This window comes from Melanerpes formicivorus, unplaced genomic scaffold, assembly GCF_026170545.1.
Source record: "Melanerpes formicivorus ecotype bairdi unplaced genomic scaffold, bMelFor1.0.p_v2 SCAF_432, whole genome shotgun sequence".
Classification (NCBI taxonomy): domain Eukaryota; kingdom Metazoa; phylum Chordata; class Aves; order Piciformes; family Picidae; genus Melanerpes; species Melanerpes formicivorus.
The window spans coordinates 31,594-158,073 of NW_027142784.1; the positions used below are offsets into that span (position 1 = coordinate 31,594).

At 62.0% G+C, this 126,480-nt stretch overlaps 5 protein-coding genes across 7 annotated transcripts; 2 read left to right on the forward strand and 3 right to left on the reverse strand.

Moving 5' to 3' along the window:
• Positions 1–23,798: 23,798 nt before the first annotated feature.
• On the reverse strand, positions 23,799–39,234 carry LOC137459871 (alpha-2-macroglobulin-like protein 1). Its single transcript, XM_068170584.1, has 19 exons — positions 39,161–39,234; positions 38,450–38,639; positions 37,606–37,768; positions 36,607–36,808; positions 35,678–35,957; positions 35,177–35,291; positions 32,381–32,490; positions 32,078–32,245; positions 31,310–31,543; positions 31,004–31,061; positions 30,578–30,723; positions 29,653–29,802; positions 28,863–29,081; positions 27,370–27,460; positions 27,174–27,273; positions 26,025–26,250; positions 25,822–25,948; positions 25,017–25,138; positions 23,799–24,341 (listed from the first exon to the last, which is right to left on the reverse strand). Exons 1-19 carry the CDS (start codon positions 39,232–39,234, stop codon positions 24,324–24,326), a joined length of 2,793 nt encoding a protein of 930 aa, XP_068026685.1. The 3' UTR covers positions 23,799–24,323.
• A 2,368-nt stretch (positions 39,235–41,602) lies between these two features.
• Positions 41,603–61,689, forward strand: LOC137459867 (alpha-2-macroglobulin-like protein 1). 3 transcript variants are annotated; one of them, XM_068170580.1, is made up of 36 exons: positions 41,603–41,809; positions 42,227–42,416; positions 42,932–43,094; positions 43,400–43,452; positions 44,670–44,690; positions 46,840–46,993; positions 48,069–48,150; positions 48,935–49,052; positions 49,142–49,256; positions 51,034–51,143; positions 51,274–51,438; positions 52,560–52,784; positions 53,093–53,150; positions 53,234–53,373; positions 53,668–53,817; positions 54,002–54,199; positions 54,515–54,605; positions 54,851–54,998; positions 55,168–55,393; positions 55,470–55,596; positions 55,862–55,983; positions 56,170–56,221; positions 56,430–56,504; positions 56,664–56,840; positions 57,020–57,101; positions 57,698–57,854; positions 57,992–58,066; positions 58,216–58,372; positions 58,488–58,705; positions 58,926–59,141; positions 59,221–59,345; positions 59,447–59,537; positions 59,712–59,780; positions 59,884–59,986; positions 60,470–60,511; positions 61,163–61,689. In XM_068170580.1, the coding sequence occupies exons 1-36, from the start codon at positions 41,736–41,738 to the stop codon at positions 61,276–61,278; spliced, it is 4,485 nt and encodes a 1,494-aa protein (XP_068026681.1). In that variant the 5' UTR covers positions 41,603–41,735; the 3' UTR covers positions 61,279–61,689. The 3 variants fall into 3 exon arrangements, with proteins under 3 accessions (XP_068026681.1, XP_068026679.1, XP_068026680.1); XM_068170578.1 differs by having other exon boundaries at positions 41,606–41,809; positions 60,921–61,689; XM_068170579.1 differs by having other exon boundaries at positions 41,606–41,809; positions 60,937–61,241.
• On the reverse strand, positions 61,502–76,638 carry FTSJ3 (FtsJ RNA 2'-O-methyltransferase 3). Its single transcript, XM_068170581.1, has 22 exons — positions 76,528–76,638; positions 76,219–76,345; positions 75,998–76,103; positions 75,748–75,794; positions 75,381–75,460; positions 75,100–75,199; positions 74,736–74,930; positions 73,255–73,370; positions 71,223–71,327; positions 71,006–71,106; positions 70,845–70,925; positions 70,574–70,744; positions 69,907–70,042; positions 69,607–69,818; positions 69,385–69,505; positions 68,699–68,792; positions 66,342–66,492; positions 66,179–66,255; positions 65,951–66,057; positions 63,742–63,921; positions 63,553–63,647; positions 61,502–62,292 (listed from the first exon to the last, which is right to left on the reverse strand). The coding sequence occupies exons 2-22, from the start codon at positions 76,283–76,285 to the stop codon at positions 62,100–62,102; spliced, it is 2,535 nt and encodes an 844-aa protein (XP_068026682.1). The 5' UTR covers positions 76,286–76,345; positions 76,528–76,638; the 3' UTR covers positions 61,502–62,099.
• A 331-nt stretch (positions 76,639–76,969) lies between these two features.
• Positions 76,970–86,403, forward strand: PSMC5 (proteasome 26S subunit, ATPase 5). The gene is made up of 12 exons (XM_068170583.1): positions 76,970–77,078; positions 77,580–77,651; positions 79,228–79,297; positions 79,432–79,529; positions 80,293–80,349; positions 80,452–80,682; positions 81,469–81,595; positions 83,217–83,407; positions 84,028–84,126; positions 84,254–84,364; positions 85,222–85,308; positions 86,285–86,403. Exons 1-12 carry the CDS (start codon positions 77,040–77,042, stop codon positions 86,336–86,338), a joined length of 1,236 nt encoding a protein of 411 aa, XP_068026684.1. The 5' UTR covers positions 76,970–77,039; the 3' UTR covers positions 86,339–86,403.
• A 98-nt stretch (positions 86,404–86,501) lies between these two features.
• Positions 86,502–110,776, reverse strand: SMARCD2 (SWI/SNF related, matrix associated, actin dependent regulator of chromatin, subfamily d, member 2). The gene is made up of 13 exons (XM_068170582.1): positions 110,562–110,776; positions 100,551–100,735; positions 96,785–96,827; positions 95,584–95,706; positions 94,530–94,649; positions 94,292–94,387; positions 91,906–92,007; positions 90,900–91,061; positions 90,360–90,457; positions 89,446–89,581; positions 89,033–89,155; positions 88,838–88,939; positions 86,502–88,213 (listed from the first exon to the last, which is right to left on the reverse strand). The coding sequence occupies exons 1-13, from the start codon at positions 110,721–110,723 to the stop codon at positions 88,160–88,162; spliced, it is 1,506 nt and encodes a 501-aa protein (XP_068026683.1). The 5' UTR covers positions 110,724–110,776; the 3' UTR covers positions 86,502–88,159.
• Between the last annotated feature and the right edge of the window lie 15,704 nt (positions 110,777–126,480).

The following is a 126,480-nucleotide window of genomic DNA, read 5'->3' on the forward strand; positions in this document are numbered from 1 at the left end:
TTGGTGTCAACAATTTCAGAGACTTTAAAAGCAAATGGGTTTGAAATCGCGAGTGCAAAGATCAAAAGAGGACCTTGTGTAACTTTTTTGGGAGTGGAGATCACAAGCTCTTACGTGACCCCCCCCAAATGAAGATTCGTCGGGACATCAAAACACTCCATGATATGCAACAGTTAGTGGGGTCCCTGCAATGGCTCCGTAATATTGTCCTGATAAGTCCTGAAATCATGGCCCCCCTGCATGATCGTCAAAACGGACAGAACCCATGGGAACCAAAAACTCTAACAAGGGAAGCAATGAACTCTCTTGATTTTATCAAGCAACAGGTATCCTCAAGTTCACTCGCTACGTGTCCTCACTGTCAAAAAGCACCGCTGTGGTCCAGTGGAGTTAATCCCAGAGGTCTTAAAGCCTCTGAGGTGTGGCAGACGGACTTTACGCTCTGTCAGTTGCTGAAGCCTCAAGCGTGGCTAGCGGTTACTATAGACACATATAGCGGGGTGATTGTGGCCACTCAACACCTTAGGACTGACTCCAAAGCAACCATTCAACATTGGCTTACGGCCATGGCATGGCTTGGTGTCCCTAATCAGATCAAAACAGATAATGGTCCCAATTTTGTGTCTAAATCAATCCAGGCATTTGCTTTGAAATGGGGTATCACCCTAATACACGGCATCCCGTATAATAGCACGGGACAGGCCATAGTAGAATGAGCAAATCAAACTCTGAAAACTACATTGGAGGTATTAGCAAAAGCAGAAGGTTTTGTCAACATCATTCCCCCAGGAGACCAAGCGCGCCTCCTGGCGACTGCTTTGCTAGCACTGAATCAATTTCCTAGGGGGGAGGAGGTGAATAGCCCCGCTCAAAAACATTGGGCCACTCAAGCACTAGAGGAAGGCCCGTTGGTCATAGTTAGAAATGAGCTGGGAGAATGGGAACAGGGGTGGAAATTAGTTCTGACAGGCCGAGGGTATGCCGCAGTTAAAAAAGATGGTAGAGTTCAATGGTGTCCACTTAAGTCTATTAAACCAGGTCTTCAGAATAAAACTAATGAAAGTGTGAGTTTCTTTTCACAGGACCAGATCATTGGACACCCTTGTGACCCATATACCCCAGTGGCAAGAGAAGATGACGAGCTGGCAAGTGTCCTGTCCAAGCCTGGGAGTTCCGCACTGGCAGAATCCAGAGAACGGCAAAATAGCCTCCGCAGAGGGGGGCTGTGATGCCTTGAGCCGTCTAAAGAATGTTTAGCTAGTGTTATTCTTAGTTATCCTTAGTCATTGTGCCTTACATTTTTTATTCAAGTTTATGATGTATACTTTTAAAATTGTTCTATTTTTTAGGATTCTTATATTTTAGCTAATTTGGTTACGCATAGGGAGGGGGGAATTGTAGGCAGTTAGGACCCAGCGTTCGGAAGATCTCGCGTTGTACGGGAAGATAGGGCCCCTCTCCTGATAGCCAAGAGTGTTTAGTTTACGGAAGTGACGTAAATTTTAGTTATATAGTGTAGTGTTGTTCACTAATAAAGGCCATTTGCCGTCCACCACATTGGTGTCTGCGAGCTGATGGACCGAGCGGCCTGGGGTTGGCCGCCGTGCCGTTCCTGAACCAGGTCGCCACGCCTACGACAGGCAACACTTTCATTGTTGTTTGTTTGTAAATTGTTTTTCTATTTAAACTTTCCATCACTTTTGCAATCCCTTTGTCTGAGTCATTGTTTCTGCCCTGTGGTAGGGAGGGGGTTTGCCCCAACCCGTTACATTTTGGCGCACCAACGTGGGGGTGGCTGCTGTGCCCACTCTGCAGATCGATTGCAAACAATGGAGAGTTTAAATTTAGTTCTGGGCATCGGTTTGGGTTTGCAAGTTGGGGCTCAAGTTTTCTTGTTGGGGCGACTGTGTGAACTCTCCTGTGGACTGCAGAAGGCCTCCTGGTGCGTGGCTGATGGCATGGACGTCCCTCCTGTTGCTTGGGAACAGCGAGGGGTGGCTCTTTCTGTGACTTTCTGCCCAGGGTGGCTTAAGAATGGTTGGGTAGCCTAAGAAGGCGAGACCTGCCTTCTTCTCCTTGTTCTCTGCGGAGTGACGAGCAGCAGGGAGTGGAGCAGAGGAGGGGGCAGCGGCAAGCAGAGCGGGGTTGGCCCGCTCTGCTTCGGGGGACAGCCGCCCATGGCAAGCGGGCAAGCGATGGCTTCTGAAATCCGAGGGCGAGCAGGGACTTCAGCTGGCAAGCTGATCTTAATGGCCCTGAGAACGTGCTTGTGGCTCTGGCTGAAGCAACTGTTTGGACGCCCAAAGTGGTGGAGGTGACTTGGACTCTGCATCGCAGCGACAGAGACGGTGGGGGCCGGGCCGGGCTGTGTTCAAGCGGCGGCGGTGGCACCGCTGGGCAGGCCAGCATTCAAGCGGCAGTGGCGGCAGCTGTAAATCTTTCCCTGGTGTTTTCAGACATGCTCCGAGAATGGCGCCAAGCACCTGGCTCTGCCTCCTCTCTTCTCAGCGAGTTGTGCTGCAGCCGCCCCCTCTGCCAGGGGAGGGCTGTGAATCGGATGCGGTGATGCCTCGGTACACGAAGCCTCAGTGGGGGAGGTAATGTGCCTCTGTTGTGCCTGCGATGTGGTTGTGATGTGCCTGTGATATGCCTGCAGTGTGCATTTGTGTAGCTTCAGACTGCGGCTGGAAGCGGTCGGCTGAGGCTCCCTGGAGGGATGGAGAAAAGCGGTCGTTGCTCCGACCGGCTTGCCCCAGGGGTGGAAAAAAGCCGCTGAGCAACTGTAAAAGCAAACAAAGGCTTGGCTGAGAAGCTGTCTGGTATTGCCAGGTGACCAGGATGTCCCAATGATCCACAAGCAATTCATACTGCAGGCAAATGACTCTGGGTCGCTGGGAGGTTCCTGCAATGCGCCTGCGATGTGTGTGCGATGTGCCTGTGATGTGCCTGTGTTGTGCCTCTGATGTGCCTGCAATGTGCCTGCAATGTGCCTGCGATGTGGCTGTGACGTGCCTGTGATGTGCCTGCGATGTGCCTATGATGTGCCTGCAATGTGCCTAGGATGAGCCTCTGATGTGCCTGCGATGTGCCTGTGATGTGGCTGCGATGTGCCTGCAATGTGCCTGCGATGTGCCTCTGATGTGAGTGCGATGTGCCTGTGACGTGCCTGTGATGTGCCTGCGATGTGGCTGTGACGTGCCTCTGATGTGCCTGCGATGTGCCTATGATGTGCCTGCAATGTGCCTAGGATGAGCCTCTGATGTGCCTGTGATGTGCCTGCGATGTGCCTGTGATGTGGCTGCGATGTGCCTGCAATGTGCCTGTGATGTGCCTGCGATGTGCCTGCGATGTGCCTGAAATGAGCCTGCCACGTGCCTGTGATGTGGTTGCGATGTGGCTCCGATGTGCCTCTGATGTGCCTGCGATGTGCCTGTGATGTGCCTGCAATGTGCCTGTGATGTGCCTGCGATGTGCCTCTGATGTGGCTGCGATGTGCCTGTGATGTGGCTGCGATGTGCCTGCGATGTGCCTGCGATGTTCCTCTGATGTGCCTCTGATGTGCCTGCGATGTGCCTGCGATGTGCCTGCGATGTGCCTGTGATGTGCCTGTGATGTTCCTGCAATGTGCCTGCGATGTGCCTGTGATGTGCCTGTGATGTGCCTGTGATGTGCCTGTGATGTTCCTGCAATGTGCCTGTGATGTGCCTGTGATGTGCCTGTGATGTGCCTGTGATGTTCCTGCAATGTGCCTGCGATGTGCCTGCGATGTGCCTGTGACGTGCCTGTGATGTGGCTGCGATGTGCCTGTGATGTGCCTGCGATGTGCTTCTGATGTGCCTGTGATGTGCCTGCGATGTGCCTGTGATGTGCCTGCGATGCGCCTGCGATGTGCCTCTGATGCGGCAGTGATGTGCCTGCGATGTGCCTGTGATGTGCCTGCCATGTGCCTGTGATGTGCCTGTGATGTGGATGCGATGTGCCTGCCATGTGCCTGCCATGTGCCTGTGATGTGGCTACGATGTCGCTGCAATGTGCCTGCGATGTGCTCGAGAAGTGCCTGCGATGCACCTGTGACGTGCCTGCAATGTGCCTGCGATGTGCCTGTGATGTGCCTGCGATGTGCCTGTGATGTGCCTCTCATGTGCCTCTCATGTGCCTGCGATGTGGCTGTGATGTGCCTGCAAAGTGGCTGTGATGTGCCTGCGATGTGCCTGCGATTTGCCACTGATGTGCCCGCGATGTGCCTGCCATGTGCCTGTGATGTGCCTGTGATGTGGCTGCGATGTGCCTGCGATGTGCCTGTGATGTGCCTGCCATGTGCCTGTGATGTGCCTGTGATGTGGATGCGATGTGCCTGCAATGTGCCTGTGATGTGCCTGCCATGTGCCTGTGATGTGCCTGTGATGTTCCTGCGATGAGCCTGTGATGCGGCTGTGATGTGCCTGCGATGTGCCTGCAATGCGGCTGTTATGTGCCTGCGATGTGCCTGCAATGCGCCTGCGATGTGCCTGTGATGTGCCTGTGATGTGCCACTGATGTGCCTGCGATGTGCCTGTGATGTGCCTGTGATGTGCCTGTGATGTGCCACTGATGTGCCTGCGATGTGCCTGTGATGTGCCACTGATGTGCCTGCGATGTGCCTGCAATGCGCCTGCGATGTGCCTGTGATGTGCCTGTGATGTGCCACTGATGTGCCTGCGATGTGACTGTGATGTGCCTCTGATGTGCCTGCGATGTGCCTGTGATGTGCCTGCCATGTGCCTGTGATGTTCCTGCGATGTGCCTGTGATGTGCCTGTGATGTGGCTGCGAGGTGCCTGTGATGTGGCTGCGATGGGCCTGTGATGTGGCTGCGATGTGCCTGTGATGTGCCTGCGATGCGCCTGTGATGTGCCAGCGATGTGCCTGTGATGTGCCTCTGATGTGCCTCTGATGTGCCTCTGATGTGCCTGCGATGTGCCTCTGATGTGCCTGCGATGCGCCTGCGATGTGCCTCTGATGCGGCTGTGATGTGCCTGCGATGCACCTGTGACGTGCCTGCAATGTGACTGCGATGTGCCTGCGATCTGCCTGTGATGTGCCTCTCATGTGCCTGCGATGTGGCTGTGATGTGCCTGCGATGAGCCTGTGATGTGCCACTGATGTGCCTGCGATGTACCTGCCATGTGCCTGCAATGTGCCTGTGATGTGCCTGCGATGCACCTGCGATGTTCCTGCGATGTTCCATCGATGTGGCTGCGATGTGCCTGTGATGTGCCTGATATGTGCCTCTGATGTGCCTGCGATGTGCTTGTGATGTGCCTGGGTTGTGTCTCGGATGTGACTGCAATGTGCCTGTGATGTGCCTGCCATGTTCCTGTGATGTGCCTGTGATGTTCCTGCGATGTTCCAGCGATGTGGCTGCGATGTGCCTGTGATGTGCCTCTGATGTGCATGTGATGTGCCTGTTATGTGCCTGTGGTGTACTTGTGATGTGGCTGAGATGTGGCTGCGATGTGCCTGTGATGTGCCTGCGATGCGCCTGCGATGTGCCTCTGATGTGCCTGCGATGTGTCTGTGATGTGCCTCTGATGTGCCTGTGATGTGCCTCTGATGTGCCTCTGATGTGCCTGTGATGTGCCTGCGATGCGCCTGCGATGTGCGTGCGATGTGCTTGTGATGTGCCTGCGATGTGCCTCTGATGTGCCTCTGATGTGACTGCGATGTGCCTGTGATGTGCCTGCCATGTTCCTGTGATGCGCCTGTGATGTTACTGCGATGTTCCTGCAATGTGGCTGCGATGTGCCTGTGATGTGCCTGCGATGTGCCTGTGATGTGCCTGCAATGCGGCTGTGATGTGCCTGTGATGTGCCTGCGATGTGCCTGTTATGTGCCTGCGATGTGCTTGTGATGTGGCTGCGATGTGGCTGCGATGTGCCTGTGATGTGGCTGCGATGCGGCTGTGATGTGCCTGCCATGTGCCTGCCATGTGCCTGTGATGTGACTGTGATGTGGCTGCGATGTGCCTGCGATGCGCCTGCAATGTGCCTGCGATGCGCCTGCAATGTGCCTGCGATGTGCTTGTGATGTGCCTCTGATGTGCCTGTGATGTGCCTGCGATGCGCCTGTGATGTGCCTGTGATGTGCCACTGATGTGCCTGCGATGTGCCTGCCATGTGCCTGCCATGTGCCTGTGATGTGCCTGTGATGTGGCTGCGATGTGCCTGCGATGTGCTTGTGATGTGCTTGTAATGTGCCTGCGATGTGCCTGTGATGTGCCTGTGATGTGGCTGCGATGTGCCTGCGATGTGCTTGTGATGTGCCTGTGGTGTGCCTCTGATGTGCCTGTGATGTGCCTGCGATGTGGCTGCCGTGTGCCTGTGATGTGCCTGTGATGTGCCTGCCTTGTGCTTGTGATGTGGCTGCGATGTGCTTGTGATGTGCCTGCGATGTGCCTGTGATGTGCCTGCCTTGTGCTTGTGATGTGGCTGCGATGTGCCTGTGATATGCCTGCGATGTGCCTGTGATGTGCCTGCCTTGTGCTTGTGATGTGGTTGCGATGTGGCTGCGATGTGCCTGTGATGTGCCTGCGATGTGCATGTGAAGTGCCTGTGATGTGCCTGCCATGTGCCTATAATGCGGCTGGCATGTGCCTGTGTTGTGCCTGCGATGTGCGTGTGATGTGCCTGCGATGTGCCTGTGATGCGCCTGCGATGTGCCTATGATGTGCCTGCGATGTGCCTGTGATGTGCCTGCGATGTGCCTGCCTTGTGCTTGTGATGTGGCTGCGATGTGCCTGTGATATGCCTGCGATGTGCCTGTGATGTGCCTGCCTTGTGCTTGTGATGTGGCTGCGATGTGCCTGTGATATGCCTGCGATGTGCCTGTGATGTGCCTGCCTTGTGCTTGTGATGTGGTTGCGATGTGGCTGCGATGTGCCTGTGATGTGCCTGCGATGTGCATGTGAAGTGCCTGTGATGTGCCTGCCATGTGCCTATAATGCGGCTGGCATATGCCTGTGTTGTGCCTGCGATGTGCGTGTGATGTGCCTGCGATGTGCCTGTGATGTGCCTGCGATGTGCCTATGATGTGCCTGCGATGTGCCTGTGATGTCCCACTGATGTGCCTGCGATTTGCCTGCCATGTGCCTGCCATGCGCCTGTGATGTGCCTGTGATGTGGCTGCGATGTGCCTGCGATGTGCTTGTGATGTGCCTGCCTTGTGCTTGTGATGTGGCTGCGATGTGCCTGCAATGTGGCTGCGATATGGCTGCGATGTTCCTGTGATGTGACTGCGATGTGCCTCTGATGTTCCTCTGATGTGCCTGTGATGTACCTATGATGTGCCTGCGATGTGCCTGTGATGTGCCTGCGATGTGCTTGTGATGTGCCTGCGATGTGCCTCTGATGTTCCTCCGATGTGCCTGCGATGTGCCTGTGATGTGCCTGCGATGTGCCTCTGATGTGCCTGCGATGTGCCTGCGATGTGCCTCTGATGTGCCTGTGATGTGCCTGCGATGCGCCTGCGATGTGCCTGCGATGTGCTTGTGATGTGCGTGTGATGTGCTTGTGATGTGCCTGCGATGTGCCTCTGATGTGACTGCGATGTGCCTGTGATGCGCCTGCCATGTTCCTGTGATGCGCCTGCGATGTGCCTGCGATGTGCTTGTGATTTGCGTGCGATGTGCCTGTCATGTGCCTGCGATGTGCCTGCGATGTGCCTGCAATGTGCCTGCAATGTGCCTGCGATGTGCCTCTGATGTGCCTCTGATGTGCCTGCGATGTGCCTGCGATGTGCCTGTGATGTGGCTGCGATGCGGCTGTGATGTGCCTCTGATGTGCCTGCGATGTGCCTGCGATGTGCCTCTGATGTGCCTCAGATGTGCCTCTGATGTGCCTCAGATGTGCCTCTGATGTGCCTCAGATGTGCCTGAGATGTGCCTGCGATGTGCCTGCAATGTGCCTGCGATGTGCCTCTGATGTGCCTCTGATGTGCCTGCGATGTGCCTGCGATCTGCCTGTGATGTGCCTCTCATGTGCCTGCGATGTGGCTGTGATGTGCCTGCGATGAGCCTGTGATGTGCCACTGATGTGCCTGCGATGTACCTGCCATGTGCCTGTGATGTGCCTGTGATGTGCCTGCGATGCGCCTGCGATGTTCCTGCGATGTTTCAGCGATGTGGATGCGATGTGCCTGTGATGTGCCTGATATGTGCCTCTGATGTGGCTGCGATGTGCTTGTGATGTGCCTGGGATGTGCCTTGGATGTGACTGCGATGTGCCTGTGATGTACCTGCCATGTTCCTGTGATGTGCCTGTGATGTTCCTGCGATGTTCCAGCGATGTGGCTGCGATGTGCCTGTGATGTGCCTGCGATGCGCCTGCGATGTGCCTCTGATGTGCCTGCGATGTGCCTGCGATGTGCCTCTGATGTGCCACTGATGTGCCTGCGATGCGCCTGCGATGTGCCTGCGATGTGCTTGTGATGTGCCTGCGATGTGCCTCTGATGTGCCTCTGATGTGACTGCGATGTGCCTGTGATGTGCCTGCGATGTGCCTGTGATGTGCCTGCAATGCGGCTGTGATGTGCCTGTGATGTGCCTGCGATGTGCCTGTTATGTGCCTGCGATGTGCTTGTGATGTGGCTGCGATGTGGCTGCGATGTGCCTGTGATGTGGCTGCGATGCGGCTGTGATGTGCCTGTGATGTGCCTGTGATGTGCTTGTGATGTGCCTCTCTTGTGCTTGTGATGTGGCTGCGATGTGGCTGCGATGTGCCTGTGATGTGGCTGCGATGCGGCTGTGATGTGCCTGTGATGTGCCTGTGATGTGCTTGTGATGTGCCTCTCATGTGCCTGTGATGTGACTGCGATGCGCCTGCGATGCGCCTGCGATGTGCCTGCCATGTGCCTGTGATGTACCTGTGATGTGCCTGCGATGTGCTTGTGATGTGGCTGCGATGTGCCTGCGATGCGCCTGCGATGTGCCTGCGATGCGCCTGCGATGTGCCTGCCATGTGCCTGTGATGTGCCTGCGATGTGGCTGTGATGTGCCTGTGATGTGCCTCTGATGTGCCCGTGATGTGCCTGCGATGCGCCTGTGATGTGCCTGTGATGTGCCACTGATGTGCCTGCGATGTGCCTGCCATGTGCCTGCCATGTGCCTGTGATGTGCCTGTGATGTGTCTGCGATGTGCCTGCCTTGTGCTTGTGATGTGGCTGCGATGTGCCTGTGATATGCCTGTGATGTGCCTGTGATGTGCCTGCCTTGTGCTTGTGATGTGACTGCGATGTGCCTGTGATATGCCTGCGATGTTCCTGTGATGTGCCTGCCTTGTGCTTGTGATGTGGTTGCGATGTGGCTGCGATGTGCCTGTGATGTGCCTGCGATGTGCATGTGAAGTGCCTGTGATGTGCCTGCCATGTGCCTATAATGGGGCTGGCATGTGCCTGTGTTGTGCCTGCGATGTGCGTGTGATGTGCCTGCGATGTGCCTGTGATGTGCCTGCGATGTGCCTGCCTTGTGCTTGTGATGTGGCTGCGATGTGCCTGTGATATGCCTGCGATGTGCCTGTGATGTGCCTGCCTTGTGCTTGTGATGTGGTTGCGATGTGGCTGCGATGTGCCTGTGATGTGCCTGCGATGTGCCTGTGATGTGCCTGTGATGTGCCTGCGATGTGCTTGTGATGTGCGTGCGATGTGCTTGTGATGTGCCTGCGATGTGCCTCTGATGTGCCTCTGATGTGACTGCGATGTGCCTGTGATGTGCCTGCCATGTTCCTGTGATGCGCCTGCGATGTGCCTGCGATGTGCTTGTGATGTGCGTGCGATGTGCCTGTGATGTGCCTGCGATGTGCCTCTGATGTGCCTGTGATGTGCCTCTGATGTGCCTTCGATGTGCCTGCGATGTGGCTGCGATGTGCCTCTGATGTGCCCCTGATGTGCCTGCGATGTGCCTGCGATGTGCCTGCAATGTGCCTGCGATGTGCCTCTAATGTGCCTGCGATGTGCCTGCGATGTGCCTCTGATGTGCCTCTGATGTGCCTGCGATGTGCCTGCGATGTGCCTGCAATGTGCCTGCGATGTGCCTCTGATGTGCCTCTGATGTGCCTGCGATGTGCCTGCGATGGGCCTGTGATGTGCCTCTGATGTGCCTGCGATGTGCCTGCGATGTGCTTGTGATGTGCGTGCGATGTGCTTGTGATGTGCCTGCGATGTGCCTCTGATGTGCCTGTGATGTGCCTGTGATGTGCCTGTGATGTGCCTGTGATGTGCCTGTGATATGCCTGCCATGTGCCTATGATGTGCCTGCGATGTGCCTATGATGTGCCTGCGATGTGCCTGTGACATGCCTGCGATGTGCCTGCCTTGTGCTTGTGATGTGGCTACGATGTGGCTGCGATGTGGCTGTGATGTGCCTGTGATGTGCCTGTGATGTGCCTGCCTTGTGCTTGTGATGTGGTTGCGATGTGGCTGCGATGTGCCTGTGATGTGCATGTGAAGTGCCTGTGATGTGCCTGCCATGTGCCTATGATGTGGCTGCCATGTGCCTACAATGCGGCTGCGATGTGCCTGTGTTGTGCCTGCGATGTGCCTGTGATGTGCCTGCGATGTGCCTGTGATATGCCTGCGATGTGCCTGCGATGCGCCTGCGATGTGGCTGCGATGTGCCTGCGATGTGCCTCTGATGTGCCTCTGATGTGCCTGTGATGTGCCTGCGATGTGCCTGCGATGTGCCTCTTGTGTGCCTGTGATGTGCCTGTGATGTGCCTGCGATGCGACTGTGATGTGCCTCTGATGTACATATGATGTGCCTGTTATGTGCCTGTGGTGTACTTGTGATGTGGCTGAGATGTGGCTGCGATGTGCCTGTGATGTGCCTGCGATGCGCCTGCGATGTGCCTGCGATGTGCTTGTGATGTGCCTGCGATGTGACTCTGATGTGCCTCTGATGTGACTGCGATGTGCCTGTGATGTGCCTGCGATGTGCCTGTGATGTGCCTGCAATGCGGCTGTGATGTGCCTGTCATGTGCCTGCGATGTGCCTGTTATGTGCCTGCGATGTGCTTGTGATGTGGCTGCGATGTGGCTGCGATGTGCCTGTGATGTGGCTGCGATGCGGCTGCGATGTGCCTGTGATGTGGCTGCGATGAGGCTGCGATGTGCCTGTGATGTGGCTGCGATGCGGCTGTGATGTGCCTGTGATGTGCCTGTGATGTGCTTGTGATGTGCCTCTCATGTGCCTGTGATGTGACTGCGATGCGCCTGCGATGCGCCTGCGATGTGCCTGCCATGTGCCTGTGATGTACCTGTGATGTGCCTGCGATGTGCTTGTGATGTGGCTGCGATGCACCTGCAATGTGCCTGCGATGTGCCTGTGATGTGCCTGCGATGTGGCTGTGATGTGCCTGTGATGTGCCTCTGATGTGCCCGTGATGTGCCTGCGATGCGCCTGTGATGTGCCTGTGATGTGGCTGCAATGTGCCTGCGATGTGCCTGTGATGTGCCTGCGATGTGCCTGTGATGTGACTGCGATGCGCCTGCGATGCGCCTGCGATGTGCCTGCCATGTGCCTGTGATGTACCTGTGATGTGCCTGCGATGTGCTTGTGATGTGGCTGCGATGCACCTGCAATGTGCCTGCGATGTGCCTGTGATGTGCCTGCGATGTGGCTGTGATGTGCCTGTGATGTGCCTGCGATGTGCCCGCCATGTGCCTGCCATGTGCCTGTGATGTGCCTGTGATGTGGCTGCGATGTGCCTGCGATGTGCTTGTGATGTGCTTGTAATGTGCCTGCGATGTGCCTGTGATGTGCCTGTGATGTGGCTGCGATGTGCCTGCGATGTGCTTGTGATGTGCCTGTGGTGTGCCTCTGATGTGCCTGTGGTGTGCCTGTGATGTGGCTGCCGTGTGCCTGTGATGTGCCTGTGATGTGCTTGTGATGTGCCTGCGATGTGCCTGTGATGTGCCTGCGATGTGGCTGTGATGTGCCTGTGATGTGCCTCTGATGTGCCTGTGATGTGCCTGCGATGTGCCTGCCTTGTGCTTGTGATGTGGCTGCGATGTGCCTGTGATATGCCTGCGATGTGCCTGTGATGTGCCTGCCTTGTGCTTGTGATGTGGCTGCGATGTGCCTGTGATATGCCTGCGATGTTCCTGTGATGTGCCTGCCTTGTGCTTGTGATGTGGTTGCGATGTGGCTGCGATGTGCCTGTGATGTGCCTGCGATGTGCATGTGAAGTGCCTGTGATGTGCCTGCCATGTGCCTATAATGGGGCTGGCATGTGCCTGTGATGTGCCTGCGATGTGCCTGCCTTGTGCTTGTGATGTGGCTGCGATGTGCCTGTGAAATGCCTGCGATGTGCCTGTGATGTGCCTGCCTTGTGCTTGCGATGTGGCTGCGATGTGCCTGTGATATGCCTGCGATGTGCGTGTGATGTGCCTGCCTTGTGCTTGTGATTTGGTTGCGATGTGGCTGCGATGTGCCTGTGATGTGCCTGCGATGTGCCTGTGATGTGCCTGTGATGTGCCTGCGGTGTGCTTGTGATGTGCGTGCGATGTGCTTGTGATGTGCCTGCGATGTGCCTCTGATGTGCCTCTGATGTGACTGCGATGTGCCTATGATGTGCCTGCCATGTTCCTGTGATGCGCCTGCGGTGTGCCTGCGATGTGCTTGTGATGTGCCTGTGATGTGCCTCTGATGTGCCTGTGATGTGCCTGTGATGTGCCTGCGATGTGCCTCTGATGTGCCTGTGATGTGCCTCTGATGTGCCTGCGATGTGCCTCTGATGTGCCTGCGATGTGCCTGCAATGTGCCTGCGATGTGCCTCTGATGTGCCTCTGATGTGCCTGCGATGTGCCTGCGATGTGCCTGTGATGTGGCTGCGATGCGGCTGTGATGTGCCTCTGATGTGCCTGCGATGTGCCTGCGATGTGCCTGCGATGTGCCTCTGATGTGCCTGCGATGTGCCTCTGATGTGCCTGCGATGTGGCTGCGATGTGCCTCTGATGTGCCTCTGATGTGCCTGCGATGTGCCTGCGATGGGCCTGTGATGTGCCTCTGATGTGCCTGCGATGTGCCTGCGATGTGCTTGTGATGTGCGTGCGATGTGCCTGCGATGCGCCTGCGATGTGGCTGCGATGTGCCTGCGATGTGCCTCTGATGTGCCTCTGATGTGCCTGTGATGTGCCTGCGATGTGCCTGCGATGTGCCTCTTGTGTGCCTGTGATGTGCCTGCGATGTGCCTGCGATGGGCCTGTGATGTGCCTGCGATGCGACTGTGATGTGCCTCTGATGTACATATGATGTGCCTGTTATGTGCCTGTGGTGTACTTGTGATGTGGCTGAGATGTGGCTGCGATGTGCCTGTGATGTGCCTGCGATGCGCCTGCGATGTGCCTGCGATGTGCTTGTGATGTGCCTGCGATGTGACTCTGATGTGCCTCTGATGTGACTGCGATGTGCCTGTGATGTGCCTGCGATGTGCCTGTGATGTGCCTGCAATGCGGCTGTGATGTGCCTGTCATGTGCCTGCGATGTGCCTGTTATGTGCCTGCGATGTGCTTGTGATGTGGCTGCGATGTGGCTGCGATGTGCCTGTGATGTGGCTGCGATGCGGCTGCGATGTGCCTGTGATGTGGCTGCGATGTGGCTGCGATGTGCCTGTGATGTGGCTGCGATGCGGCTGTGATGTGCCTGTGATGTGCCTGTGATGTGCTTGTGATGTGCCTCTCATGTGCCTGTGATGTGACTGCGATGCGCCTGCGATGCGCCTGCGATGTGCCTGCCATGTGCCTGTGATGTACCTGTGATGTGCCTGCGATGTGCTTGTGATGTGGCTGCGATGCGCCTGCAATGTGCCTGCGATGTGCCTGTGATGTGCCTGCGATGTGGCTGTGATGTGCCTGTGATGTGCCTCTGATGTGCCCGTGATGTGCCTGCGATGCGCCTGTGATGTGCCTGTGATGTGCCACTGATGTGCCTGCGATGTGCCCGCCATGTGCCTGCCATGTGCCTGTGATGTGCCTGTGATGTGGCTGCGATGTGCCTGCGATGTGCTTGTGATGTGTTTGTAATGTGCCTGCGATGTGCCTGTGATGTGCCTGTGATGTGGCTGCGATGTGCCTGCGATGTGCTTGTGATGTGCCTGTGGTGTGCCTCTGATGTGCCTGTGGTGTGCCTGTGATGTGGCTGCCGTGTGCCTGTGATGTGCCTGTGATGTGCTTGTGATGTGCCTGCGATGTGCCTGTGATGTGCCTGCGATGTGGCTGTGATGTGCCTGTGATGTGCCTCTGATGTGCCTGTGATGTGCCTGCGATGTGCCTGCCTTGTGCTTGTGATGTGGCTGCGATGTGCCTGTGATATGCCTGCGATGTGCCTGTGATGTGCCTGCCTTGTGCTTGTGATGTGGCTGCGATGTGCCTGTGATATGCCTGCGATGTTCCTGTGATGTGCCTGCCTTGTGCTTGTGATGTGGTTGCGATGTGGCTGCGATGTGCCTGTGATGTGCCTGCGATGTGCATGTGAAGTGCCTGTGATGTGCCTGCCATGTGCCTATAATGGGGCTGGCATGTGCCTGTGATGTGCCTGCGATGTGCCTGCCTTGTGCTTGTGATGTGGCTGCGATGTGCCTGTGAAATGCCTGCGATGTGCCTGTGATGTGCCTGCCTTGTGCTTGCGATGTGGCTGCGATGTGCCTGTGATATGCCTGCGATGTGCGTGTGATGTGCCTGCCTTGTGCTTGTGATTTGGTTGCGATGTGGCTGCGATGTGCCTGTGATGTGCCTGCGATGTGCCTGTGATGTGCCTGTGATGTGCCTGCGGTGTGCTTGTGATGTGCGTGCGATGTGCTTGTGATGTGCCTGCGATGTGCCTCTGATGTGCCTCTGATGTGACTGCGATGTGCCTATGATGTGCCTGCCATGTTCCTGTGATGCGCCTGCGGTGTGCCTGCGATGTGCTTGTGATGTGCCTGTGATGTGCCTCTGATGTGCCTGTGATGTGCCTGTGATGTGCCTGCGATGTGCCTCTGATGTGCCTGTGATGTGCCTCTGATGTGCCTGCGATGTGCCTCTGATGTGCCTGCGATGTGCCTGCAATGTGCCTGCGATGTGCCTCTGATGTGCCTCTGATGTGCCTGCGATGTGCCTGCGATGTGCCTGTGATGTGGCTGCGATGCGGCTGTGATGTGCCTCTGATGTGCCTGCGATGTGCCTGCGATGTGCCTGCGATGTGCCTCTGATGTGCCTGCGATGTGCCTCTGATGTGCCTGCGATGTGGCTGCGATGTGCCTCTGATGTGCCTCTGATGTGCCTGCGATGTGCCTGCGATGGGCCTGTGATGTGCCTCTGATGTGCCTGCGATGTGCCTGCGATGTGCTTGTGATGTGCGTGCGATGTGCTTGTGATGTGCCTGCGATGTGCCTCTGATGTGCCTGTGATGTGCCTGTGATGTGCCTGCGATGTGCCTGTGATGTGCCTGTGATATGCCTGCCATGTGCCTATGATGTGCCTGCGATGTGCCTATGATGTGCCTGCGATGTGCCTGTGACATGCCTGCGATGTGCCTGCCTTGTGAATGTGATGTGGCTACGATGTGGCTACGATGTGGCTGCGATGTGGCTGTGATGTGCCTGTGATGTGCATGTGAAGTGCCTGTGATGTGCCTGCCATGTGCCTATGATGTGGCTGCCATGTGCCTACAATGCGGCTGCGATGTGCCTGTGTTGTGCCTGCGATGTGCCTGTGATGTGCCTGCGATGTGCCTGTGATATGCCTGCGATGTGCCTGCGATGCGCCTGCGATGTGGCTGCGATGTGCCTGCGATGTGCCTCTGATGTGCCTGTGATGTGCCTGCGATGTGCCTGCGATGTGCCTCTTGTGTGCCTCTGATGTGCCTGCAATGTGCCTGCGATCTGCCTGCGATGTGCCTGCGATGCGCCTGCGATGTGGCTGCGATGTGCCTGCGATGTGCCTCTGATGTGCCTGCGATGTGCCTGCGATGTGCCTGCGATGTGCCTCTTGTGTGCCTGTTATGTGCCTGCGATGTGCTTGTGATGTGGCTGCGATGTGGCTGCAATGCGGCTGTGATGTGCCTGTGATGTGCCTGCGATGTGCTTGTGATGTGCCTCTCATGTGCCTGTGATGTGACTGCGATGCGCCTGCGATGCGCCTGCGATGTGCCTGCCATGTGCCTGTGATGTACCTGTGATGTGCCTGCGATGTGCTTGTGATGTGCCTGCGATGTGCTTGTGATGTGGCTGCGATGTGCCTGCGATGCGCCTGCAATGTGCCTGCGATGCGCCTGCAATGTGCCTGCGATGTGCCTGCGATGTGCCTGTGATGTGCCTCTGATGTGCCTGTGATGTGCCTGCGATGTGCCTGCCTTGTGCTTGTGATGTGGCTGCGATGTGCCTGTGATATGCCTGCGATGTGCCTGTGATGTGCCTGCCTTGTGCTTGTGATGTGGTTGCGATGTGGCTGCGATGTGCCTGTGATGTGCCTGCCATGTGCCTATAATGCGGCTGGCATGTGCCTGTGTTGTGCCTGCCATGTGCGTGTGATGTGCCTGCGATGTTCCTGTGATGTGCCTGCGATGTGCCTGTGATGTGCCTGCCATGTGCCTATAATGCGGCTGGCATGTGCCTGTGTTGTGCCTGCCATGTGCGTGTGATGTGCCTGCGATGTGCCTGTGATGTGCCTGCGATGTGCCTGTGATGTGCGTGCGATGTGCCTGTGATGTGCGTGCGATGTGCTTGTGATGTGCCTGCGATGTGCCTCTGATGTGCCTCTGATGTGACTGCCATGTTCCTGTGATGCGCCTGCGATGTGCCTGCGATGTGCTTGTGATGTGCGTGCGATGTGCCTGTGATGTGCCTGCGATGTGCCTCTGATGTGCCTGTGATGTGCCTCTGATGTGCCTCTGATGTGCCTGCGATGTGCCTGCGATGTGCCTGTGATGTGGCTGCGATGTGCCTGCGATGTGCCTCTGATGTGCCTCTGATGTGCCTGCGATGTGCCTGCGATGTGCCTGCAATGTGCCTGCGATGTGCCTCTGATGTGCCTCTGATGTGCCTGCGATGTGCCTGCCATGTGCCTATGATGTGCCTGCGATGTGCCTATGATGTGACTGCGATGTGCCTGTGATATGCCTGCGATGTGCCTGCCTTATGCTTGTGATGTGGCTACGATGTGGCTGCGATGTGGCTGCGATGTGCCTGTGATGTGCCTGCGATGTGCCTGTGATGTGCCTGCCTTGTGCTTGTGATGTGGTTGCGATGTGGCTGCGATGTGCCTGTGATGTGCCTGCGATGTGCATGTGAAGTGCCTGTGAAGTGCCTGCCATGTGCCTATGATGTGGCTGCCATGTGCCTACAATGCGGCTGCGATGTGCCTGTGTTGTGCCTGCGATGTGTCTGTGTTTTGCCTGCGATGTGCCTGTGATGTGCCTGCGATGTGCCTGTGATATGCCTGCGATGTGCCTGCGATGCGCCTGCGATGTGGCTGCGATGTGCCTGTGATGTGCCTCTGATGTGCCTCTCATGTGCCTGTGATGTGCCTGCGATGTGCCTGCGATGTGCCTCTTGTGTGCCTGTGATGTGCCTGCGATGTGCCTGCGATGGGCCTGTGATGTGCCTCTGATGTGCCTGCGATGTGCCTGCAATGTGCCTGCGATGTGCCTGCGATGCGCCTGCGATGTGGCTGCGATGTGCCTGCGATGTGCCTCTGATGTGCCTCTGATGTGCCTGCGATGTGCCTGCGATGTGCCTGCGATGTGCCTCTTGTGTGCCTGTGATGTGCCTGCGATGGGCCTGTGATGTGCCTCTGATGTGCCTGCAATGTGCCTGCAATGTGCCTGCGATGTGCCTGCAATGTGCCTGCGATGTGCCTCTGATGTGCCTATGATGTGCCTGCGATGTGCCTGCGATGGGCCTGTGATGTGCCTCTGATGTCCCTGCGATGTGCCTGCGATGTGCCTGTGATGTCCCTGCGATGCGCCTGCGATGTGGCTCTGATGTGCCTGCGATGTGCCTGCGATGTGCCTCTGATGTGCCTGTGATGTGCCTGCGATGTGCCTGTGATGTGCCTGCGATGTGCTTGTGATGTGTGTGCGATGTGCTTGTGATGTGCCTTCGATGTGCCTCTGATGTGCCTCTGATGTGACTGCGACGTGCCTGTGATGTGCCTGCCATGTTCCTGTGATGCGCCTGTGATGTTACTGCGATGTTCCTGCAATGTGGCTGCGATGTGCCTGTGATGTGCCTCTGATGTGCCTCTGATGTGCCTGCGATGTGCCTGCGATGTGCCTGCAATGTGCCTGCGATGGGCCTGTGATGTGCCTCTGATGTGCCTGCGATGTGCCTGCGATGTGCCTGCGATGTGCCTCTGATGTGCCTGTGATGTGCCTGTGATGTGCCTGCGATGTGCCTGTGATGTGCCTGTGATATGCCTGCCATGTGCCTATGATGTGCCTGCGATGTGCCTATGATGTGCTTGCGATGTGCCTGTGACATGCCTGCGATGTGCCTGCCTTGTGCTTGTGATGTGGCTACGATGTGGCTGCGATGTGGCTGCGATGTGCCTGTGATGTGCCTGCGATGTGCATGTGAAGTGCCTGTGATGTGCCTGCCATATGCCTATGATGTGGCTGCCATGTGCCTACAATGCGGCTGCGATGTGCCTGTGTTGTGCCTGCGATGTGCCTGTGATGTGCCTGCGATGTGTCTGTGTTTTGCCTGCGATGTGCCTGTGATGTGCCTGCGATGTGCCAGTGATATGCCTGCGATGTGCCTGCGATGCGCCTGCGATCTGGCTGCGATGTGCCTGTGATGTGCCTCTGATGTGCCTCTGATGTGCCTGTGATGTGCCTGCGATGTGCCTGCGATATGCCTCTGGTGTGCCTGTGATGTGCCTGCGATGTGCCTGCGATGGGCCTGTGATGTGCCTCTGATGTGCCTGCAATGTGCCTGTGATGTGCCTGCGATGCGCCTGCGATGTGGCTGCGATGTGCCTGCGATGTGCCTCTGATGTGCCTCTGATGTGCCTGTGATGTGCCTGCGATGTGCCTGCGATGTGCCTCTTGTGTGCCTGTGATGCGCCTGCGATGGGCCTGTGATGTGCCTGCGATGTGCATGTGAAGTGCCTGTGATGTGCCTGCCATATGCCTATGATGTGGCTGCCATGTGCCTACAATGCGGCTGCGATGTGCCTGTGTTGTGCCTGCGATGTGCCTGTGATGTGCCTGCGATGTGTCTGTGTTTTGCCTGCGATGTGCCTGTGATGTGCCTGCGATGTGCCAGTGATATGCCTGCGATGTGCCTGCGATGCGCCTGCGATCTGGCTGCGATGTGCCTGTGATGTGCCTCTGATGTGCCTCTGATGTGCCTGTGATGTGCCTGCGATGTGCCTGCGATATGCCTCTGGTGTGCCTGTGATGTGCCTGCGATGTGCCTGCGATGGGCCTGTGATGTGCCTCTGATGTGCCTGCAATGTGCCTGTGATGTGCCTGCGATGCGCCTGCGATGTGGCTGCGATGTGCCTGCGATGTGCCTCTGATGTGCCTCTGATGTGCCTGTGATGTGCCTGCGATGTGCCTGCGATGTGCCTCTTGTGTGCCTGTGATGCGCCTGCGATGGGCCTGTGATGTGCCTCAGATGTGCCTGCAATGTGCCTGCAATGTGCCTGCGATGTGCCTGCAATGTGCCTGCGATGTGCCTCTGATGTGCCTGCGATGTGCCTGCGATGTGCCTGCAATGTGCCTCTGATGTGCCTCTGATGTGCCTCTGATGTGCCTGCGATGTGCCTCTTGTGTGCCTGTGATGCGCCTGCGATGGGCCTGTGATGTGCCTCAGATGTGCCTGCAATGTGCCTGCAATGTGCCTGCGATGTGCCTGCAATGTGCCTGCGATGTGCCTCTGATGTGCCTGCGATGTGCCTGCGATGTGCCTGCAATGTGCCTCTGATGTGCCTCTGATGTGCCTCTGATGTGCCTGCGATGTGCCTGCGATGTGCCTGTGATGTGCCTGTGATGTGCCTGTGATATGCCTGCCATGTGCCTATGATGTGCCTGCGATGTGCCTATGATGTGCCTGCGATGTGCCTGTGACATGCCTGCGATGTGCCTGCCTTGTGCTTGTGATGTGGCTACGATGTGGCTGCGATGTGGCTGCGATGTGCCTGTGATGTGCCTGTGATGTGTCTGTGATGTGCCTGCCATGTGCCTATGATGTGGCTGAGATATCCCTGTGATGTGCCTGTGATGTGCCTGCAATGTACCTGCGATATTCCTGCGATGTGCCTGCGATGTGCCTCTGATGTGCTTGCAATGTGCCTGCGATGGGCCTGTGATGTGCCTCTGATGTGCCTGTGATGTGCCTGCGATGTGCCTGTGATGTGCCTGTGATGTGCCTGCAATGTGCCTGTGATGTGCCTCTGATGTGCCTGCGATGTGCCTGTGATGTGCCTGTGATGTGCCTGCGATGTGCCTGCGATGTGCCTGCGATGTGCCTCTGATGTGCCTGCAATGTGCCTGCGATGTGCCTGTGATGGGCCTGTAATGTGCCTGCGATGGGCCTGTAATGTGCCTGCGATGGGCCTGTAATGTGCCTGCGATGTGCCTGTGATGTGCCTGTGATGTGCCTGCGATGTGCCTGTAATGTGCCTGCGATGTGCCTGTGATGTGCCTGTGATGTGCCTGCAATGTGCCTGCGATGTGCCTGCAATGTGCCTGTGATGTGCCTGCGATGTGCCTCTGATGTGCCTGCGATGTGCCTGCGATGTGCCTGAGATGTGCCTGCGATGTGCCTGTGATGTGCCTGGTGATGTGCCTGCGATGTGGCTGCGATGTGCCTGTGATGTGCCTCTGATGTGCCTGCGATGTGCCTGCGATGTGCCTGTGATGTGCCTGTGATGTGCCTGCGATGTGCCTGTGATGTGCCTGCGATGTGCCTCTGATGTGCCTGCGATGTGCCTGCGATGTGCCTCTGATGTGCCTGCGATGTGGCTGCGATGTGCCTGTGATGTGCCTCTGATGTGCCTGCGATGTGCCTGCGATGTGCCTGTGATGTGCCTGTGATGTGCCTCTGATGTGCCTGTGATGCGCCTGCGATGTGCTTGTGATGTGCCTGCGATGTGCATTTGTGTAGCTTTGGACCGCGGCTGGAAGCAGTCGGCTGAGGCTCTCTGGAGGGATGGAGAAAAGCGGTCGTTGCTCCGACCGACTTGCCCCAGGGGTGGAAAAAAGCCACTGAGTAACTGTAAAAGCAAACAAAGGCTCGGCTGAGAAGTTGTGAGGTAATGCCAGGTGACCAGGATGTCCCAATGATCCACAAGCAATTCACACTGCAGGCGAATGACTCTGGGTCGCTGGGAAGTTCCATCATATGAGGAAGAAGAACTGGATTGGACTGATACTTTAGCCTGAATGAGAGACTGTGTGGAAGGATGCCCAGATGAAGACCTGGACTGTTGCTAGACATGTCATGAGTACAGTTCTAATTTGATGATATGTTTTGGGTGCAGGGATTATGGTATGGAATAAGGGGTGGTGTGTGGTGGTTTAGGCTGGGGGCTGGCCTGGATGCCACTGCATAGACCACACCTGGGAGGTCTCAAGGGGTGGGCCCAGCCCAGGGGGTGGTCACAGGAGACCAGGTATTGCATTCCCATAATGCCCTGCTCCCCTATAAAATGCCCATGCGGGGTCTTCACTTCCTCTTTTGTCCCCAGCTGCAGCCTAGGTAAAATGGCTGAGCTGCTTCCCTTGAGCCTGCCCAGGCCCAAGGCTCGGTTGGGGGGGGAGGAAAGAGCTCTGGGGGGGGGGGGTGGGTTTCAGTGTACTCCCAGGGTGTGTTCTGGGATCTCTCTTTGTCACGGTGCTTGTGGTGCTTTGTAAAGCTTTCATTGCTGTTTGTTTTGTTTTTAAATTGTTTTTCTATTTAAACTTTCCATCACTTTTGCAATCCTTTTGTCTGAGTCGTTGTTTTCTGCCTGTGGTGGGTAGGGGGTTTGCCCCAACCCATTACACAGCCTCAGCTCCCCACTCCCTCCCCACAGGGCTGGAGGTGAGAGGCACCAAGAGCTTCAAAGTGCAGCCCCTGGCACTTGGACTTGTCTCCTGGGAGCCTTCTCTTCTCCAGATTGAACAGCCCCAACTATTCAAGTTCTGAGCAGAGAAAGGGTCAGGAGGCTAACAAAACTTCCCAGGCTCCAAAGATTTGGCCAACAGTGAGATGAGTCCTTGCAAAGTGGAGCTGTGGTTTCACCCAGGCTGCTTGTGTGGCTTCACCCTTGGAGCTAATCCCTCAGCCACCACCTTGGTAATGCCAGAATTCACCTCCAGAGGCTTGGCTTTGGAAAAGGAGAAGGCCATGTGCTGGCCCCTGGCCCCAGGGTGGTCCTGCATTGGTGAAGGACCTCTGCTGAAGTCTCTGCAGCCAGCTGCAGCCCGGCTCTAGCTCCAAACCAGGCCACAGAGGCTTCGGTGTGCTGCTGGGAGGTGCAAGCTCTGCTGGCTGCTGTTGGCTGCAGAGGCAAAGCCTGCAGGGGCATTTTCTGCACCCTGGGGGGGAAGGTGGCAGCAGGTGACCTGTGCCCTGTGTCCCTGCAACAGCCTCAGCTCCCTGCTCCCCACTCCCTCCCCACAGGGCTGGAGGTGAGCGGCACCAAGAGCTTCAAGATTGTCCCCGAAAGCCTCTCCGTCACCTTCGAAGACACTGATGGTTTCTACAGGCCTGGCATCCCCTACACTGGCATGGTAATGGAGGGGTCCCTGCATCCCACAGGGCTCCTCTGCACCCTGCTGCAGCCAGCCATGTCCCTGCTGCCCCCCAGCCCCGTGCAGAGCAGCCCACCCCGGGGCTCCTCCCCTGCCCTCCCGCTGCAGATGCTGCTGAAGGGAGCTGCCGGCGCCGCGCTGCCGCAGAAGCAGCTCCTGCTCATCGTGAGGCACCAAGGAGGAGAGGTGAGGCAGACCCTCCTGACTGACTCCTCAGGGACAGCCTCCTTCGAGCTGGACACCTCTGGTTGGACTGGCAGAGCTGGTGGCCAGGCTGAGAGAGTTGGCCTTGGGCAGCCTGCAGAAGACAAGGCTCCAGGGAGAGCTTCTGGTGGCCTTGCAGTGCTTCAAGGGCACAGCAGAGAGCTGGGGACAGAGCTTTGAGCAGGGCCTGATGTGACACAGCCTGCTGTGGCTGGGGCTGTCCCTGGGGGCTGCAGGGGGCTGCACTGGCTGAGCTTGGAAGGTCTCTTCCAGCTCAACCTGTTCTGTCATCCCGTGGCTCTGTGGAGCTGTGCTCTTCCCTGTGGGCTCTCAGTGGCCACGGCTGCTGTTCCCCTGCCTGCCCTGCTCAGGTAGTGCTGGACACCCTCCTGTGCTCCCCTGCCTGTCCTTCAGGAGCAGTCCCACCTGCTGCTGGTGTCCAGAAGAGTCTGCTCTCCCCCAGCCCCATGAACACAAGCAGGGAGCACGGCCCTGAGCTGCTGCTGCTGCCCCAGGCTGTGGGCATGGCTCAGTGCCCCACAGGCACCCTGGGGTTCACTGTGGCAGGAGCTGGGGGCCAGCAGCACTCCAAGCCCTCCAGGACACAGCACAGGATGTGTTGGGCACCTCGAGGAGCAGGAGGCTGATCCAGGAGCAGGAAGGGCTTTGCCTGTGGGATCAGTGCCTGCAGGGCAAGTACTGCCCAGAGGATTTGCCATCTGCTGGTGGTGATTTGGGAGCAGGAGCCCAAGTGCCTTGGCCCCAGGCCCTGCAGAGCAGGCAGCCCTCAGCCCATGTGGTGCTGCTTCTCCTCCTGCCTTGCTGCCCACGCCATCAGTGCCCTCTCTGCTTCCAGCTCTTTATTCAGCAAAGCAAAGGGAAGATGCAGCCCCTCTGGCACATCACTGGGGGGCACAGGAGACCTGAGCCTCCAAGCCCAGCTGAGTTTGGATCAGGAGCCTGCAGCAAAGAAGCTTTCTTGCAAGCAAAGCAGTTTGCTGCTTCCACCTCCCTTAGCCCCCTTGGAGATTTCTTTGGTTTCCAGCCTGGGGGAGTGGGGCCAGGGCCAGGGCTGCACCCAGAGCCCCCTCTCCATGGCCACCCACCAGGCTTCCACTCCTCTCCCAAGGCCTGTGGTCAGCCCAGGCTCAGCTCACCTGCCCTGCTGTCCTCTCCAAGGGGCTGCAGGGGCACCAGGACTCCATGGGGGGCTCAGAGTCTTCTTCTCAACACTGCTGCTCAGGCTGCTGCTGGGTCAGGTGAAGGGGGCCAAGGGATGGGAAGAGGCTGCCAGCTCTGGAGGTGGTGGGTGGCTGCTGGCTGTGGCAGGGATGGGGCTGGAGGCACAGCCAGGCAGCTGCAGTTTGCCTTCACTTTGATGCTGGAGGCTTAAAAACAGGAATACAGCAGGGGTAGAATCAGGGAAGGGATTGGAAGGGACCTTTAAAGCTCAGCCAGTGCAGCCCCCTGCAGCCCCCAGGGACAGCCCCAGCCACAGCAGGCTGCTCACAGCCCCACACAACCTCCCCTGCACTGCTGCCAGGCATGGGACAGCTCCCAGCTCTCTGGGCAGCCTGGGCCAGGCTCTCCCCACCCTCACTGCCAAACATTTCTCCTTCTCTCCACTCTCAAGCTCCCTCTTGCCCTTTCCAACCATCCCTCCTTGTCCTGTCCCATCAGGCCCTGCTCAAAGCTCTGTCCCCAGCTCTCTGCTGGGCCCTTGAAGCACTGCAAGGCCACCAGAAGCTCTCTCTGAAGCCTCCTCTTCTGCAGGCTGCCCAAGGTCAACTCTCTCAGCCTGGCCACCAGCTCTGCTCACCTGCACCAGCAGCAGTCTCCCTGCACCAGCAGCAGTCTCTCACCACCAGCAGCAGTCTCTCTGCACCAGCAGCACTCTCCCACCACCAGCAGCAGTCTCCCTGCACCAGCAGCAGTCTCCCTGCACCAGCAGCAGTCTCCCACCACCAGCAGCAGTCTCCCACCACCAGCAGCAGTCTCCCTGCACCAGCAGCAGTCTCCCACCACCAGTAGCAGTCTCCCACCACCGCCACAGCTCTGCTCACCTGCACCAGCAGCACTTTGGAGTCGGTGTCCTGCTGCCCCTGGCTGAGCACTGTGGGCACCTGGGTGCCACAGAGATTGCCAGAGTTCAGGGTCCTGGCCACAGCCATGGCAGTCATGTTCCCTGCAGAGGCAGATGGGGAGGTCACTGTGCCACTGCCTCAGGGGCTGGCTCCAGCTCAGAGCCATCCTGGGGAGCTGGGGAAGGAAGAGGAGGAGGGTGGGGGTGGGGGTGTGATGGGACCAGAAGTGGAGGGAAGAGGCTGGAGAGTGGAATGGAATGGAATGGAATGGAATGGAATGGAATGGAATGGAATGGAATGGAATGGAATGGAATGGAATAGAATAGAATAGAATAGAATAGAATAGAATAGAATAGAATAGAATAGAATAGAATAGAATAGAATGGAATAGAGCAGGTTGGAAGAGATCTTTGAGGTCATCCAGTCCAACCTCTCCCCCAGCACCATCTGATCAGCTAAACCATGGCACCAAGGGCCTCATCCAGGCTCTTCCTAAACACCTCCAGGGATGGGACAGCACCAAGCATAAGTTGCTTCATTACCTTTCCAGGGATGGAGGTGAGGCTGAAGGGGAAAGTGGAAGAGGAGAGAGGTGGCTGGGAGAGGGAGGAAGGGTTTGGAGGGAAGAGGCTGGAGAGTGGAGAAGGGAAAAGGGAAATTGGAGAGAGGTGGTTGGGAGAGGGAGGAAGGGATGAGGGAAGCAGTGAGAAAGGGGAGGTTTGTGAGGGGTGTCACTGCTGGCCTCCCCTGCCCCCTCCCCAGCCCTCTGCTGTCCCCTCTGTACCCTGGCTGGTGGCTCTCAGTCTCCAGTGGAAGGTCCTCGGTTCCTCGGGGCAGACGCAGTCTCTGTAGACCCTGCTCATTCCTGCCAGCATCTCCAGCCCCACAGGTGTCACCAGCCTCACCTGGACCTGCCAGGCCATGGCCACAGCTCCATCAGCCCCCACCAGCCCCCAGCCCCAGGGCCCCCTCCCCGGCCCCACTCACCCGCAGGCACTGCTGCAGGTAGTTGGCGACGGTGGCCACGGGGGTGAAGGCTTCGTGGGGGGCCACGGAGGAGGGCAGTGCCAGCTCCACGGAGAGGGGCTTGAAGGTGGTCAGGGTGGTGGCAGGGGCCAGCCCCAAGCCCAGGGGAGTCGTGCAGAGCATCCCAGCCTCCCAGCTGGTGGTAGCATTGGGCACTGTCACCATCACCTCTGCCGAGCCGCTCTCCCTGCAGGGCAGGGAGGATGGGGCAGAGCTTGCAGGCTGGGCTTGATTTGGCACAGCCAAGGCCCTTCCTCCAGGTCCTGGGCACCTGTCCCCGCCAGCAGCTCAGTGGCTGCGATGGGCCAGGAGAGCTGAAGGCCACCTGCTGGCCAGCACAGACTCGGGGATGGGCTGAGGCACCCTCGCTGCCCCTGCCCCTCATGGCAGCTCCTGGATCTCATGGCAGTCCCTGCCTCTCATGGCAGCCCCTGCCCCTCATAGCAGCCCCTGCCCCTCATGGCAGCCTCTGCCCCTCATAGCAGCTCCTGGATCTCAAGGCAGCCCCTGCCTCTCATGGCAGCCTCTGCCTCTCATAGCAGCTCCTGGATCTCAAGGCAGCCCCTGCCTCTCATGGCAGCCTCTGCCCCTCATAGCAGCTCCTGGATCTCAAGGCAGCCCCTGCCCCTCATGGCAGCCTCTGCCCCTCATAGCAGCTCCTGGATCTCATGGCAGCCCCTGCCCCTCATGGCAGCCTCTGCCTCTCATGGCAGCCCCTGCCCCGCATGGCAGCTCCTGGATCTCATGGCAGCCCCTGCCCCGCATGGCAGCCCCTGCCTCTCATGGCAGCCCCTGCCCCGCATGGCAGCTCCTGGATCTCATGGCAGCCCCTGCCCCTCATGGCAGCCCCTGCCCCTCATGGCAGCCCCTGCCTCTCATAGCAGCCCCTGCCTCTCATGGCAGCCCCTCCCTCCAGAACAGATCCTGAATCCCTCTCAGGGATCCTGAATCCCTCCTGGGTATGCTGCTGAGTTCCCAGGGAAGGAGCTGGACATGTCTCAGTGTGACTCCTGGACACCGAGCTGGAGCTGTGGGTGCTGCACCCAGGGGTGAGGCTGATGAGGTCAGGGCAGCCCCTTGGCTCCAGCTCTGCTGGAGCTCCCAACTCACCCCACGGGGAGCAGCTCCCACAGCCACGTCCTCAGCAGGTCCCTCTGCAGCCCAGTGTCCTGCAGCACCCCTGCCTGCTCAATGGCCTCCAGGGGTGCTCCTGCAAGCAGTGTGCTGTCAGAAAGGAAGGAAGGGAAGAGGCAGGATGTCCCTTCTGCAGCCAGCACCCAGGCAGCTCCAGCCCCTCCCCTCTTGCCTCTGTCGAAGAGAAGGCTTTGGAACGTCTGGTACCGGAACCTGAAGGAGCAGCCCAGGAGGGTGTTGGTGATCACTTTCAAACTTGCATCCTGAAACGTGGCCCAGAACAGAAGCATGGAACACAGCCACCCCAGGAGGGCTGCAGGCTTGGGCAGAGTGCCTGGAAGCTGCCTGCTGGAAGAGGACCTGAGGGCACTCGGCCAAGGGTGGCTGAAGATGATGCAGGGCCACCAGAACATTGAGAGGTTGCAGCAGGGCCAGGGAAGGGCAACAGAGCTCTGGGAAGGGTCTGGAGAACAGGGCTGGGGAGGAGCAGCTGAGGGAGCTGGGGGTGTTGAGCCTGGAGGAGGCTGAGGGAGATCTCATTGCTCTCTGCAGCTCCCTGAGAGGAGGCTGGAGCCAGGTGGGGGCTGGGCTCTGCTCCCAACTATCACAGAATCATAGAACCAATAAAGTTGGAAGAGACCTTTGAGATCACCAAGTCTAACCTCTCACCCAGCACCATCTGATCAACTCAACCATGGCACCAAGGGCCTCATACAGGTTCTTCCTAAACACCTCCAGGGATGGGGACTGCACCACCTCCCTGGGCAGCACATCCCAGTGGCCAATCTCTCTTGCTGGGAAGAACTTTCTCCTCACCTCCAGCCTAAACCTCCCTTGGCACAGCTTGAGACTGTGCCCTCTTGTTCTCCTGCTGCTTGCCTGGCAAAAGAGCCCAACCCCCACCTGGCTACAACCTCCCTGCAGGCAGCTGGAGAGAGCAAGAAGGTCTCCCCTGAGCCTCCTCTTCTGCAGGCTAAGCAACCCCAGCTCCCTCAGCCTCTCCTCCCAGGGCTGTGCTCCAGACCCCTCCCCAGCTTTCTTGCCCTTCTCTGGACACCTTCCAGCAGCTCAACCTCTTTCCTAACCTGAGGAGCCCAGAACTGGACACAGGCCTCAAGGTGTGGCCTCAGCAGTGCTGAGCACAGGGCACAAGGACTTCCCTGCTCCTGCTGGCCACACTCTTCCTGCTGCAGGCCAGGATGCCCTTGGCCTTCTTGGCCCCTGGGCACACTGCTGCCTCCTGTTCAGCTGCTGTCCCCCAGCACCCCCAGGTCTCTCTCGGCCTGGCTGCTCTCAGCCACTCTGCCCCAGCCTGCAGCACTGACAGGACAAGAGGAGATGGTCTCAGGTTGCAGCAGGGGAGGGTTAGGCTGGATATGAGGAATAATTTCCTTGCTGCAGGGGTGGTCAGGGACCGGCCCAGGCTGCCCAGGGGGGTGGTGGAGTCCCCATGCCTGGAGGTGCTCAGGGAGCCTGTGGCCATAGCCCCTGGGGCCATGCCCTGGGGGCAGGGTGGGGCTGGGCTCCTGGTCCAGCCTGAAGGAGTCTGTGATTCTGAGAGCATTCCTCATGAGCACAGACAGGGGGCTGGCTGGGGGAGGGGGCAGTTGTCCCCAGCACCCTGGGAGGGAGAGGAGTGTGAGGGAGGGCTGGGGGGGCTCCTACCTTCAGGAGCGTGGAGGGGCCTGGGGTGTCTGCAGCCCTGCGCTGCAGGCTGTGTAAGCAGCGCTTCCAGCTGTGGTTGCCTGGCACCTCGAAGCAGTTGAGGGCAGCCACGTGTGGGGTCACGTCTATGAACCCCAGCAATGCACACGTGGGTAAGTCATCCTCTTCCACTTCAGAGGGGTACTTGCCTTCATAGAACCTGGGGATGCTGTCATAGACCTACAGCAAAGCCACACACAGAACACTGCCGGCCCAGCTCCAGCCTCTGTGGCCCCAGGCTTTGCTCCTGGAGCTTCTGCACCTCCCAGGGCATGGCAGTGATGCTGCCCTGCTGCCAGCCTCTCCCCTGGGCCTCATCACTGCCCCATCTCTCTTCTCTCCAAGAGCAGGGGATGCTTCCCACCCCCCACCCCCTCTTCTGGGGGTTTCCACCCCAGGAGGCACCCCGGAGCGCCTCAGCTGGAGCCTGAGGGGCAGCTCCAGGGAGAAGCAGCCTCTCAGCCCTGGAGCACAGGAGAGGAGATGGGTGGGGAGACACTAGAACAGGGTGCCCAGGGAGGCTGTGCATGCTGCTGGGAGGCATCACCAGGCAGTGGTGCAGCATCTCCCCAGCAAAGCCCCGAGGGCCATGGGTGGTGGCAGTGGCTCACTGCAGGCTCCTGGACACCCAGCAACTCCCCAGGCTCCCTGCTGCCCTCCTCTAGAATAGGTGGCAGTAGAAAGAAACCGCTGGCCCCATGCCCCTGCCCAGCCCAGGGCCAGCTCAGCTCTGAGGTTACTTCATCCTCACCACATCAGGGCTGAGCCTGGGCTTGGAAGCTGAGGGCTGAGCGCGTTGGTCCCTGGCGTAGGTAGCACAGAGTGACCCTGGGGCAGCCTGCACCTTCAGCCGGAGCTGGGAGCCCCCCAGGGCCCTCTGCTCTGAGAAGGAGAGGTTCACCTGGGGAGGGAGGAAGCCTTTGCATTAGGAGAGTGGGAGCTGGTCCCAGGCAGCACCTCTGTGCCACAGCCTGGCCCCAGGCACCAGCAGAGGATGGAGAGTGAGGGGCGTGAGCAGAGCCAGGAGGTGGTTTGCAGCAGCAGCAGGAATGGGAGGGGAAGGAGAACCCTCCCTGAAAGGAGAGTCTGGGGGTGAGGGAAAGCTCTGCTGAGGAGTGAGGCTCAGTGCCTGCAGCTCCCCACCAAGGCCAGCAGCAGCTCCCCTGGCTCTGGCAGCCCCTGCTTCTGGGGACGACGGAGATTGGAACCAATACGGCTGATCAATATGATCTAGTATTGTTCCTTTATTGCTTCATCATTGATCCGTTATAAAGCCAGCATAGTGCAAAGCAGACAGTAGAGCTGACAGGCTAGTAAGGAGGTGCGCAGAAGTGCGCATTAAGAAAAACTTTACAAGTCATATAAGCTCGGGGGGCATTGCTGGCATGGCGTCATTGGCCCCTCACGAGTGACCACACACTGTACTACTGTGGATTATTGGTTAACACGCGGGATTGTTGATAGACGTGTGTGTCCTGTCATCCCAAGATAACTCTCTATGTTTACGGCTACCAGTGCCCTGCTTTGGTTACACAGAGCGGGCACAGCACTGTCCTGCTGTACTGCTAGCCACTTCCGCACTCATGCTGGGCATGGCCTACCGCCATGTCAGGCTCTAGGCCTACACTGCCAGATTGCTCACAGTGCCTGTCACAACCATTACCACACCTGCTCACCTTGGTGGGGAAGCACTTGGCCACGCTGAACTTGGTGCTGTCAGCCACCAGCTCCCCATCAGGCAGCACCATGTAGCCCAGCACCCTGAACCTGGGTGCCAGCTGGAGGCTGATGGGCAGCTCCAGGGAGAAGAAGCCTTTCAGCCCTGGACCACAGGAAAGGAGAGGAGGTGGATGGGGAGACTCTGGCACAGGCTGCCCAGGGAGGCTGTGGCTGCCTCCTCCCTGGAGGTGTTTAGGGCCAGGCTGGATGAGGCCTTGAGCCAGCTGGGCTGGTGGGAGGGGTCCCTGCCCGTGGCAGGGGGCTGGAACTGGATGATCTTGAAGGTTCCTTCCAACCCAAACCATTTCCTGGTGCTGTGAGCCTATGAGGAGCAGGGATGGAGAGCAGAGCCCTGCACAGCCCCTCCATGCCTTGAGACTTACCAGGCTCTGCATGCAGCTCTTTCCTGAGGACAGTGACTATGGCCCCCTTGGCCAGGACCTGCAGAGGAGGAGATGGAACAACCAAACTGATGCTGAGCAGGGAATGAGCACAAGCAGCCGAAGGGGGTACCACGGAAGAGGCTCAGGGAGAGACCATTAGAGCCACATCCTGCAGGAGGGATGGAAATGGTGCCTCAAGACCTGCCAGCTCCAGCTCTCAGGGCTGGCTGGGAATGGTTTCTGCTGAAGCCCTCCCCTGGGCAGCCTCCCCTGCAGCCTCCCATCCCTCCCCAGGTGAAGACTCACCAGGAAGACCACATCCAGGCTGTGCTGCTCCATCCCCGTGGCCTTCTCCCCCAAGAAGTAATCCACCTCCAGCTGCAGGGTCTGGCCACAGGGCAGCTCCTTTGCCACCCTGTGGATGGCCAGGAAGGCTTTTCCCCCCGAGAAGCTGGGGTACAGGCGGTAAACAACACTTTGGTAGTGGAAGCTGCCCAGGATTTCAGGCTCTGCAGCTGGAGGTCCATCCTTGAAGACTCCCTGAGGGCAACAGCAAAGAGCAGAAGCAGGGAGGGGGGCAGAGCCACCCTGCAGCTGTGGCATCCCTGCAGGAAGGTTGCCAAGGAGCAGAGCCCAGCTGTGCTCAGCACCCAAAGCAGAGAGCTGAGCAGCAGCACAAGGGACCCTCGAAGGGGGTGGCAAGAGCAGGAGGCAAGGGCTGAGCAGCAGGTGTGAGCAGGGGTTAGGAACTGAAAGCCCAACCCCTGAGGATCTGATCTTGTGCCCCAGGTGGTGAAGGCAGAAAGGGGTCCTGAAAATGGGTCCTGAAACTGGGCAGTGGAGTGGGAGAGCAGGAAGGCAGAGAGGAGGAACTTGCAGAGAGCAGCACGACTGAGAGTTGCGCAGCAGGAGCAGGAAGGGTCTGCAGGTGGGCAAGCAAGGCTTGAAGAGGGCTAAGGAACAGGTGGGGCTTTCAGCAGGGGGGTGCTGAGGGGGCAAAAGGACCAGCTGGGGTCAAGAGGAGGCTGGAAGGTGCCCCATAAGAAGAGCTCTGCCTCCTGAGGGCTCACTCACGTGCAGGGTGATCTTGTCACTCCAGCCAGAGGTGTCCAGCTCCACAGAGGCTCTCCCCAGCTCATCTGTCAGCAGGGTTTGTATCCCCACCAACCCTGTCATGTTGTTGATCACAAGGAGGAGCTCCTTCTCCCTCAGCACAGAGCCCTTGGGGCCCTTCAGCAGCATCTGCACCAGGAAAGAAAGGGAAATGGCCTGGGCTGGGCTGGGCTGCAGGTGTGGGGCAGAGGGCAGGGCTGGGCAGGGCAGGGGCTCAGAGAGAGCAGGGTTGGGGGCAGCAGGGCGCAGGCCCCCCCCTGTTACCGTGGCTTTGTAGGGAGCCCCAGGATTGTAGAAGAAATCAGGGCTCTGGAGGCTGATTGTGGTTGTTTCCTGCACGACCAGACAGGTTTGGGTCACTGTCTGCCACAGCCCTGGGGACAGGAGAGAGGAGTGAGGAGAGAGGAGAGAGGGGAAAGGAGAGAGGAGAGAGATGAGAGAAGACAGGAGAGATAAGACAGGGAAGAGGAGAGAGGAGAGAGGAGAGAGTGGAGAGGAGAGAGGTGAGAGGAGAATGGGGAGAGGAGAGAGGAGAGAAGAGAGAGGAGTGAGGGGAGAGGAGAGAGGAGAGAAGAGAGAGGTGAGGGGGAGAGGAGAGAGGAGAGAGGAGAGAGGGGAGAGGAGAGAGGAGAGAGGGGAGAGGGGAGATGAGAGAGAGGAGAGAGGAGAGGAGAGAGGGGAGAGGGGAGAGGGGAGAGGAGAGAGAAGAGAGGAGAGAGGGGAAAGGGGAGAGGGGAGAGGGGAGCGGAGAGAGGAGAGAGGAGAGAGGAGGAGAGAGGAGAAGAGAGAGGAGAGAGAAGAGGAGAGGGGGAGGGGGAGAGGAGAGAGGAGTGAGAAGAGAGGAGAGAGGGGAAAGGGGAGAGGGGGAGAGGGGAGAGGAGAGAGGAGAGAGGAGAGAGGAGAGAGGAGAGAGGAGAGAGGAGAGGAGAGAGGAGAGAGAAGAGAGGAGAGGGGGAGGGGGAGAGGAGAGAGGGGAGAGGGGAGAGGAGAGAGGAGAGAGGAGAGAGAAGAGAGGAGAGAGGGGAGAGGGGAGAGGGGAGAGGAGAGAGGGAGAGGAGAGAAGAGAGAGGGGAGGGGGAGAGGAGAGAAGAGAGAGGAGAGAGGGGAGAGGAGAGAGGAGAGAAGAGAGAGGAGAGAGGAGAGAGGGGAGAGGGGAGATGAGAGAGAGGAGAGGAGAGAGGAGAGAGGAGAGAGGAGAGAGGGGAGAGGGGAGATGAGAGAGAGGAGAGGAGAGAGGAGAGAGAAGAGAGGAGAGAGGGGAGAGGGGAGAGGGGGAGAGGAGAGAGGAGAGGAGAGAGGAGAGAGAAGAGGAGAGAGGGGGAGGGGGAGAGGAGAGAGAGGGGAGAGGAGAGAGAGGAGAGAGAAGAGGGGAGATAGGAGAGAGGGGAGAGGGGAGAGGGGAGAGGAGAGAGGAGAGAGAAGAGAGGAGAGAGGGGAGAGGGGAGAGGGGGAGAGGAGAGAGGAGAGAGGAGAGAAGAGAGAGGGGAGGGGGAGAGGAGAGAAGAGAGAGGAGAGAGGGGAGAGGAGAGAGGAGAGAAGAGAGAGGAGAGAGGAGAGAGGGGAGAGGGGAGATGAGAGAGAGGAGAGGAGAGAGGAGAGAGGAGAGAGGAGAGAGGGGAGAGGGGAGATGAGAGAGAGGAGAGGAGAGAGGAGAGAGAAGAGAGGAGAGAGGGGAGAGGGGAGAGGGGAGAGGAGAGAGGAGAGGAGAGAGGAGAGAGAAGAGGAGAGAGGGGGAGGGGGAGAGGAGAGAGAGGGGAGAGGAGAGAGAGGAGAGAGAAGAGGGGGAGATAGGAGAGAGGGGAGAGGGGGAGAGGGGAGAGGAGAGAGGAGAGAGAAGAGAGGAGAGAGGGGAGAGGGGACAGGAGAGAGAGGAGAGAGGAGAGAGGAGAGAGGAGAGAGGGGGAGAGGAGAGAGGGGAGAGGAGGGAGGAGAGAGGGGAGGGGGGAGAGGAGAGAGGGAGAGGAGAGAGGGGAGGGGAGAGGGGAGAGGGGCGAGAGAGAGGGAGAGGGGAGAGGGGAGAGGAGAGAGGGGAGAGGAGAGAGGGGAGAGGGGAGAGGGGAGAGGAGAGAGGCTCTCAGCAACTATCCCGGTGATGCCCTCCAGGAAAGATGGGTCAGAGACTCTCAAAAGCACAGTGATTGACCCAGCCAGGGGAGAGCAGGGCAGAGGGATCCTCATGAAGGTCAGCAAGGGCGTGTGCAGGACCCTGCCCCTGGGGAGGAACAACCTCCTGCACCAGGACAGGTGAGGGGAGCCCTGCTGGGAAGCAGCTCCAAGGAGGAGGAGCTGGGAGAGCTCGGGGGCAAGCTCCCCATGAGCCAGCAAGGTGCCCTGGTGGGCAAGAAGGGCTATGGGCTCCTGGGGTGCATTAAAGAGAGTGTGGCCAGCAGGTCGATGGAGGTTCTCGTCCCCCTCTGCTCTGCCCTAGGGAGGCCACATCTGTAGTCCTGGGTCCAGCTCTGGGCTCCCCAGTTCCAGGGAGACAGAGAACTGCTGGAGAGAGTCCAACAGAGGCTACAAAGCTGCTGAGGGGCCTGGAGCAGCTCTGGGAGGAGCAAAGGCTGAGAGCCCTGGGGCTGAGAGCCTGCAGAAGAGCAGCCCCAGAGGGCAGCTGAGCAATGCTCAGCAAGAGCTAAAGGCTGGGGGGCAAGAGGCTGGGGCCAGGCTCTGCTCAGTGGTGTCCAGGGACATCCCAAGGGCCAAGGGGCACAAACTGGCACCCAGGAGGTTCCATCTGAGCAGGAGGAGAAAGTTATTTTGTGTGAGGGTGCTGGAGGCCTGGAGCAGGCTGCCCAGGGAGGTTGTGGAGTCTCCTGGTGTGGAGAGCTTCCAACCTCCCCTGGGCATTGTGCTGCTGGGCAAGCTGCTGTGGGTGCCCTGCTGGGCTGGACTGGGTGAGCTCCAGAGGTCCCTCCCAGCCACTATCGATCTGTGCTTCTGTGCTCATGGATGGGGAGGGGAGAGACCCCAGGGAGACCTGAGGGGGGCAGTAGTGCCATGCCCTCCAGGTGCCACCACTCCAGGACACCGCAGGCTGGCCCTTGGCAGGGCGATGCTCACCGGTGCCCTCCTGCTGCAGCCAGGCGAAGGCGTAGAGCCGAGGCATGGCGTAGGGGTTGCTCAGGTTGAAGGCAGCCGCCGGCACCTCGCTGGAGAAGCAGCCCTTCGTCCCTGTCTGAAGCGAGCGCCAGCGTCGGCAGCGGCCCCTGGCTGGGCCCCTGAGGGCCATCTGCCCTCACCCTCACCCCCCCCGGCCGCCGCTGCCCCCTCCCTCCTGTCCTGCAGCCCTTGGATCCCGCAGGCTTGCTCCCCCACGCTGGGCCGGTGCCACTCCGTGCCACGCACACCTGGCTGCCCCCTTCCTGCCCATCCTGGCCCTACAACCACCCAAAGGTCCCTGCTCGGCTCCCCTGCTCTCCTGGGGGGTTGGTCTCTGGGTTTGCAGGAGAGCAGGATGGGTGCTGATGCCCAGCTGAGGCAGCCAGCCATCGGCAGCCCAGCGTGGGGAGACCCCTCCGGGACCAGCAGCCCTGTGCCTCCCGGCTCTGGCGATGCCCTCACCTGGCCCCTCAAGACGGCGCAGTGCCGGGTGGGTCCGTCCGGGGGGTAAGATGTACTGGCACAGCCTGGCATCAGCGCTGCCCCGGAAAGCCTTCCCGGAGGGGTTCCTGGCCGGGGAGCAGGAGCTGGCTGGGTGGCTGCTGGGGGCAGCAGCACCCGGGGCGGGCTCGCTGCTGGGGCTGCCCTGCCACTCACCACCCACAGACGCGCAGTGGGATCGTCTCGTCCTCCGGCGTCACGGCGTGGGGCAGCTGGAGCAGCGCTGCAAACTGGGGGAGACCTGGGGGGGAGGGAGGGAGGGAGAGAGGGAGGGACCCCAGTGGGGACCGGGGCTGTGCCCATAGCTTCCTTCAGCGGCTCCCGGCCGTGGCCAGAGACGGCAGGCGGAGCCCAGCCTCCCGTGTCCCCACGCACCCTGCTCCTTCACGCTGAAGCTGTGGCTGTTTCTCCCTGTCCTGATGGTGTAGGTGCCCGGGACGGAGTCAGGGGGGCAGCAGGAAGGACAGCTCCGCCATGCCCTGCCGCAGCCTCACCCCCCTCCACTCCATCACTTGCTCAAGGTCGGGGCCCTGCGCACGGGGACAGCCGGCGTCAGCCCTCGCCCGTGGGGCTGGACGTGGGCTGACAACTTCGAGGGCTCAAATCCTGCGTGGGACCCTCCATAAGGAGCAGAGGCTTTGCCCTGCCACCGTGCTCAGAGCAACCCCGAGGGCATCAGCCCTGCCAAGGGAAGACTGCCCCTGGGGGGCTGCCTGAGCCGAGCCCCAGCCTGGCCGCGGCAGCTGGAGGGGGCAGGGGGGCTGCTCCAGCCCGGACCGGGGGCTCAGGGCCTTCTCCAGCCTGGGTCAGAGTCTCTGTGGCCATAGGCACTGCCATCTCCATCCATGCCCAGAGGACTTCCCCATCCTGCAGGCAGGCACCCAGCTGACCTGAGTGGGCTGGAAATGAGGGTGAGGGTCCCAAAGCCTTGCTCCTGATAACTTCTCTCAGCAGCCACGGGGGTGAGGTGGGGAGTCCCTTTCCCTGCTCCTTGAGCCCAGCTCCACAGACTTGTGGGGCCCTTGGCTGCTCCCCAGGGAGCTGGCAGGTGGGCACCCGGGGACAACTCACCTGCAAGGTCACCAGCTGGAGCTGCAAAGAGAGAGAGAGAGAGGAAACCTTCAGCATGCCCAAAGCACCTGGGGCTGAGCTGGGCTTTGAGTCTGGGGGCTCTGGGTTGGCCCCTGCAGAGCTGTGCCAGTGCCAAAGGCAAGGGCTGGTACCAGGGCACTCAGGCTGTGCCACATCTCTTTGGTGTTTGGGGAATTCCCTCCCCACACACATCTCCTCCAGGCTTGTGCTGGCACAAGGCTGTGGCACTGTGCTGGCACTGAAGTCTGTGGCACTGAAGCCTGTGGCACGGTGCTGGCACTGAAGGCTGTGTCTGTGTGCTGGCACTGGAAGCTCTATCTGTGCTGGCACTGAAGGCTGTGTCTGTGTGCTGGCACTGGAAGTTGTCTGTGCTGTCACTGAAGGCTGTGGCACTGTGCTGGCACTGGAAGCTCTGTCTGTGCTGGCACTGAAGGCTGTGCCACTGCTGCCCAGGCTGCTCATCCTGGGCCCGTGGGGGCCCTGTTGTCTCCATGCCCACCCTGCACCCCGACCCTTCCTCACCTCCCTGTCTCTGGGCATCAGGTTGTGGTCCAGGCAGACGATTCTCAGCTTCACTGCAGAAGGCAAAGGCAGGGGCAGGAGTGACTGCTGCAGCCCAGGGCCCACCCCTGGGCATCCCACCCCTGGGCATCCCACCCCTGGGTACCCCACCCCTGGGCACCTCACTCCCGGGCACCCCACCCCTGGGCATTCCACCCCGGGCACCCCACCCCCGGGCACCTCACCCCTGGGCACCTCCCCCCCGGGCACCTCCCCCAGTGGCGGTTCCCCCTCACCAGCCGCCCCAGGCTCGTAGGAGTCCTTATCCGTCTGGAGCAAGACTCTCAGCTCCAAGGCTTCCAGCAGCACCAGCCGCTTCTCAGAGACCTGCAGGGAAGCTCCCTGGATGGAGAGCTGCAGCTCTGCCACCTCCTGGAAGGCTTCCTGCTCCGCAGAAACCTGTCCCCAGGCAAACAGCAGAGCTGGGGCCAGAGCCTGGGGGGGGCGCCCCTGAGACAGCACCCCCAGAGCCCAGCCCAACCACCCCGTGGCGCCAGGGAGGCACCAGGAGGGCACCAGGGAGGCAGCAGGGAGGCAGCAGGAAGGCATCAGGGAGCCATAGGAGGGCACCAAGGAGTCAGCAGGAGGGCACCAAGGAAGCAGCAGGGAGGCAGCAGGGAGGCAGCAGGAAGGCAGCAAGGAAGCATGAGGGAGGCAGCAGGGAACCATAGGAAGGCATCAGGGAGGCAGCAGGAAGGCATCAGGAGGGCACCAGGAGGGCAACAGGAAGGCACCAGGAGGGCACCAGGAGGGCACCAGGAAGCCGCCAGGAGGGCACCAGGAGGGCACCAGGGCACTGCTGTGTGTGGGAAGCTGATGCAGATAAAGCCCACAAGGTCTCTACGTTCCTCCTGTCCCTCTGCTCTTCACCTCCCTCCCTCCCTCTCCACCCTGGATGGACTTCCTGTGCCCTGCCAGCTGCCCCAGGCTGGCTCTGGCAGGGGCAGGAGCAGGGGCAGGGGCAGGGGCAGGGGCAGGGGCAGGGGCAGGGGTAGGGGCAGGGGCTGGGGCTGGGACAGGGGCTGGGACAGGGGCAGGGGCAGGGGCTGGCTCCCCCCGTCCCGCGGGGCTGCCACTCACGTGGGTGAAGCGAGGCCAAGCCAGCTGCAGGACTCCACTGCCCTGCTCCTCCAGCACCACATCAGGCACCTCATGGCTGCTCTCCAGGTGCAGGGTGACCCTCACAGGCGCCTCCAGCTCCACGAGGTGGATGTGCACTTGGCCCGTGTGTGTGTAGTGGAAGGTAGAGGGGAAGATCACCAGGTAGTGCCTGGGGAGGGGGCACCCCGTGAGGGGAGGCTAGCAGAGACACACACACACCCCCCACCCCCCCACCCCCCCAAGCCTCGGGGATCCTTTCCACTCCAGGCTGCCCTGGTGTGGGGCACCTGGGTGTTGTCCTAGTGCTGGGTGGTCTCTGCAGGGCTCCACCTTGCTCCCCGGGAGGCCAGGGCAGAGCTCCCTCCACCTAAACACCTTGGGAGCAGCCAAGGTCCATCTGAGGAGGGAGGAAAGTCTCTGCTGCCCCCCTGGCCCCGCTGGGAGGATGCACCTGCACCAAACCAGCCCAGAGACACCAACCCCAGGTGTAAAGTCCACTGTGAGGACCACCCAGCACCCCCAGCACTGCCACCCCGAGCAGCAACGGGCTGACAGCGAGGACTGCCACAGCAGTGGGACCAGACCGTGCCAGCAGTGGGACCAGACCGTGCCAGCAGTGGGACCAGACCGTGCCAGCAGTGGGGCCAGACCGTGCCAGCAGGCCAGGCCAGGCAGACACAGAGGGCTTACTGCTTTGCAGATGCTCCAGCTGTCAGGGAGGAGATGAAAAGCAGAAGACAGGGCAGGGTGGCTGCAGAGCCCATGCTTGGGGAACCAGGTGGAAGCAAGGGGGTCCCAGAGCCCCTGTGCTGGGGGCTGCTGCTGCTGCTGCTGCTGCTTCTCCTCAAGCTGTCAGCTCCCTGCAGGCAGCCAGCAAAAGGCTGTGGCTGGCACCCAGCCACGCAGCTGGGACAATGTTTAACCACCAGACCCAAGCCTGGCTGGGTTCAAGGCTCTGGCAGTCACAGAATCCCAGAACTGTCAGGGTTGGAAGAGGCCTCAAAGACCACCCAGCTCCCACCCCCTGCCATGGGCTGGGACAACTTTCACCAGCCCAGCTTGTCCCCAGCCTCAGCCAGCCTGCCCTTCAGCACTCCCAGGCATCAGGCAGCCACAGCCTTCCTGGGCACCCTGCTCCAGTGTCTCACCAGCCTCCCACTGAGGAAGCCAACACCCATCTCACCCAGGGCCCCCCCTGCACTTCCAGAGCCCCAGCCGAGTGCTGAGGCTGCCAGGGGCTGAGCCCTGCTGGCACCTCGCTGCCTGGTGGCCTGCTGGATGCCAGTGCCCCCTGCCCTGCTTCCCACTGCTCAGCCCCACAGCCCTGCCCCAGGCTCCAGGGCTCCATTCCCATGGCAGCCCTGCAGCTCTGCTGCCCCTTCCTCAGCCTGCTGGAGCCTGTGTGAGCCACGCAGGGCACCCCCAGCCCCCGGGGGCTGCAGCGCCCCCAGGCAGGGCTGACTGCAGCAGGATTCAGAGAATCCCAGAGCTGGCAGGGCTGGAAGGGACCTCAAGGCTCAGCCAGCCCCAACCCCCTGCCATGCCCAGGGACACCTCACACCACAGCAGGTTGCTCACAGCCACCTCCAGCCTGGCTGCAAACACCTCCAGGCAGGAGGCTTCCACCACCTCCCTGGGCAGCCTGTGCCAGGCTCTCACCACCCTCCTGGGCAACAACTTCTTCCTCACAGCCAAGCTCAATCTCCCCACTTCTAGTTCTGCTCCATCCCCCCCAGTCCTATCCCTCCCTGACACCCTCAAAAGTCCCTCCCCAGCTTTCTTGCAGCCCCCTGCAGATCCTGGAAGGCCACAAGGAGGTCTCCTGGGAGCCTTCTCCTCTCCAGCCTGCACAACCCCAACTCCCTCAGGCTGTGCTCACAGCAGAGCAGCTCCAGCCCCCTGCTCCTCCTCGTGGCCCTGCTCTGGACACCTTCCAGCCCCTCCAGACCCTTCCTGGCACAGAGGCTCCAGAAATGGCCCCAGAGCTCCAGCTGTGGTCTCAGCAGAGCAGAGTCAAACCACAGCCAGGGTGGGGGGCAGCTGCTGACCCCCAGGCCAGCTGAGGCAGGATGGCATAAAGAGGAGTTCTGGGAAAGGACCTCATGACCCTTGGCCACCTCCTGCTCCACTGAGTTCCTGCTCAGGGGAAGCCTCTTCCCTGGGGCTGATGTTTTGGCCTGGAGAATGGCCATGGGTTTACAGAGTCCCAGCCAGGAGCAGGACTGAGGCCAAAGCAGGGAGCTGCAGCCTGGCTTGGCCATGGCTTGGCCAGCTTTGGAGACAGGAGGTGAAGCCTGCCCAGGTGCAGCCCATGGAGCTGGCTCATGTCCAGCTGTGCACCCCCCAGCCCCCCCAGGTCCTTCTCCACAGGGCTGCTCTCCAGCCCTTCACCCCCAGCCTGGATTAACAGTGGGAGCTGTCCTGACCCAGCTGCAGAACCTTGCACTTGGCCTTGGTGAACCTCATGAGGTCCACATGGATCCACTGCTCCAGCTTGTCCAGGTCCCTCTGGATGGATCCCACCCCTCAGGTGCCACCCTCAGCACTCAGCTTGCTGAGGGATCCTCCCTGGCTTCTCTCAGCACCATCTCTGCCTCTCCCCACATCCCCAGAGAGAAGGGGACACTCAGGACACTCTGCCTGACCTGGAGCTGCCTCAACCTCCCTAACCCCCCTCCAGGGGAGGAAGGGGCAGCTCAGCCATGCCCTGCCTGGTGCCAGGCTCCCAGGGGCAGTGCACAGAGGGCAGGTGGAGCTGGCAGCAGAGCCCAAAGGCTTCCTGCTCCTCTGCCCATGAAACTGGAGGAGGCTTGGCACAAGGACAGCCCAAGCCCCTCTGGCCAGCTGCTGTTGGGCTAGCTGCCAGGCCTGGGAGGGAGCCCTGCTGGCAGATGGCTGCCAGCCCAGGGCCTGGCTCAGGAGCTGCAGTCTGCCTTCCTTTGGGGAACTTGTCCCTTCCCATCCCTGCCATCATTTCCCAGAAAGCCAGGGGAGCCCTCCCCGTGCTCTGGAGCCTCCAGGGCCTCTGGGGACCTTTGCTCACGTTGCAAAACCCCCCCTGGGAAGCCTTGAACCCAGGCGGCCGTGGGCAGAGGGCAAACATTGTTTGGCTATATCTGCAGCTCCATGCTGCAGCCCTCTGCCAAGCCCTGGTGGCTGCCTGGCTGGGAAGCAAAGAGCTCCTCTCAGGGCACAGCAGATGCAGCTCTAGGCACATCCAAGCCCCGGAGAAGGAGGCTGTGGCCAGCCCTGAGGTGCCTGAGGCATGAGGTCCCCAACTGCCCTTCCCATCCTGCTGCTCCTCACCCTGCAGCTCACAGCCTGGGCATCGGCAGCGCCGTAAGAGCTCTCCGTCTCTCTCTGTCTGTGTCTGTCTGTCCAGGCCTGGTGGGAGGGCACAGGGTCTGGGCCCCTTGGCATTATGCAGTGGGATCTATCCCTTCCTGTCTGATTGGTTGCTCAGGCCGCTGAGCTGTTCCTGCCCGTGGCTGTGGAGGGCTTGGCCCACGGGGGGCCACTGGTTCTGGGGGCTGCTGGTTGCTGCCTGACCTGCAGCCCCTGGGTGAGCTGAGCCTTTGCTCTGGGGAGCTGAGACGTCCAGGAGAGGCCAGGAGCAGAGCAGGGGGGCTGGAGGAGGTGGCCCTGCAGCCCAGCCCTGGTTCCTCTGGCCCCAGGAGCTCCTCCCAGCCTCTGTGGGGTCTGTGCCGGGGTGGACCTCATCCCCACGCCTCTGCTGCCAGCTCCTCTCCTTGCCAGGACATATGTGGTCACCTGCCCAGCTGTCATCTACCACCCCTACACCACCACCCTCTGGGTCCATCTCAGTGGCCTCCCCGAGCCTGCCCAGGTGACCATCCAGCTGCAGAGGGCAGACAAGACCCAGAGCATCACCCTGCTGGACAGGGAGGTCCAGGAGCCTCATCTGTACCTCAACATCACCTTCCCTGTGAGTGCCACCCCACAGGGAGCTGCCAGCATGCAGTGGGGGTGCCCTGGACACCCCAGTGTCCAAGCAGCTTCCAGCAGCTCCCCTGAGCAAGGGGCTGTGGGCCAAAGTGGGGCTGGGAGCAAGGGTGCCCTCCCTCCCCTTCCCTTGGTAGGATCTCATCCCCTGTGAGGGCAAAACCGTTCTGAGCAAGCTGAGCTGGCTGGGGACAGCTGCCTGCAGGGGGCTTGGGCTAGGGGACCTCTCCAGGTCCCTTCCAGGCCAAGCCAGTCTATGATTCTATGCCTCCAAGCTCAGCCCAGTCCCTTGGTGGCTGAAATCCCCTGGCAGCAGCCCTGCAGGCTGGGGCAGGGGGCTTGGGGGGGGACATTTCTTGCCAGCCCCTGGCTCAGGGAAGATGCTGCTGTGGGGGAAGTGAAGGGACCCTGGGAGAAAGGAAGGGAGGGAGGGGGCAGGGCATGGTGGCCATGGCACACCCCTTGTCCTCACCTGCTGCCTGCTGTTGGCCCTGGCAGGCTCCAGCCCCTGCCCAAGGGGAGGAGGAGGTGGCAGAGCTGCAGGTCTCCATCCAGGGAGGGTCCCTCCAGGCCTCTGAGAAGAAGAAGGTGATGCTGAAGGCTCTGCAGCCTGGCATCCTCATACAGACAGACAAGGCTGTCTACAAGCCTGGGCAGCAAGGTGAGGGGGGCAGGCTGGGCCACCCTGCCCTGGGCTGAAGGAGCTGCTGGGCCAAGGGGTGTGAGGGGGGCTCAGCCTTGCTGCTGGTGCTGCATGGAAACAGGGGGACTCCTCCTGGGCTGCACTGGGAACCCCAGCACCGGGCCAGGGCAATGCCAGGGCATGCTGGCAGCGCTGGAGGCTGTGCTGCCTGGGGGCAGTGCCCCACTGCTGGGCTTGGGGGTGGCTTTCCATCCCCTTGGCCCGTGGGGGATCTCTCTCCCTGAGGATTCCCTCATTGGCACTTCCCTGCTGGCTCTCTGCAGTGAAGCTCCGAGTGCTGTCCCTGGACCGAGACTTGGCTGCCAGCAATGAGAAGGTGAGAGCAGGGCTGGGGAAGGGCACAGGGCTCCTCTGCACCACCCTCCTCTGCCCTGGGGGCCATGAGGCAGCTGGGGAGGGCAGCCAGGGGAATCATCCTGGGCTGCAGCAAGAAAAGCAGAGCCAGCAGGGCCAGGGAGGGGATTCTGCCCCTCTGCTCCACTCTGCTGAGACCACAGCTGCAGCTCTGGGGCCAGTTCTGGAGCCTCTGTGCCAGGAAGGATCTGGAGGGGCTGGAAGGTGTCCAGAGAAGGGCCACGAGGAGGAGCAGAGGGCTGGAGCTGCTCTGCTGTGAGCACAGCCTGAGGGAGCTGGGGTTGTGCAGGCTGGAGAGGAGAAGGCTCCCAGGAGACCTCCTTGTGGCCTTGCAGGATCTGCAGGGGGCTGCAAGAAAGCTGGGGAGGGACTTCTGAGGGTGTCAGGGAGGGATAGGACTGGGGGCAATGGAGCAGAACTAGAAATGCCAGCTCTGGGATTCTCTGAATCCTGCTGCAGTCAGCCCTGCCTGGGGGCGCTGCAGCCCCCGGGGGCTGGGGGTGCCCTGCGTGGCTCACACAGGCTCCAGCAGGCTGAGGAAGGGGCAGCAGAGCTGCAGGGCTGCCATGGGAATGGAGCCCTGGAGCCTGGGGCAGGGCTGTGGGGCTGAGCAGTGGGAAGCAGGGCAGGGGGCACTGGCATCCAGCAGGCCACCAGGCAGCGAGGTGCCAGCAGGGCTCAGCCCCTGGCAGCCTCAGCACTCGGCTGGGGCTCTGGAAGTGCAGGGGGGGCCCTGGGTGAGATGGGTGTTGGCTTCCTCAGTGGGAGGCTGGTGAGACACTGGAGCAGGGTGCCCAGGAAGGTTGTGGCTGCCTGATGCCTGGGAGTGCTGAAGGGCAGGCTGGCTGAGGCTGGGGACAAGCTGGGCTGGTGAAAGGTGTCCCAGCCCATGGCAGGGGGTGGGAGCTGCGTGGTCTTTGAGGTCCCTTCCAACTGAAGCCGTTGTGTGAGCTGCCATCTCTCCGTGCCCTGCTGGCACTGCCCTCAGCTCATCCCAGCCAGAGCTGCCCCCCAGGCTCCAAGGCCCTCCCCAAGGGAACTGAAGGGTTGGAAGCTCAGTGGATCCCACACCTAACCCTCACCCTGCTCCACCCCTGCCTCCAGAGGTGTCCCCACCCTGGGGAGACCCCAAGGCAGGCTTCCAGCTCCTCCTCTAACCTCCTTCTGTTTGCCTTGCAGCTTCCCCTTGTGCTCCTCAAGGTCAGCCTGGGAGCTGGTGGGGGGCTCATGGGGGGTGGGTTTGGGACAGCAGCAGGGCTGGGAGAGGAGGAGCAGAATGCAACTGGGGGCTGCTTTATGGTGGAGGAATGGGGTGCCTGGGTGCTGGGTCCCTGGGTGCTGGGGTGCCTGGGTGCTGGGGTGCCTGGGTGCTGGGGTGCCTGGGTGCTGGGGTCCCTGGGGGCTGGGGTGCCTGGGTGCTGGGGTCCCTGGGGGCTGGGGTGCCTAGGTGCTGGGGTCCCTGGGTGCTGGGGCGCCTGGGTGCTGGGGTCCCTGGGTGGTGAGGTCCCTGGGTTCAGGAGTCCCTGGGGGCTGGGGTGCCTGGGTGTTGGAGTGCCTGAGTGCTGGAGTCCTGGGGTGCTGGGGTGCCTGGGTGTTGGGGTCCCTGGGTGTTGGGGTCCCTGGGTGCTGGGGTCCCTGGGTGGTGAGGTCCCTGGGTGCAGGGCTCCCTGGGGGCTGGTGCCCTTGGATACTGGTGCCCCTGGGTTCTGATGTTGTCCCTGGGTACAGGTGCCCCTGGGTGCTGATGGTGCCCCTTGGAGCCGGTGCCCCTGGGTGCCAGTGCCCCTGGGTGCTGATGGTGCCCCTGGGTGCCGGTGCCCCTGGGTGCCAGTGCCCCTGGGTGCTGATGGTGCCCCTGGGTGCCGGTGCCCCTGGGTGCCAGTGCCCCTGGGTGCAGGTGCCCCTGGGTGCAGGTGCCCCTGGGTGCTGATGGTGCCCCTGGGTGCCGGTGCCCCTGGGTGCCAGTGCCCCTGGGTGCAGGTGCCCCTGGGTGCTGATGGTGTCCCTGGGAGCCGGTGCCCCTGGGTGCCAGTGCCCCTGGGTGCTGATGGTGCCCCTGGGTGCCGGTGCCCCTGGGTGCCAGTGCCCCTGGGTGCTGATGGTGCCCCTGGGTGCCGGTGCCCCTGGGTGCCAGTGCCCCTGGGTGCTGATGGTGCCCCTGGGTGCCGGTGCCCCTGGGTGCCAGTGCCCCTGGGTGCTGATGTTGCCCCTGGGTGCAGGTGCCCCTGGGTGCTGATGTTGTCCCTGGGAGCTGATGCCCCTGGGTGCCGGTGCCCCTGGGTGCCAGTGCCCCTGGGTGCTGATGGTGCCCCTGGGTGCCGGTGCCCCTGGGTGCCAGTGTCCCTGGGAGCTGATGCCCCTGGGTGCCAGTGCCCCTGGGTGCTGATGGTGCCCCTGGGTGCTGATGGTGCCCCTGGGTGCTGGTGCCCCTGGGTGCCGGTGCCCCTGGGTGCAGGTGCCCCTGGGTGCTGATGGTGCCCCTGGGTGCAGGTGCCCCTGGGTGCAGGTGCCCCTGGGTGCTGATGTTGCCCCTGGGTGCCGGTGCCCCTGGGTGCTGATGGTGCCCCTGGGTGCCGGTGCCCCTGGGTGCCAGTGCCCCTGGGTGCTGATGTTGCCCCTGGGTGCCGGTGCCCCTGGGTGCAGGTGCCCCTGGGTGCTGATGGTGCCCCTGGGTGCCGGTGCCCCTGGGTGCCAGTGCCCCTGGGTGCTGATGTTGCCCCTGGGTGCAGGTGCCCCTGGGTGCTGATGTTGTCCCTGGGAGCTGATGCCCCTGGGTGCCGGTGCCCCTGGGTGCCAGTGCCCCTGGGTGCTGATGCCCCTGGGTGCCAGTGCCCCTGGGTGCTGATGGTGCCCCTGGGTGCTGGTGCCCCTGGGTGCCGGTGCCCCTGGGTGCAGGTGCCCCTGGGTGCTGATGGTGCCCCTGGGTGCCGGTGCCCCTGGGTGCTGGTGCCCCTGGGAGCTGATGGTGCCCCTGGGTGCTGGTGCCCCTGGGTGCTGATGGTGCCCCTGGGAGCCGGTGCCCCTGGGTGCCGGTGCCCCTGGGTGCCAGTGTCCCTGGGTGCCGGTGCCCCTGGGTTCTGATGTTGTCCCTGGGTGCCGGTGCCCCTGGGTGCTGATGGTGCCCCTGGGTGCCGGTGCCCCTGGGTGCTGATGGTGCCCCTGGGTGCTGATGGTGCCCCTGGGTGCCGGTGCCCCTGGGTGCTGATGGTGCCCCTGGGTGCTGATGGTGCCCCTGGGTGCCGGTGCCCCTGGGTGCTGATGGTGCCCCTGGGTGCTGATGGTGCCCCTGGGTGCCGGTGCCCCTGGGTGCCAGTGTCCCTGGGTGCCGACTGCCTGCCCCTGCCGGCAGGACCCCAGCGGGAACCGCATCGCGCAGTGGCAGGATGTGACCCCGCAGCAGGGCATCGTGGAGCTGTCCCTGCCCCTGGCTGCAGAGCCAGCCCTGGGCAACTACACCATCGAGGTGGAGGGGAAGACTCAGACCTTCAGCGTGGCAGAATATGGTGTGTGGGGCCTGGGAGGTGCAGGGGGGGTGGGAGTCCCACCCCAGAGTGTGCCTGGGGGCACCATGGTCCCCAGGGCCGCCCAGGCACCCTGGTCCTTGTCCTGAGAGCAGCAAACCTCTCCCCCTTATGTCACCCTTACTTTTGAGGGTGTCAGAGAGGGATAGGACTGGGGGGGATGGAACAAAACTAGAAATGGGTAGGTTCAGGTTGGATGTTCTTGGCTTGGAGCTGTGCCTCTGCTGTGAGCACAGCCTGAGGGAGTTGGGGTTGTGCAGGCTGGAGAGGAGAAGGCTCCCAGGAGACATTGTGACCTTCCAGCATCTGCAGGGGGCTGCAAGAAAGCTGAGGAGGGACTTTGGAGGTGTCAGGGAGGGATAGGACTGGGGGGGATGGAGCAGAACTAGAAGTGGGGAGATTGAGCTTGGCTGTGAGGAAGAAGTTGTTGCCCAGGAGGGTGGTGAGAGCCTGGCACAGGCTGCCCAGGGAGGTGGTGGAAGCCTCCTGCCTGGAGGTGTTTGCAGCCAGGCTGGAGGTGGCTGTGAGCAACCTGAAGGAGTTAGGACAGACTGAAGGAGTTGGGGCTGTTCAGTCTGCAGAAGAGAAGGCTCCGAGGAGACCTAATTGTCACCTTCCAGTATCTGAAGGGGGCTACAGGAAGGCTGGGGAAGGACTTCTCAGGATCTCAGGTAGTGATAGGACTAGGGGGAATGGAATGAAGCTGGAGGTGGGGAGATTCAGGCTGGATGTGAGGAGGAGGTTCTTCACCATGAGAGTGGTGAAACCCTGGAATGGGTTGTGCAGGGAGGTGGTCGAGGCCCCGTCCCTGGGGGTGTTTAAGAGCAGGCTGGATGAGGCTCTGTCCAGCCTGATCTAGTGTGGGGTGTCCCTGCCCATGGCAGGGGGGTTGGAACTAGATGATCCTTGTGGTCCCTTCCAACCCTGAATGAAACTATGAAACTATGAAACTATGAAACCTGCTGTGGTGTGAGGTGTCCCTGCCCATGGCAGGGGGTTGGGGCTGGCTGAGCCTTGAGGTCCCTTCCAACCCTGACAATTCTGCATCCTCCACCAGTGCTGCCCAAGTTTGAGCTGAGCATTGACCTCCCCCCCGTGGTGCTGGAGAAGGATAAGTTCCAGATGGAGATCTGTGGACGGTAAGCCCGAAACAGGCTGTGCCAGGGAGAGGGATGGGATGGGATGGGATGGGATGGGATGGGATGGGATGGAATAGAATAGAATAGAATAGAATAGAATAGAATAGAATAGAATAGAATAGAATAGAATAGAATAGAATAGAACAGAGCATGTTGGAAGAGACCTTCGAGATCATTGTGTCCAACCTGTCACCCAGCAACATCTGATCAACTCAACCATGGCACCAAGCACCCTATCAAGTCTCCTCCTAAACACCTCCAGTGTTGGTGACTCCACCACCTCCCTGGGCAGCACATCCCAGTGGCCAATCTCTCTTGCTGGGAAGAATTTCTTCCTCATCTCCAGCCTAAACCTCCCCTGGCACAGCTTGAGACTGTGTCCTCTTGTTCTGCTGCTGCTTGCCTGGCAGAAGAGACCAACCCCCACCTGGCTCCAACCTCCCTGCAGGGAGTTGCAGAGAGCAAGAAGGTCTCCCCTGAGCCTCCTCTTCTCCAGGCTAAGCAACCCCAGCTCCCTCAGCCTCTCCTCCCAGGGCTGTGCTCCAGACCCCTCCCCAGCTTTCTTGCCCTTCTCTGGACACCTTCCAGCAGCTCAACCTCTTTCCTAACCTGAGGAGCCCAGAACTGGACACAGGACTCCAGGTGTGGCCTCAGCAGTGCTGAGCACAGGGCACAAGGACTTCCCTGCTCCTGCTGGCCACACTCTTCCTGCTGCAGGCCAGGATGCCCTTGGCCTTCCAGGGTGGGGTCCATCAAGCCCCCCCTTCCCCCCTCCCCCCAACAGGTACACCTATGGGAAGCCTGTCCAGGGGAAGGTCCAGGCCAGCTTCTGCAAACCCTTGAGTCCCAACTCGTTCATGTCCAGATCTGAGGAACCTCCCTGCATCGAGGTCGGGGGGCAGGTGAGCAGGGCTGGGGCAGGGGGGGTTGGTGCTGCTGGGACAGCCTCTTCCCAGGCCCACTGCTGAGGACCTTGGCTCTCTCCCTGCAGGCTGGGAGGAATGGCTGCTTTTCCACAGAGGTCTCCTTGGCTAACTTCAGTGTCACCAGGTCCATGCATGAGAAGCCAATCCAAGTCCAGGTGTCGCTGGTAGAGGATGGGACAGGTAGGGGCAGTGATGTTCTGCCTCTTGGGGATGGGCATTGCTCCTGGGGCAGTCCCTGTGTGCCATGGGGGTGTTGCTCTGCTCCAGAGAAGCCCAAATGCAGCTTTGTGATTTAGAGCTCCAGGCTCACCTGGGGCCTGAGCAACACAGAATCCTGGAATTGCCAGGGCTGGAAGGGACCTCAAGGCTCAGCCAGCTCCAACCCCCTGCCATGGGCAGGGACACCTCACACCACAGCAGGTTGCTCACAGCCTCCTCCAGCCTGCTTGCAAACACCTCCATGCAGGAGGCTTCCACCACCTCCCTGGGCAGCCTGTGCCAGGCTCTCACCACCCTCCTGGCCAACAACTTCTTCCTCACAGCCAATCTCAATCTCCCCACTTCTAGTTCTGCTCCATCCCCCCCAGTCCTATCCCTCCCTGACACCCTCAAAAGTCCCTCCCCAGCTTTCCTGCAGCCCCCTGCAGATCCTGGAAGGCCACAATTAGAATCACAGAATCAACCAGGTTGGAAAAGACCTCAGAGATCATCAAGTCCAGCCTCTCACCCAACACCTCCTGACAACTAAACCCTGCCTCCAAGTGCCACATCCAAGCCCCTCTTGAACACCTCCAGGGATGGGGACTCCACCACCTCCCCGGGCAGCACATTCCCATGGCCAATCTCTCTTGCTGGGAAGAACTTTCTCCTCACCTCCAGCCTAAACCTCCCCTGGCACAGCTTGAGACTGTGTCCTCTTGTTCTGCTGCTGCTTGCCTGGCAGAAGAGCCCAACCCCCACCTGGCTCCAACCTCCCTGCAGGGAGTTGCAGAGAGCAAGAAGGTCTCCCCTGAGCCTCCTCTTCTGCAGGCTAAGCAACCCCAGCTCCCTCAGCCTCTCCTCCCAGGGCTGTGCTCCAGACCCCTCCCCAGCTTTCTTGCCCTTCTCTGGACACCTTCCAGCAGCTCAACCTCTTTCCTAACCTCAGGAGCCCAGAACTGGACACAGGACTCAAGGTGTGGCCTCAGCAGTGCTGAGCACAGGGCACAAGGACTTCCCTGCTCCTGCTGGCCACACTCTTCCTGCTGCAGGCCAGGATGCCCTTGGCCTTCTTGGCCCCCTGGGCACACTGCAGGCTCATGTTCAGCCTACTGTCAACCTCTACCCCCAGCTCCCTCTCTGCCTGGCTGCTCTCCAACCACTCTGCCCCCAGCCTGCAGCACTGCCTGGGGTTGTTGTGGCCAAAGTGCAGCCCCTGGCACTTGGACTTGTCTCCTGGGAGCCTTCTCTTCTCCAGACTGAACAGCCCCCAACTATTCAAGTTCTGAGCAGAGAAAGGGTCAGGAGGCTAACAAAACTTCCCAGGCTCCAAAGATTTGGCCAACAGTGAGATGAGTCCTTGCAAAGTGGAGCTGTGGTTTCACCCAGGCTGCTTGTGTGGCTTCACCCTTGGAGCTAATCCCTCAGCCACCACCTTGCTCATGCCAGAATTCACCTCCAGAGGCTTGGCTTTGGAAAAGGAGAAGGCCATGTGCTGGCCCCTGGCCCCAGGGTGGTCCTGCATTGGTGAAGGACCTCTGCTGAAGTCTCTGCAGCCAGCTGCAGCCCGGCTCTAGCTCCAAACCAGGCCACAGAGGCTTCGGTGTGCTGCTGGGAGGTGCAAGCTCTGCTGGCTGCTGTTGGCTGCAGAGGCAAAGCCTGCAGGGGCATTTTCTGCACCCTGGGGGGGAAGGTGGCAGCAGGTGACCTGTGCCCTGTGTCCCTGCAACAGCCTCAGCTCCCCACTCCCTCCCCACAGGGCTGGAGGTGAGCGGCACCAAGAGCTTCAAGATTGTCCCCGAAAGCCTCTCCGTCACCTTCCAAGACACTGATGGTTTCTACAGGCCTGGCATCCCCTACACTGGCATGGTAATGGGGGAGGTCCCTGCACCCCACAGGGCTCCTCTGCACCCTGCTGCAGCCAGCCATGCCCCTGCTGCCCCCCAGCCCCGTGCAGAGCAGCCCACCCCGGGGCTCCTCCCCTGCCCTCCCGCTGCAGATGCTGCTGAAGGGAGCTGCCGGCGCCGCGCTGCCGCAGAAGCAGCTCCTGCTCATCGTGAGGCACCAAGGAGGAGAGGTGAGGCAGACCCTCCTGACTGACTCCTCAGGGACAGCCTCCTTCGAGCTGGACACCTCTGGTTGGACTGGCACAGTATCCTTGAAAGTAAGTGGTGGATCTCCCACCCCTCGGGGTCCCGGAGCTGCTCTCGGCAGCGGCGTGGTGCTGGGCACACAGAACTGGCAAGGCTGGAAGGGACCTCAAGGCTCAGCCAGTCCCAACCCCCCTGCCATGGCCAGGGACACCTCACACCACAGCAGGTTGCTCACAGCCACCTCCAGCCTGCCTGCAAACACCTCCAGGCAGGAGGCTTCCACCACCTCCCTGGGCAGCCTGTGCCAGGCTCTCACCACCCTCATGGGGAACAGCTTCTTCTTCACAGCCAATCTCAATCTCTCCACTTCTACTTTTGCTCCATCCCCCCCAGTCCTATCCCTCCCTAACACCCTCAAAAGTCCCTCCCCAGCTTTTCTGCAGCCCCCTTAAGATGCTGGAAGGCCACAAGAAGGTCTCCTGGGAGCCTTCCCCTCTCCACACTGTACAACCCCAACTCTCTGTCTGTCCTCATAGCAGAGGCACAGCTCCAAGCCATGAAGCTGCATCAGTGGTGTCTGGTTGGACAGTTGGACTCCGTGATCCCAGAGGCTTTGTCAGCTGAGATAATTCTCTGATCAAGGTGGTGAAGCCATCCAGGATCATCACCTTGATTTCTAGCTCCATTGCTCAGGCTCAAGTTGAGCAATGAGAGAGACTTCAGAGTAGCCTTCCAGTACCTGAAGGGGCTCCAGGAGAGCTGGGGAGGGACTTTGGACAAGGGCTGGGAGTGCCAGGCTGAGGAACAATGGCTTTGAGCTGGGAGAGGAGAGACTGAGACTGGAGATGAGGAAGAAGTTCTTTGCAGTGAGGCTGGGGAGAGGCTGGCACAGGTTGCCCAGGGAGGCTGTGGCTGCCTCCTCCCTGGAGGTGTTCAAGGCCAGGCTGGACGAGGCCTGGGCTGGTGGGAGATGTCCCTGCCCATGGCAGAGGGTTGGCACTGGATGATCATTCAGGTCCCTTCCCACCCAACTCATTCTATGAACCTCTGGATCTGCCACCCCTTGGGACCCTTGAGCTGCTCTCTCCCCTGGGATGGGGCTGGGCACGTCTCCAAGCCATCTCCAGTGATGGGTCCAGCTTGGGGGGTTCTGGATGGCTTCAGCACCTTGATTTCTACCTCCATTGCTCAGGGCCAAGTCAAGCCGTCTGACAGTGAGAAGGATGTCTTGGACACCCCCTCCCACAGTGCCCACTGGAGGGTCAGCCCTTTCTTCTCAGCCAGCAAGAGCTTCCTGCAGCTGCGCTGGGGGGAGAGCAGGGCAGGCTGTGGCCAGCCCCAGCAGCTGTGGGTGGACCTCATCCTTAGCAAGGAGGCCTTGGGGGCTGAGGTGGACAACGTGGATGTGATCTTCCTGGTGAGCCCCAGCTTGGAGAGGGAGGGCAGCAGGTATCAGGGTGGCTGGGCATGAAGGTTCACATCTGCACACACATCACAGTCATGCCCCTGAGGACAAGGCAGTGGTTGGGGTCTCCTGGTTAGACTGAAGGAAGAGGTTGGCAGAGGTCTGCTGGCACTGTTGGTCCTGCATGCCAGGGGGTGTTTTGTAGGGGCTGGAGACTGGGCAAGGTCAAAACCCATGCCCAGCACCCTTGCCCTTGGGTCCCTCCTCCATCAGGTTCCACACAAAGCATCGATTCAGTTGTTCCATCTCCTCCTCTGCAGGTCCTGGCCAAGGGCACCATTGCCACTGTCCTCAGGAGAGAGCTGCCTGCAGAGCCTGGTAGGTCTGGAGGCATGGATGGGCTGTGCAGGGCTCTGCTCTCCTTCCCTGCTCCTCATCTCCTCTCTTGTCCTGTGGTCCAGGGCTGAGAATCTTCTCCCTGGAGCTGCCCATCAGCCACGAGCTGGCACCCGAGGTCAAGGTGCTGGCCTATGCTGTGCTGCCCAACGGCGAGATGGTGTCAGACAGCAACGAGGTGCCGGTCAACTGCTTGCCCAGCAAGGTGAGAGGAGGCTGCTGGAGGTGGAGGCTTTACTCCATGGCTCCCCCACAGCTGCAGGAGCCCTGTGCTCCACCCTGCTGCAGATCCATCACCTCCTGACCCCCAGAGCCTCATCCTTGTCTAGAAGAGACTTCCCTGCCCATGGCAGGGGGGTTGGGACTGGGTGATCCTTGAGGTCCCTTCCAACACTAACAATTCAATGATTCTAAGAGACTTCCACACCCATGGCTGGGTCCTGCTGCATGGGAGGTGTCTCCCCATGCTGCCTCTGCCCCTGTGTGTGTCCCCCCCCAGGTGAAGATGGCTTTTTCAGAGGCCAGGGCTCTGCCTGGCTCGGCGCTGCGGCTGCAGCTGCAGGCTGTCCCTGGCTCCCTGTGCGCCCTCCGTGCCCTGGACCGCAGTGTGCTGCTCCTGAGGCCCCAGGCTGAGCTCAGTGCAGAGCTGGTGAGTGGTGGCACTGCCCCCACAGCCCCAGGGACCAGCTGGGGATGGTGGAGAGCAGAGGTGACGCTGGCTTGGAGCTCCCCTACGGGAGCTGGGTGCCGCGGCGGCTCCTGGGCAGACCTGCTGCTGGGCAGGGGGCAGGGGCCCGGTTGCCTTTGTCCCTACAACACAGCTTTGTCCCCAGATCTACAAAGCACTGCCTGAGTTCTACTACCCTGAAAGGGTTCAGGAGCCACCACGCTGCCCAACATTTCCCTGGTACGATGGTCCTGGCGTTGATTTCCTCCTCGCGCCTGGGCTGAGAGGGCAGGAGCTCCTTCCCCGCCAAAGGAGGCATCTCCTGACCTCTCCTGCCCAGATGGAGACCTACAAATTATTCCAGGTAAAGGCCCTGCCCACCAGTGCCAGCTCATTCCTCCTCATCCAGGAGCTGGCTGTGCCCTGCTCAGGGTGCTGGGCAAGCACAGCACCACCTCTTGCAGGCCACACTCACAGCCAAGTTCCTTCCCTTGCCCACCAACCCCGGGCTCCAATCCTGCTCTAGATGATCCTTGAGGTCCCTTCCAGCCGGGTGTTCTATGAGGCTGCTCTGTTCCCCACCTGGTGCCCTCCACACCCTGTGACTATGTACAGCTGGGATGGGGACATTCCTCCTGCTGGCTGCCAGAGGTGGACAAAGCTCTTCTCTTCTTCTCAGAACGCAGTGCTGAAGCTTTTCACCAATGCCAAGACTGGGGAAGACTGCAAGGAGAGGACCTTTGACTTGCCTGGGGCCCCAGCTCCCAGAGGTCAGCATGGCCCTCAGCTTGCTCACTCCACTGAGCCCTCTCAGGAGGGCAGAGCAAAGAGCTGGTGGCCAGTCCTGGCTGCTGTGTCCTCATGAGGCCTTGGAGCCACCCTGAATATCCACTCAGCATCCAAGGGATCGAAGAGGATTGGAAAGGCTTCAGGGCACCCTTCAGGCTGCCAGCTGGCAAGGTCCAGCTGAGCTGCAGGGACCTCTGGGCTCTGATCTCTGCTCTGCCTTTTCCAGGTGACCCCAGCCACATGGATTTGCTGGTGATGGCTGCTACCTCAGAGGCAAAGAATGATCTTATCCCAGAGCACGCTGTCCCTGAGAAGCCTCCAGCCCCTCGGACCTACTTCCCAGAGACCTGGCTGTGGGACCTGGTCCCTGTGGGGTGAGTGAGGAAGGCACCCATGGGGCTGGTCCTCTCTCCACACCTCCCCTCCTGCATGGAGGGAGGTTAAGCACCTCAGAACAACTCCTTCTGCCCCAGTGAGAGAGCCAACCCAGCTGGGCTTGGCAGCAGGTGGTGGGATGGCCTCAGGATGTTCTCCATCCTGCAGGGAGAGCGGCTCTGCGGAGCTGGCAGTGACAGTGCCTGACACCATCACCAGCTGGGAGGCTGGGATGTTCTGCACGACTCCCCTGGGCTTGGGGCTGGCCCCTGCCACCACCCTGACCACCTTCAAGCCCTTCTTCGTGGAGCTGGCACTGCCCTACTCCGTGGTCCGCCACGAAACCTTCACCCTGGTGGCCACCGTCTTCAACTACCTGCAGCAGTGCCTGCGGGTGAGTGGGGCTGGGGAGGGGGCCCTGGGGCTGGGGGCTGGCAGGGGCTGATGGAGCTGTGGCCGTGGCCTGGCAGGTCCAGGTGAGGCTGGAGGAGTCTCTGGAGCTGGAGGTGTCAGCAGAAGCAGCCAAGGAGCACAGCAGCTGTGTCTGTGCAGGAGAGGCCAGGACCTTCCGCTGGGACGTGCGAGCCACCAGCCTGGGTACGGAGCGCCAGGGGTCCTGAACCGCTGCCTGGGGACCCTCTCAGGGGGTGGGGTGGGCAGGGAGGACAGGGGCAAGTGCAGTGCCCCCTGAGAAGCTCTCCTGCTCTCCATTTTCACCTTCCTTGTCGCCTCCAAGCACTGCTCCTCAACCTGCTGACCCCCAATCCCACACGGAGCCCCAGAGCCTGCTGCAAGCCTGTGGGGCTGTGGTGTGGGCTGGGAAGGGCTTCGTGAGGCCTGAGGACCCCACTTCCATCGGCAGGGGAGGTGAACATCACCGTCAGCACCGAGGCCCTCAGCTCTGCAGAGCTCTGTGGCAATGAGCTGCCCGTGGTGCCAGCCCAGGGTGCTGTGGACACTGTGATAAAGCCTTTGCTGGTGCAGGTGAGGCACGGAGGAGCAGAGGGGGATGAGTTTGGGGTCGGGGTCTGAGCAGCCCTTGGGGTGCAGAGGGAGAGCTAGGAGTGGGACAGCCCCATCCCCGAGCTGGGGCTGCAGGTGTGGCCCTGGGGAACAGGGGGACAGGGCTGGTCCCTTCTCCTGACCCCCTGTGATGCTGCTTCCCCACAGCCCGGGGGCATCCTGGTGGAGAAGGCACACAACTCCCTGCTCTGCCAGGAAGGTAGGACATGGGGCAGGGATGCTTGGCCACTGCTCACAAGGACCACCAGGCTGGAGGAGCCAGGCACCGGGATCCCTAGGGGCTCCCAGCTGAGATGCTGCCCTGAGCCCATGAAGGCTTGGAGCAGGAAGGGGGTTGGGCAAGGTGCCGTGGTGCCAGGCCAGGAGGAGCTGGGCATCCCCACAGTCACTGTCCTCCATCCCCACAGCTGCTGAAGAGATCTCCCTGGAGGTTCCTGCAGAGGTCTTGGAGGGCTCCCAGCGAGCCCAGGTCACGGTGATGGGTATGGGGCAGGCTGGGGCCCAGGCAGGGCACAGAGCTCCATGGGCCAAGCTCAGCAGGAGCTGGGAGCACCAGAACTGAAGGGGAAGGGGGGACACAGGGCACTGGTGGCAGGGGGGGCACAGGAGGTGAGGGTGCTCCTCTTGCCCTGCTGGCACAGGTGACATCATGGGCAATGCTGTGCAGAACCTGGACCGCCTGCTGGCCATGCCCCATGGCTGTGGGGAGCAGAACATGGTTCTCTTTGCCCCCAACATCTACATCCAGCAGTACCTCGAGAAGACTGGGCAGCTGCAGCCCGACCTCCGTGCCAAGGCCCTGAGCTTCCTGCAGAGAGGTGAGAGCCCCTGGTGCCCTCCCCTGCCCACTGCACTGCTGCTGGGGGACACTGACACAGACCCCCTCCCCGTTTTCACCCTGCCCCCCCAGGGTGGGTCTGGGCTCCAGGCTGCTCCAGGACCCCCCAGGGGTGTGAAGAGCACCAGGCACAGCCTCATGGCCACCTCCTCCCTGCAGGGTACCAGCAAGAGCTGCTCTACAAACACAGCGATGGCTCCTACAGTGCCTTTGGGAAGAGTGATGCAGAAGGCAACACCTGGTGAGGCCACACAGGGCTGGGGCAGTGGCATCCAGCTGTGGGACCCCCAGCACAAGAGAGATGTGAAGCTGGGTCCAGAGGAGGCCACAAATGCTCAGAGGGCTGGAGAACCTCTGCTGTGGGGACAGGCTGGGGCTGCTCAGCCTGGAGGAGAGAAGGCTCCAGGGAAACCTCAGAGCTGCATTTCAGTATCTGCAGGAGACCTACAGGCAGGCTGGGGAGGGACTGTTCAGGAGGGGCTGTGGGGGTAGGATGAGAGGCAATGGTTTGAAAGTGGAGCAGGGCAGAGTTAGGTTGGACATCAGGAGGAAGTTCTGCACAGGGAGGCTGGGGAGAGCCTGGCACAGGCTGCCCAGGGAGGTGGTCGAAACGGGAGACATTCAAGGTCAGACTCGACATAGCCCTGGGCAGCCTGCTCTGGTTGGAGCTGTCCCTGCTGAGTGCAGGGCGGGTGCACAAGATGCCCTTGGAGGTCCCTCCCAACCCAATACAATCCGTGAGTGCCACCAGAGACTGGCAGTGCCAGGCCTCCTCCTGCCACCAAGACACAGCCCGGCCCTGGTGTCCCAGCCCTCAGCCCTCTCTCTGGCTCGCAGGCTGACGGCTTTTGTCCTCAAGTCCTTCGGGCAAGCCCGAGCCTATGTGGCCATCGAGGAGCAGCACATCCGGGAGGCGCTGCGCTGGCTGCAGGAGCAGCAGCAGCCGGGGGGCTGCTTCCGCAGCGTGGGGAAGCTCTTCAACAACGCTCTGCAGGTGGGACAGCAGCGTGGGCTGGCACGTCAGGACACACACGTCCTGCAGCGGTCCCGGCGTGTCCCTGTGCTGCTGGCACGGCCCGGCACGGCCCGGCCCGGCCCGGCCAGACCCGTCTGCCGCTGTCCCCTCTGCAGGGCGGTGTGTCGGACGAGCTCTCGCTGTCAGCCTATGTCACTGCTGCCATGCTGGAGCTGGGGCTGCCTCCGACGGTGAGGATCATCCCCGCTGCCGGGGCAGGGAGTTTGGCCGATCCAGGCCACCTCCTAGCCCAGCTCCTAGTCCTGCTGGGCAGAACTGGGCTGAGCCCTGAGCCCTGCCCACGCCCCTGGGCTGGCTCCTGACTCCGCTGCCACGCCAGGACCCGGCGGTGAGCTTAGCCCTGCAGTGCCTGGAGGCCTCGCCCGCCGATGACCTCTACACTCAGGCGCTGCTCGCCTACGTCCTGGGGCTGGCAGGGCGCTGGGAGCAGCAGCAAGCCCGGCTGAAGAGCCTGGCCGAGCACAGCATCAGTGCAGGTAGCGCCCGGCACGGGCAGGGGCACCTCTGGGCAGTGCCCCCTCAGCTCTTGGGGAACCCCGGAGCGCGGGGGGGGGGGGGGGGGGGTCGAGCTCTCACCTGCTTCTCTCCCAGAGGGGCAGCTCCACTGGCAGAGGAAGGGGAAGGCTCTGCCCTTCCCGCAGGGCTCTTGGGCTGCTGCTGCCCCAGCAGAGGTGGAGATGACTGCTTACGTCCTCCTGGCCTACCTCACCCAGCCCCAGGTGTCCTCTGCCGACCTGGGCACCGCCTCCCGCATCGTCGGCTGGCTCAGCAGGCAGCAGAACCCCTACGGCGGCTTCGCCTCCACACAGGTACCGGCTCCGGGCTCCCCCGGGGCTGCTCCCCCCCGGAACCCCTCTCTGGAATACGGGGCGCCCCCAGCTCGGTGCCTCCCTAGCATCACAGAACGGTTTGGGTTGGAAGGGACCTTCCAGCTCACCCAGCTGCAGCCCCCTGCCGTGGGCAGGGACAGCTCCCAGCGGAGCGAGGCTGCGGGAGGTCGCATCCAGCCCGGCCCTTCTGCACGCCCAGGACACCGTGGTGGCCCTGCAAGCCCTGGCCAAGTATGCTGCCCTGACCTACGGTGAGAACGGGGACTTCGTGGTGACAGTGACGTCCCCGACGGGCAGCACGCAGCGCTTCGAGCTGCACAACAGCACCAGGCTGCTGCTGCAGCGGGCGGCTCTGCGCCAGCTGCCAGGGACCTACGGGGTGCGAGCCCGCGGGCAGGGCTGTGCCCTGCTGCAGGTGGGTAGGGCCCGGGGCGCCCATCCCTGTCCCCACGCGGTACCCGCTCGGCGGCCCTGAGCCTGCTGTGTCCCCCCAGGTGACCCTCAGGTACAACGTGCCACCCCCCCCCGGCGCGGGGCCCTTCGACCTCCGCGTGGAGACAAAGCCCAGGACCTGCAAGGGGGATGCCCGCGGCCGCTTCCGCCTGCTCCTGCGGGCACGGTAGGGGCTGGGGCCGCCCCCTGGACTCGGGGTGGGGGGGCTGCGAGCAGCTCAGAAGGGAAGGTAGAGTCCAAACCCACCCTGGGGCTCTGCCCTCGCAGGTACACCGGGGAGCGTCCCACCACCAACATGGCTGTGATTGAGGCCAGGCTGCCCTCTGGCTACATCCCAGACAAGACGTCAGTGGCGGAGGTGAGGAAGCTCCACTGCTCCCGAGCCCCCTCTGCCCTGCCAGGGCACCCAGCCTGCCCCAAGTCCCTGCCCCTCGGGGGCAGCAGGACGCGGAGGGGCAGCTGCTCAGGGTGCTGGCCCTGCTTGGGGCACCCAGCGAGCAGCTGTAGCCCATCCTGAGCTGTGTCCCTGCAGCTGAAGAAGCAGAGGCTGGTGAAGAAGGTGGAGGTGCAGCCTGAGCAGGTGACCATTTACCTGGACCAGGTGAGATGGGGCACAGGGAGAGCAGCAGGACCCTGCCTGCTGGGGCATGGGGCTGCTTCCCCAGCACTGCTACTTGCACCTCACCCTTGGGTGACCTCCACAGCTAACACAGGAGGAGGAGATCTTCACCTTCGTTGCCAAGCAGGATGTCCCAGTGATGAACCTGCAGCCGGCCACCGTGACACTGTATGACTACTATGAGACAGGTGAGACCCACCGGGGGCAGTGAGGCAGACTGGGGGCAGGTGAGGCCCACTGGGGGCAGGTGAGACCCACTGGTCTGGGCCCCTGGCCCTGCTGCCACCCCGTTGCTCAGAGGGTGTCAGGCTGAGCTGCCAGTTGGCACTGATTAGGTTTGTGTCCTCAGTGGGAGCAGATCACCCTGAGCCCCTTGCTCACCCTCCCTCCCTCAGCCCCTTGCTCACCCAACATTCAGTATTCCTAAGGTTGGAAGGGACCTCAAAGATCATCGAGTCCAACCTGTCACCACAGACCTCATGACTAGAGTAGGGAGGACACTACTGCCCACTGCAGGCTTAGAACTCGTGACCTTCCCATTAAGGGTCTGATGCTCTACCAAGTGAGCCACCTACTGCTGCATAGCCACCTACTGCTGCATCCTCCTTCCCTCAGCCCCTTGCTCACCATCCTTCCCCTCAGCCCCTTGCTCACCATCCTTCCCCTCACAGGTGACCGTGTGGATGTTGCCTACAGTGCTCCTTGCAGCTCAGGTAGGGGCTGAGCCTGGCAGGGCAGAGGGGACACTCCCCCTTCCCCCCCAGCTGGGGTCTTGGCAGGGACCTATCGACCCTGAAAGGCCATTCTGGGCTCTGAGCCCCTGGTCCCAGGAGGAGGGCAGCAGGTGGGGGTGGAAGAGCTCAGCCAAGACCCTGGGGTCCTGGATGGGGTTTGGGGCCTCTTGGGGGATGAGACACCGAGCTCCCAGGGATGGAGCTCCCTTGGGGGGCAGGGGAGAGTCAGGGGTGGCTGAGGGGCAGAGGGGCTCCTCTGACTCCCACATCTCATTCTGGAGAGGCTGATGGGGAGGAGCAGGGACACTTCTGGCACAGCCTGAAGCCTTGCAGCTGGGCCACCAAGGACTGGCACAACCAAAGGTCTCTGCTCCTGCTCTGGCCACAGCTCTGACCCTCCACAGGGGCAGAAGATGTCCTGGAGATACGCTCAGGACTTTCAGAAGGGCAGAGCCAGATCCCAACACAACCAGAGGGGCAGAGCTCGGTGCCAGCACCAACGGGAGGGGAGAGCTCGGTGCCAGCACCAACGGGAGGGCAGGGCTCCGACGGGGCTGCAGGAAGAGCAGGCTGGATTGGGCAGTGGCCCCCTCGCCCCTCCCGAGGGTAGCCAGCGCCCCCTTCCCCCAGAGGAGATCTCGACGCGAGGAGCCAGCGAGGGCCGCGTGTTCTGGAACTGGCCACCTCCTCATCTGCTCAGGAACAGAGGCACCCTGAAGCCAGCAGTGCCACAGCCCCAGGCCTGATTCAGACCCACGGCCAGAGGTCCTCCTGTGCTGCCAGCCCCTGCCAGGGACGTTGGGCTTTGGCTGAGCAGCCAAGGGCTGGCTTCACAAGGACCCCCTCGCTGCATCTCCTCCTTCCTGGCACCAGGGAACTCTGGGGCACCAGGTCAGGCCTCTGCACACCCCAGAGCACTGGAATAGGACCAAGAGGTCCTGCCAGTCCCACTGTCCCTTCCCCAGCAGGTCCCCACCACCACTCACCCCTCCTGCTCTCCCTGGGGGTCATGGTGCCACCCTGGCCCCCTCTCCAGCCCCAACATGGTGCCCCTGTCACCAAGAGGGGCCTGGGGACACCTCCACAATGCCAGCACTCATTGATGCAGAGCAGCCTGCTTCCTCCATGGCTCTGAATAAATCATTGGCTCAAGCACATTTCTTCTCTTGGTCTTTCTTGGTCTTTTCCTCAGCACCCACCTGGGCTCGGGGCTCACCGTCCCGAGATCCTGGTGCCAAATGCAGCCCAGGGAGCTGCCCCCTGAGCCACCACCTCCCTGGGAACGGCCATGTGGAGGTTTGTATGTCCTCAGCAGGGCAAGAGCCTCTCAGCAGTGGTGAGGAACTTGGAGGTGCAGCCACACAGCCGGCAGAGAGGAGGCCACCCAAACCCTCCCTGCCTCAGCGGCGGGCAGGAGGCAAAGTCACCATCAAGGCACAGAGCGAGGCCGAGTCACAGCCCTGGCCCTGAGGGCCGCTCCTGAGGTCCCAGCGAGAGGGCAGGAGGCCTCAGCCCCAGAGAGCAGGCCTGCCCTGTGCCCCAGGCTGAGGCTGGGGCTGGAGGAGCATCACTTGTGGCGCTTCCTCCTGTGCTGCTCCTTGCGCTGCTGCGCCCGCACGTCCTTCTTCAGCCGGCTGTCCACCACCTTGAACTGCCCCTTGACGCCCGGGGGGCGGCGCACCCGGCGTCCCACCCCCTTCTTGGCCACCAGGTAGGTCACCTGCCTCTTCTCCTTGGCCAGCCCAGCCTTCTTGTAGATGCTGTGGGGGAAGGGGAAGAGGTGAGCTGCACCCCGGGGCAGGGCGAGGGGCGGCGCGGGGCTGGCCAACAGCTCCTCTGTGCGCCACAGCAGGGGGAGCTGCCCCGGGGGGCTTGGGCCCAAACCAAGGTCAGAGTGGGGAAAACCACAGTGACAAGGAATGGATGGCACCAGGGTGGGGGAGGGCGAGGGGCAATGGATATCAGCTCCAGCACAGGAGGCTCCAGCTCAGCATGAGGAGGAACTTCTGCACTGTGAGGCTCCCAGAGGCCTGGAGCAGGCTGCCCAGAGAGGTTGTGGAGTCTCCTGCTCTGGAGCCTTCCCAGCCCTGCCTGGATGTGCTCCTGTGGGACCTGGGCTGGATTCTCTGCTCCTGCTCTGGCAGAGGGTTTGGACTCGATGATCTCCAGAGGTCCCTTCCAACCACTCACATCCTGTGAGCCTAAGAGTCCTCCAGGAGCTTGGCTCTGGGATGTATCCAAAGGCCATTGGTGGATCCCAGCACTCCCCTGGGCCTCAAGGTAGGGCTCCCTTGCTTGCTTGGCCACCCCCCTGACTACCCTTTGCCATCCCTGCTGAGACACATGCAGCTATCCCCACGCTGTGGCTGCAGGCTCAAGGCAGCAGAGAAGCAGAGTTGTTTTGGTTGGAAGAGACCATCAAGGTCATTGATTCCGACCCTGAACCCACCACTGCCAGGGCACCACTCGCCCATGGCCCTCAGCACCACATCTCCATGGCTCTGAAACCCCCTTCCAGGCATGGGGACTCCACTTCTGCCCTGGGCAGCCTGGGCCAGTGCCTGAGAACCCTTTTAGGCTAAAGTTGTTCCTCATGGCCAACCTAAACCTCCCCTTGCACAACTTGAGGCCATTTCCTCTTGCCCTGTTGCTTGTTCCTAGGGAGCAGAGCCCAACCCCCAGCTGGCTCCAGCCTCCTTTCAGGGAGGTATAGAGAGCAATGAGGTCTCCCTTAGCCTCCTTCTCCCCATACTAAACCCCCCCCCCCCCTCCCCCCCCCAGCTCCCTGCTCCTCCCCAGCCCTGCTCTCCAGACCCTTCCCCAGCTTGGTTGCCCTTTCCCTGGCCCTGCTCCAATGTCCTCCTTGGAGCGAGGAGCCCAAAACTGACCCCAGGATTCTCACTGCAGCCTCTCCAGTGGGACAATCACTTCCCTGCTGCTGCTGGCCACACTCTTGCTGACCCAGGCCCTGAGCCAGCCCAGGACAGAGGCTGAGGAGCACCTCAGCTCCCCTCACTCACCGCCGCAGCTGAGCCACCTTCTCCCTCTCCGAGATGTCCACCGTGTTCACCACCGACTCCGCCTTCTTCTTCATCTGCTCCATCTTCTTCAGCATCTGCGGGGACAAAGAGGGGGGGGAAGGGCTGGAGCACCTGGGATGGGAGGAAGGAGGGTGGGGGGCAAACAGAGGGCCTGCCTGTGCTGCTCACCCTCCTCTTCTTGCGGGCCTTGGCCTCGGCCACCTTCTTGATGGGGCGGGCGTTGATCTCGCGCCAGCGCTGCCGGTAGGCCTCCACCGTCTGCTTGTCCACAGGCAGCTGCTTGCAGCGGTGCCGCTTCTCCTCCTCCGTGAACCACTCGGGCAGCTCCCCCTCCTCCTCGTTGTAGGAGTACCTGGGGGCAGGCAGCAGCTCTGCCTGAGCGGCGAGGACCTGAGGACCCCCCCCCGCAGCAGGCGCCCGCCGGCCCCCCGCCGCCAGCCGCGCCGGGAAGGCTGGGCAGGAGCAGCGGGGCCAGGGAGGGCCTCAGAGATCATCTGCTGTGACCTCCATGATGAGGGCAGGGATGCCTCTCAGCCCAGACCTGGCTGCCCAAGGCCTCATCCAGCCTGGCCTTGAACACCTACTCAGCTCTGGTGAGACCCCACCTGGAGTCCTGCCTCCAGTTCTGGAGCCCCTATGGCAAGAGGGATCTGGAGGGGCTGGAAGGTGTCCAGAGCAGGGCCAGGAGGAGGAGCAGAGGGCTGGAGCTGCTCTGCTGTGAGGACAGACTGAAGGAGTTGGGGCTGTTCAGGCTGCAGAAGAGAAGGCTCTGAGGTGACCTCATTGTGGCCTTCCAGGATCTGCAGGGGGCTCCAAGAAGGCTGGGGAGGGACTGCTCAGGCTCTCAGGCAGTGCTAGGACTAGGGGGAATGGAATGAAGCTGGAGGTGGGGAGATTGAGGCTGGAGGGGAGGAGGAAGTTCTTCCCCATGAGAGTGGTGAAGCCCTGGAATGGGTTGTGCAGGGAGGTGGTTGAGGCCCCAGCCCTGGAGGTGTTTAAGGCCAGGCTGGCTGAGGCTGTGGCCAGGCTGATCTAGTGTGGGGTGTCCCTGCCCATGGCAGGGGGGTTGGCACTGGCTGCTCCTTGTGGTCCCTTCCAACCCTGACTGATACTAGGATACTGTGATACTATGATACCTCCAGGAAGGAGGCAGCCACAATCTCCCTGGGCAGCCTGTTCCAGTCTCACCACCCTGGGACTGAAGAACTTCTTCCTCAGCTCCAGTCCAACCCTGCTCTGCCTCAGCTGCAAACCATTCCCCCTGGGCCTGGCTCCAGACCCCCTCAGGAAAAGTCTCTCTCCAGAGACACATCCAAAGATCCTGTGATGAATTGGAGCCCTGGCACCATGCCAGTTCTCTCCACCTACCATTTAGCTAACACTCTGCTCTCCAAGGCCTGTGAGCCTCCAAGGTGCCTGTGAGCACCACAGAGTGGCTCAGGTTGGAAGAGGCCTCAGAGATGGTTTACTCCAACCTCCCCACCATGGGCAGGGACAGCTCTCAGCCACACACAGCTGCTCAGGGCCTACTTGAGTCTGGCTTTGAGCAACCCCAGGGAGGAGGCAGCCACAACCTCCTTGGGCAGCCTGTTCCAGTCTCACCACCCTGGGACTGAAAAACTTCTCCCTCAGCTCCAGCCTAACCCTGCTCTGCCTCAGCTCCAAGCCATTCCCCCTGGGCCTGGCTCCAGACACCCTCAGGAAAGTCTCTCTGCAGCCTTCCTGCAGGATCCCTTCAGCTCCTGGCAGGCAGCTCTGAGGTCCCCCTGGAGCCTTCTCCTCTGCAGGCTGCACAGCCCCAGCTCCCTCAGCCTGTGCTCCCAGCAGAGCTGCTCCAGCCCTTGGAGCACCTCTGTGGCCTCCTCTGGCCTCACTCCAGCAGCTCTGTGTCCTCCTTCTGCTGGGAACCCCAGACCTGGAGGCAGGATTGGAGGTGAGGTCTGAGCAGGGCAGAGGTCAGGGGCAGAATCCCCTCTCCTGCCCTGCTGCCCACCCTGCTCTGGCTGCAGCCCAGCACACAGCTGCCTGCAGGGCTGCAGGAGGCCACTGCTGGCTCCTGGGGAGCTGCTCACCCCCAAGACTCTTTCTTCAGGGCTGCTCTCAACCCACTCTGCATCCAGCTTGGATTTGTGCCTGGATTTGTCCTGACCTTGCCCTGTGGCTTGCTGCACCTCCTGCAGCTGGCACTGGCCACTTCTCAAGCCTGCTGAGATCCATCTGGATGCCAGCCCTGCCCTCCAGCCAGTCCACAGCACGCAGCTTGGTGTCATCACCACACCTGCTGATCCTTAAGCTCCCTTCCCCCCCTGGCACTCTGGGAGCCTTTCTGCTTCTGGGAGGCAGAATGCTGCTGCCCCTCCAGCAGGCAGAGCTGCAGGTACCTGTTGAAGGAGTCATCAATCAGGTCCCTCCTGGCCTTTTTGGAGGTGGCGATGACGGAGCCCAGCGCCAGGCCCTCTGCGTCCAGGACTCGAGCCCTCTTCACTGCAGGGACAGGGACACAGCTTGGGCCACCTGCAAGCAGCCTGCCAGCCAGCAGCTCTGCCAGCCCCTGAGGGCACTGCCTGAGCCTGCCCCTTGTCCCCAGGAAGGGGACTCCACTCACCTGGGTCCACGATGGGCACCACCTCGAAGCCGCAGGGCTCCACACGGCCTCGCTTCGGCCTCGCTGGGACCAGCGACCTGTGGAGAGCAGCGGTCAGGGTTCAGCCCTCCAGCACTGAGGAGCTGAGGGAGAGCATCCAGACCTCTGTCCCCTCAGCCCTCACCTCTCCTCATCACTGCTGCTGCTGCTGTCATCATCGCTGCTCTGCTCCTCCTGCGCCTCACCGGGGGTGGGTTCGGTGTCTGCAGCGGCTGGGGGCTCAGCTGGACCTTCCTCCTGGGCTTCCTTCTGCTGCCCTTTCCTCCTGGCTTTGTCTGGGGAACAGGAACCACTGGGTGAAGAAAGGGCTGAGGGAGACTCTGCTGCAGGTCATTACCCCAGAGACTCAGCTTCCTGAGATGAACCTCATGAGGTTCAGTGAGGCCAAGGGCAAGGTCCTGCAGCTGGGCATCTCCTGCCCTCAGTGCAGAGTGTGGGATGAAGGGTGGAGAGCAGCAGCTGGGCTGTGGGGGCAGGCTGGGGGCTGTCACAGCATCATCACAGTGTCACCAAGGTTGGAAGAGACCTCGAGGATCATCGAGTCCAACCTCTCACCACAGACCTCATGACTAACCCATGGCTCCAAGTGCCACATCCAATCCCCTCTGGAACACCTCCAGGGATGGGGACTCCATCACCTCCCTGGGCAGCACATCCCAGTGGCCAATCTCTCTTGCTGGGAAGAACTTTCTCCTCCCCTCCAACCTAAACCTCCCCTGGCACAGCTTGAGACTGTGTCCTCTTGTTCTGCTGCTGCTTGCCTGGCAGAAGAGACCAACCCCCACCTGGCTCCAACCTCCCTGCAGGGAGCTGCAGAGAGCAAGAAGGTCTCCCCTGAGCCTCCTCTTCTCCAGGCTAAGCAACCCCAGCTCCCTCAGCCTCTCCTCCCAGGCTGTGCTCCAGACCCCTCCCCAGCTTTCTTGCCCTTCTCTGGACACCTTCCAGCAGCTCAACCTCTTTCCTAACCTGAGGAGCCCAGAACTGGACACAGGACTCCAGGTGTGGCCTCAGCAGTGCTGAGCACAGGGCACAAGGACTTCCCTGCTCCTGCTGGCCACACTCTGCCTGCTGCAGGCCAGGATGCCCTTGGCCTTCTTGGCCACCTGGGCACACTGGTGGCTCATGTTTAGGCAGCTGTCAATCAGCACCCCCAGGTCTCTCTATGCCTGGCAGCTCTCAGCCACTCTGACCCCAGCCTGTAGCTCTGCCTGGGGTTGCTGTGGCCAAAGTGCAGCACCTGGCACTTGGACTTGTTGAATGCCATCCTGTTGGCCTCTGCCCATCTGTCCAGTCGGTCGAGGTCCCTCTGCAGAGCCCTTCTGCCCTCTCACTGACCAACATCTGCTCCCAGCTTGGTGTCAGCTGCAAACTCACTGCTGACTGACTCCATCCCCTCCTCCAGATCATCAATGAAGATGTTAAAGAGCACAGGGCCCAGCACTGCTCCCTGGGGCACACCACTGGGGCCTGGCTGCCAGCTGGCTGTGGCACCATTCACCACCACTCTCTGGGCTCAGCCTCCAGCCAGTTCCTAACCCAGCTCAGAGAGCTGCTGTCCCAGCCAGGGGCTGACAGCTTGGCCAGGAGTTTGCTGTGGGGTTTGGTGTCAAAGGCCTTGCTGAGGTCCAGGCAGACCACATCCACAGCCTGCCCCACAGCCACCAGGCATCACCTGGGCATGGAAGGAGATCAGGTTGGAGAGGCAGGATCTGCCCTTCCTGAATCCATGCTGGCTGGACCTGAGCCCTTGGCCATCCTTCAGGTGCAGTTATTGCCCCCAGGATAATCTGCTCCATCACTTTCCCTGGCACTGAGGTCAGGCTGCCAGGCCTGGAGCTTCCAGGTTCCTCCATCCGACCCTTCTTGTGGATGGAGACCACCTTGGCCAGGTTCAGTCACCTGGGACCTCTCCAGTGAGCCAGGACTGGAGGGAAATGAGGGAGAGTGGCTTGGCAGCTCATCTGCCAGCTCTCTCAGCACTCTGGGATGGATCCCATCCGGTCCAGTCTGGAGAAGACTGTGGAGACCTTACAGTGGCCTTGCAGTACTTCAGAGGGGCCTACAGGAAAGATGGACAGGGACTCATGACCAGGGAGTGTGGTGATAGGGCAGGGGGGGACGGTTCCAGATTCAGAGAGAGGAGACTTAGACTAAAGGAAAAATTGCTCCCCAGGAGGGTGAGGAGACTCTGGCACAGGTTGCCCAGAGAAGTTGTGGCTGTCCCCTCCCTGGAGGTGTTCCAGGCCAGGCTGGATGAGGCCTTGAGCAAGCTGGGGGCTGGGGGGAGGTGTCCCAGCCCATGGCAGGGGGTTGGAGCTGGCTGAGCTTTCAGGTCCCTTCCAGTGCCCCACCAATGCCAGCTCTGTACCTGTGTGATGCCACAGGCTGGAGACAGCCCCTGGAGCCCTCACAGCTGCATCCCATCATGGGCCCTGGGGCTGTCCCTGTGCCCCCAAGCCCCACAGGGCAGCCCCCACTGACCTCTCTGAGTCTCTCTCTGCTTCTCAGCCAGCAGCTGTGACTGCCCCAGCTCCAGGTCCTCATCTGCATCATCCTCGATGCCAGCAAAGGCCTCCTGGGGATGAAGAGCAGTGGTCAGGGAATGTGGGGCAGAGCTGAGCTCTGGGGCAGGGGATGTGGGGCAGAACACACAGGGCAGAGCTGAGCTGTGGTTCAGGGGACAGAGGGCAAAGCTGAGCTGTGGGGCAGGGGACAGAGGGCAGAGCTGAGCTGTGGGGCAGGGGACAGAGGGCAGAGCTGAGCTGTGGGGCAGGGGACAGAGGGCAGAGCTGAGCTGTGGGGCAGGGGAACACAGGGCAGAGCTGTGGGGCAGGGGAACACAGGGCAGAGCTGTGGGGCAGGGGGACACAGGGCAGAGCTGAGCTGTGGGGCAGGGGGACACAGGGCAGAGCTGAGCTGTGGGGCAGAGCTGAGCTGTGGGGCAGAACACACAGGGCAGAGGTGAGCTGTGGTTCAGGGGACAGAGAGCAGAGCTGAGCTGTGGGGCAGGGGACAGAGGGCAGAGCTGAGCTGTGGGGCAGGGGACGTGGGGCAGAGCTGAGCTCTGGGGCAGGAGATGTGGGGCAGAGCTGAGCTGTGGGGCAGGGGACGTGGGGCAGAGCTGGGGAGCTGAGGGCTGCCCTGTGACTGCTGCCCAGGGCTCTCACCTTCCCAAACCACATGCTGGCCTGCCGCTCCTCCAGCACTGACTTCTCCTCCAGAGGCACCAGCAGGGGATTCTCTTCTTTCTCTTCTTCCTCCTCCTCTTGCTTCTGCTTGAACTTCCCACTGTGACAAAGAGCAGCAGGATCAGAGCTCCCCAGCCAGGAGGGGGTGTGCTCACTGCTGGCTTCTGGGCCTGCTCCAGGGAAGCCTCTCCTGGCCCTCACCTCCTGGCCCCCTGCTCTCGCCTCTCCCGCTCCAGCCGGCGCTGTCGGGCCTCTATCTCCACCAGCTCCTCTGGGTCCAGCTCACTGGCCAGGGACACATCATCCTCCTCCTCTTTCTCATCATCTGAGATGTAAATGTCATCCTCCCCAGGCCCCATCTCCAGCAGGGCATCAGCTGAAGCCATGTCCCCCCGGGTCACCTCGTTCAGCAGCTGCAAGGCGAGAGAGAGGAGTCAGGAGCTGCAGCCTGCCCCTGGCCCAGCCCCAGAGGCTCTGGGAGCCTCCTCCTGCCCCACACACCGGGGTCCTCTGGATGGTCCTGAGGGAGAACATGCTGGTGTCGCCATCCTCAGCAATGGAGACGCCAGGCAGGTCCATCTTCAGCTCCACACGCTCCCGCTGCTTCCGCTGCTCCTTCAGGAGCTTCTTCTTCTTCCTGCAGGAGGCAGCAGTGGGATGAGACTCCCCTCTCCCTCCCCCAACCCCCCCACACACACATCCCAGAGGCTCATCCCTCCTCACAGCAGTGCCCCATCTCCCTCAGCAGCGCTGCTGCCCCCCTGGGAGGGGTCCCCTCAGCTGGGACAACTGCTTCACCTGCCTGGAGGAGCAGAGGGCCCCAGCCCCACAAAGCCCTCTCGCTGTGGCCACAGGTTGTGACACCAGCACCTCTGTGTCCCCATGGCTGAAGCCCCCCAGGGCTCTGCTGGCCCTCTGCTTCCTCACCTCTCCTGTGAGACCTGAATCATAGCACCAATAAGGTTGGAAATGACCTCAGAGCCCACCAACTCCAAGCTGTCTCCCAACCCCTCCTGACAGCTGAACCCTGGCTCCCAGTGCCACATCCAATCCCCTCCTGAACCCCTCCAGGGATGGGGACTCCACCACCCCGCTGGGCAGCACATTCCAACAGCTAACAACTCCCTCTGGGAAGAACTTCCTCCTCACCTCCAGCCTAAACCTTTACCTCTTTAATTCTGCCAGTTCCTTGGCCTTCATCTCTGCCAAGGCCAGCTCCACCTCCTCCTCTTCCTCTTTCGCCTCCTCATCGGCTGCAGCGTTTGGCGACGACTTCTTCTCCCCCTTCTTCTTCTTCTCCTCCTCCTCTCTGCCTTCCTCCTCTTCACCTGAGCTCAGGCTGCCAAGAGGAAGGAGCTCAGACTGCTCTCCCTGGTCTGCCCAGGCCCACCCCCCCCGCCCCCTGCTGGCACCCAGGGGCAGCCCTGAGCGAGCCCTACTTGATGTCCAGCTCCTTCGCCTGCTCCTTCAGCTTCTTGGCCAGGAAACGCCGCAGCTTGGTCCTCCAGTTCAGCAGGGCCCTGTGCAGGCAGGCAGGGTGTCAGCCAGCCCCCAGCCCCACCCTGAGCCCCTGGCCCCCTGGCCCAGGGCCCCCCAGCACCTGAGCTCCTTGCGGCCCAGCACGCGGATGTCCTTGCAGCACTGCCGCAGCTCCTCGCTGCTGGAGCTGTGCCTCTCCAGCTCGCCGTCCCCCAGCGTGATCTGCAGGGGGCAGAGGCAGAGGGCTCAGCCCCCAGCTCCTGCCCTGCCAGCCTCTGTGCTCCTGAGACACCAAGCCCCCCCCCCCCCCCCCCCCCAGCCTGGCTCCAGGTGCTCACCTCGCTGGCCTTGGAGAGGAAGTCCACAGGGTTGGGAGCCTTGAGGAAGTCCATCAGGGTGAAGCGGTGGTAGAGAGTGGTGTCACCATCTGCATAGCCTTCTGCCTGCAGGAGGAAGCAGCTGTGTGAGACACAGGAGGGCACAAAAGCAGCTGCAACCAGCTCTAAGAGGAGGAGTGATGGCATGGGGCCTGTCCTGCTGCAATGGCCACCTCAGCATGCCCACCGAGGGACCAGGGCAGGCTGCCAGCCCCACGAGGTCTCCCAGGCCCACCCCAGGCCCAGAGAGGTGCCAGGGATCAAGGCCTGTCAAGTTCTTCACAGAAGAGTTCTTCTTCACAGAGAGTGAAGAGAAGTTCTTCCCAGCAAGAGAGATTGGCCACTGGAATGTGCTGCCCAGGGAGGTGGCGATGTCCCCATCCCTGGAGGTGTTTAGGAAGAGCCTGGATGAGGCCCTTGGTGCCATGGTTGAGTTGATCAGATGGTGCTGGGGGAGAGGTTGGACTGGATGAGGTCTGAGTTCTTTTCCAACCTTATTGATTCTATGAATTCCCATGCCCAGCTGAGGCCACCTGAGGTCTAAAATCTCTTAGAGGGTAGAGAGGCTCTGCAGAGGAACCCTGCCAGGCTGGGCAGATGGGCAGAGGCCAAGGGCAGGAGACTGAACACATCCAAGTGCCAGGGGCTGCACTTTGGCCACAACAACCCCAGGCAGTGCTGCAGGCTGGGGGCAGAGTGGCTGAGAGCAGCCAGGCAGAGAGGGACCTGGGGGTGCTGGGGGACAGCAGCTGAACAGGAGGCAGCAGTGTGCTCAGGGGGCCAAGAAGGCCAAGGGCATCCTGGCCTGCAGCAGGAAGAGTGTGGCCAGCAGGAGCAGGGAAGTCCTTGTGCCCTGTGCTCAGCACTGCTGAGGCCACACCTGGAGTCCTGTGTCCAGTTCTGGGCTCCTCAGGTTAGGAAAGAGGTTGAGCTGCTGGAAGGTGTCCAGAGAAGGGCAAGAAAGCTGGGGAGGGGTCTGGAGCACAGCCCTGGGAGGAGAGGCTGAGGGAGCTGGGGTTGCTTAGCCTGGAGAAGAGGAGGCTCAGGGAAGACCTTCTTGCTCTCTGCAACTCCCTGCAGGGAGGTTGGAGCCAGGTAGGGGTTGGGCTCTTCTGCCAGGCAAGCAGCAGCAGAACAAGAGGACACAGTCTCAAGCTGTGCCAGTGGAGATTTAGGCTGGAGGTGAGAAAGAAATGCTTCCCAGCAAGAGAGATTGGCCACTGGGATGTGCTGCCCAGGGAGGTGGTGGAGTCCCCATCCCTGGAGATGTTTAGGAAGAGCCTGGATAAGGCCCTTGGTGCCATGGTTGAGTTGTCAGGAGGTGTTGGGTGATAAGTTGGACTTGATGATCTATGAGGTCTTTTCCAACCTGGTTGGCTCTGCTCTGCTCCACCACAGACACACATCCAGCAGCCAGCCACTGTAGGGAGGGTTTCACCAACCCACCCCCAGCCTCCCAACTTGTGTCACCACTTCACACAGATTCACAGAGTGACCTCTGGAGCTCATCCAGCCCAACCCCCCTGCCAGAGCAGGGTCACCCAGAGCAGCTCTGGGTTGTCCCCAGAGCAGGAGACTCCACAACCTCTCTGGGCAGCCTGCTCCAGGCCTCCAGCAGCCTCACAGTGAAGAAGTTTTCCCCTCTGTTCCCATGGCAGCTCCTCTGCTCCAGCTGGCACCCAGTGCCCCTGCTGCTGTCCTTGGCCATCCCTGAGCAGAGCCTGGCTCCATCCTCCCCACACTGCCCTGCACAGCTTTATCAACAGGATTGAGAGCACCCCTCAGGCTCCTCTGCTCCAAGCTAAAGAGCCCCAGGGCTCCCTCAGCCCTTCCCCACCACAGTGCCACCTCCTAAGGCTGGAATCCTCTCCCAGAAAGGCTTTTTCACCCCTTCACATCCCCAGGCCCTACTTTTCCTGACCAACATTGACCATTTCAACCTCTTTGGCCCCAATCCCCAGGCCCAGTCCTGTGCATTTGGCCTTCCTCCTACCTTGGGCTTCTTCTTGCTGATCAGCTCACTGACAGACTTAGCCTGGACCTCCACCTCCTTGAAAGCATATTTTGGGTCAAAGAACTTGCTGTCAATTTTGTCTGGAGCCTGGTAACCTAGGATGAAAGAACTCAGAGGGGTGAGTGGATTCTTCCCTCATCCCCTGGGCTGAAGGATTCAGAGCTGGAATGGATTGTTCCCTGATCCCCTGGGCTGAAGGATTCAGAGCTGGAATGGATTGTTCCCTGATCCCCTGGGCTGAAGGATTCAGAGCTGGAATGGATTGTTCCCTGATCCCCTGGGATGAAGGATTCAGAGCTGGAATGGATTGTTCCCTGATCACCTGGGATGAAGGGATCAGAGCTGGGAGTGGATTGTTCCCTGATCCCCTGGGATGAAGGAATCAGGGCTAGGAGTGGATTGTTCCCTGATCCCCTGGGATGAAGGGATCAGAGCTGGGAGTGGATTGTTCCCTGATCCCCTGGGATGAAGGGATCAGAGCTGGGAGTGGATTGTTCCCTGATCCTCTGGGATGAAGGGATCAGAGTTGGGAGTGGATTGTTCCCTGATCCCCTGGGCTGAAGGGATCAGAGCTGGGAGTGGATTGTTCCCTGATCCCCTGGGCTGAAGGAATCAGAGCTGGGAGTGGATTGTTCCCTGATCCCCTGGGCTGAAGGAATCAGAGCTGGGAGAGGATTGTTCCCTGACCCCTGGGATGAAGGAATCAGAGCTGGAATGGATTGTTCCCTGATCCCCTGGGATGAAGGAATCAGAGCTGGGAGTGGATTGTTCCCTGGTCCCCTGGGCTGAAGGAATCAGGGCTAGGAGTGGATTGTTTCCTGGTCCCCTGGGATGAAGGGATCAGAGCTGGGAGTGGATTGTTCCCTGATCCCCTGGGATGAAGGAATCAGAGTTGGGAGAGGATTGTTCCCTGGTCCCCTGGGATGAAGGAATCAGGGCTAGGAGTGGATTGTTTCCTGATCCTCTGGGAGGAAGGGATCAGAGCTGGGAGTGGATTGTTCCCTGACCCCTGGGATGAAGGGATCAGAGCTGGGAGTGAATTGTTCCCTGACCCCTGGGCTGAAGGAATCAGGGCTAGGAGTGGATTGTTCCCTGATCCTCTGGGAGGAAGGGATCAGAGCTGGGAGTGGATTGTTCCCTGATCCCCTGGGATGAAGGAATCAGAGCTGGGAGTGGATTCTTCCCTGATCCCCTGGGATGAAGGAATCAGAGCTGGGAGTGGATTCTTCCCTGATCCCCTGGGATGAAGAACTCAGAGCTGGGAGTGGATTCTTCCCTGATCCCCTGGGATGAAGGGATCAGAGTTGGGAGTGGATTGCTCCCTGGTCCCCTGGGCTGAAGGAATCAGAGCTGGGAGTGGATTGCTCCCTGATCCCCTGGGCTGAAAGAATCAGAGCTGGGAGTAGATTGCTTCCATGCCCACCCCAGGAGCTGCAGGTCTCCCCCTCCGTGCTGCTCACCCTGGCACACCACGAAGATCTCGGCAGACTCGTTGCGGGAGGCCTGGGGCTTGGTGGCTTGGACCTTCTGGAAGAGCTGCTGGAAGATCCAGAGCAGGGGCTGATAGTCCCTGGAGCGGAACACCTTGGTGATGAACCAGCCTCCTTTGCACAGGAACTCACAGGCCAGCTTCAGGGCCATCAGGGTCAGGTTGGCTGGGGAGAAGCAGAGACGCAGTCAGCAGCTGCCACCACCCTCACGCCGCCCAGCTGCTTAGGCTACAGGGCACAGCCCTGCCCCTCTGCCCTGCAGGGGGGAGGAGTGCCTGCCCTTGGACCCCTCCAGACCACAGCAGGACCCCTGCCAAGCCCAGGCAGGCCTCACCCTGGGAATAGGCATCGTGCACCCAGCTGGCTCCCACGTTGGGAGCTCCGTCGTTCAGCACCACGTCCACCTTCCAGGTCTGCAGCTCCTTGCGCAGGGCCTGAGGGGTGGGGAGAGGAAGTTGTTCCCCCAGAACCTCTGCAAGAGTCACCAGGCAGCACCCCCAGGTCCACAGCAGCTCAGCTCAGCCTCCTGCCTGCGTGCCAGCCAAGGGGGACAGGGGGATGCCCACCCCCATGGCAGACAGCCCTGGTCAGGGGGTGAGGGTGGCAGGGTCATACCTGGCGACACTTCTCAGTGGTGATGTCCTCCTGCAGGGTCACCACATTGGGAATGGGCTTGATGGGGACCAGGTCCACCCCTGGTGGGAGGAAGAAACATGAGCACCACAACCCCAATCTGGCTGCAGGTGTCCCTGCTGGCTGGGAGTTGGACCAGATGACCTTCGAGGGTCCCTTCCAACCCAGTGCACTCTGTGATTCTGTGACTCCCCCAAACCTGGGCTCCAGCCCATCCCATGTGGCCTCCCCAACCACCCTCTCTTCCTGCCAGGATCCCCGGCTCCAGATCCCCTTCCTCTGGCAACTCCAGAGACTGCAGTAGAGATCCCCTGTCCCTCATCTGCTCCTGCTGTGCCCCATCACTCACCAATGATCAAGCTGGAAACTGGCATGAATTTGGAAGCCACTTGCAACCTAGACAGGACAGAGAGGAACAAGGCTGCAGCAGGATCCCAGCAGAGCCCTTCAGGCCTGAACTGTGCTGCTGGGGGTTTGGGGTAATCACTGGCATTAAGAACAGACACAGAGCAACAGGGACCACACAAGCAACCCTGTTACAGTGTCCCAGAGCGGGGCTGGGGCAGGGGGCCGGGGCGCGGGGCCCTGACCCCACTCACCAGCCGCCAGGGGCCGCGCAGAGGTCCAGCAGGGCCCGAGCCTTCTGCAGGAACTGGAACTTCCTATTGAGCTGGAGAAGCTTGAAGGAGGAGCGGGAGCGAAAGCCTGCAGGAAGGAGAGCCACGGGTTACAGAATCCCGGGGGTACAGAGGAGCGGGCGTACCGGTTAGCAGGGCTGCAGCCAGCCCCGTCCCATGGGCAGGGGGCTGCAGCCCCTCACCTGTCTCCTTGGCCAGGTGGTAGAACTTGTCCCTCCGGCTCTTCCCCAGTTTGCTTTTCTTGCCCATGGTGGCGCCGGGCGGGACCCTCCGCGGGGTGGCGACCTGCTGTCAGCCGCCGGCAGGGACCTGCGGGAAACAGAGCGGGGGAGCTGGGGACGGCGGAACGACCTCCGCAGAGGAACGCCGGTGTCTCCTCGGCGATCCCCCCCCTGCCCAGCCTGCCGCGGCCCCACGTCACCCCAGGGCCTCTCGCCACTTCCCCGAAGCGCACCCCGGCCGCGCTGAGCCCCGGCAGCTTCCCGGCTTACCCCGGCACGGGGCTCCCTCAGCCCGGGCACTCCGCTCTCCCCTTCTCCGCACACACGACCCCGAGCCCGGTACCGGCGCCGCCGCCGCGTGCCCACACCGCCTTCCCGGCGCGCCCCACGAGATCCGTTCCACTTCCGCTTCCGCTCCCTGTCGCTCTTGCCGCCATGTTGGGGGTGGCGAGTCCCCGTTGCGGCGGCCAGGCCGGTTGCAGGGGATGAAAGAAGGGGGAAAGACAAGGAACTCCCCTCATAAGAGAGTCTAAGACCTTTCCTTGTATTTTCGGTTTTTGACGATAAGGATAAAACATCTTCGACCACACCGAGATGGCGGCAAAGCCCAGACCGGAGAGGGTGACAGTGCGCATGCGCCCTGCTCTGCTTTGGGTCCCTTTGGCGCCTGTGGCGTGGCGGAGAGAGGAAGTGACGCCATCACGCCCGGCGAGCGGGAGGCGGGCGGCGGAAGAAGGGTGGCCGCCATCTTTAGTGCCGGCAGGAGCGGCGCCGGGGTCCTGATGCCGGCGGAGAAGATGGCGGTGGACGGCCCCGAGCAGGTGCGGCCGGGCTGCAGCGGGTCGGGACGGGGCGCGGCCGCCGGCCCGGGGGGTGTTCAGATCTCCCGGTGGTGCAGCGGGGCTCTGCCGGGCCCGGCTGTGCTTGCGGCCTGTCGGGCGCCGTGACTCGGCGGGTCTCGCCTCGGCCGCCCCTGACGGCCGGGGGTAGACCAGCGCCTGAGACCGCCTTAGGCGATGCGGGACAAGGCCTGGGGAGGGGATAGGGAGGAGGGGGGCAGGTGTGGGTGTGGGCGGGGGTGGGGATGGTGGAACGGGAGCCTGGGACCCTTTGGGACACTGGTCCGGGGAGGCAGCCGGTGAGGGGGAGGCAAAGGGGAGACCTGGGCCCGGACCCGCGGGGATCGGGGAGGGGAAACAGCAGCCAGGGAGGCAGGAGCGAGACTAAATGGGGGTAGAGGTAATGTTTGAGTGCCTGGGTGGCGCAGGCGGCCTGTGGAGCTGTGGTGCTGAGCTGTGGTGCCGAGCTGTGCTCTCTCGCAGATGGAGATGGACGATGGGAAGGGCGGCACCGGGCTCCGGCAGTATTACCTCTCCAAGATCGAGGAGCTGCAGGTGAGCCAGGCCCGGCCCTGCGGGAGGCACCCGGCCCCGGGGCTTGCCTCAGGAGCACTCTCAGCCCTTGTGTGCTGCGGGGGCCCTGTTCTGCGGGAAGCTCAGCCCCCAGGGCTGTGTGAGCTGTGTGTGCAGGAGCTGCTGCCCAGCCCTTGGCAGTGGGGCTTGCCTGGCTGTGTCCTCCTGGAAATCACAGAGCTGTAGAATGCTGGGGGTTGGAAGGGACCTCTGGAGCTCAGCCAGTCCAACCCCCTGCCAGAGCAGGAGCACCCAGGGCAGGGCACCCAGGGACACAGCCAGGTGGGGTTTGAAAGCCTCCAGAGCAGGAGACTGCACAACCTCTCTGGGCAGCCTGCCCCAGGCCCCCAGCAGCCTCACACCAAAGGAGTTTGTTCTCACGTTGAGGTGAAGCCTCCTGGGTGCCAGTCTGTGCCCATTGCTCCTTGTCCTGTCCCTGGGCACCACTGGCAAGAGTCTGTCCCCTTCTTGGCACCCACTCTTCAGGTGGTTATAGACATTAACAAGGTTCTCTCTCCAGACTAAACACCCCCAGGTCTCTCAGTCCTTCTTCACAAGAGAGATCTTCCAGTCCCTTCATCATGCTTGTAGCCTCTCTGGGATCTCATGAGCCAGCAGTGTGCCCAGGGGGCCAAGAAGGCCAAGGGCATCCTGGCCTGCAGCAGGAAGAGTGTGGCCAGCAGGAGCAGGGAAGTCCTTGTGCCCTGTGCTCAGCACTGCTGAGGCCACACCTGGAGTCCTGTGTCCAGTTCTGGGCTCCTCAGCTTAGGAAAGAGGTTGAGCTGCTGGAAGGTGTCCAGAGAAGGGCAAGAAAGCTGGGGAGGGGTCTGGAGCACAGCCCTGGGAGGAGAGGCTGAGGGAGCTGGGGCTGCTTAGCCTGGAGAAGAGGAGGCTCAGGGGAGACCTTCTTGCTCTCTGCAACTCCCTGCAGGGAGGTTGGAGCCAGGTGGGGGTTGGGCTCTTCTGCCAGGCAAGCAGCAGCAGAACAAGAGGACACAGTCTCAAGCTGTGCCAGGGGAGGTTTAGGCTGGAGTTGAGGAGAAAGTTCTTCCCAGCAAGAGAGATTGGCCACTGGGATGTGCTGCCCAGGGAGGTGGTGGAGTCTCCATCCCTGGAGGTGTTTAGGAAGAGCCTGGATGAGGCCCTCGGTGCCATGGTTGAGTTGCTCAGATGGTGCTGGGGGAGAGGTTGGACTTGGTGATCTCGAAGGTCTTTTCCAACCTATTCTATTCTATTCTTGTTTCTCTTGAACTGGGGAGCCCCAAACTGGTCACAGTGCTCAGCAGGGCTGAGTGGAGGGGGAGGAGAGCCTCCCTTGGCCTGCTGGCCAGCCCTGATGCCCCCCAGGCCACCCCTGGCCCTAGGGGGCAGTGAGTTCTCCACGGGGCACAGGGTGCACATCGCTGTCCCGTGGGTAACTTACTGTCCCCCCAGGACTCTGAGGTCTTTATGGAGCTGAAGGATGTCCCTGTGCCCAGGCCAAGGCCCCTGTGCTGGTGGCCAGGCTGGCCTGGTGTGGGTGCTGTGTGAGGCCTCAGCACAGCTTCCCTCCCCGCAGCTCATCGTGAACGAGAAGAGCCAGAACCTGCGGCGCCTGCAAGCGCAGCGCAACGAGCTCAACGCCAAGGGTGAGGCCTGCCTGCCCTCCTCCCCCTCACCCAGGCCTCTGGGGCTGCTCCTGGCCCAGCTGGCAGCCCCAGGGGCGAGGGCAGCCCCTCTGTGGTGGGCAGGGGCTCAGCCTGTGGCGGCTCCCTCTCTGCAGTGCGCCTGCTGCGGGAGGAGCTGCAGCTGCTGCAGGAGCAGGGCTCCTACGTGGGGGAAGTGGTGAGGGCCATGGACAAGAAGAAGGTGCTGGTCAAGGTAAGAGGCTGAGCTCTCCCCTGGCTGGGCAGGGCTGGGGTGGGGTCCCAAAGCAGTGTGAGCAGCAGGGCAGGGAGGGGATTCTGCCCCCTCTGCTTGGCTCCGGTGAGACCTCACCTGCTGCACTGCCTCCAGCTCTGGGCCCCCAGCACAGGAAGGACCTGGAGCTGCCAGAGAGGGTCCAGAGGAGGCCATGAAGATGATCAGAGGCTGGAGAACCTCCCCTGTGGGGACAGGCTGAGAGAGTTGGGGCTGTTAAGAAGAGAAGGCTCCAGGGAGACCGCAGAGCAGCCTTTCAGTAGCTGAAGGGCTCCAGGAGAGCTGGGGAGGGACTTTGACAAGGGCTGGGAGTGGCTGGCTGAGGAACAATGGCTTTGAGCTGGGAGAGGGGAGGCTGAGACTAGAGAGAAGGAGGAAATTCTTTGCAGTGAGGGTGGGGAGGCTGGCACAGGCTGCCCAGGGAGGCTGTGGATGGCAGTGGGGTTGGAACTGGATGACCTTTAAGCTGCCTTCCAGCTCAAGCCATGCTGTGAGGGGAGCACAAGCTCTGCAGGGTTGTAACCACTCAGAGAGAGAAGGTTTGAGCTCTTCTTCCAGAGGACCACCTTGTGGTGTCTCTCCTGGGCCCAAGCCTCCCCCAGGCTGGTGGGAGGCAGCTGGCTGAGGGCTTTCCTGGGGGGGAGGGTTAGGGTTTGGGAGCTCTCTGCCTCCTTCCAGCTGCTGTGGCTATCTGAAGTGAGAGATTCGCTCTGCTGCCTTCCAGGTGCACCCAGAGGGCAAGTTCGTGGTGGATGTGGACAAGAACATTGACATCAACGATGTGAGTGTCCTGGGGCCTTGGGAAGGGAGGTGGCTGTGCTCCTCCTGGCTCTGCCTGCCCCCAGCCCTGCCCTGGGGGTGCTGAGCGCCCTCTGTGCCGCAGGTGACCCCCAACTGCCGCGTGGCCCTGCGCAACGACAGCTACACCCTGCACAAGATCCTGCCCAACAAGGTGGACCCCCTGGTGTCCCTCATGATGGTGGAGAAGGTCCCAGACTCCACCTACGAGATGATTGGGGGCCTGGACAAGCAGATCAAGGAGATCAAGGAGGTGATCGAGCTGCCGGTGAAGCACCCGGAGCTCTTCGAGGCGCTGGGGATCGCCCAGCCCAAGGCAAGTGCTGCTGGGGGCGTGGGGGTCACTCCTTGGGGGAGTCCCTGTCCCCCCTTGGTGGTGGTCCCTGTCACCCCTTTGGGGAGGGTCTCTGTCACCGCTGGGGGGGTCACCACCTCCCCTGCCAGGGGTGCTGAGGTGTCCCCATGGCCACTGCACAGTGCAGCTGTGGATCAGCTCCCCCGGGAGCGCCCTCTGCTGGCTGCCCCCAGGAACCCCCAGAGTAGTTTGGCCAATTCTGCACGGGGGGCTGGAGGGGAGCTCCAGAGACCATGGGGTGCAAACCCCCTGCCAGAGCAGGGGCAGCTAGGGCAGGCTGCACCCAGGTGAGGGCTGAAAGTCTCCAGAGAAGGAGACTCCACAACCTCTCTGGGCAGCCTGCCCCAGGCTTCCAGCACCCTCAAACCTCTCCTCCTGCTCAGATGGAACATCCTGGGGTTCACTCTGTGCCCTCTGCCCCTTGTGCTGTCCCTGGGCACCACTGAGCAGAGCCTGGGGAGCCGGCCGGGGAGGGGCGGAGCAGGGCCTGGGGAGCCGGCCGGGGAGGGGCGGAGCAGGGCCTGGGGAGCCGGCCGGGGAGGGGCAGAGCAGGGCCTGGGGAGCCGGCCGGGGAGGGGCAGAGCAGGGCCTGGGGAGCCGGCCGGGGAGGGGCGGAGCAGGGCCTGGGGAGCCGGCCGGGGAGGGGCAGAGCAGGGCCTGGGGAGCCGGCCGGGGAGGGGCTCTGGAGCTGGCTAGGGAGGGCCAGAGCAGGGCTGTGGAGCTGAGGTCTCCCTGTGACCATTGCAGGGTGTGCTGCTCTATGGCCCCCCTGGCACAGGCAAGACCCTGCTGGCCAGGGCCGTGGCTCACCACACTGACTGCACCTTCATCCGCGTCTCCGGCTCAGAGCTGGTGCAGAAGTTCATCGGGGAAGGTAAAAGGGCACTGGGGAGAGGGAGAGGAGGGGGCTGCTGGTGCTGCCTCCCCTGCGAGGCCTCCAGAGCCGCCGGGGGGCCTCAGGGCTGGCGGAGCTGTGCGGGGCCGGACCCAGCCTGTGCCCCGGCAGGGTGCGGGAGCCGAGCCTGTGCCCCGGCAGGGTGCGGGAGCCGAGCCTGTGCCCCGCAGGGTGCGGGAGCCGAGCCTGTGCCCCCGCAGGGTGCGGGAGCCGAGCCTGTGCCCCCGCAGGGTGCGGGAGCCGAGCCTGTGCCCCTGCAGGGTGCCTGCAGGGTGCGGGAGCCGAGCCTGTGCCCCTGCAGGGTGCCTGCAGGGTGCGGGAGCCGAGCCTGTGCCCCTGCAGGGTGCCTGCAGGGTGCGGGAGCCGAGCCTGTGCCCCGGCAGGGTGTGGGAGCCGAGCCTGTGCCCCCGCAGGGTGCGGGAGCCGAGCCTGTGCCCCCGCAGGGTGCGGGAGCCGAGCCTGTGCCCCCGCAGGGTGCGGGAGCCGAGCCTGTGCCCCCGCAGGGTGCCTGCAGGGTGCGGGAGCCGAGCCTGTGCCCCCGCAGGGTGTGGGAGCCGAGCCTGTGCCCCTGCAGGGTGCCTGCAGGGTGCGGGAGCCGAGCCTGTGCCCCCGCAGGGTGTGGGAGCCGAGCCTGTGCCCCCGCAGGGTGTGGGAGCCGAGCCTGTGCCCCCGCAGGGTGTGGGAGCCGAGCCTGTGCCCCTGCAGGGTGCCTGCAGGGTGCGGGAGCCGAGCCTGTGCCCCGCAGGGTGCGGGAGCCGAGCCTGTGCCCCCGCAGGGTGCGGGAGCCGAGCCTGTGCCCCTGCAGGGTGCGGGAGCCGAGCCTGTGCCCCTGCACGGTGCGGGAGCTGAGCCTGTGCCCCCGCAGGGTGTGGGAGCCGAGCCTGTGCCCCCGCAGGGTGCGGGAGCCGAGCCTGTGCCCCTGCAGGGTGCCTGCAGGGTGCGGGAGCCGAGCCTGTGCCCCCGCAGGGTGTGGGAGCCGAGCCTGTGCCCCGGCAGGGTGTGGGAGCCGAGCCTGTGCCCCTGCAGGGTGCGGGAGCCGAGCCTGTGCCCCTGCAGGGTGCGGGAGCCGAGCCTGTGCCCCGGCAGGGTGCGGGAGCCGAGCCTGTGCCCCGCAGGGTGCGGGAGCTGAGCCTGTGCCCCTGCAGGGTGCGGGAGCTGAGCCTGTGCCCCGCACGGTGCGGGAGCTGAGCCTGTGCCCCCGCAGGGTGCGGGAGCTGAGCCTGTGCCCCGCACGGTGCGGGAGCTGAGCCTGTGCCCCTGCAGGGTGCCTGCAGGGTGCGGGAGCCGAGCCTGTGCCCCTGCAGGGTGCGGGAGCCGAGCCTGTGCCCCTGCAGGGTGCGGGAGCTGAGCCTGTGCCCCGCATGGTGCGGGAGCCGAGCCTGTGCCCCGCAGGGTGCGGGAGCTGAGCCTGTGCCCCGCATGGTGTGGGAGCCGAGCCTGTGCCCCCGCAGGGTGCGGGAGCCGAGCCTGTGCCCCGGCAGGGTGTGGGAGCCGAGCCTGTGCCCCGGCAGGGTGTGGGAGCCGAGCCTGTGCCCCTGCAGGGTGCGGGAGCCGAGCCTGTGCCCCTGCACGGTGCGGGAGCTGAGCCTGTGCCCCGCAGGTGCCCGCATGGTGCGGGAGCTGTTCGTGATGGCTCGGGAGCACGCCCCCTCCATCATCTTCATGGACGAGATCGACTCCATCGGCTCCTCCCGCCTGGAGGGTGGCTCTGGGGGCGACAGCGAGGTGCAGCGCACCATGCTCGAGCTACTCAACCAGCTCGACGGCTTCGAGGCCACTAAGAACATCAAGGTGAGAGGAGCAGGGCTCGGGGCGGGGTCCTGCTGGGCTCAGGATGGGGCAGGGTGGTGTCCTGCTGGCTCGGGGGGGGGGCAGGGTGATGTCCTGTTGGCGCAGGGGAGGGCAGGGCAGTGTCCTTCTGGGGCAGGGGAGGGCAGGGCGGTGTCCTGCTGGGGCAGGGGAGGGCCAGGGCTGTGTCCTGCTGGCTCGGGGCAGTGTCCTGGCTCAGGGGAGGGCAGGGAGTGTCCTGGCTCGGGGCAGTGTCCGGTGTCCTGCTGGGGCAGGGCTGTGTCCTGCTGGCTAGGGGCGGTGTCCTGCTGGCTGGGGGCAGGGTACTGCTGGGGCAGGGTGCTGTCCTGCTGGCTGGGGGCAGTGTCCAGTGTCCTGCTGGCTTGGGGCAGGGTGCTGCTGGGGCAGGGTGCTGTCCTGCTGGCTGGGGGCAGGGTGCTGTCCTGCTGGCTGGGGGCAGTGTCCAGTGTCCTGCTGGCTCGGGGCAGGGTGCTGCTGGGGCAGGGTGCTGTCCTGCTGGCTCGGGGCAGTGTCCTGCTGGCTTGGGGCAGGGTGCTGCTGGCTGGGGGCAGGGTGCTGCCAGCCCAGGCTGCCCAGAGCATGGCAGCTGCTGCCCCTTGCAGGTGATCATGGCCACGAACCGCATCGACATCCTGGACTCGGCCCTGCTGCGCCCCGGCCGCATCGACAGGAAGATCGAGTTCCCCCCTCCCAACGAGGAGGTGAGGCGGGGCCCCAGCTCCCCCTCGCTCCCCTCCCACCCTGCCCCTCCCTCTCCCTGGGGGCAGCAGCCTGGCCCCAGCCCTGCCTGGGAGCCGTTGGGAGCCTGCCTGCGCTGCCCTGCCGCAGGCTCGCCTGGACATCCTGAAGATCCACTCCCGCAAGATGAACCTGACCAGGGGCATCAACCTGCGCAAGATCGCCGAGCTGATGCCGGGGGCCTCGGGTGCTGAAGTGAAGGTAGGGCTGGCAGGGGCAGTGTGGGGGCAGCAGGGCAGCTGGAGGGTAGAGAGGCTCTGCAGAGGGACCTGGACAGGCTGGGCAGATGGGCAGAGGCCAAGGGCAGGAGACTGAACACATCCAAGTGCCAGGGGCTGCACATTGGCCACAGCAACCCCAGGCAGTGCTACAGGCTGGGGGCAGAGTGGCTAAGAGCAGCCAGGCAGAGAGGGACCTGGGGGTACTGGTTGATGGTGGGCTGAACATGAGCCTGCAGTGTGCCCAGGGGGCCAAGAAGGCCAAGGGCATCCTGGCCTGCAGCAGGAAGAGTGTGGCCAGCAGGAGCAGGGAAGTCCTTGTGCCCTGTGCTCAGCACTGCTGAGGCCACCCCTGGAGTCCTGTGTCCAGTTCTGGGCTCCTCAGGTTAGGAAAGAGGTTGAGCTGCTGGAAGGTGTCCAGAGAAGGGCAAGAAAGCTGGGGAGGGGTCTGGAGCACAGCCCTGGGAGGAGAGGCTGAGGGAGCTGGGGTTGCTTAGCCTGGAGAAGAGGAGGCTCAGGGGAGACCTTCTTGCTCTCTGCAACTCCCTGCAGGGAGGTTGGAGCCAGGTGGGGGTTGGGCTCTTCTGCCAGGCAGAACAAGAGGACACAGTCTCAAGCTGTGCCAGGGGAGGGCTGGCGGGGGCGGCAGGGGGCAGCAGGGGGGCAGCAGGGGGCAGCAGGGGCCGGCAGGGGCTGACGTCCCTGTCCCCGGCAGGGGGTGTGCACGGACGCCGGCAGGGGCAGCAGGGTCAGCAGGGTCAGCAGGGGCGGTGTGGGGGGTGGTGGGGCCGGCAGGGGGCAGCAGGGGGCGGCAGGGGCTGACGTCCCTGTCCCCGGCAGGGGGTGTGCACGGAGGCCGGCATGTACGCGCTGCGGGAGCGCAGGGTGCACGTCACGCAGGAGGACTTCGAGATGGCTGTGGCCAAGGTGAGTGCCTGGGGGGCTCCAGCCAACAGCTCCTTCCTCGGGGGGGAGGGGGCACAAAGGGGCCTGGGCAGCTCCTGCCAGCAGCTGGGAGGTTCAAGGCTTGAGGTGGGGCTCAGCCCTGGGCATGCTGCACGGCTGGAGGGGGTTTGGATGCGGTGCTTGGGGCTGTGCTTTAGGGCTGACCCTGGGGGAGCAGGGCTCAGGGCTGGGCTTGGTGGTCATAGAATCAACCAGCTGGGGAAAGACCTCAGAGACCAAGCCCAACCTCCTACCTGACAACTCAACCATGGCTCCAAGGGCCAGGGCCAATCCTTTTTGATCCTGAGAGTCTTTTCCAGCCTCAGTGGTTCTGCGATTCCCTTCATGGAAGGGGTTGGGGTGGAAAGGACCTTGAAGCACATCCAGCTCCATCCCCCATGGGCAGGGACACCCCCACCAGCCCCAGCTTGCTCAAGGCCTCATCCAGCCTGGCCTTGAGCACTCTCAGGGAGGCTGAAATGATGGCAGGAGCCCCAGGCAGGGCATTGCCCCAACCTGGCTGCCAGGGAGGATTGGGGGGGAGAGGTTTCCTGGGGTGCACAGGCAGAGCCTGGCTGGAGCTGAAAGCTGCAGTTCCTTGCCCCAGGCAAGGCTGGAGCTGAAAGCTGCAGTTCCTTGCCCCAGGCAGGGCTGGAGCTGAAAGCTGCAGTTCCTTGCCCCAGGCAGGGCTGGAGCTGAAAGCTGCAGTTCCTTGCCCTAGGCAGGGCTGGAGCTCATAGCTGCAGTTCCTTGCCCCAGGCAGGGCTGGAGCTGAAAGCTGCAGTTCCTTGCCCCAGGCAGGGCTGGAGCTGAAAGCTGCAGTTCCTTGCCCCAGGCAGGGCTGGAGCTGAAAGCTGCAGTTCCTTGCCCCAGGCAGGGCTGCAGCTTGGCATTAGGGGGGTGGGGTGAGGGGGTGCTGCCTGCTGTGGGACCCCAGTGTGTGTTTGTGCCTGCCCAGGTGATGCAGAAGGACAGTGAGAAGAACATGTCCATCAAGAAGCTGTGGAAGTAGTGGGGAGGCAGGGGGGGAGCTGCTCCTCAGGCTGTGGTGTGTCCAATAAAATGCTGCTCTGGCCACCCCTGGGTGCTGCTTTGGGGGGGGGGGGTGGATGGTGGGGTTAGGGGGGTGGGCTGCCAGCCTCCAGCACACACACACAGAGACCCCCAGGCCCAGAGGCTGCTGCTAACTGGTTTTATTAGAAAAGATCCAAAATAAGACCCAAACCAGACCCCCCCCAGTAATAAATGGTTACACAAGAGGCAGAGCAGGGAGCAGGCACCCCTGAGCCAGACCCCCCCCTCCCCAGGAACATGTAAACACCCCCCCCCCACCCACCCATCCATCCCTGTGGCTCCTCTGCCTGTGCCCCCAACCCTCCCCCCCCCGAGCTGGGAGGAGCCTGGGGGCAGCAGGGAGGGTGGGCAGCAGGGTTAAGGCACTTCAGTGGGGCTGGCCCCTCAGCCCCAGCTCCCCACGCCCCCCCCCCCCCCCCAAAGGAAAAAGCATCTCCAGTTCTCTTGGTGCCCACTGCCTGCCAGAGCCCTGCCGACCCTGCTGTGCCCACGGGCTCTTTGAGTGGGGGGGGAGGGGGGCAGAGCTACTTCCTCTTCACCCCCCTGAGACCTCGGGAGGAGTCACTCAGTACAGGAAAGGGGGGGGGGGGAAGGGGCAGAGCTACCTCTTCACCCCCCCTGAGACCTCGGGAGGAGTCACTCAGTACAGCAAAGAGCAGGAAAGAGGGCGGGGGGGGGGGGAGGAGGAGGGAGGGAGGGAGAGGGCTGGGGGGAGGGTGTGGAATAATTACCTGATTGTCAAAAATCAACCCTAAATAAACAGCCCCAACCCTTGGGGAGGTGCAAAAAAGTACTCAAACCCCCTACCCCCACCGCCCCCCCCCCCCCCGCAGCCCCCCATCCCCCACCCCCCAAAAAACCCCAAACCACCCAAAGCTGAGCCTGGGCCCAGCCAGCCCTGAGGGGGAGGGACACCACCGCACCCCTGCATAGATGGGAGGCAACTCTTAATTCATCAGCTACAAACCTGCCCCCCACCCCCCCCCCGGTACAAAAAGGCCCTGGGGGGGAGTGTGGGGAGGGGGGGGGTTGGGGTTTATGTCTTTTTTTCAGGTGGGTTTTTGTTTGTTTGTTTGTTTTTCTCCCTACAAAAAGCTGGTCACGAAAAATAGTGCAAAAGGAACAGGACCCTCGGACCCCCCCCGGCTGGGGGCCTCCCCCCCCGGGGGGCTGGCGTCTGGAATGGCAAAAGCGCTTTGGTTGAAGAGAGAGAGAGGGGAAAAGGAAGGGGCAGGGCTGGGGGCTGGGCTGGGGGCTGGGCCTGCCTGGGGGGGCTCAGAGAGAGGCCTGGCAGCAGTTCCCGGGCGGCTTTTTCCCCTCCCCCCCCCCCCCCCCCCCGTCCCTGCAGCAGCTCCAGAGGAGGGGTAGGGGGGCTGGGGGGGTTTGTTTTGGCCAGATCCGGGGAGCAAGCAGGAGCTGGGGGGAGGTGCTGAGCCTTCAGTGCTGCAGAAGCAAGGCGGGGGGGGGGAGGGGGGAATTAATGCAGCAGAGGGGGCTGGGGGTGCAACCTGGGCGCGGGGGGGGGAGCCTCTGCTGTTGCTCTGCCTGCGGGTGGAGCGGTCCCGGCCGAGGGGAGCCCGGAGTGGGGGCAGGAGGTGAGGGTTAGAAGTGGCTCTGAATCCCTCCAGGCACGTAGGGCTTTGTGCAAGTGCTGTGTTTGATTCCAGTCAGAGGTGCCCCGGGGCTGGGCCGTGGGGACAGGGGAGGAGGGAGGGGGGGGAGGGAGGGAGGCAGGCAGCGCCGCGCCCCCGCCCGCCCCTTAGGTGAGGCGGATCCCCAGCACTTGTTCCAGTTCCTGCCGGCGCTGCTGGACCTGCGGCAGAGCAGGGAGCTCAGGGCCGGGAGAGGAGAGGAGAGGAGAGGAGGGCACGGGGCGAGGAAGGAGGGGAGAGGAAAGGAGGAGGGCACTTGTGGGAGGGAGGGAAGGAGGGGAGAGGAAAGGAGGAGGGCACTCGGGGGAGGGAGAGGAGAGGAAAGGAAAGGAGGAGAGCACTCGGGGGAGGGAGAGGAGAGGAAAGGAAAGGAGGAGGGCACTTGGGGGAGGGAGAGGAGAGGAAAGGAAAGGAGGAGGGCACTTGGGGGAGGGAGAGGAGAGGAAAGGAAAGGAGGAGGGCACTTGGGGGAGGGAGAGGAGAGGAAAGGAAAGGAGGAGGGCACTTGGGGGAGGGAGAGGAGAGGAAAGGAAAGGAGGAGGGCACTTGGGGGAGGGAGAGGAGAGGAAAGGAGGAGGGCACTCGGGGGAGGGAGAGGAGAGGAAAGGAGGAGGGCACTCGGGGGAGGGAGGGAAGGAGGGGAGAGGAAAGGAGGAGGGCACTCAGGGGAGGGGTGAGGAGAAGAGAGGAGGGCACTGGGGGGAGGGAAGAAGGGGAGAGGAGAAGGGCTGCCCCAGGGCCCCCCTGCTGCCATCCCCACCCCCCCAGGCTGGCACAGGGCTCACCTTGGCAAAGATGTGTCTGCCCACAGCCTCCTGCGCCCAGGGCTGCTGGTAGAACTCGGCTCGCCGCTCCTCCTCGGGGTTGCCGATCACATCTGTGATGATCTGAGCAGGACACAGCAGGGGTGAGCAGGAGGCCTGGACCTCCCCCCCCTGCCCAGCCCAGCCCTTCTCACTGCCCACCCCCCCGGGGGGCACCTTGAGGTCCCTCCTTTGGGATTTGATCCACTCCTGGATGAAGTCCTGGGGGTTGTTGCTGAAGCTCAGCATGAAGTCTCGCTGCGTCTTCAGCTGGTTGATGGACTCGATGGTCTCGTGGATCTGGGCAGGGGGAGAGGCACAGAGGGGCTGAAGGGACCCTCCCAGAGCAGCCTGCCCAAGCCCCCTGCAGGCAGCAGGGACGCCTCCAACGGCAGCAGCTTGCTCAGGGCTACACCCAGCCTGGCCTTGAGTGTCTCCAGGGCTGGGGCCCCAACCACCTCCCGGGGCAGCCCTCCCTGTGCAGAGCACGAGGGCTGGCAGGCAGCTCTGTCCCCCCGCTCGGGGACACGAGTGCCACCAAGGTGCCCCCAGCCTCGAAGTGCCACCCTGCTGCCCCCTCCCCCTCACACCTTGGCATCCAGGGAAGCAATCTCCTGCTGGTTGGTGGTGGAAGCCAGGAAGTTGCTCATCTGAGCCTTCAGGGGATCGTCCACCTCCACATCGATGTCGTAGCAGGCTGTCTTCTTCTGGTCGTTGGGGTCCACGCTGCGAGGGGATGAGGGATGGGTGGGGGGCGGCCTCAGCCCCCACCCCCCCTGCAGGTGTGGATCAGCTCCCCCAGGAGCGCCCTCTGCTGGCTGCCCCCAGGAGCCCCCAGAGTAACTCTGGCCAATTCTGCACAGACTCACAGCAGGGTGGGGGCTGGAGGGGAGCTCCAGAGACCATGGGGTGCAAACCCCCTGCCAGAGCAGGGGCAGCTAGGGCAGGCTGCACCCAGGAGAGGGCTGAAGGTCTCCACAGAAGGAGACTCCACAACCTCTCTGGGCAGCCTGCCCCAGGGCTCAGCACCCTCACATCAGTGAAGTTTCTCCTCCTGCTCAGATGCAGCCTCCTGGGGTCCAGTTGTGCTCATTGCCCCTTGCCCTGTCCCTGGGCCTCACTGAGCAGAGCCTGGCCCCAGCCTCTTGCCCCCCAGCCTTTAGCTCTTGCTGAGCATTGCTCAGCTCCCCTCTGGGGCTGCTCTTCTGCAGGCTCTCAGCCCCAGGGCTCTCAGCCTTTGCTCCTCACAGAGCTGCTCCAGGCCCCTCAGCAGCTCTGCAGCCTGCCCTGGACTCTCTCCAGCAGTTCTCTGTCTCTTGAACTGGGCAGCCCAGAACTGGACCCAGGAGTCCAGACGTGGAGTCCTGACATCTCCCTTGCCCTGCTGGCCACACTCCTCACCTGCCAAGTGCCTTGGGCTGCAGAGCTGCAGGTCCTGTCCTCCTGGGGAGGAACCCACCCCCTGCAGCCCCCCTGCAGCGCCCAGCAGAGCCTGCAGCCCTACCTGATGGTGTGGTTGATGATGATGGGGTCTGGGTGCTGCAGCAGCCCTGCCAGCTTCATGGGGATCTCGGAGAAGCGCATCCGGACGCAGTTGAAGATCTGGAGGGGCAGAGCAGGGCCTCAGCTGGCCAGGGAGGGGCAGAGCAGGGCCGGGGGAGCCGGCAGGGAAGGGGCAGAGCAGGGCCTGGGGAGCCGGCAGGGGAGGGGCAGAGCAGGGCCTGGGGAGCCGGCAGGGGAGGGGCAGAGCAGGGCATGGGGAGCCGGCAGGGGAGGGGCAGAGCAGGGCATGGGGAGCCGGCAGGGGAGGAGCAGAGCAGGGCCTGGGGAGCCCGCAGGGGAGGGCTGGAGCAGGGCTCTGGAGCCGGCTGGGGAGGTCCTCCTCCCAGCCAGCAGAGAAAGGGCCAGGTGGAAGCAGAGGGCATCCCCCAGCCCTGGTCTGTGCATGGCAAGCCAGAGCCTGGGCAAGGGGCAGCAGCTGAGGCTGGGCAGGCTCCCGCCGGCCTTGCTGCCCACCCGGGGCAGGGGGCCTGGCAGGGCGGACCTGGCGGAAGTAGCGGTTGCAGTTGATGTACTCCTTCTCGTGGCTGTCCTGCAGCTTGTTGTGCTTGATGTAGAGCCAGAGAGCCTGCATGATGCTGGCACGGGTCTGGGTGTGCACCCCCAGCAGGCGTGCCAGCCGCGGGTCCAGCTTGTACTGCGGGGGCTGGGGGCACAGGGAGAGGAGAGCAGCGCCCCCCACGGGCTGCTGTCACCGCGGGCTCCGGGCCTGCAGCTCCCAGTGCCCGCAGCTCCCTGTGCCCCACTGCACAGAGCTCCCAGTGCTCCCTGTGCCCGCAGCTCCCAGTGCCCACAGCACCCTGTGCCCCAATGCAGAGCTCCCAGTGCTCCCTGTGCCCGCAGCTCCCAGTGCCCGCAGCTCCCTGTGCCCCACTGCACAGAGCTCCCAGTGCTCCCTGTGCCCACAGCTCCCAGTGCCCACAGCTCCCTGTGCCCCACTGCACAGAGCTCCCAGTGCTCCCTCTGCCCACAGCACCCTGTGCCCACAGCTCCCTGTGTCCCCCTGCCCAGTGCTCCCAGTGCTCACAGCACCCTGTACCCAGAGCTCCCAGTGCCCCACTGTCCAGAGCTGCCACTGCCCACAGCACCCTGTGCCCACAGCTCCCAGTGCCCCACTGCACAGATCTCCCAGTGCTCCCAGTGCCCAGTGCCCCCTGTGCCCACAGCTCCCTGTGTCCCACTGCCCAGTGCTCCCAGTACTCACAACACCCTGTGCTCCAGTGCCCACAGCACCCTGTGCTCCAGTGCCCAGAGCTGCCAATGCCCACAGCACCTTGTGCCCACAGCACCCTGTGCTCCCAGTGCCCAGAGCCCCCAGTGCCCGCAGCTCCCAGAGCCCCCTGTGCCCCATCCCTAGAGCCCTCTGTGCCCCCTCCCTATGGCCCCAAGCTGCTGACCCAAGGCCCTGCCCCAGCCCAGGGGCCTGGGCCCCACCTCGGGGCCATGCTGGAGGGAGGGCAGAGCAGGGCAGGGGCAGGGGCAGCACCCACCTGGTGGTCCAGCATGAGCAGCAGGGTGCACTTCACATTGACGTCCCCAGGACGCTTCACTTGGAAGCCATCAGTCTCCTGGGTCGTGGGCAGCCGGTGCCACTGCGAGGCAGCAGGGGGCAGCACTCAGCAACCCCCCCAGTGCCACTGCGAGGCAGCAGGGGGCAGCACTCAGCAACCCCCCAGTGCCACTGCGAGGCAGCAGGGGGCAGCACTCAGCAACCCCCCAGTGCCACTGCGAGGCAGCAGGGGGCAGCACTCAGCAACCCCCCAGTGCCACTGCGAGGCAGCAGGGGGCAGCACTCAGCCCTCCCCCCGGTGCCACTGCGAGGCAGCAGGGGGCAGCACTCAGCAACCCCCCAGTGCCACTGCGCGGCAGCAGGGGGCAGCACTCAGCCCTCCCCCCGGTGCCATGGGAAGCCACTTGCCAGCCTGCTGCCTGCAGCCAGGCCCTGAGCAGGGCTCCAGCAGAGGCAGACAGCTTGGATACCCCCCCGGGAGTCCTGATCCCGGTGGGCTTCAGGTGAGAGCCCACCCAGAGGCTCACAGGGTGTGAGGGGGTGGAAGGGAGCTCTGGAGAGCTTCCAGTCCAACCCCCTGCCAGAGCAGGAGCAGAGAATCCAGCCCAGGTCCCACAGGAGCACATCCAGGCAGGGCTGGGAAGGCTCCAGAGCAGGAGACTCCACAACCTCTCTGGGCAGCCTGCTCCAGGCCTCTGGGAGCCTCTCAGTGCAGAAGTTCCTCCTCATGCTGAGCTGCAACCTCCTGTGCTGCAGTTTCCATCCATTGCCCCTTGGCCTATCCCAGGGCACAGTGAGCAGAGCCTGGCCCTGTCCCCTCCCTCCTGCCCCCCAGCCCTCAGCTAGGATGGAGCAGGAAGGCTCAGGGACAGACACACAGCACTGAGACAGTGCCTGGGGCTGGTGGGAAGCTGGACCCCTGCCTAGTCTCCCCCTGGCTGAGCTCCTGCTTTGCAGGCTGCTGGGCTCACCAGGCTCTCAAAGCAGAACCCTCCTGCCCTGCCTGTGCCTGCAAAGGCCTCAGAGAGGCCCAGGCTGCAGAACACATTCCCTGAGGCTGGTAACAGCCAAACACTTGACCAAAATGCTGAGCTTGAGGTGCTGCTGCCCAGAGGGGCTGGGAGCCTGCCTGGGCTCAGCCCTGAGGCCAGGGGTCCTGGATCATGGGGTCATGGAAATGTTTTGCTTGGCAAAGAGCTCCAAGACCATCCAGGCCAAGCCTTACCCCAGCCCTGCCAGGGCACCCCCAGCCCCTGGCCCTCAGCACCACATCTCCAGGGCTCTGAAACCCCTCCAGGCCTGGGGACTCCACCACTGCCCTGGGCAGCCTGGGCCAGGCCTTGGCAACCCTTTTGGAGGGGAAATTGTTCCTCATGGCCAACCTGAACCTTCTCTGAGGCAACTTGAGGCCACTTCCTCTTGTCCTGTTTGGTCTCTGGGAGCAGAGCCCAACCTCCCCCCAGCTCCAGCCTCCCCTCAGGGAGCTGCAGAAAGCAATGAGGTCTCCCCTCAGCCTCTTCTTCTCCAGGCTGAACACCCCCAGCTCCCTCAGCTGCTCCTCCCCAGCCCTGCTCTCCAGACCCTTCCCCAGCTTGGTTGCCCTGCTCTGGCCCTGCTCCAGCCTCTCAATGTCCTGCTGGGAGTGAGTGGCTCAAAACTGAGCCTAGGAGGCGAGGTGTGGCCTCCCCAGCACCCACTGCACACCTGAGGTGTGAGGGGCTGGGAGCCCAGTGGGCATCAGAGCTGTCCCTGTGGCCACCAGCCAGGGCCAGGGGAGAAAACACAGCTGTGAAGATGAGCATGGCAACAGGGCAGTGAGGTCCCACAAGATGGGGCTGGAGCCAGCTCCCAGCACCCAAAGGCCTTGGCTCAGGCTCCTTCTGCAGCAGGGCAGGGCTGGGGAGCAGAGCACCCCCAGGGTACCCAGCAGGAGCATGTCCCCATCCCCCCCTGGGCTGAGGGCTCTGCCCAGCCTGCCTGGGGCAGGAAGCCAGCCTGCAGCAGGGCCTGGAGCCAGCCTGCAGCAGGGCCTGGAGCCAGCCTGCCTGGGGCAGGAAGCCAGCCTGCAGCAGGGCCTGGAGCCAGCCTGCCTGGGGCAGGAAGCCAGCCTGCAGCAGGGCCTGGAGCCAGCCTGCCTGGGGCAGGAAGCCAGCCTGCAGCAGGGCCTGGAGCCAGCCTGCCTGGGGCAGGAAGCCAGCCTGCAGCAGGGCCTGGAGCCAGCCTGCAGCAGGGCCTGGAGCCAGCCTGCCTGGGGCAGGAAGCCAGCCTGCAGCAGGGCCTGGAGCCAGCCTGCAGCAGGGCCTGGAGCCAGCCTGCAGCAGGGCCTGGAGCCAGCCTGCAGCAGGGCCTGGAGCCCCCCAGCTCACCTCCACCAGGTGGTTGTCTGGCCCATAGAGCTCCTTGTCCAGCTCGATCACCAGGCTCTTGAAGAAGGAGGAGAACTTCCTCTTCTGCTTGCTGGGCTGCGGAGCAGAGCGGGAGAGGCCTGGCCTGGCACCCCCAGCCACGGAGACCCCCACCCAAAGAGCAGCTGCAGCCAGCAGCAGGCTCCCTGCAGCCTGGCCAGGCCCCCAGCAGCAGACCCCTCCCCACCCGGGGCCTTACGTCCTCCAGCAGCTTGCCCTCCACACGCAGCTCCCAGGAGGCCACACGCTCCCCACCCTCCCCCTCCTCCTTGGCTGGGGTGAAGGTGTTGGAGATGTAGATCCTCAGCTTCCTCTTTTGCTGTGGGGTGGCAGAACAGGGAGGGAGGGAGGGAGGGATGTGGGGAGTCAGGAGGCTGCTGCCCTGGGGGCACCTAGCAGAGGGCCAATGCCGCCTGGGGGACACCCCGGGGACACCCAGCAGAGAGTCACTGCTGCCCGGGGGACACCCAGGGGACACTCAGCAGAGGCCACTGCTGCCTGTGGGACACCCAGGAGAAAGTCACTGCTGCCTGGGGACACCCAGGGGACACCCAGGAGAGAGTCACTGCTGCCTGGGGACACCCAGGGGACACCCAGGAGAGGCCACTGCTGCCTGGGGACACCCAGGGGACACCCAGGAGAGGCCACTGCTGCCTGGGGGACACCCAGGGGACACCCAGCAGAGGCCACTGCTGCCTGGGGGACACCCAGGAGAAAGTCACTGCTGCCTGGGGACACCCAGGGGACACCCAGGAGAGAGTCACTGCTGCCTGGGGACACCCAGGGGACACCCAGGAGAGGCCACTGCTGCCTGGGGGACACCCAGGGGACACCCAGCAGAGGCCACTGCTGCCTGGGGACACCCAGGGGACACCCAGGGGACACCCAGCAGACAGCCAGCAGAGGGCATCCCCCGCCCCCAGCCCCGCCCCCGCGCCCCCTCGCCCTGCCCCCCCCCGCTCCCAGCCCTGTCCCCCCCGCTCCCAGCCCTGTCCCCGCCCCTTCCAGCCCTGGCCCCGCCCCCCCCGCCCTGGCCCCCGCCCCCCCCCGCCCCCCAGTCCTGTCCCCGCCCCTCCCAGCCCTGCCCCCCCCGCGCCCCCAGCCCTGTCCCCGCCCCCCGGCCCTGACCCCGCCCCCCCAGTCCTGCCCCCTCCCCCCAGTCCTGTCCCCGCTCCCCCGCCCTGCCCCCCGGCATTCCCCAGCTCTGGCCCCGCCCCCCAGCCCTGGCCCCGCCCCCCGCCCCGCCCCCGCACCGTCAGCGGCTTCTTGATGGCCTCCTGGATCTCCATGCGCTTGCGGGCGATGGTCTGGTCCAGCTTGCGCTCGAAGGCCAGCAGGTCCATGTAGGCCTGCGACTCGGGCACCAGCTCCCGGATCTGCCGCCAGGGGGGAGCCGAGGCTGCTCCGGGCTGGCAGGCAGCTCCCAGACCCCCAGTGCCAGCCCCTGACAGGCCCTGCCACAGCCTCTCCCCAGCACAGGCTGCTCAGGGTCTCATCCAGCCTGGCCCTGCACACCCCCAGGCAGGGCACAGCCACAGCCTCCTGGGCAGCCTGTGCCAGCCTCTCCCCACCCCCCACTCTCAACAATTCCTTCCTCCTCTCCACTCTCAGCCTCTCCTCTCCCAGCTCCAAGCCATTGTTCCTCAGCCTGTCCCTCCCAGCCCTTGTCCCAAGTCCCTCCCCAGCTCTCCTGGAGCCCCTCCAGGCACTGCAAGGCTGCTCTGAGGCCTCCCTGGAGCATCCTCCAGGCTGAACTCTCCCGGCCTGGCCCCCCAGGGGAGGTTCTGCAGCCCTCTGCTCATCTTTGAGGCCTCCTCTGGAGCCTCTCCAGCAGCTCCAGGTCCTCCTTGTGCTGGGGTCCCAGAGCTGGAGGCAGTGCTGCAGGTGGGGGCTGAGCAGAGCAGAGGGCAGAATCCTCTCCACATCAGGGCCCTGCCTGCTGGGATGGGGCTGAATCCCCCTCCCCAGTGCCTGCAGCCCTCCTGGTGCAGGGCTGAGGCACCAAGGAGTCCCCAGGGGATGGGACCAGCACCAGTTCCTCACTTTGAACAGAGGCCAAGCCCTGCAGAGCTGTCTCCAGACCACATCCTCAGGCTGGAGCTGTCACAGTGCCCTGCAGCCTGCCAGGTGCCACAGGGCTGACCACCCAACCCTGGACTGTCAAGAGGAACCCTCAGGAGAGGCTTGGGGTCCTCCTGGGGTCTCAACCCTCAAGCATCTGCTGCTCCTTGCTTGCCCCAGGTCCCCCCAGTGCCCAGCTCAAGCCTCTCCCACACCCAGAGGCAGAGACAGAAAAGGTTTTAGGTCAGTTGGGGTTGGAGGAGAAATGCCCAGGGGGCAGACTGCAGCTCACTGACATCCTCCTCCTCCTCCTCACCCTGGCTGCCCTGGCAAGGCAGCACAGATCCAGCTCCCTCCTCCAGCTGCTCCCCATGCCCCAAGCTGGCAACTCACCCTCTGGGGCAGGACCTTGTCAGCCATCTTCCTCCTCTTCACCCTGCAGAAAGCAGAGGCAAAACCCAAGTCAAGGGAACAGACTCAGGGAATGCTTTGGGCTGGAAGGGACCTGCAGAGCTCACCCAGCCCAGCCCCCTGCAGCCCCCAGGGACAGCCCCAGCCAGGGCAGGCTGCTCACAGCCCCAACCAACCTCCCCTGCACTGCTGCCAGGCATGGGGCAGCTCCCAGCTCTCTGGGCAGCCTGGGCCAGGCTCTCCCCACCCTCAGGGCCAAACATTTCTCCTTCTCTCCACTCTCAAGCTCCCTCTTGCCCTTTCCAACCCTCCCCCCTTGGCCTGTCCCATCAGGCCCTGCTCAAAGCTCTGTCCCCAGCTCTCTGCTGGGCCCTTGAAGCACTGCAAGGCCACCAGAAGCTCTCCCTGGAGCCTCCTCCTCTGCAGGCTGCCCAAGGCCAACTCTCTCAGCCTGGCTCCCAGCAGAGGGCTTCCAGCCCTGCCAGCACTGCTGTGGCCTCCTCTGGCCCTGCTCCCCCAGCTCCCTGAAGCAGAGGAGGCTCAGGGGAGACCTTCTTGCTCTCTCCAACTCCCTGCAGGGAGGTTGGAGCCAGCTGGGGGTTGGTCTCTTCTGCCAGGCAAGCAGCAGCAGAACAAGAGGACACAGTCTCAAGCTGTGCCAGGGGAGGTTCAGGCTGGAGGTGAGGAGAAAGTTCTTCCCAGCCAGAGAGATTGGCCACTGGGATGTGCTGCCCAGGGAGGTGGTGGAGTCCCCATCCCTGGAGGTGTTCAGGAGGAGACTTGCTGGGGTGCTTGGTGCCATGGGTTAGTTGATTAGGTGGTGTTGGATTGGTTGATAGGTTGGACCTGATGATCTTGAAGGTCTCTTCCAACCTGGTCTGGTCTATCCTATCCTATCCCATCCTACCCTACCCTATCTCACCTCATGCTGGCTGCCTGGCTCCAAGGGAAAGGCTCCTCCTGGCCTGCTGTGCAGAGAGGAGCTGGGGCAGAGCCCAGCAGGCCCAGGGCAGTCCCTGCCCCTTGGCAGCTCTGAAGCAGCAGGGCAGATGTGGCTCTCAGTGCTGCCAGCCCCAGGTGCCCAAGGTGCAGAGCCTGCCCCATGGCTGCCCCAGCACAGGGCAGGGTGGGAGGGCAGCCCTGGCTAAGAGGTGGGGCAGAGCACCCAGAGCCACAGAGTCCTTCCAGCTCCTCCAGGCCAGCCCTGAGCCCAGCACTGCCTCAGGGCACCACCAACCCCTGGCCCTCAGCACCACATCCACGGCTCTGAAACCCCTCCCAGCCATGGGGACTCCCCCACTGCCCTGAGCAGCCTGGGCCAGGCCTTGGCAACCCTTCTGGGGAAGGAATTGTTCCTCATGGCCAACCTGAACCTCCCCTGGGGCAGCCTGGGGCTGTTTCCTCTTGTCCTGTTGCTTGTTCCTTGGGAGCAGAGCCCAACCCCCCCCTGGCTCCAGCCTCCTCTCAGGGAGCTGCAGAGAGCACTGAGGTCTCCCTCAGCCTCCTCCCCTCCAGGCTGAACACCCCCAGCTCCCTCAGCTGCTCCTCCCCAGACCCTTCCCCAGCTTGGTTCCCTTCTCTGGCCCAGCTCCAGCCTCTCAGTGCCCTGGAAGTGTGGGGGGAACCAAAACTGCCCCCCAACCCCTACTGCTCTGGCTCCCCTCCTCAAGGGGAACAGGCAGACCTCTGGGGTGCCCTTGCCACACTAAACACCTCCTGCCCTGCAGGGCTTGGCCAGCCCAGGAGCAGCTGGGCCCCTGCTGATCCCTTGATCCACAGCAGGCAGCAGCAGAGCCTGGAGTGGAGCTGCAGCCTGAGCTGGCTGCTGCTGCCCTGCCTGGGGGCAGGCTGCCCCTTGTCCTTAATCCCCAGCTCCCTCTGGAGCACCAAGGGCTGAGCACTCACTCTGCAGGGGCTGGGATGGCCTCTGGAGCTACCATGGAGCCAGCTGAGCTCTCAGCCTCCAGCCAAGCCACAGCCAGGGCAGGGAATGGGACCTGAGTGTGCAGCAGGACCGAGGGACCCTGCCCTGGGCAGCAGCCTGCAGGACTCAAGGAGCCCTCCCAGAGAACAGCAGCAGAGGGAAGGGATCAGCAGTGCTGTGAACAGCAGGGAGCTGCTGGCAGGCCTGTGAGGACATCAGCCCCAGCAGACAGCCTGAGCAAGGCCACAGCCCTGGGGCTCAGCTCCACACTCTGCCCCCTCTGTCCTCTGCTCCCACCCATGGCTGTGGCAGCACAAAGCCCTGGGAGGAGGGGAAAGACCCCAAGATATCCTGGGGAGCCTTCAGAAGAGTGTGGCCAGCAGGCCAAGGGAGAGCCTCCTGCCCCCCTGCCCCAGGGAGGCCACAGCTGGAGGCCTGGGTCCAGCTCAAGAGGCAACTACCAGAGAGAGCCCAGGGGAGGCTGCAGGGCTGCTGAGGGGCCTGGAGCAGCTCTGGGAGCAGCAAAGGCTGAGAGCTCTGGGGCTGAGAGCCTGGAGGAGAGCAGCCCCAGAGGGGAGCTGAGCAATGCTCAGCAAGAGCTAAAGGCTGGGGGGCAAGAGGCTGGGGCCAGGCTCTGCTCAGTGAGGCCCAGGGACAGGGCAAGGGGCAGGGGGCACAAAGTGGCACCCAGGAGGTTCCATCTGAGCAGGAGGAGAAAGTTGTTTGGTGTGAGGGTGCTGGAGGCCTGGAGCAGGCTGCCCAGAGAGGCTGTGGAGCCTCCTCTGGAGAGCTTCCAACCCCCCCTGGGCAAGCTGCTGTGGGTGCCCTGCTTGGGCTGGGGGATGTCTGGAGAGCCCTCCCAGCACCCCCACACCTCTGGCAAGCAGCAGCAGTGCTGCAGTGAGGCTGTGCAGTGGCTGGCTGGAGGGAAGCTGTGAGCCCAGTGCTGCCTCACCCCATCCCTGCCCTCCTCCTCCTCACAACCCAGCCCAGCCCTGAGCTCTGGCAGGTTTCCCACTGCCCGTGGTGCCAGGCTGCAGGCAGAGCATGCTGGCTCCAGCCCTGCTGCTGGCAGCTTGCCCCTCTGCAGCAGGGCAGGGGGTGGGGAGCTGGAACCCAGGGGGTCAAACTGCATCCAGCTCTGGAGCCTCTGTGCCAGGAAGGAGCTGGAGGGGCTGGAAGGTGTCCAGAGCAGGGCCAGGAGGAGGAGCAGAGGGCTGGAGCTGCTCTGCTGTGAGCACAGCCTGAGGGAGTTGGGGTTGTGCAGGCTGGAGAGGAGAAGGCTCCCAGGAGACCTCCTTGTGGCCTTCCAGGCTCTGCAGGGGGCTCCAGGAAAGCTGGGGAGGGACTTTGGAGGGTGTCAGGGAGGGATAGGGGTCTGGGACACCTCTGAGGGGGGCAGGAATCAGGCCTGGGCCAGGGGGCCAGCAATGGGCACTGGCAGCCCAGAAGGCCAAGGGCAGCTCAGCTGCCCTTGGCCTTCTGGGCTGCCAGTGCCCATTGCCAGAGGTGGAGGTAGAGGCTCCTGCCCCTCTGCTCTGGGCTGTCAGGGAGGGATGGAGCAGAACTAGAAGTGGGGAGATTGAGATTGGCTGTGAGGAAGAAGTTGTTGCCCAGGAGGGTGGTGAGAGCCTGGCAGAGGCTGCCCAGGGAGGTGGTGGAAGCCTCCTGCCTGGAGGTGTTTGCAGCCAGGCTGGAGGTGGCTGTGAGCAGCCTGCTGTGGTGTGAGGTGTCCCTGGGCATGGCAGGGGGTTGGAGCTGGCTGAGCCTTGGGGTCCCTTCCCTGCCAGCTCTGGGGCTCTGTGGTTTGAGCTGGTTCCTTACCCTCTCCTCTGGGCAGCCATGGGTGGCTGTGCCTGGGGGGTCAGCAGGCGCTTCCTGAAGGGGTCCATCATGGCCTGTGGCAGCCCAGGCCTCAGGGGGGAGGCTGCTCCATAGGGAGGGGCTCCTGGGGGTCCCACCTGCAGCCCAGCCATGGGCAGGCGGCCGCCCGGCGGCATCCCGGGGCGCTGGGGAGGAGAGAGGAGAGAGGAGAGGAGAGAGGAGAGCTCAGCACTGCCTGCAGAAGACTTCTCACCTCCTGCTCCCTCCCCAGGGACAGGCTGCAGCCTGCTCTGAGGGGAGGGGAAGGGGGGAGATGGGAGGGGAGGGGAGGGGAGGGCAGGGAGAGCAGCAGCCCTGCTGCTGGGGCAGGCAGCAGGCACCGAGCAGCCTGGGGCTGGCAGCAGGCAGGGAGCTGAGGCCCAGGCAGCCCTGCAGCAGCAGCAGGCAGGGAGCTGAGGCCCAGGCAGCCCTGCAGCAGCAGGCAGGGAGCTGCAGCAGCAGGCAGGGAGCTGCAGCAGCAGGCAGGGAGCTGCAGCAGCAGGCAGGGAGCTGCAGCAGCAGGCAGGGAGCTGCAGCAGCAGGCAGGGAGCTGCAGCAGCAGCAGGCAGGGAGCTGCAGCAGCAGCAGGCAGGGAGCTGCAGCAGCAGCAGGCAGGGAGCTGCAGCAGCAGCAGGCAGGGAGCTGCTGCAGCAGCAGGCAGGGAGCTGCTGCAGCAGCAGGCAGGGAGCTGCTGCAGCAGCAGGCAGGGAGCTGCTGCCAGGAGGGTCACTGCCTGCAGGCCAGCAGGGCTGTGCTGGCAGCTCCTCCCTGGGGGCTGGCACAGGCCCTGCCCAGAGGGGCTGGGGGCTGGCAGCAGGAAGGAAGCTGAGCTGCTCCTGGACACACAGGGGGGCAGCAGCTCAGCCCTGCCAGCCACCAGCTCCCCCACTTGCCCCTCCAGGCACCCCCCTCTGAGCCACAACCCAATGCCCAACCACTCTGGCAAGTGCCCTCCCTGCCCCCTGCAGCAGGGCAGCCCCCACACTGCTGGCTGACAGGAGACCACCCTGGTGCAGCCCACACAGCCTCCTGGGGCCCTCACCACCGCCCCCAGCACCCCCCAGCACCCCCCAGCCCACCCCCCCGAGCTGCAGCCTGCCCCCTTGGTGCCCTGAGCCAACAGCCTCCCAGGATGCCTCCAGTCAGCTCCTTGCTGCCAGGCTGGGAGAGCCACCCAGCCAGCAGAGCAACACTTCCCCTCTGCCTCAGGCTCCCCAGCGTGCCAGGACACCCCCACAGCTCCCCTCCCACCAGCCTGCCAGGGCATGAGGCTGTGCCTGGGCAGAGGAGAGCTGAGGGAGGCTCCTGGGGGCGGCAGGGAGGCCACAGCAGGGGCTGGGGGCAAAGCAGGGGCTGGGGGCAAAGCAGGGGCTGGGGGCAAAGCAGGGGCTGGGGGCAAAGCAGGGGCTGGGGGCAAAGCAGGGGCTGGGGGCAAAGCAGGGGCTGGGGGCAAAGCAGGGGCTGGGGGCAAAGCAGGGGCTGGGGGCAAAGCAGGGGCTGGGGGCAAAGCAGGGGCTGGGGGCAAAGCAGGGGCTGGGGGCAAAGCAGGGGCTGGGGGCAAAGCAGGGGCTGGGGGCAAAGCAGGGGCTGGGGGCAAAGCAGGGGCTGGGGGCAAAGCAGGGGCTGGGGGCAAAGCAGGGGCTGGGGGCAAAGCAGGGGCTGGGGGCAAAGCAGGGGCTGGGGGCAAAGCAGGGGCTGGGGGCAAAGCAGGGGCTGGGGGCAAAGCAGGGGCTGGGGGCAAAGCAGGGGCTGGGGGCAAAGCAGGGGCTGGGGGCAAAGCAGGGGCTGGGGGCAAAGCAGGGGCTGGGGGCAAAGCAGGGGCTGGGGGCAAAGCAGGGGCTGGGGGCAAAGCAGGGGCTGGGGGCAAAGCAGGGGCTGGGGGCAAAGCAGGGGCTGGGGGCAAAGCAGGGGCTGGGGGCAAAGCAGGGGCTGGGGGCAAAGCAGGGGCTGGGGGCAAAGCAGGGGCTGGGGGCAAAGCAGGGGCTGGGGGCAAAGCAGGGGCTGGGGGCAAAGCAGGGGCTGGGGGCAAAGCAGGGGCTGGGGGCAAAGCAGGGGCTGGGGGCAAAGCAGGGGCTGGGGGCAAAGCAGGGGCTGGGGGCAAAGCAGGGGCTGGGGGCAAAGCAGGGGCTGGGGGCAAAGCAGGGGCTGGGGGCAAAGCAGGGGCTGGGGGCAAAGCAGGGGCTGGGGGCAAAGCACCCCCACCCCCCCAGCAGAGCTGCTAAACACCAAGCCCAGAGCCTGAGTCACTCTCAGGGCCCCAGAAAGGTTGGGGAGCCCCAGAGCACCCCAAGTGCCCTGCCAGGGGGGGAAAACCTGGAGCCAGCAGGCTGAGAACCAACCCAGCCCCAGCCCAGCCCCAGCCCTGCCCTGCCCCAGCCCTGCCCCTGCCCTAGCTCTGCCCCTGCCCTAGCTCTGCCCCTGCCCTAGCTCTGCCCCTGCCCTAGCTCTGCCCCTGCCCTAGCTCTGCTCCAGTTCTGCCCCTGCCCTGCCCCAGCCCTGCCCCAGCTCTGCTCCAGCTCTGCCCCTGCCCTGCCCTGCCCCTGCCCTGCCCCAGCCCTGCCCCTGCCCTGCTCCAGCTCTGCCCCTGCTCTGCCCCAGCCCTACCCCAGCTCCACCTCTGCTCAGCCTTCCTCTGAAGCAGCACACCCAGGGCCTGGCCTCACTCAGGAGCCCTTGCCCCAGGGCAGGAGCCTCTCTCTTCCTCCTAACCACCCCCAGATGTTTCTCTCCCTTTGATGGTGCTGAACATCTGCACAGCCCCCGGGGCTGAGCCGGGGCCAGGGCCAGCAGCACCTCTGCTCCTGCCAGCAGGCACAGGGCAGGCCCCCAGCTCCCCCCCTGCTCCCCCCCCAGCCCTGCTCCGTGGCAGGCTGGGAGGAGAGGCAGCAGGGGAGATTGAGGCTGGAGGGGAGGAGGAAGTTCTTCCCCATGAGAGTGGTGAAGCCCTGCAATGGGTTGTGCAGGGAGGTGGTTGAGGCCCCAGCCCTGGAGGTGTTTGCAGCCAGGCTGGCTGAGGCTCTGGCCAGGCTGATCTAGTGTGGGGTGTCCCTGCCCATGGCAGGGGGTTGGGACTGGCTGATCCTTGTGGTCCCTTCCCAAAGCCTTCTGAGAGCATCCAGGCCAGCATCAGCCCAATCCCCCCCCCCGCCATGGCCACCAAACCACAGCCCCCAGGGCCATGGCCACAGGTTGCCTGAACCCCTCCAGCCATGGGGGCTCCACCACCTCCCTGGGCCAGGCCCTGACCACTCCTGCAGCACAGAAATTGTTCCTCATCTGCAGCCTGACCCTCCCCTGGCACCACTTCAGGCCAGCTCCTCTCCCCCTGTCACCTGCTCCTGGGGAGCAGAGACCAACCCCCCCAGCTTGCTTGGGCTGGCAGACCCCAGGGCCCTGAGCACCTCCTGCCCTTCAGCCAGGGCTGCTCTCAGCACCACCCCCATGCCCCCTGAGCTCCGCCTGACCTCCCTCTGCCCCTCCACAGGGCACAGTTCTGATCTCTCCTGGAAATCAGGGACCTGGAGGCTGGCTGAGAGAGCCTCTGAGAGCTCCCCAGCAGCCACAGCACCTCGTGGAAGGTCTCTGTGGAGTCCCTCTGCCCTTCAGAGCAGAAGGGAAGCCTTGGCTGCAGGAGAGAGGAGAGACCTCAGCCAGCAGGGAGAGGCTCAGTGCAAGCATGAGCAGAGCTGTCATACTTCAGACTCCCCCACAAACATCTGAGAGCCATCAGCCACAGCTAAGCTGCTGGGGGAGCGAGTTCCAGCCCATCAGGGCCCCGGGTTTGATCACTTGGACAAGCAGGAAAGGGAAGGCAGATTCCTCCACATGGGCTCCCCCCCTCCTCCCCCTTCAGTTCACCCTCAGGATCTGCAAACTGCTGCTGGAGAAAAGCCTCTCAGCAAAGCAGGGCCAGGCTCTGCCTGGTGTTCAAGCAGCAGCTGCCTGCCTGTGCTGAGGGCCAGGGCACCCTCAGCTCCCCAGAGCTCCCCCAGGGGTGGCACAGCCCCGGAGCAGCCCCAGCAGGGTGAGCCCTGCTTCCAGCCCCCTTGGGCAGCCCTGCAAAGGAGCAGGATGCAGGAGGCCTTAAGCTCAGGAAATTGTGTTAGCCCAGCTCCAGGCACAGCAGCCTTCCCCAGCTCCTTCCTGTCCCTCTGCCTGCCCAGCCCTCCTCACCCGGGGCACTGCTGCTGCCTGGGTGCCTGCTGCTGCTGCCTGGGTGCCTGCAGGGCGCTGCCTGGGCGCCTGCTGCTGCCTGGGTGCCTGCTGCTGCTGCCTGGGTGCCTGCAGGGCGCTGCCTGGGTGCCGGCTGGGCGCTGCCTGGGACCCCGCTGGGCGCTGCCTCAGCCTCCCCTTTCCCTGCCGGGGGGGGACAAAGGGCAAAGCTTGCAAGCTCAGCTCCGAGGAAGAAGCTTGGCCCCGGGCCAGCCTTCCCCACAGCCAGGGAGCAGAGCTGCTTGGCCAGGGGACAGCAAACAGCCTGGGGCTGCGGGCTGCCAGCGCCGGGGGGCTGCGGCCCAGAGGTTCATCCCAGGTCAGCACACAGCCCGCTGGAGGCTGGGGAGAGCCCTGCCCAGAGGCGGCCCCAGCTCAGTCCATCGCAGGAACCTCCCTGCCTGCCAGAGGCTCCTTCTGGAGGAAGGGCAGGGCAGGAATGGGAGGCTGGAGGCAGAAAGCAGGGGAGCGATCAATCCCGGCGGGGCTGGAGAGCCAGCTCCAAGCGAAGCAGCGCCTCAGAAGGCAGCTCCAGAGCCTCTCCTCAGCTGCCCTCCAGGGCTGCAGCTCTCCCCTGCACCTCCCTGGCGTGGGGGAAAGGCTCTTCCCAACCCATCCAGCTCCATCCAGCACGGCCCAGCCCAGCTCTGCACACCCCAAGGGCCAGGCAGCAGGAGCCGAGTCCTGTCCTCGCCCGGGGCGCTGGGAGCAGAGCCCTGGACCGGGGCCAGGCAAGGAGAGAGCTCTTCCTGCAAGCTCCTCCCCGTGTGTCCCAACTGCAGGGCTTCCCAGCAGGAGCAGCAAGCTCTGCTCAAGCAGGGCTCTTCCTGCAAGCTCCTCCCCGTGTGTCCCAACTGCAGGGCTTCCCAGCAGGAGCAGCAAGCTCTGCTCAAGCAGGGCTGGAGCTCCACGCCAGGCTGCTCTCCAGGACAGCTTAGCTCAGCCCAGAGCTTCACACGGGCCAGCCTCCCCGCAGCACACCCCAAAATGCTGCCCCCCCCCCCCCCACTTTGTTCTTATCTATGATCAAACCCCTCTTGGGAGGGGGCCAGGGGAGAGCCTGGGGTGGAGATCTCCATCTGAGAGGCTGCTGCCAGCGAGCAGCCACCGCACGCTGCGAGCTCTCCGGCGCTGCCCTGCTCATGGGAGCCCCCAGCCTGCCCCAGCACAGCTGCTCAGGCCTGGCAGCTCCACCATGCCTAGGGACAGGAGGGGCTCCAGGAGTCAGCTGGCTTCTCAGCCAAGAGCTGTGGATGAGGAAGTGGCAAATCAAAGGGAGAGAGGGGAAGCGGCAGGCAGAGGCAGGCAGCAGGCTCAGGACGCGCTGCAGAGGCTTCAGGCACCGGGCTGGGCCCAGGCAAACCTGCCCTGCTGTGGCCTCCCAGCTGCAGAGCTTACAGGGCAGGGAGAGGGAAGCTCACAGCATTCCAATCCCCACAGGCACCAGCAGGAGCAAGGAACAAAGGTGTTGGGTCCCCACTGGGAAGAGGAAGCCCAGGCAGAAGCAGCCAGGCAGAGCAGAGGTAGGAGCCTGGCACAGAGCTCCGCTGGAGGAGGACGGAGTGAGGGACTCCAGCAGCAGGCTCTGGAGGGGGTGTGCACATGGAGTCCACTGCCACACTTCCCCAGGAGGAACAAAGAGTGCTGTGGCCTCTGCTGCTGCCTCCCTGCCTGCTGCTCGGCGGGGCCGGCGCTCATCTGCTTTGTATCACCACTGAAATTAACTCAAGGCTCAGGCTGTGATGAAACCTGCCTTGGAAACCATCTCCCTCGGGAAGGGAGGAGTGACCCAGCCCCAGCAGCCTTACAGCTTTCTCTGCAGCCTCCTGGTGCTGCTCCAGCCCTGGCTGATGGGTTCCAGGCCCCCTCCAAGCCCCTCCTCAGCAGCAGGGCTCTGCTCCCAAGGAGCCTAGGGGGGGGCACACCACCCCCTCCTCCCCAACACGTCCAGGCCACCTCAGCTTTCACCTGGCCCCAAATCAGCAGCAGCCTTCCCCAGCTCCTCCAGCCCAGCTGCCTGCAGGGCTTCCTCCACCAAGCATAACTCTGCTTCCCTTCACACTGCTGCCTGCCCTGGGAGGGGAGCACCAAGCTGAGGCTGATCCCCAGGGCCAGGAGCCCATCCTGCCCTGCAGAAACCAAGCTCCCTCTCACCAGCAAGTGTCAGGGGAACCCTTCCCACAGGGCACCTGACAAATGCTGCTTTTTGCTACCTCCCTGCTCCAGGGGGGCATCACCAGGGGGTTACTTTGAGGCTGCAGCACCACTTGGCTCACTCCCATCCCCAGCAGGCAGAGCCAGGCCTGATCCCTGCCACAGCATCAACCCAAATACCCCGGGGGGGAGGGGAGGGGAGGGGAGGGGAAAACCCTCTCCTGAGCCCCAAACTAGCACCTGGATAAACAGAAGAAAGTCTCTTTCTTGCTGAATTTCCATCTGGCAGCACAGCCTGGGGGCTGGGGCTCAGCCTTGGCATCCCTGCTGCCACCAGCACAGGCACTGGGCTGGGAGCTGTGCCTGCAGATCCATCCCCCAGCAGCCCAGCAGCTCGCCTGGGCCACCCTCCTCCCTGAAACAAACCTTCCCCTTCCTGCTCCAGGCACAGCCCCAGCCCCTCTGGCTGCTCTGCACACATCAGCTCCCAAAAGGAACCCCCAGGGGGAGGCATCCAGTTGAACCCCCAGAGCCACAGGGGTCAGAAGGGACCTCTGGACATGGAGTCCCAACCCCCTTGCCCAGGCAGGCTCACCCAGAGGAGGCCACTCAGGAGCACATCCAGGTGGCCTGGCAATGGCTCCAGAAATGAAGGCTCCATCCCCCTGAAAGCTCCTCCTCAAGTTTAGATGGAGCTTCTTTGTGCCCCCTGCCCTTTGTCCTGCCTGGCCCCATGCTCCTGACACCCACCCTGGAGGGTGGGTGATGAGATCCCCCCCCCAGGCTGCTCTCCTCCAGCCTAAAAAGCCCAAACTCCCTCAGTCCTCGCTCACCACAGAGATGTTCCAAGGCTCTTAGCATCTTCGAGGCCTTTTTCTGTCCCCTCTCCACCATGTCCCTGTCCTTCCTGACCCGGACACAGCACTCCAGACTCCCTGCCTCAGCCACCCCAGCAGGAGGTCCAAAGGCCAACATATGTTGAATAATCCTGTGATTAAGGAGCCCCTAAGCACTCACTGGGGTGGAAGAGGCCTCCTGTGTCCCCTGCTGCTCAGGGAAGCTCTTCAGTAAGCCAGGGCAGAACAGAGCAGCCCTCGGGGTACAGCCGGGGTGGCAAGGGGGAGGGGAGGAGCTGCTTCCCCCAGGCTGGGGATTGCAATACCAAAGGCAGACCCTTGTGGAGCAGCTCCCCACCCTCTGGAGCAGCTCCCCACCCCTCCCAGGTGAGCCCTGGGGCTCCCCCGGCCCGGCCAGCTCCTGCTCTGCCTTCCCAGGGCCAGGCACGGAGGGGACCATCACCCTCCCAACACCTGCAGCAGCAGGGGCCACAGGCAACACCAAGCATATGTCAGGCTGTTTACCCGCAGCAGCCAGGGGCTCCCAGCAGGCTGCAGCTGCCCAGCCGGGTTTTGCAACCTGCAAGGTCAGGGGCAAACGATCGGGAGGCTGCTCGGCCCCAGGCGAGCTGCCATCGACCAGAGCCCGGAGCAGCCCTGCCGGCCCCAGGCGAGCTGCCATCGGCCGGAGCCCGGAGCAGCCCTGCCGGCCCCAGGCGAGCTGCCATCGACCAGAGCCCGGAGCAGCCCTGCCGGCCCCAGGCGAGCTGCCATCGGCCGGAGCCCGGAGCAGCCCTGCCGGCCCCAGGCGAGCTGCCATCGGCCGGAGCCCGGAGCAGCCCTGCCGGCCCCAGGCGAGCTGCCATCGACCAGAGCCCGGAGCAGCCCTGCCGGCCCCAGGCGAGCTGCCATCGGCCGGAGCCCGGAGCAGCCCTGCCGGCCCCAGGCGAGCTGCCATCGGCCGGAGCAGCCCTGCCGGCCCCAGGCGAGCTGCCATCGGCCGGAGCTCGGAGCAGCCCTGCCGGCCCCAGGCGAGCTGCCATCGGCCGGAGCAGCCCTGCCGGCCCCAGGCGAGCTGCCATCGGCCGGAGCAGCCCTGCCGGCCCCAGGCGAGCTGCCATCGGCCGGAGCAGCCCTGCCGGCCCCAGGCGAGCTGCCATCGGCCGGAGCAGCCCTGCCGGCCCCAGGCGAGCTGCCATCGGCCGGAGCCCGGAGCAGCCCTGCCGGCCCCAGGCGAGCTGCCATCGGCCGGAGCTCGGAGCAGCCCTGCCGGCCCCAGGCGAGCTGCCATCGGCCGGAGCCCGGAGCAGCCCTGCCGGCCCGGCTCAGCTTTCAGCACCCAGCCCGGTGCCTGCCCGAAAGGCTGCAGAAGGGGCCACATTCTTCCCTCCTCTCGCTCCTAACAAAGCTTCCAAGCTGGGAACTCCCGCGGGGTGATGGAGCTCAGAGAGTTCAGGGCTTGGCAGAATGGGTTGGGTTGGAAGGGACCTTCAAGATCACCCAGTTCCAAGCCCCCTGCCATGGGCAGGGACACCTCCCACACCAGAGAGGCTGCTCAGGGCCTCATCCAGCCTGGCCTTGGACACCTCCAGGCAGGGGACAGCCACAGCCTCCCTGGGCAGCCTGTGCCAGAGCCTCCCCAGCCTCACTCTCAAGAATTTCTTCCTCCCCTCCAGCCTCCATCTCCCCTCTCCCAGCTCAAAGCCGCTGCCCCTCGCCCTGTCGCCACAAGCCCTCCTCAGCAGTCCCTTCCCGGTTTTAGTTGATGCAGACAAGGCAGCAGCTCGGGAGAAGGCGAGCAGCAGGGCACACGTTGCACAACCAGGCTCCTCCATTTCAAACCTGCCCGGACAGCCCTGCCTTGCACCCAAAACCCGAGCAGCCAAGGCCACCCCCCCGCACCCCGCAGGCGCGCTCCCAGCGGCCGCAAGCACGAAGGGGAGCTGGAAACTTAGGTGGGAGCCGGAGCAGACTTCTTGGGAGCGAGGTTGAGGCTGGGAAAGGAGCGATGGCTGGGAGCTTTCGGCAGGCAGAGCCACTGCACCCTCGGCACCAGCCAGTCCCTGCTCTCCCGGCCCGCCCCTGGAGCATCTCCCCGGGGTCAGGCACCCAGCGCGGCCAGGAGCGAGCAGCCCCAGGCAGCGCCGCGCTACGGCAAATGGCTGCAGAGCAGGACCCAGGCGCTCGGCCTCCGCCGGCCCCCGGCCCGGGCTCCCTCCACGCCCGGCCCCCGGCCCGGGCTCCCTCCACGCCCGGCCCCCGGCCCGGGCTCCCTCCACGCCCGGCCCCCGGCCCGGGCTCCCTCCACGCCCGGCCCCCGGCCCGGGCTCCCTCCACGGCCGGCCCCCGGCCCGGGCTCCCTCCACGCCCGGCCCCCGGCGACAGCGGCTCCCGCCGCCGAGCCCCGCTCGGTGATGCTGCTCTAACTTTCAGCGGGTGTTCCTGGGGTTCAGTTAGGGGGGGTGGGGGGAAGGGAGAGCAGGGCAAGGGGGAGCGCGGGCACGGAGCCCAACCCCACGGGGCCGGGGAACGGCAGCAGCCGGGGCCGCAGCCGGGGGGGCCGGCCGAGGCCGCGCTCCCGGGGCCAGAGGCCGGTTCCGCTAGGCCCGGTAGGCCCTGGCCCGGCCCCGAGCCGCAGCGAAAGCCCCGGCGGACGACCCGGCACTCTCCCCCCAAACCCGTCCCAGCCCGGGGCGTGCGCCGAGGGGGCCTCCCCGACCCCCTCCCCACCTCGCAGCGATCCCCACCCCCCAGCCCCAGCCCGCCTCACCTGGTACTGCGCGACGGCGGGGCCCATGGGGCGGTAGCCCGGGGCGGCAGCGGCCGCCGGGGCCGGGCTGGGGCCCCGCAGCATGGCGGGGCCGGGCCCCGGGGGCGGCGGGGCGGCGGAGGGGGGCAGCGGGCTGAGCGGGAAGGCTCCGCGGCCAGCCATGGCGGGGGGGCCCCGGCCGCGCTGTTTACGCGGAAGCGGCGGCGGCGGAGACGGGGGCAGCGCGCGCGGGGCTGGCCACGCCCCCGGGACAGCCCCGCCCGCCGCCGCGGCACCGCCCACCGCCGCAGGCACCGCCCCCTCCCCCGCACCGCGCCGCCTGCCGGAGGCCCAGCCAGCGTCGCCGGCTGCGAGCGAGAGCGGCTGGAGGCACGCAGGCGTGCGAGCCTGCGGGAGCGGGACTGAGTGTGCCAGCGGGTGTGTGAGCGAGAGTGAACGGAAGAGCATGAATGTGATACAATGAGTGTGTGTGTGTGTGAGCGAGAGTGAACGGAAGAGCATGAGTGTGATACACTGAGTGTGTGAGTGTGTGTGAGTGAGAGTGAATGGAAGAGCATGAGTGTGATACAGTGAGTGTGTGAGTGTGTGTGTGAGTGAGAGTGAATGGAAGAGCATGAGTGTGATACACTGAGTGTGTGAGTGTGTGTGAGTGAGAGTGAATGGAAGAGCATGAGTGTGATACAGTGAGTGTGTGAGTGTGTGTGTGAGTGAGAGTGAACGGAAGAGCATGAGTGTGATACACTGAGTGTGTGAGTGTGTGTGAGTGAGAGTGAATGGAAGAGCATGAGTGTGATACAGTGAGTGTGTGAGTGTGTGTGTGAGTGAGAGTGAATGGAAGAGCATGAGTGTGATACAGTGAGTGTGTGAGTGTGTGTGTGAGTGAGAGTGAATGGAAGAGCATGAGTGTGATACACTGAGTGTGTGAGTGTGTGTGAGTGAGAGTGAATGGAAGAGCATGAGTGTGATACAGTGAGTGTGTGAGTGTGTGTGTGAGTGAGAGTGAACGGAAGAGCATGAGTGTGATACAGTGAGTGTGTGAGTGTGTGTGTGAGTGAGAGTGAACGGAAGAGCATGAGTGTGATACACTGAGTGTGTGAGTGTATGTGTGAGTGAGAGTGAACGGAAGAGCATGAGTGTGATACAGTGAGTGTGTGAGTGTGTGTGAGTGAGAGTGAATGGAAGAGCATGAGTGTGATACAGTGAGTGTGTGAGTGTGTGTGTGAGTGAGAGTGAACGGAAGAGCATGAGTGTGATACACTGACTGTGTGAGTGTGTGTGAGTGAGAGTGAATGGAAGAGCATGAGTGTGATACAGTGAGTGTGTGAGTGTGTGTGAGTGAGAGTGAATGGAAGAGCATGTGAGTGTGATACAGTGAGTGTGTGAGTGTGTGTGTGAGTGAGAGTGAATGGAAGAGCATGAGTGTGATACAGTGAGTGTGTGAGTGTGTGTGTGAGTGAGAGTGAACGGAAGAGCATGAGTGTGATACAGTGAGTGTGTGAGTGTGTGTGTGAGTGAGAGTGAATGGAAGAGCATGAGTGTGATACAGTGAGTGTGTGAGTGTGTGTGAGTGAGAGTGAATGGAAGAGCATGAGTGTGATACAGTGAGTGTGTGAGTGTGTGTGAGTGAGAGTGAACGGAAGAGCATGAGTGTGATACAGTGAGTGTGTGAGTGTGTGTGTGAGTGAGAGTGAATGGAAGAGCATGTGAGTGTGATACAGTGAGTGTGTGAGTGTGTGTGTGAGTGAGAGTGAATGGAAGAGCATGAGTGTGATACAGTGAGTGTGTGAGTGTGTGTGTGAGTGAGAGTGAACGGAAGAGCATGAGTGTGATACAGTGAGTGTGTGAGTGTGTGAGTGTGTGTGTGAGTGAGAGTGAACAGAAGAGCATGAGTGTGATACAGTGAGTGTGTGAGTGTGTGTGTGAGTGAGAGTGAACGGAAGAGCATGAGTGTGATACAATGAGTGTGTGTGTGTGTGAGCGAGAGTGAACGGAAGAGCATGAGTGTGATACACTGAGTGTGTGAGTGTGTGTGAGTGAGAGTGAATGGAAGAGCATGAGTGTGATACAGTGAGTGTGTGAGTGTGTGTGTGAGTGAGAGTGAATGGAAGAGCATGAGTGTGATACAGTGAGTGTGTGAGTGTGTGTGTGAGTGAGAGTGAACGGAAGAGCATGAGTGTGATACACTGAGTGTGTGAGTGTGTGTGAGTGAGAGTGAATGGAAGAGCATGAGTGTGATACAGTGAGTGTGTGAGTGTGTGTGTGAGTGAGAGTGAACGGAAGAGCATGAGTGTGATACAGTGAGTGTGTGAGTGTGTGTGTGAGTGAGAGTGAATGGAAGAGCATGAGTGTGATACAGTGAGTGTGTGAGTGTGTGTGTGAGTGAGAGTGAACGGAAGAGCATGAGTGTGATACAGTGAGTGTGTGAGTGCGTGTGTGAGTGAGAGTGAATGGAAGAGCATGAGTGTGATACACTGAGTGTGTGAGTATGTGTGTGAGTGAGCGAGAGTGAACGGAAGAGCATGAGTGTGATACAGTGAGTGTGTGAGTGTGTGAGTGTGTGTGTGAGTGAGAGTGAACAGAAGAGCATGAGTGTGATACACTGAGTGTGTGAGTGTGTGTGTGAGTGAGAGTGAATGGAAGAGCATGAGTGTGATACACTGAGTGTGTGAGTGTGTGTGTGAGTGAGAGTGAACGGAAGAGCATGAGTGTGATACACTGAGTGTGTGAGTGTGTGTGTGAGTGAGAGTGAATGGAAGAGCATGAGTGTGATACACTGAGTGTGTGAGTGTGTGTGTGAGTGAGAGTGAACGGAAGAGCATGAGTGTGATACACTGAGTGTGTGAGTGTGTGTGTGAGTGAGAGTGAATGGAAGAGCATGAGTGTGATACAGTGAGTGTGTGAGTGTGTGTGTGAGTGAGAGTGAATGGAAGAGCATGAGTGTGATACACTGAGTGTGTGAGTGTGTGTGAGTGAGAGTGAACGGAAGAGCATGAGTGTGATACACTGAGTGTGTGAGTGTGTGTGTGAGTGAGAGTGAATGGAAGAGCATGAGTGTGATACAGTGAGTGTGTGTGTGTGAGTGTGAGCGAGAGTGAATGGAAGAGCATGTGAGTGTGATACAGTGAGTGTGTGAGTGTGAGTGTGAGCGAGAGTGAACGGAAGAGCATGAGTGTGATACAGTGAGTGTGTGAGTGTGTGTGAGTGAGAGTGAATGGAAGAGCATGTGAGTGTGATACAGTGAGTGTGTGAGTGTGTGTGTGAGCGAGAGTGAACGGAAGAGCATGAGTGTGATACAGTGAGTGTGTGTGTGTGAGTGTGAGCGAGAGTGAATGGAAGAGCATGTGAGTGTGATACAGTGAGTGTGTGAGTGTGAGTGTGAGCGAGAGTGAATGGAAGAGCATGTGAGTGTGATACAGTGAGTGTGTGAGTGTGTGTGTGAGCGAGAGTGAACGGAAGAGCATGAGTGTGATACAGTGAGTGTGTGTGTGTGAGTGTGAGCGAGAGTGAATGGAAGAGCATGTGAGTGTGATACAGTGAGTGTGTGAGTGTGAGTGTGAGTGAGAGTGAATGGAAGAGCATGTGAGTGTGATACAGTGAGTGTGTGTGTGTGTGTGTGAGCGAGAGTGAACGGAAGAGCATGAGTGTGATACAGTGAGTGTGTGTGTGTGAGTGTGAGCGAGAGTGAATGGAAGAGCATGTGAGTGTGATACAGTGAGTGTGTGAGTGTGAGTGTGAGTGAGAGTGAATGGAAGAGCATGTGAGTGTGATACAGTGAGTGTGTGTGTGTGAGTGTGAGTGAGAGTGAATGGAAGAGCATGAGTGTGATACACTGAGTGTGTGAGTGTGTGTGTGAGCGAGAGTGAACGGAAGAGCATGAGTGTGATACAGTGAGTGTGTGAGTGTGTGTGTGAGCGAGAGTGAATGGAAAAGCATGAGTGTGATACAGTGAGTGTGTGAGTGTGTGTGTGAGTGAGAGTGAACGGAAGAGCATGAGTGTGATACAGTGAGTGTGTGAGTGTGTGTGTGAGTGAGAGTGAATGGAAGAGCATGAGTGTGATACACTGAGTGTGTGAGTGTGTGTGTGAGCGAGAGTGAACGGAAGAGCATGAGTGTGATACACTGAGTGTGTGAGTGTGTGTGTGAGTGAGAGTGAACGGAAGAGCATGAGTGTGATACAGTGAGTGTGTGAGTGTGTGTGTGAGTGAGAGTGAACGGAAGAGCATGAGTGTGATACAGTGAGTGTGTGAGTGTGTGAGTGTGTGTGTGAGTGAGAGTGAATGGAAGAGCATGAGTGTGATACACTGAGTGTGTGAGTGTGTGTGTGAGTGAGAGTGAATGGAAGAGCATGAGTGTGATACAGTGAGTGTGTGAGTGTGTGTGAGTGAGAGTGAACGGAAGAGCATGAGTGTGATACAGTGAGTGTGTGAGTGTGTGTGTGAGTGAGAGTGAATGGAAGAGCATGTGAGTGTGATACAGTGAGTGTGTGTGTGAGTGAGAGTGAATGGAAAAGCATGAGTGTGATACAGTGAGTGTGTGAGTGTGTGTGTGAGTGAGAGTGAACGGAAGAGCATGAGTGTGATACAGTGAGTGTGTGAGTGTGTGAGTGTGTGTGTGAGTGAGAGTGAATGGAAGAGCATGAGTGTGATACAGTGAGTGTGTGAGTGTGTGTGTGAGTGAGAGTGAATGGAAGAGCATGAGTGTGATACAGTGAGTGTGTGAGTGTGTGTGAGTGAGAGTGAATGGAAGAGCATGAGTGTGATACACTGAGTGTGTGAGTGTGTGTGTGTGTGAGCGAGAGTGAACGGAAGAGCATGAGTGTGATACAGTGAGTGTGTGAGTGTGTGTGTGAGTGAGAGTGAATGGAAGAGCATGTGAGTGTGATACAGTGAGTGTGTGAGTGTGTGTGTGAGCGAGAGTGAATGGAAGAGCATGAGTGTGATACAGTGAGTGTGTGAGTGTGTGTGTGAGTGAGAGTGAACGGAAGAGCATGAGTGTGATACAGTGAGTGTGTGAGTGTGTGTGTGAGTGAGAGTGAACGGAAGAGCATGAGTGTGATACAGTGAGTGTGTGAGTGTGTGTGTGAGCGAGAGTGAATGGAAGAGCATGAGTGTGATACAGTGAGTGTGTGAGTGTGTGTGTGAGCGAGAGTGAATGGAAGAGCATGAGTGTGATACAGTGAGTGTGTGAGTGTGTGTGTGAGTGAGAGTGAATGGAAGAGCATGAGTGTGATACAGTGAGTGTGTGAGTGTGTGTGTGAGCGAGAGTGAAGGGAAGAGCATGAGTGTGATACAGTGAGTGTGTGAGTGTGTGTGTGAGTGAGAGTGAATGGAAGAGCATGAGTGTGATACACTGAGTGTGTGAGTGTGTGTGAGTGAGAGTGAACGAAAGAGCATGAGTGTGATACAGTGAGTGTGTGAGTGTGTGTGTGAGTGAGAGTGAACGGAAGAGCATGTGAGTGTGATACACTGAGTGTGTGAGTGTGTGTGTGAGTGAGAGTGAATGGAAGAGCATGAGTGTGATACAGTGAGTGTGTGAGTGTGTGTGAGTGAGAGTGAACGGAAGAGCATGAGTGTGATACAGTGAGTGTGTGAGTGTGTGTGTGAGTGAGAGTGAATGGAAGAGCATGTGAGTGTGATACAGTGAGTGTGTGAGTGTGTGTGTGAGTGAGAGTGAACGGAAGAGCATGAGTGTGATACAGTGAGTGTGTGAGTGTGTGTGAGTGAGAGTGAACGGAAGAGCATGTGAGTGTGATACAGTGAGTGTGTGAGTGTGTGTGTGAGTGAGAGTGAACGGAAGAGCATGAGTGTGATACAGTGAGTGTGTGAGTGTGTGTGTGAGCGAGAGTGAATGGAAGAGCATGAGTGTGATACACTGAGTGTGTGAGTGTGTGTGAGTGAGAGTGAACGGAAGAGCATGAGTGTGATACAGTGAGTGTGTGAGTGTGTGTGTGAGTGAGAGTGAATGGAAGAGCATGAGTGTGATACAGTGAGTGTGTGAGTGTGTGTGAGTGAGAGTGAATGGAAGAGCATGAGTGTGATACAGTGAGTGTGTGAGTGTGTGTGTGAGTGAGAGTGAATGGAAGAGCATGAGTGTGATACAGTGAGTGTGTGAGTGTGTGTGTGAGTGAGAGTGAACGGAAGAGCATGAGTGTGATACAGTGAGTGTGTGAGTGTGTGTGTGAGTGAGAGTGAACGGAAGAGCATGAGTGTGATACAGTGAGTGTGTGAGTGTGTGTGAGTGAGAGTGAATGGAAGAGCATGAGTGTGATACAGTGAGTGTGTGAGTGTGTGTGTGAGTGAGAGTGAATGGAAGAGCATGTGAGTGTGATACAGTGAGTGTGTGAGTGTGTGTGAGTGAGAGTGAATGGAAGAGCATGAGTGTGATACACTGAGTGTGTGAGTGTGTGTGTGTGTGAGCGAGAGTGAACGGAAGAGCATGAGTGTGATACAGTGAGTGTGTGAGTGTGTGTGAGTGAGAGTGAACGGAAGAGCATGAGTGTGATACACTGAGTGTGTGAGTGTGTGTGAGTGAGAGTGAATGGAAGAGCATGAGTGTGATACAGTGAGTGTGTGAGTGTGTGTGAGTGAGAGTGAATGGAAGAGCATGAGTGTGATACAGTGAGTGTGTGAGTGTGTGTGTGAGTGAGAGTGAACGGAAGAGCATGAGTGTGATACAGTGAGTGTGTGAGTGTGTGTGTGAGTGAGAGTGAACGGAAGAGCATGAGTGTGATACAGTGAGTGTGTGAGTGTGTGTGAGTGAGAGTGAATGGAAGAGCATGAGTGTGATACAGTGAGTGTGTGAGTGTGTGTGTGAGTGAGAGTGAATGGAAGAGCATGAGTGTGATACAGTGAGTGTGTGAGTGTGTGTGTGAGTGAGAGTGAACGGAAGAGCATGAGTGTGATACAGTGAGTGTGTGAGTGTGTGTGTGAGTGAGAGTGAACGGAAGAGCATGAGTGTGATACAGTGAGTGTGTGAGTGTGTGTGTGTGTGAGCGAGAGTGAACGGAAGAGCATGAGTGTGATACAGTGAGTGTGTGAGTGTGTGTGTGAGTGAGAGTGAATGGAAGAGCATGTGAGTGTGATACAGTGAGTGTGTGAGTGTGTGTGAGTGAGAGTGAATGGAAGAGCATGAGTGTGATACAGTGAGTGTGTGAGTGTGTGTGAGTGAGAGTGAATGGAAGAGCATGAGTGTGATACAGTGAGTGTGTGAGTGTGTGTGTGAGCGAGAGTGAACGGAAGAGCATGAGTGTGATACAGTGAGTGTGTGAGTGTGTGTGTGAGTGAGAGTGAATGGAAGAGCATGAGTGTGATACAGTGAGTGTGTGAGTGTGTGAGTGTGTGTGTGAGTGAGAGTGAACGGAAGAGCATGAGTGTGATACAGTGAGTGTGTGAGTGTGTGTGAGTGAGAGTGAACGGAAGAGCATGAGTGTGATACAGTGAGTGTGTGAGTGTGTGTGTGAGTGAGAGTGAACGGAAGAGCATGAGTGTGATACAGTGAGTGTGTGAGTGTGTGTGTGAGTGAGAGTGAATGGAAGAGCATGAGTGTGATACAGTGAGTGTGTGAGTGTGTGTGAGTGAGAGTGAATGGAAGAGCATGAGTGTGATACAGTGAGTGTGTGAGTGTGTGTGTGAGTGAGAGTGAATGGAAGAGCATGAGTGTGATACAGTGAGTGTGTGAGTGTGTGTGAGTGAGAGTGAATGGAAGAGCATGAGTGTGATACAGTGAGTGTGTGAGTGTGTGTGAGTGAGAGTGAATGGAAGAGTATGTGAGTGTGATAAAGTGTGTCAGTGTGAGTGTGTGCAGGAGAGTGTGAGTGCAAGTGTGTGTGTGTGTCCACAGGAGTGAGAGTGAATGTAAGTGTGAATGTGATAGTGTGCCTCCTGTCACCTAGTGAGGCACAGAGCAGCCAGGTGAGAGCCAGCTGAGAGCTGCTGCTGGCCCCAGCCTGCCCCCGCAGGGGGTGAGGGCAGAGGGAGGGGAGGAGGCACAGGGCACCTGGATGGGCAGCAGCAGGGCCGCCTGGCCCAGCGGCAGCCTGGCACTCTGGGGCTCCAGGCACACGGTGAAGCTCCTGCTCTGGGAGCAGGGCAGCTGCTCCACATGCTCCAGGTCCACACTGAAGCCTTCAAGAGAGGGAAATGAGGCAGCTGAGGCACAGGGGACATGGGATGGGGCACAAGCACCTTAAGGCCACCGGAGTGTCCTGGCTGGCAGCTCTGGGAAGGATCCTTTGCCTCTCCAGAGGAGCTGCTGCTGCTCCTTCTCCCCTGGCACCGCTGGAGGACAAAAGCTTGGCACAGCCAGAGCCCAGGCCCCAAGGGGGGAAAGGAAAAGGTTTCAGCTGAGGAGCTGCAGCAAGGCCAGGGAAGGACACTCAGACCTCCTCAAAGGAGAATTTCCAGCTAAGATTTCCCCATGCCCTGCTGCTGCCTAGAGACATCTGAGGGGAGGCCTCTGAGCCCCCTGCAGACCCAGCAGGGCACCGCTTGGTGCTGCTGCAGCCTTGCCTCAAGGGCTGTCTCAGAGGCCTGTCTGGATACACCACAGCCCCTCCCAGGCTGTTTCCTCAGCCAGGGCTGAGCACAAGTGCCACAACCTCAGGAACTTCACCCAAAGCAGCTCAGCAGCACCAGGGCTCTGGCTCCTTGCAGCACAAGGGCACAGAGCACCCAGGGAAACTCAGCTGCTGCTGCTGGCAGCCAAGAGCAGAAGGTGCTGAGAGGTGGCCAAGGTGAGCAGCCCATCCAGCCCCTGCAGGGAAGAGTTAGGGCAGCCACAGGCAGGCCAGGCCCCTGGGCACTGCTGGCCAGGAGAACTCAGGCTCCAATGCAGCAGGTCCCAAGCAGGACAAAGCTCCCAAAGAGCTCTCCATGGCAGTGGCTCAGGCTGAGCTGTCACAGGCAGCTCTTGCAAGGCCACAGGCAGTGCCTCCAGCACTGCCTACCTGTGCCACACAGGACCTGCCCACATGTAGTGGTTTAGAGGGTTTAATCCACCCACACCCACATAAAGCACAGCTGAACTCAGCCAGAGAAGCGAATGGAGGCTGTGCTTTACAGCAAGAATGAAGTGCAATGAATCTGTACAAAACACACAGGATTTACAACAGCATACAAGAACTTACAGGAAAGAACACAACACAGAGCCTCTCGAGGAGGATCCCACCTTGGGTTCCCCCCCACACCTCTCTCCCCCTTCCCTTTTCCCCTCTAGTTAATTAGACCAAAAAGAAGAAAGAGAGAGAAAAGGATATTAAGGGAAAGTCGTTAGCTCAAAGCAGTTGTTAAGAAGTTAGTTATCTTATCAGTCTCAGCCCAGGGTCAGCTGCATGCACTCTGGCCAAGAAATGAAAGTCACAGTGTCAGAGTATCACCAAGGTTGGAAGAGACCTCAAAGATCATCGAGTCCAACCTGTCACCACAGACCTCATGACCAGACCATGGCACCAAATGCCACATCCAATCCCCTCTGGAACACCTCCAGGGATGGGGACTCCACCACCTCCCTGGGCAGCACATCCCAGTGGCCAACAACTCTCTCAGTCATGAGTGACTGAATGACTCTTTCTCCTCACCTCGAGCTTAAACTTCCCCTGGCACAGCTTGAGACTGTGTCCTCTTGTTCTGGTGCTGCTTGCCTGGGAGAAGAGACTAACCCCCACCTGGCTACAACCTCCCTGCAGGGAGTTGCAGAGAGCAAGAAGGTCTCCCCTGAGCCTCCTCTTCTGCAGGCTAAGCAACCCCAGCTCCCTCAGCCTCTCCTCACAGGGCTGTGCTCCAGACCCCTCCCCAGCCTCCTTGCCCTTCTCTGGACACCTTCAAGTCTCTCAATGTCCTTCCTAACCTGAGGAGCCCAGAACTGGACACAGGACTCCAGGTGTGGCCTCAGCAGTGCTGAGCACAGGGCACAAGGACTTCCCTGCTCCTGCTGGCCACACTCTTCCTGCTGCAGGCCAGGATGCCATTGGCCCTCCTGGCACCCTGGGCACACTGCTGGCTCATGTTCAGGCAGCTGTCAATCAGCACCCCCAGGTCCCTCTCTGTTTGGGAGCTCTCAGCCACTCTGCCCCCAGCCTGTAGCTCTGCCTGGGGTTGCTGTGGCCAAAGTGCAGCACCTGGCACTTGGACTTGTTGAATGCCATCCTGTTGGCCTCTGCCCATCTGTCCAGCCTGGCAAGGTCCCTCTGCAGAGCCCTTCTGCCCTCTAACTGACCACCATCTGCTCCCAGCCTGGTGCCAGCTGCAAATCTGCTGATGACTGACTCAATCCCCTCATCCAGATCATCAAGGAAGACATTAAAGAGGATGGGGTCCAGCAAGGGCCCAGAAGGGCAACAAAGTTGGTGAGGGGCCTGGAACACAGCCCTGTGAGGAGAGGCTGGGGGAGCTGGGGTTGCTTAGCCTGCAGAAGAGGAGACTCAGGGGTGACCTCATTGCTCTCTACAACTACCTTGAGGGAGGTTGTAGCCAGGTGGGGGTTGGTCTCTTCTGCCAGGCAAGCAGCACCAGAACAAGAGGACAGTGTCAGGCTGCACCAGGGGAGGTTCAGGCTGAAGGTGATGAGAAAGTTCTTCCCCATGAGAGTGGTGACCTCATTGTGGCCTTCCATTAGCTGAAGGGGGCCTACAGGAGGGCTGGGCAGGGACTGCTCAGGCTCTCAGGGAGTGATAGGACTAGGGGGAATGGAATGAAGCTGGAGGTGGGGAGATTCAGGCTGGAGGGGAGGAGGAAGTTCTTCCCCATGAGAGTGGTGAAGCCCTGCAATGGGTTGTGCAGGGAGGGGGTTGAGGCCCCAGCCCTGGAGGTGTTTAAGGCCAGGCTGGCTGAGGCTGTGGCCAGGCTGATCTAGTGTGGGGTGTCCCTGCCCATGGCAGGGGGGTTGGGACTGGCTGATCCTTGTGGTCCCTTCCAGCCCTGACTGACACTAGGATGCTATGATACCTCCACTGGAATGTGTCGGTGTCCATCCTGCCACCACACTCCCAGGCACTGGCTCTCTCTGGCAGCTCCTTTCCCCTTGTCTCACTTGAGGGTGAGACCTGTGCTCAGGAGGATGTCAATGACTCTGTTACCTTTCTCCAAGACTTCCCCAGCAGTTTCACCCCAGAGGATGATCTCATCCATGACCTGGATGTGTTCCGGGGCACCACCTTCCTCCAGAGCATCGTGGATCACTGCCTGACAGACGCTGGAGCTGTGGATCCAGCCCATTGGCAAGCTGTTGAAGGTGTACTGGAGTCCTCTGCAGGGGAAAGCAAAGTGAGGCCTGCATTCCTCTGCTGTGGGAATAGAGAAGAAGGCATTAGCAATGTCTGCTGGTGCTTAGAGAGGAACTGAGTTGTCTTCCTCAGTTGCCCTTAGGGTCACATTTTCACTCTTCTCCATGGCAACATTTCCTGACACAGCTGCTCCAGCTGAAGCCCAAGTTCCATCTCTCTGGCTCCTGCAATTCCCTGCTCCCAGCTCCCATGTCAGAGCTTAGCCCAATGCTCTGCTGCAGAGGAATTAGTGCTCCATCCATCCCAGCAGGATCCCCTCCCCGTGCTGCTGCTCTGGCTGCAGCCCAGCACAGGGCTGGCTCTGGGCTGCCAGTGCCCACTGCTGGCTCCAGTCAAGCTCTTTGTCCCTCTGGTGGCCTCCTGCAGGCAGGGAGCTGCGTGGTGGCAGCTGCCTCAGCCCGGGGGAAGCTCTTCCCAGTGGGACAGGACTCAGCTGCTCAGGTGCCTGGGGGTGGGGGGAGCAGGGAGCCAGGTGGAAGGCAGCAGGAAAGTCCTGCAGAGGGAAGCCCAGGGGGGGTTCCTCCCAGCTTGCTGAGAAGGGATTGGAAAGGAGCAGGGGGCTGCAGGTGAGGCAGCAGGGAGAGCCTGGAGCAGTGGCCATGGGCCAGCTGCTGGCTCCCTGCTGGGGGCTGGGCACAGCCTGCCTGCTCTGGGGCCTGGTGGAGCTCGGGCCCCACAGCCCTGCCCTGCCCCCCAGCCAGGAGCCAGAGGGCAGCAGGGCAGGGACAGGCAGCCTCAGTGGCACCTGCTGGGGGTGGATGAGCAGCCCACGGCTGCTCCCCCCAGCAGTGCCTTCACTCCCAGCCCTCCCTCCCCCCCACACCCCCCTGCCCTCTTCCCCACTGGCACAAGCAGCTCAGCCCTCTGTGCCCAGCAGCCCCTGGGGAGGGATGCTCAGAGCTCTCTTCCCCAGGCCTGGAGTGCCACAGGCAGCTGGGGCAAAGGGGCACAAGGAGCCAGGGGACACAGATGGGGTCAGAGCCAGGGCCAAAGGGCAGAGCTGAGAAGCTGGGGGGCAGGCAGCCTCCAGCAGCTGTCTGGCACAGCAGGCAGCAAGCCAGAGCCCCTCCAGGCACAGCAAAGGGGGCAGGAGACAAGCCCGGGGGGCCTGCAGGGATGGCACAGGAGGGGAAAGCAGACTGGAGCCCAGCCCAGGAGGAAGGCCCCCCCAGAAGGAGCCCCAGGGCCAGGGTGCCCCAAAGGGAGGCAAGAAGCAGCCAGAGCAGCTCTGAAGAGCCAAAGAACCAAACCTTTACTGAACAACATGAGCTGGGGGAAAAGGGGGGGGAAGAGGGGGGGAAAAGTGGGGGAAAAAGGGGGAAGAAAAGTGGGGGAATGGGGGGGGATGGGGGGGGAAATGGGGGGAGAAATGGGGGGGAGAATGGGGGGGGGAATGGGGGGGGGGGAATGGGGGGGGGGGGAGAGGCAAAGAACCAAACCTTCACTGAACAACACAAATAGGGGGAGGGGGGAGAAGAGCAGCAAATGGGAGGGGAGGGGGGGGGATGGGAGAGGAGGTTTTCAATCGCAGGGAAGTTTTGAGAGCAGGAGGAACTCAGAGCTGATGACAACTTCTCTCCAGGACACTGTGAGCTGCCTCTGGCCCTGGCTCCAGCAGCTGCAAGGAGAAGAGGGAAGAGTCACTGAGCAGGGCCCTGAGCAGCAGGCTGAGCAGGGAGCCTCCAGCAGCAGCCACCCAGAGGGGCTGGGAAGGACATCCCCAGGGCTCATCCCATGGAGGTGGCAGCAGGAGAGCCTTCTGCTGGAGGCTGTGTGTCACCTGCTGGCCAAAGCCATCAGCAGCAGCACTGCAAGCACACAGCTGGGGACTGCCCCTGGCTCCCAGGGCCTGACCTTGCACAGGCAGACTAGAGCCCAGGGCTCACAGAACATGGACTTGTTTGGCTGCAAGAGACCTTAAAGGTCATCCAGTCCAAGCCTGAACCCAGCACTACCAGGGCACCACTCTTCCATGGCCCTCAGCAGCAGCTTTGAAAGCCCTCCAGGGACAGGGACTCCACCCTGGCCTGGGCAGCCTGGGCCAGGCCTTGACAACATTCAAGGGGGAGAAATTTTCCCCCACATCCAACCTAACCCTCCCCTGGCACAACCTGAGGCTTTTCCTCTTCTCCTCTTGCTTGGGAGAAATGACCAAGCCCCACCTGGCTCCAAGCCCCCTGCAGGGAGGTGTAGCATAGTATCTGAGTAGTATCAGTCAGGGCTGGAAGGGACCACAAGGATCAGCCAGTCCCAACCCCCCTGCCATGGGCAGGGACACCCCACACTAGATCAGCCTGGCCACAGCCTCAGCCAGCCTGGCCTTAAACACCTCCAGGGCTGGGGCCTCAACCACCTCCCTGCACAACCCATTGCAGGGCTTCACCACTCTCATGGGGAAGAACTTCCTCCTCCCCTCCAGCCTGAACCTCCCCACCTCCAGCTTCATTCCATTGCCCCTAGTCCTATCACTGCCTGAGAGCCTGAGCAGTCCCTCCCCAGCCCTCCTGTAGCCCCCTGCAGATCCTGGAAGGCCACAATGAGGTCACCTCAGAGCCTTCTCTTCTGCAGCCTGAACAGCCCCAGCTCCTTCAGTCTGTCCTCACAGGAGAGGTGCTCCAGCCAGGTGTGGAGAGCCAGAAGGAGTCACAGGGAGCCCAAACCTGAGCCCAGGAGGCACAGGGCAGCCTGTCTGTGTGTCCTGCCTGTGTGTGTCCCCTGCCTGTGTCCCACCTGGCTGCGTGTCCCCTGCCTGCCTGCCGCACCCCAGCCCTGCTGTGGGGCCCCCTCCAGCAGGAAGGCTGCTGCAGGGCTCACCCTTTCCTTGGGGGCTCAGCTGCCCCCTGCTCTGCTCTGCAGAGGAGGAAGTGGAAGGGCAGGAGGCCTGTGTGCTGCAGCAGGGAGCTGCAGGCTCTCCCGGGGCCGCTGGCCATGGCCCCGCAGCCGAGCGGCGCCGCAGGGCTGACGCTGCGCTGGCTGAGCACAGCTCTGGCTGAGCACAGCTCTGGCTGAGCACAGCTCTGGCTGAGAGCCTCCCTGGGGTGCTGGCCATGGGCTCCCCTCCTGCACGCAGGCTGGGCTCCAGCACCTGCAACCAGGGCACCCTCCAAAGCCTCCTCCTGGAGCCCAAGTGCTCAAGCAGCCAGAGGAGCAGAGAAGGCAAGAGAGAAGCAGGAAGGGCAGCCAAGAGGATCCAAGTGCCACAGTGTCTGTGCTTTACCTTCTGAGCAGGCTCCTCCCTGCTGAGGAACTGCTGAGAGGCCACTGGCAGATGATTGTAGAGCTGGGGGGTCTCCTCCTGGCACTGCACAGCAGAGAACTCCAGCCTGGAGAGGCTGAGGGATGGCACAGCCACCTTTGCACGCAGCAGGACATGAACTGTGGGGCCTCCTGTCACCTAGTGAGGCACAGAGCAGCCAGGTGAGAGCCAGCTGAGAGCTGCTGCTGGCCCCAGCCTGCCCCCGCAGGGGGTGAGGGTAGAGGGAGGGGAGGAGGCACAGGGCACCTGGATGGGCAGCAGCAGGGCCGCCTGGCCCAGCGGCAGCCTGGCACTCTGGGGCTCCAGGCACACGGTGAAGCTCCTGCTCTGGGAGCAGGGCAGCTGCTCCACATGCTCCAGGTCCACACTGAAGCCTTCAAGAGAGGGAAATGAGGCAGCTGAGGCACAGGGGACATGGGATGGGGCACAAGCACCTTAAGGCCACCTGAGTGTCCTGGCTGGCAGCTCTGGGAAGGATCCTTTGCCTCTCCAGAGGAGCTGTGCCAGGGGAGGTTCAGGCTGGAGGTGAGGAAGAAATTCTTCCCAGCAAGAGAGACTGGCCCTGGGATGTGCTGCCCAGGGAGGTGGTGGAGTCCCCATCCCTGGAGGTGTTTAGGAAGAGCCTGGATGAGGCCCTTGGTGCCATGGCTGAGTTGATCAGATGGTGCTGGGGGAGAGGTTGGACTCAGTGACCTCAAAGGTCTCTTCCATCCTGGTTCATTCTCTTCTAGTCTGTGCTCCCCATGGCAGTGGCTCAGGCTGAGCTGTCACAGGCAGCTCTTGCAAGGCCCCAGGAGGTGTCCCCAGCACTGCTTACCTGTGCCAGCCAGGACCTGCCCACAGACTTGGAAGGCCACAGGGAAGTGCCCCGGGTTGGTGACCTCCACGCTGCGCCTGTGGATGCCACCCAGAGCCACGCAGCCGAAGTCCAGGACGTACTCAGGCAGCTCAGCTCTGCAGGGGGGAGGGAGGGGACTCCTCAAACCACAGCCTGGCCACATTGCCATGGCATGGCAGATGCAAATCAAGTGGGAAAACTCAGCCCAAGCTGCTGAGAGCCAAGCCCTGAGCAGCTGGTGAGCAGGCTCTGGCCGCTCCCAGGGAAGGCAGGGCCCAGGTTCTCTCAGCTCCCAGGGGCACCTTCAAGCACAGCTGGCTGCCAGTGGGCACTGCCCACAGCTCCTGGGCCACTGCACACAAGTCCACTGCAGCTCCACTGCTCTCAGTGCAACTGCTGAGCCTGGCCTACAGCCCAGCCCTGCAACTGCTTCAGGACCTGCTCAGAAGGTTTGCCCCCCCCAGGAAATCTTCACCGCTCTGCACCCAGCTCTGGCCCCAGAGCCCCAGGGGCCTGGGAGAGCCACAGGAAGGTCCTGTCCAGAGCC

What these genes read in the sequence shown, in the direction of transcription:
- LOC137459871 (XM_068170584.1), bottom strand. Translation starts at nt 39,234, where the DNA reads ATGGGCTCTGCAGCCACCCTGCCCTGTCTTCTGCTTTTCATCTCCTCC. An exon ending in GGGCTCCCTACAAAGCCACG is followed by an intron (nt 32,246 to 32,380) that starts GTAACAGGGGGG and finishes TTCCTGGTGCAG; the next exon opens with ATGCTGCTGAAGGGCCCCAA. An exon ending in AAGCCTTCTCTTCGACAGAG is followed by an intron (nt 27,274 to 27,369) that starts GCAAGAGGGGAG and finishes CACTGCTTGCAG; the next exon opens with GAGCACCCCTGGAGGCCATT.
- LOC137459867 (XM_068170578.1), top strand. Translation starts at nt 41,736, where the DNA reads ATGAGGTCCCCAACTGCCCTTCCCATCCTGCTGCTCCTCACCCTGCAG. An exon ending in TGGCTGCCAGCAATGAGAAG is followed by an intron (nt 43,453 to 44,669) that starts GTGAGAGCAGGG and finishes TTTGCCTTGCAG; the next exon opens with CTTCCCCTTGTGCTCCTCAA. An exon ending in AGCTGGGGCTGCCTCCGACG is followed by an intron (nt 58,067 to 58,215) that starts GTGAGGATCATC and finishes CTGCCACGCCAG; the next exon opens with GACCCGGCGGTGAGCTTAGC.
- FTSJ3 (XM_068170581.1), bottom strand. Translation starts at nt 76,285, where the DNA reads ATGGGCAAGAAAAGCAAACTGGGGAAGAGCCGGAGGGACAAGTTCTAC. An exon ending in AGTTTCCAGCTTGATCATTG is followed by an intron (nt 75,461 to 75,747) that starts GTGAGTGATGGG and finishes TCCTCCCACCAG; the next exon opens with GGGTGGACCTGGTCCCCATC. An exon ending in GCGAAGGAGCTGGACATCAA is followed by an intron (nt 70,745 to 70,844) that starts GTAGGGCTCGCT and finishes TCCTCTTGGCAG; the next exon opens with CCTGAGCTCAGGTGAAGAGG.
- PSMC5 (XM_068170583.1), top strand. Translation starts at nt 77,040, where the DNA reads ATGCCGGCGGAGAAGATGGCGGTGGACGGCCCCGAGCAG. An exon ending in CGGTGGACGGCCCCGAGCAG is followed by an intron (nt 77,079 to 77,579) that starts GTGCGGCCGGGC and finishes GCTCTCTCGCAG; the next exon opens with ATGGAGATGGACGATGGGAA. An exon ending in GCAGAAGTTCATCGGGGAAG is followed by an intron (nt 81,596 to 83,216) that starts GTAAAAGGGCAC and finishes TGTGCCCCGCAG; the next exon opens with GTGCCCGCATGGTGCGGGAG.
- SMARCD2 (XM_068170582.1), bottom strand. Translation starts at nt 110,723, where the DNA reads ATGGCTGGCCGCGGAGCCTTCCCGCTCAGCCCGCTGCCCCCCTCCGCC. An exon ending in CAGACAACCACCTGGTGGAG is followed by an intron (nt 92,008 to 94,291) that starts GTGAGCTGGGGG and finishes GCTGCCTCGCAG; the next exon opens with TGGCACCGGCTGCCCACGAC. An exon ending in GCAGACACATCTTTGCCAAG is followed by an intron (nt 88,214 to 88,837) that starts GTGAGCCCTGTG and finishes GCTCTGCCGCAG; the next exon opens with GTCCAGCAGCGCCGGCAGGA.